Source organism: Ammospiza nelsoni, chromosome 3, assembly GCF_027579445.1.
Source record: "Ammospiza nelsoni isolate bAmmNel1 chromosome 3, bAmmNel1.pri, whole genome shotgun sequence".
Lineage (NCBI taxonomy): Eukaryota > Metazoa > Chordata > Aves > Passeriformes > Passerellidae > Ammospiza > Ammospiza nelsoni.
Window position 1 is genome coordinate 79,972,985 of NC_080635.1, and position 144,179 is coordinate 80,117,163.

At 42.1% G+C, this 144,179-nt stretch overlaps 2 protein-coding genes and 1 long non-coding RNA gene across 4 annotated transcripts; 1 reads left to right on the forward strand and 2 right to left on the reverse strand.

The window, feature by feature from the left end:
• Positions 1-4,576: 4,576 nt before the first annotated feature.
• GRHL1 (grainyhead like transcription factor 1) lies at positions 4,577-45,393 on the reverse strand. 2 transcript variants are annotated; one of them, XM_059469426.1, is made up of 16 exons: positions 45,295-45,393; positions 41,675-41,861; positions 38,708-38,778; positions 36,869-37,259; positions 36,036-36,112; positions 35,067-35,223; positions 34,502-34,613; positions 33,459-33,553; positions 21,238-21,396; positions 15,748-15,835; positions 13,434-13,573; positions 12,533-12,570; positions 12,346-12,434; positions 10,481-10,566; positions 8,832-8,896; positions 4,577-7,678 (listed from the first exon to the last, which is right to left on the reverse strand). In XM_059469426.1, exons 1-16 carry the CDS (start codon positions 45,312-45,314, stop codon positions 7,564-7,566), a joined length of 1,890 nt encoding a protein of 629 aa, XP_059325409.1. In that variant the 5' UTR covers positions 45,315-45,393; the 3' UTR covers positions 4,577-7,563. The 2 variants fall into 2 exon arrangements, with proteins under 2 accessions (XP_059325409.1, XP_059325408.1); XM_059469425.1 differs by lacking the exon at positions 45,295-45,393 and adding an exon at positions 44,816-44,928.
• A 7,394-nt stretch (positions 45,394-52,787) lies between these two features.
• Positions 52,788-98,638, reverse strand: TAF1B (TATA-box binding protein associated factor, RNA polymerase I subunit B). Its single transcript, XM_059468168.1, has 15 exons — positions 98,580-98,638; positions 97,700-97,798; positions 97,140-97,227; positions 95,277-95,374; positions 94,884-94,979; positions 94,127-94,259; positions 90,681-90,837; positions 84,381-84,480; positions 64,572-64,719; positions 62,359-62,536; positions 62,008-62,054; positions 59,153-59,243; positions 58,638-58,708; positions 56,513-56,738; positions 52,788-53,456 (listed from the first exon to the last, which is right to left on the reverse strand). Exons 1-15 carry the CDS (start codon positions 98,619-98,621, stop codon positions 53,237-53,239), a joined length of 1,794 nt encoding a protein of 597 aa, XP_059324151.1. The 5' UTR covers positions 98,622-98,638; the 3' UTR covers positions 52,788-53,236.
• LOC132070947 (uncharacterized) lies at positions 88,040-90,799 on the forward strand. The gene is made up of 4 exons (XR_009418051.1): positions 88,040-88,115; positions 88,817-88,940; positions 90,196-90,316; positions 90,472-90,799. It is a non-coding gene; the product is annotated as an uncharacterized LOC132070947 (long non-coding RNA).
• Positions 98,639-144,179: the final 45,541 nt, after the last annotated feature.

Consider the following 144,179-nt stretch of genomic DNA (forward strand, 5'->3'; position numbering starts at 1 on the left):
TTCCCTACACACCCAGTAACTTCCAGTCAAGCTGAGCCCTGGCTGCAGCTCCTTGTGCTCCACAAGCACCACCCCACCTTTTCTCCCAAGCAACTGACCCAAGCAAGCTGAGCTGTGAATTCCCTGCCTGAGTACTGTGGGATCTCAGCACCTCAGAATGGAGGTGCAGAGAGGCCGAGACCACCCTTGGGGGGCTCGGGAATCCTGGAATGTTGCCAGAAGTGTCTGGTGGCAGGATTTTGATCCTACACAGGAGATGAGACCTGTATGAGGACTGGGAGGATTCCACTGGGTGAATGGTGAAGGGATAAGTTAGTTAGAGTGTAAAACACAGGATTTAGGATTTTGGTACAGGGGGGTCTAAAGAAGTAAGATGGAGGAATTGGGGCGTGTCCTGTCCTTCTTCTTCTTCTTCTTGGCCTCCATCTTCTGTGGTGGTGGTGGCACTTTGGGATTGGTCATTACTAAAAGTGCACAGGTTAATAAGAGTAGAAAGTATTGGAGAAAAATGATAAATATTGTACACGTAACTTAGGGTATAAAGATAAGTGACCGCCCGGGGGCTTGGGGAGTGTGCCCATGGCTGACTTGCTGTGCAGACCTCTGTCGGGCTTAAAGAAAATCTTTTAGATAAACAATTAATAAACACCAAGACCGAGACAAGATCAGAAGTCTCTCCTCGTCCTTTGAAGCGTCGGCTCTCCAAGGCCATTCCCAAGGACATCCTTGAGAATTCCAGCACACCTAAAACAGCCGAGAAACAGAGCAAAAATGGCATTCCCTGAGCTAACTATCTCCGGTAATAAATCAGCCCAGCAAAGAGAAAAGAAGAACGCCGAAAAATTTACAGAGTACCTCAGCCTGACTGTTTGGGCCAAACATAGATTTTCCTGGTTGGCAGCTTGGTTTTTGCCCCAGCTCAGGTCAAGTCCTCCTCCCTTCATCAGGGCATGAAATCCCAGTGCTGCTGCAGCCAGCCAGGTCCCTGCTGGCCACATTTCCCCCTGTACTTTATGGCATTCACATGCTCTGTCACACTGGATTACATCTGCCCGAGTGCTGTCGTCAGGGAGCTCAAATATGGTTCATAAAAGCCTCAAGATGTACCTTTAGAGCAAAATAACAGCAGGGTAATGGGTAGAGGTAATGCAGCGTGAAAAAAAAACCTTGAGAAGCAGAGAGAGAGGGTTTTCAAAGCAGGGTGATGGGGGAAATTCCTCCAAGAAATTAAATATTGCACAATTTGATGGTGTTGAAGAGCATCATTAACTTCCAGCACTTAGGAGCTGAAATATGGACCTAAAGAAAAAAAAAAGCACAAAGGAGAGTGATTTAGAGTCAAAATCATAATCTTCATTTTTCTTTCTCTTGAGATATCTTTCAAATTTTTTTTCAGTCCTGGAGAAGGGCTCAAATTTTTCCTTGGGAAAAAAACAGTGGAAGTCAGAATGGGGTCTTGGGGGTGCTGCTGGCCATTCATGGGGCAGTGTTGTGGTCTCTTGCCCTGCAGCATGTACAGAGGAGCAGGGACAAGCTGTGCCTCTACAGAGAGGAGGTGGATTTGGGCCCTTCTCTCACCAAAACCCTCACATCTGCTGAGGCTGGGCAGCCCAAGGCATTGCAGCAGCCCCCAGGGCTGGGCTGGGGGTCACTCACAGGCAAAGCTCTGGACAGGGCTGCCATGAGGGGCCAGCTCATTTGGGAACAGCCATGTAGCACAGCAGGGGGTGATTCAGGCAGCAATGGATTGGTTTTTAGCTTGCCATCTCTGATTTTATAACTGTCTCCTTCTGTCTCAGGCATTACCCTGGCCTGAGGCTTTGTAGACAGCAGGTCTCAACCAGCCTCTTTGCCTGCAGCCTGGGCTCTTTTTTAAGCACACAAAGCAGAGGCAAGTGGGAGGGGGCTGGTTTAGGGCCCTTTAGGATATCCACAAGATGGGGAACCCAGCACTGCTGCTCCCCAGAAATGCTTGGTCAGCACTGGCTGACAGGCTCAGAGCATTTAAAGTGAGAAGCTGCGGGAACACAATCTGCAAAGCCGACCACTGTGTGATCACTTCTCTTTTATTTACTTATTAATAGCTCATGTAATTGTTTAGGAAAAAAATCAAGCAAGCCTTATCATGACAAGTTTATAAGCACCATCAAACCAAGCACTGGCACCAGCCCCTCCCTATGCCCCTGGCACCGCTGCCTGGCAGAGCCAGTGCCACTCCCTGCTCTCCTGTGCCCTTCTCCCAGATACCTGTCACCCCCTGAGCAGGGCTCAGCACTGCTCCCTGTGTCCCTGCAGACAGCAGCTGCTCCAGGCTGTCCCTCCAGGCCAGGACTGGGCTCTGTCTGGGCATATTCTGATGGCTGGAGCAGGCAGGTTGGCTCCATCCAAACTCCTGGGCAGTAGCAGCAGGACAGCGCCCTGTTCAACCCAAACCAGCAAGCTCAGAGTTGGAAGAGCAGATTGATCAAGTTGGCAGGGCCAGCACTGCCTGGCTGGGGCTCCATCCAGCTCTCCTCTCCTGCTGGACACTGAGGAATTTCCCTGGTGCTGAGCTACCAGAGGACTCCATTCACTTTTCCCCATGTCACTTCACCCTCTCCAAATTTCACTCCAATTCCCACTGTCTTTTTCAGTGGGAAAAACTTTTTCACTGTCTTTTTCAGGTGGCAGCAGCCACCAGCACAGCATGCTCCACCATCCCTCACTGCTGTAATCCCTGAGCCCAGGGCTCTCTCTCCTCCACCTATCAAATCCCAAGACACCCAAACACTTTTCCACTCATCAGAGTGCATTCCCACTCATCAGAGCTGCTGCCAGGCTTTCCTCTGCCTTCTTCCCAGACTGCAGTGGTGGTGAGTGACCTGCAGGCCAGTTCTAGGCTAGGGATGCCACCCAAGGTGACCAGTTCTGCAGCAGGGACACACCAATTCAGAGCTGTTGACACTGGTCACCAGCTGCCATTGGCACATGCATCTGCAGCCTGCAGGGTGGCTGTGCTGGAGGCATGACAAAATAAATCCTGCTTGAGCCAGGGGGCACACCAGAGCTGCATGCACAGGCACACAGATGCATGGGGCAGGGCAGCACTGCCCTGTGGGATGTGCCAAAACCCCACAACCACCCCAACCACAGCAGCTACTGACACTAGCCAAAGGGGGAAAAAAGCCAAATATTCCTTCTGCAGCATTGTGAACTATGCAGTGTTTCCAGTGGTGTGGCAGGATAGTCCAAGGACAAGCAGCTAAACAAATTCTGAGAACTCATATATTAGATAAATCTAAATATTGTCTAGTATTTAATAATTCAATTGCAATAATGGCTCCAGTGATCTAAAATACAAACCAAATTGAGGAGCATTGAAGCTCTGTGCTCTTGCAAACCCTTATTTGACAAAGTTCCATCAAGAAGCTGGAGGGTAATGCAGAATTCAGCTTTCCCATACAAAAAGAGGTCAGATCTTAAAAGCCTAACTAAATGTTTTCACTATTAGAGCCCTGAGTCATGCCCCAGGAAGAAGCACTGAGTTCCATGTAAGGCTCCCTACCCTGGGAGCTCAGAGCTGCATTTCTGGAGGTTCATCCTCACTTCCTCTAAACTCACTTGAATAGAAAAGGGCTGAGGGTGTCAGGAGGAGGAGGGAGTGCTGGCACAGACACAGGCACACACACACCATGTGAAGGCTGAGGAAAATGGTGGTGCCACCCAGGCAGGGAAGAGGGGGAGCAGCTCCTTCTCAGCCAGCACTGCAGCAGATTCTGTATCATGCTGAGGTTTGCTGTGAGATGGCCACACACCAGCTGTGGGGTATGGGGGCAGAACCCTGCTCAGTCTTCCAGCAAGCACAGGCACAGGTGGAGATGACACAGGGCACCCCCAGCACTAGTGCATCCCCCAGTCATGGCACACTGCAGCATCTTCCTGCACCTGGGGCAAACCTGTGAGCAGAGCCTGCACAAGAACTACAAATAAATAAGGAAATAAGGAGAGGTTTTCCTCGCCTTTTCCTGGCCCAGAAATGTTCTGCCCCCCCCGCTGCTCCCCACCCAGCCCCAGCATGCTGACACAAGCCTGGTGACTGGGAAATGCCAGCACAGGAGCTGCTGCAGGGGCTGGGAGCCAGCTACAGCAAAAGCTTGTTGAGACATTTTCTGAGAGTGAAAAAGAGGAGGCGAACACCTCTCCAGGTACCATGGTGCTAGGATTATCCTGGAGATGTTAGTGTGAATTTTGTTTTCAGTTTGGGCAAGTCAATGCCAGCAGCTTCACTAGTGTTCCCCAACACACCTGAACTTACCCATGGATGTTCTGCTCCCCTTCCAAAGGAAAAGGTCCTATGGAAGCAAATGCTGCAGCTTCCCCACACACTGCACTGAATGAGGTCAGCTGGAATAAAGCAGGGAATGAGAATGGAGCTGGCCATCTCTTAGGTGGGAATAACAACAGCAAGGCTGGCACTGGGATTATTTTCTTTTGCAAGAAGAAATGAGGAAACAATCACCAGGGTTTTATAGATTCCGTGTCAGAGGAAAATTGAAGGGATAAGAGCAGATGCATTTGTTATATAGAAGACTCATCATTAGAAATGAACATACAAAATTTAATAGCTTGGTTTAAAATACATTTTCAATTAAAAAACAGCAGGCAAAACAAAAAAAAAATCAGTTTCATAAAACATACATGACATTGCTGCTACTGTTATAAGACCCGTGTCCCAGAATATCTTATAGTGGAAAACAATTGTCAGATTTAGTTCACATACTTCATTAAGCAGTAAAAAGAAATAACATTCATGTCAATCTTACTCTATGGAGATTCTAAATCTACTTCCCTGACCCTAGACCAAGTTTCTGTAATAAAACTTCCACTCTCAATAAAAATGTGTAAATATATATATGTATTCTATATATCAGTTTTTTTTAAAAAATTCCCTTGCCATAGTAGAAGGATTCCCGTGGCTGCTGAAGGGAAGCCCGAGCAGGAGCTGGTGCTGACTAGGCACAGGTCCCATGGCTGCTGTGCCAGAGGTGCATTCCTGCAGGGGGTGGCAGCTGCTGGCCAAGTCTCTTCAGCACTGAGCTGCACATCAGCCTCTCCCCTTGGGCCTGAGCCCACACGCTCTGGCCACACAGCCACAGATGCACCTGTGTGAGTTTGCTGGGGGGAGCTTGCAGTGCCCAGAGCATCACCAGCCCTCTGCTGGGGTCCATCAACAAAAGAGGAGAAGGAAGGAGGAGGGGAATAGAGGGGGGGATGGAATGAACCAGCTCAGGATTGATCGAAATACAAATTCCAAAATACTGTATTTTATATAAATCATTAAAAAAGAATGTGGGGAGGGACTTCAAGTGGTCACCTGGACTCACCACCAAGGGAGAATCAATTACACCTGCGACAGTCCAAGGATACCTTTGCTCAGCCTGGCTCTGGGGACCTTTGATGCCAAAGCACTGCCTCTATGGGCAACCTGCTCCTCTCACTAGAGAAAACTGCCTCAACACCCAGCCTGAAATTCTGTGATTTACATCCCTACTCCCTGTGCTTGCCATGGACAGGGAGGACATGTCCATGGGTCGGGAGGCTGCTCCCATCAATCCTCCCATCTGAACATGAGCCCTCACCAGCCAGAGCATGCAGGCCTTCCTCCTCAGAAGCCATGAGCCTTGGCCAAAGGACCACGTGGTCCATGCTCCAGTGGAGACCTTGGCAGTGCCAAGCAGAGCCAAAGAGGAGGACGGGGTCTCCTTTTCTTCGGGTCATGCTCCTGTTGAACAACTCAACGTGGCATTTGCCTTCGCCTTCCAAACAGCACCATAAGAGAGCTGAGCAACAGTAGGTTACAATTTGTTAACCATTAAGTAGAATCATTAATTATTAAGTAAAATAATATGCTACTTTTCTGGACTATTTCTCCAGTCTTTCCAGGTTGACCTTCATGTCCTAGGTGAGGTATGTGCAGCTTTGTACTGTCTGAAAATGTTACAAACCTCTTTCCATACGCAGATCCCTAACTAAAGCCTCACACCAGACCTGGCACTCATGTTCATCTGCTCGCTATGTAACTGAGGTTTGTGCCTTAGTGCTGCCCTTTAAGTGCTCCTCTTTCACTTGTTATTAACCAGAGAGTGCCTTTCCTTCATAAGCACACACACAATGAGCAAATAGCACAGGGCAGTACTCTCTGGGGGTGTCTGGCACTCCCAGCTGGGGCTCAGGATACCTGCTGTGCCCACTGGGTCTCTCCAGCTCAGCAGCAGGTCCATGGTATGTACCGACACCAAGAATGCATCACCTGCTTGGAGGCCCTACTCCCTGCTAACACTTGGCCTGCTGAGCCATTTTGGCACCCTCCTCTCTCAAAAGCCTTGCCTATGATTTCCAGTTGTTGACGTCCTAGGCCTTGCAAGCTGGCTCCTCTAGCCCATGGGTTCATCCAGCCTGAGCTGCTGGTGCAGACAGCATCCAGCTGAGCCTTAAGTACACTGCTTCAGAAAAAAACCCACCCTTGAGGAGACCTTCTTCCTGACCCTCAAACATGAGGCTACAAGAGAACTGCATCTGTCCAGCTCCTCCTGTGAACCAGCTCAGACTCGGCCCAAATCACCTCCCAGGACAGCAGTACCCAGCTGTTTCAGGACTTAGTGGCAGTTCATGACAGAAACCAGGACTTCCATCACCTGCCTGTGCATGAGGATTTAGGAGAGAGCAGTATCTTTTTCCTTCCACGTAGGAAGATCCATGTTTAACAAGCAGGTCTCTTGTGCCTTCTATGAATGTACAAACGTGTGCTCACCTTTGGTGCATGATAAGGGTTTGTCCATTGTTAAATATTTATGTTAAATATGATTTCTCTGTATATGGCATCCTTTTAGATGGGCTTCATTGCATATATTCACGGTATATACAGAACACCATATTTTATATATATTATATATTGCTTATATGTACACATTTACAAACCTTCAAAAATATATTGCACTTATATACAATATAGCTTCATCTGATGAGAGTTCACACAGTTACTAAGGCGAGTTCTTCATAAGCAAGGCAGTTTTACATTCCCCCCAAATGACACAAGTGATTTCAACAGTCTGCCCTGGTCACAAGTAAACATTATAGACTTTTCTCCAACCTGCATGCAACTCCTACTAATATCAATCAGTAGTTTTGCAGCTCTCCCTAGCAGAAAACAGTCCAGTAAAATGGTATTAGCTGATAACAGGCTCAAACATGGTTACTAAAAAGATAAATAAGACATCACCAGTCTAAAAGGCCACCTTACAGGAGATTTCCCCTCCCATAGCTACTAGTGGTTTATACACTAGTAAAAATATATACACGCTCTCCACTTAATTGTCAATCTTGACTTGCCCATTTCAAGTGCAAATAAGATCATGAGCAAGAACACAAACACAAATGTATTAAGCAAAACCACTGCTCTGCTCCCCAGAACAAGTCAAACATCTGGCTTTCTTCTGGAGGTGATTAGTGTTTTGCCCAACATACTGAATTATGGGAAAATGTTCACTTGAGACCTTTGTTTAAAATCCACAGTGATCTGTGATCTTAGATCTCAGTCAAAGTCAGCTTGTAAGATCCTCCAACCTCCTCAATCTGCAGCTGGAAGGTATCTTCATTAGAATAGTGTTTCACAATGTTATCATCCATGTTGACCAGAATTCTGGGAAAACAAAACAGATCAGGTACTTTACAGTTCTAAATGCCAAAGGCACTCTCAAACCTAAAAAAGCCTGGACTATCCAAGGGTAACACAAGATCCTGCTCATCTCTCTCTGACTCATTGCTTGCCACAGCAGATCTGGCTGTTCTGACCCAACCCTGCCATCAAGGCTGGCAGCCACACTTCTCAGGAGCTGAATGGATGGATTAAATCTGGCTCCTGGACCAGGGAGGGAGAGAGATCTTGGACCCAGCAGAATCCTTCTGAAGCTGCAGGCACCTGGGGCTCTGAATGGGTTTGCTAGTCAGTTATAAACCACCAGCACAAAACCCTCCAGAGCTTGCAGGGAAGAAACCACCCGTGCTTGGCCACTTCTTTCATTTGCCAGAAAGGTCAGTCCCTGTGTGCTTGTGTGCACACATGCACACAAAGCTGTGCTTAACAATTGTTTAGAGATCACAGATTTTAAGCTTTTTGCAGCTGTTCTGGTGGGGTAATTCTGCTATGAAAGCACAACTCTGGAAGGGTGTAATTTTCTGGCTAGAAGGAGAAAGGGCTGAGACACCAAACTGACAACCACTTATAGACAACTCAAGAAAATTACTGAGAAATTAAAAGATAAAACAAAAGCAGACAATGTTCAGAAACTCAATTACTTATGCTACAAAATAAAAAGATTAAGTATGGCCTCTGGGAGAAACAGACACTTCACAGCTAAGTTCTCTTCAATTTAGCCCACAAAAATACAACCAGGGTTCAGTAATTGTAGCCAAATGCAGATACAGTAAGCCCAGACACCACTGGAACAATTTAACATGGGTTGAAGGAAGTTCTTCATCACTGGGAGTCTTTTAACAAACTGAACTTTTCTTCCTCTGACATGATCAACTCTGGTTCAAATAACAATTAGCTCAGAGAGGTTCAGTGACTTGTATTTACCCACAAAGCCAGACTACATATTTCTATAGGGCCTTCCCATAGTCTTCAGCTCTGCGGATGATGTTGCAATGTGTGTAACTGTGCACACACACACATAACAGCAAATGGCATTCACACATCTGCAGTGCATGGAGGAATTATACAGCAGATGTGCCTACAGCTTTGAAAAAGGTCTTCATATTCTTAGGCAGTTACTGCACAGGTACATACTCACCCTTTTTTACATTTTTTGAAGATTTTTCCTATTTTATCAAAAGGAACATCATACTTGTCAGATATCTAGAACAAAAGAAAGCAATGATTGGTGAAGTAAGGAGACTGCTGTCATTGTCTTTCGCTTCCTATTTTACAGAAAGGAACAACCACAACAAAAAGCCTGCAAATAAGGACAACTGCTCTGCCCTATAAAGGTAACACTAAATCCCAAACTATAGTGTAAATGTACAGATCAGAACCCCTTCTCTGCATTTAGCTAACTTCTGTACAAAAAATGTAACCATGTTTGAATCTGGATACTTCTCATACAGCAACCTCCCGCCCCTACTCTCAAAATCCCACCCACTAAAAGCCCACTCCACACACCCTGACTCTCATTCTCTCTTGGCTCTCTGTTCTCTTGGCATACTGAAAACCATTTTTAAGTTTAGTGTCAGAGGGATCAAGTGAAAACCAGTCATGACAGTGTCTGAGAGAAGAAAATAGCAACAGAGAGAGGACCTCTGCTGCTAAGGGCATGAGGTGATCAGAAACATTCTCCTTCCCCAGCAGGGTGACACCAGTGTGGAGCCACGGCCACTGACCATGGCACTGCACTGCACAACCTCCAGAAAGCCTTGAGGTCAGTAACCTAAACCTGGTTTACTCTGGCAAACTGCTCCATCACACCACAGTAAGTACCAAGCCAAGACACTGCTTTGACATGCAAATGTACAGGGAGTTTCTCCCAAGCTGCAGCTGTGAGCACTTGGTTCCTTGCTTTAAGAAATCAGAGTGAAACAACGGAGGTGCAGCTTCACTTCAGGACCATGGGTAAGGGAGGACTTCACAGCCTTCAAACCCTCTCTCCATGAGCCCCCACCCTCCAGCTGGCAAAGCCTCACAGCCAGGAAGAGATAAAGATTCTGGTTACACAACTATCTCTACAACCACAAGTTAATGGCCAGACCTGTCTGCACATCCCCAAAGCCCCTGTTCACTGAGCAGAGGCATTAGTCACAGAAAGAGACAGACAAGTGCCAGTTCTGAGCTCATGCCAAATATGACACCATTCCTTGGACTTAAGCTCTGTATTTCCCTTGCTCTGCAGCAGCAGGAATAGTGGAAGGCTATTTTGGAAGTCAAGCAGCAAAGAGCAATTTCACACATGTGTGCACAGATATATAAAAGTGTTCAGCAACACACAGAAACTGGGACTTGCAGCTCTGCATTACCAGCTTGTGAAAGGGCAGTGCAAGGCCCCAAACATGGTTTTGAAAGGCTGAAACAAACCCAAGCCACTGGATACATTCTGAAAATCACTCCATCTCCTAGCAAAAGTACCCTCTCTGACAAGAGGAACATCCAATAATCAAGTCTGACAGACCTGGATCTTCTGGAAGGCTTCTTACACCCAGACCCCACAGATGTGGGGTAAAGTAATTAAAAGACAAGCCTCCTGAATTACCTTAACAATAAATTAAAGCATTATTTGCAATAATTTCCATGTTATTGAAAGGAAATCTTCCTTATTCTTCTTATCCAGAAGGGCAGAAATGTGTGGACACAAGCTGTGACTGCAAGTCTGACTCCTGTGTCTGGCCAGTGTGTAAGGACTGGGTAGCCAAGGCTTCTTCTCAAGGACTACAGAATGACCTCATTACTTACAGCTTCCATGAGGCCTTTCAGAGATGGTGTCTTCAACATCAGCGCATCAAAGACTTCCTCTGACTCTTTTCGGACATACAGCAGCACTGGAAAGCAATGTGGAGAGGAATTAACTGTGCAATTGCTCCTCAGGAAAAATCTGTATCCCACAGTGGCTAAGCACACAAGGACATTCACTGAGGACCTTATGAAGAAATAGACATGCATACATTCAATATTCATTTAACACTGCAGCACAAACACACACTGCTAGGTTAGCTCAGAACTTACTTCTTGCACATAAAGCTGCTGTATGCTCAAGCATCTTTATTGTCAAAATACCTCTGTATTTTCTTTATTCTCTCTATTATTAGAAAAAAGGTCATATTTGAAACAAATAAAGGAGGAACACAAAACACAAATCTTTGAGACTCTTGGGTTCCTCCATATCTTAGTCATCTGCCATAAGACTTGCCACAATCAAATGATTTGACAGATGCTATGACAGCAGGTGAAGCCATCCTGGCCAGCTCCTAATTTTAAAATAATTTGTTTGTACAGTTCTGTGCTCTTCCTACACTGTCTCATCTTTCTTCCTGCCCCTTGCTGTGTTTCAGTGATACTCTTACACCAGAGCTGACACACAGTGCAGGCCTGGTCTGCTCTAGGAGGGGAATGAAGAGCAGGAACCCCAATTAGGTGAGCATCCCTCACGTTCTCAAGCTAGCACAGACTCACTGCATGTAACATCAGCCTCATTAAAAACTGCATTAAGGCTGAGGAATTAGCCAGGAGAGCAAGAAAGCTTGGACTTTAACAGCTTTGCTGTCTTTAATCCATCTTCTAATGACCAGGTATTGCAGCCTGGATTGTTTGCAAGGGTTCATCAGGCACAGCTTTGACACACCTGCAACATGCAACAATTACTGGCATTTCTAATGGAACAAGGTGAACTCAGGACAGCACAGCACCTTGATGCATTGCCCAATTTGCCTGTTAAAGGCAGCTTTAAAAAGGGAGGACTGTAGATTTGAAAAAGGAAGACAGGACACACAGTCTCAGTTACAGCACAGGTCAGATGAGAGTCAGCCAAAGGAGAGAGAATCTCATGGGGCTTCTTTTATGGCATTCAGCAACATGAAAAAAACAAAAAGTCTGATTTCCTTCTATAAAATTCACCCTTCCTTACTAGTTTATCCAGACTGCAGAAGTGCAGCCCCATTATGGTCAGACTTGCTAGACTTAGCATTTGCTTCTTCACAGGTTTAATACTTCAATAGGTTTAATACTTCAAGCTTTGTTCTGGTCCTTCCAAACACAACTATCATCAATCAGGCACACCACCTCCAACACCCCAAAGGGACCTCTCATCTCCTTTCACACCACCACAGCAACATGAACTTGCAAAGACTGAAACTCAGTTAAAAATCAGCTGAATATTCTCTTAGCTTGGCTTTCAGAGGTGAACATCCAATTTCCTGGCACCATGAAAGATGCAACAGTTTTACACCCAGAGCCAGTTCCTGCTGTTCACTGCTTATAGTCCTGGAGGAGATTTCCCCAGTATTTTGTAGCAGATTACATGATGAATTCTCTGCCCCAGTCCATGAGGGACACTGGTAAGCTGCTCACCTCATCTTGACTCTTTCCTTAGAGGTTCAGAGCCCATTACTGTCTGAGTTGGCAGAAACCCCCAGAAATTCTCACAATCTAAAATATTTACAGAGCTGAACCATATCTTGATACATGAACTATCTACTCAAAGCCAGAAAAATCAGTCTGAAGTATACATCAATATGAATTAAAACATTCTTTAACCTCAGATGCCTCTCTCTATCATGATGTATAAATACTCCAAAAATTCAGTCCCTGAAAGAAGAAAATACCTCTTTTTGGCTCTTCTACTCTGGCCATCTTATTTGGAGTAGCAATAAAGTCCTCTTCACCAATATAAGCTCCTCTCTTCAGGTTGGAGCTGTCATTGACAGGGCAAAAAGTTAGCAGTGGTACAATCGCAGGGACTTGTCCCTCTGTCTGAGGGCAAGTGTCAGGAGGTTGAAGGGCAGATCTTACCTTTCACCCTCTAGTTCTTCTGAAGCAACAGGAAGGACCTTTAAAAACAAAGGGGAGATTTTGTGAGTATTTCATCCAGAACTAGAGTTAATTTTCTCTTATAATCTTTCAACGCTAAATCAAATGACATTTTGGCTCCAAAAGCCAGTAAACATCTTCTTTACCTTTTTTTGTATAAACTAATGAAGGATCTCAAATGAGACACAGGAACAAAAAGACGCTAACTAGCTTCCTCCCTGGACTGGTGTAGAATCTTCTGACAAAACTCAGTACTAAGGCCTTTGTAGGAAACATGCAGGAATGTCAGGCTTATGGATACAAGTTTATTCTCCATTCTTTGCTAGGAGTTCAGGCAATGCTCTTAAAAAGTAAGGTTTACATTATGTTAGAGCATGGCAGAACTCCTGGCACAGCAAAATTCCAGATTTTGAAACCTGGCTGCATGCTAATTTTTCCCCTTCCTGTTTCTTGTAAGCTGGAACTTTCCAGGAACACTGAGGCAGGGCACCCTGGCAGTGGATCACAGAACTCACACACATGCCAGTTCCACAGGGTGGATTTTCACCCTGCAGCCGGATCTGGAGGAGTCTGTGCTGTACAACAGCACACCAGGATCCCAAGGGATGCCACAAGTAAAAACCACCCTGCAGTTCATGCAATGGAAAAATCCTTTCAGGTTCACAGAAACTGGACTTGATAGCAAAATAATTTGATGGAGAAAGAAAGTTAACTTCAGCCAATGTATCTTGGAGGAACATTTCTTGCCCACATGAGACTCAGCCTGTATTTGATTACAGCACTGATGCACTCTGACATTGCATATATACACACACAGCATCCCAGGCCTTTTGCAAAAACATCTCAGAGCCTCCTCATCCCCAGAGCCATGAGCTTTACTCACGTGAGCCCCACGCTGCAGGTTTGCAAAGTGAACATCAGGGATGAACAGGACAGGCTGAGTGTCGAGGTCCATGAAGGGCTTGAAGATGGTGATGTCAGTGCGTTTGTGTGAGGGGAGCATGGGCACTTTGACATCAGAAACTGTGGAAACAAAGACTGGGATTGAGGATACTGAAGGCTCTGATGGGGCCCTACATCATCTAAAAGGTACATACACTGCTGAACAAGGGTATTCTGCAGTCAGGGTCAAAGCAAAAAGCTCCTGCGGTAAAGGGAATTGGAACTTTGGTTGTCTCCCTCTCAGCTGAGGGCCTGGGCCCTGAGGGTTTGTTTCTCAGAGCAGTCAAAGCTTTCTCCACCTCTCCAACTGAATGGCTCTACTTTGTTTAGATATTAATTAGGATGGACAATAACATGGCATCAGCCCAAGAGAGGAACTGAGGTCTTCCATGTACCAAGTCAGCCATCCAAAGAGAGTGCAAAAATCAGTCCTGGCCCCACCTTCTCCCTCTGCAGTCCCTCAAAAGCTTGCTGGTGTTCCTATGCCAGGAGGATACATAGAAGAAAAGGGACAACTTGTGTGTTTCCAATTGGGAGTGTCCTAAAGAGACAGCACCAGAGTAGCTGTCAGCACCACAGAGTGAGTAAAAACACTGGTTTGTGCAAGTTGTTATATTTAAAGTTACATTTTGATTCCACACTTCCAAGTTTCACATGCTAGTTCCTCCCATTGTTCATCCTGGTCACCTCAGGGTGCCAGTCCCTAGTCCATTCCCCCAGGATCTCTCTCCCACAGAGCCCTTTGGCTCTCACAATGTACCAGCTGATGTGACACAACCCACCAAGAGGGCAGACTTCATCCACAAAGACCCTCTGAGGAGAAAGTGAGGCAGAAGGTGCCTTAAACCACATTTCAGACACATTCATGTCAAACTATCACAGTTGAAGACTTTATTTTACCAAGTGGAAACACATCCATCTGAGGTCAAAACAACTGCAAACAAAATAAATGTTTTCAAACAAAACCATTTCTCATGTCCTCAGTAGAAAATACACTATTTTCTCCTTGCAAAATGGATTTTTTTTAAGATTTCTCAATTTCTGTAAAAATAACTTTGCCCAAAAGCCACCAACTGTTTCTACTGTTGAATAGCTCATGTACACATGACATTTGTGATCCTGGAGGTGAGTATAACAGCTTATGGCTTCCAGGAATCAAAAACTTCCCACATAAGAACTTAAAAGCCAAAGATCATACTTTCCAGGAAAATAAGGATTACATCAGGCTAAATCCAAGCCTGGAAAATTAACATTGGAAAGCAGCTTTTGTCAAATCATGAGATCCTGGGCACTGTGTACTGAAGCTGCCTTCCCTTTCCAGCCAGGATGCCAAGGGTTGCACACAGGAATCTTCTGGGAGCCGCTGGGGCTGCTGCGCTAGTGAAACGCTAACAGTGCGCTAAACCTGCCTCTTGTGACGTGCTCTGAAAGAAACCAAAAACCCAGCCCTTTCCACAGCTTCCCTTGAGCAAATGGGATCCCTTCAGCACTATGTTCTGAAGCTGCTCCAGCTGCTGTGTCAGGAAAATCCTGCCCGGCGAGCTGGAGGCGCGCTGGCTGAACCAGTCGGGCTGCGGCAGCACAGCGAGCGAGAGCACGCGCCTGCCCCGTGCCAACCAGCAACAGGAGACACATCCTCCTCTGAGCTGCTCTGCTGCTCGATAACCACTCATCCCAACACAGCACCTGCCAGCTGCAGCAGCTAGAGCAAGATGCTCAGCAGGAAGAAACTCCTCATCCTTTAGGTACGGTGATGCTGAAGTCTCCACATACTTCACACATGCAGACACTCTGAAATGACTTGCTAAGGACCACTTTGCTCTAGAAGAGTGAGCACAGGGCCTCAGGCTGCCACAGACTTGCTGACGAGTGGAAAACACGCTTTTTAATCTAAGTTAAAAGCTAAGTTTAGGATCAAGCTGAAAATACTTGAAACTGATCATTCTCACTGCCACCTGGATTGAGAGGGTCTCTAAGCCCAAAAATCCTACCTTCACCTCACCACTTCAACTGCTACAACCCATCCTGACTGAATACACAGCAGGACCCTGTCTGGGACAGAAAGAACTATACAGAATGAAACCCTAAATGACCCAGTGTGCTGCAAAACACAATGACTGTTCCATAACGAACTGCTTAAAACAAGCACTGGTCCATAAAGGATAAAAATTAACTTGAGAGTTCTACTGGACAAGCTATTTGCAGCCAAAATTAAATCCAATATTTAAAATACTGATAGAATAAGTTCTACTTACAGGCATTCAACTGAGAGCTGGGATCAGTGCACTTTCCTTTTCTTTTGCTCTGCTTTCGCTCTTCATCCCTGATCTTCCTCTCTGCTCCCTGTCAGACAAAAGATTAAGGGAAAGCACAATGGGTAAGTGAAGAAGAAGAGGAGGGGGAGAGAGAAAGATAAGATATTTTTAATTTTTTAGGTTTTTTTCAGCTGCAGAGGGAGGAACACCAATTCTTCCAGAGCTGTGTTTGTGGAGGTCAGTTCCACAGTACCTGAGCTGCAGGTTTGCCAAAGTGTGTGTCAACTTTGAGATCTGCTTACTTCTAAGTCCTGCCATCTAATGAAACCCAACAACCATATCCAAGACGCAAACACTTGCTTTTCTTTCAAGTCAGATTGAGATATGCTGACAAAAGATACCTACATCTATAAGGATTGTGTAAAGCATTAGATAAAAGTATAGTTGAAGGGTTTAAAACAATAAAGAATTGCAGGTTCCCCCAGTTTAGGAGATCCCTTGATTGTCATTAAAGCCACACCACATTTGGATGACCAAGTGCAAGATACCTCCTGCACATTTCACACAGAGCCTGCAGCAGTTGCACCAGCCTCCACTGAGCTCAAGCTGCAGACATGCACTGCTTTAAAGCAGGGATTATTTCTTATTTTTATCACGGCCAGGTCATGGTGGAATCCACAGATTCTCTAACTGGGTTCATGCCTGCACTGTTTCTGGCCTTCCAAACCAAGCAGCAGAGGGGACAGTGCCATATTGCCATGTTTTCTGCAAGGTGCAGATAGCCATGACAGAAAGAAAAGGAAGAAAGAAGCTTTGGAATAGTGTTCGTTCCTCAAGCTCTGCCCAGACCTCACACGTGACTGTGGGTTAAGTCAGGGATGTCACACTGCCAGCTGCATGAAGTGATAAGCCCACAGGAGATCCCCAACACTCAGTCCTTGTGTCAGTCCAGGTCACCAAAACTGGCACACGCAAGTTCTAGCTGTCTCCCAATGCCCTCCTGCAAAGCAGGGCAAAAGGTAACAGTTGCCTGGCCACACCAAGCCATGATTTCTCATTCCCTCTCCTTCAAAGCTGCGGAAACACACCCACATGCTTGTGTGGTACTGGAGGAACTCTTGATTAGCTACAGAAAATGAGGTGTCAAAACTCCTGTGGCCATGGGGTGGGAATCTGTGCCTAATGGTGCATGGGAGAATGGGAACAGCCCTCCTCACTTTCCAGTAAATCAATGCTCTATAGATGCCAGGCTGCTTATGCCTGCTGATAGCACTGGGCTTATCTGCACCAGCAACAAAAGGGAAAATTAGCCAAGATATTTGACACACATTAACACATATCGTCTTCTCTTCCACCCAATGAAGGGAAAAAAAACAGCTTCAGGCAGCGGCAGTGAAAGAGAGAAGACACACGAAGACATAGGCATTGCCAGCTTTGCTTGACCCAATAAAGCTGATATAGCCCACTGCAGTGAAGACATTCCACCTAAACCTCAGCACAGCTGCACCTGAACCCTTCTGTGTCCAGTGCAGTCACAACATCTCAGTTTGACAGCAGGAAGATTCAATTAGGTTCCACATCTGATTTTTACCTTTCATGTGGAAATAATAAAGTTGTGCTACTCAAACACTCTGCTACAGAACAGCATCTGCTTCCTTGTGGAGAACATACTGATTTAATATGAGCACACATTTTGAGAAAACCTCTGCCCTCCCATTCCCCACTTGAAAGTCAACTTGATGCAGGCTACTGAGGCCCAGGTAAATAGGTCTCAAAACCCACATTAAAAAAAAAAAGTTATGTCTTGGTAACAGGCTTTTCTGCCCTGCAAGCAGAGCTCAGGGAGCAGTGGTTTCAAACTGAAAGAGGACAGTTTCACACTGGATATAAGGAGAAGGTTTTTTTCTGATGAGGGTGGCGAGGCACTGGAACAGGCTGGCCAGAGAAGCTGTGGATGCTCCATCCCTGGAGGTGTTCAAGGCCAGGTTGGATGGGGCTCTGAGTAAGCTGGCCTAATGGAATGTATCCCTGACCATGGCAGAGATCTAGATTAGATGACCTTTACAGGTGCTTTGCTACCCAAACCATTCTGTGATCACTCAGCTGAAAGAGCAGCTCCATGCTGCTGCCCATTCAATGGATACCAATGCTCCAGCAGCCCTGCACCCACTCTTTCTTTCCAACAGCATCCCACTCATTTGTTCCTACCATCCCAAGAAAGCCTTCCCATAGCACTGCCCCTCGCTAGCAGGGTAACAGCAGATCCCAGAGGGCAACACGAGCTCTAGCCAGTGAAACAGTGAAACCCTGTATTTAATTCTTCTCATCTGGAAGCACAGCTGAGGTTCCATTCAGAATAGAGGAGGTCTTCTTCCTCTGGGACAGGTCAGCCTCATCCCTGCTCAGCCCAAATATTGCTGGGCTAAGCCTGAATGCAGCTTGTGCCATAACATTCTACAGGATGACACCATTATACCCACACTGTCCTGGAACCACACAGGAGTAGATGAAAACCAAACATCCCAGGCACTGCAAGCACAGCCTTGACAAAGGAATAGAGGAAACATCTGTGTTGGTGGCTACAACTTCATCATTTTCTGCTGGTTTGCGTTTTTTCCAACAGACCTCCACACCACAGGCTTGGCCCTCCATGAAGGGTACCATGGGTAACAGAACTTCTACAGGTAAGAGTGGTCACATGAGGACAACCACATTCAGGGATGAATATAATAGTAACAATGGTCCTATAAATATTCACAAGCAGCTGGTTGATTACATACAGTTCAATATAGGGCAGAAAACAGGGCAGGTGCTCCTTCTGAAATGCCAATGCTCTTTAGGAGCCTGAAGCCAGCAGCCAGCATTGGGGTCCATGAGTAGACAGGGTTTGTGTATGATATGATAGCAAGCAGGGCTACAGGCATGGATTCCCTGAGGGGATGTTTATTCCAAAAAGCAGCTTCCCCATGCCCAGCAGAGCCAATGCCAGTCAGCTTAGGATGGCCAAGGCCCATCAGCAATGGTGGTAGTGCCTCTGGGATTATGTATTTAAGAAAAAGTGTTCTGCAGCAACAGCTAGGAGCAAAGTGAGAATATATGAGAGAAACAGCTCTGCAGATGCCAAGGTCAGAGCAGAAGGGGGAAGCCAGGCACTGGAGCAGATTCCCCTGCAGCCCATGGTGCAGCCCATGGTGAGGCAGCTGTGCCCCTGCAGCCCATGGAGGTCCATGGGGGAGCACAGATCCACCCACAGCCTGTGCAGGACCCCACACCAGAGCAGGGGGATACTGAAAGAAGGCTGTGATTCCATGGGAAGTCTGTGCTGGGGCAGGGTTCTGGCAGCACCTGTGGCCCCATGGAGAAAGGAGCCCATGCTGGAGCAGGTATGCAGGCAGAACTTGTGGCCCTGTGGGGCACCAACACAGGAGCAGCCTGTTCCTGAAGAACTGCACCCCATGGAAGGGACTCATGCTGAAAGTGTTTGTGAAGAACTGTAGCCTGTGGGAAGGGCTCATGTTGGAGAAGTTTGTGGAAACTATCTCCCATGGGAGGCACCCCACACTGAAGCCAGGGAAGAGCGAGTCCCCTGCACTGCTGCAGGGGACAAGGGAGAAAATTAGGGAGTGAAGTTGAGCCTGAAAAGAAGGGAAGGGTGAAAGGAAGGTACTTTAAGATTCAGTTTTGTATTTTATTATCCTATTCTGATTTTGATGTACATTTCTCCTTCCTTTTTTCCCCTCCTCTTTTAATTCAGGTCCAATTTGCAAAGTATCTGGAGGAATAAATCAGGAATGTAAGTCAAAGTCCCAAAGGGAAATAAAAGATGCACTGGCATTACTATATTACTAGATTTGCTGAAATTTCTGCCATGGCTTGAAGGAAGCCATTGGAGTCTATATGCTGGCTACACATCAGCCTTTTTATTAACTAATTTGTCTTATTAGCAGTGGCACAAGCCTGACAGCCATTTTAACACTGTGTCAGTAATTGATTGGACAATTTAGGAGTAAAAGATCCCCCCTACCCTGTATCAAGCCTTCTCTGTATTGTAGAGAAAAAAGGTTGATAGCACACAGGATTCCCAGATTACTCTGGTGAAAAAACATTAGATGACACAGTTGCTTCAGTCTCATCTTGAAAAAAGAAAAAGAAAACAGAAAAAGAAGGAAAAATAAAAGCCTGAAGAAATCTCATGAGACCCAAGCCTCTCAGGCTTACTGGCAAGTCTTTAAGATGGCTCTGGAGAGCTTTGCTAAGTCCCTGTAAATTCTCTGCAGAAAGTATCACAAGAGGAGCAGCTACAGGCAGCTCTCCCAGCTGGAAGGAATGCAGAGAGACCCATTTAAAAACCCACAGATGGACAACAGAACGTGGCAGAGTGAGTTAATGGGATGCTACAGCAGGGGCACAGTGCACAGGCACTGGATATTTTGGGAGGTAAGGGGTGACAGAACAATGGTGCATGAGATGAATCTTTGTGCCACTGTCCTGGGGAACACCAGGCAAGCCCACACACTGGTCTGGCAAAGCCAGCACAGACCAGAGAGGGGGTGACAGATCTGCCTCAGCCCTGCAGCTGCACTGAGAGGCATTTCAGACCTCACCTGAAAGAGTCTGCCCTATGGAGATGGAATCCAGATTCAAAGAATAAGAGGCCTAAATCAAGCAGGATATCAGCAAAATAGGAAGTCAACATGGTTCACAGCAATCAAAAGGAATGGGGAAGTCCAGGAAGCATTTATCATGGCCTAGAACAATCTTGGTCACTCTGGAAATACCAACATTACACATTACTTGCCCTGGACCTTCAAAAGACTGCTCAGGCAGGAACAGGTTATGAAGATTGGGAAATTGCCTTTCTTTGCAAACTCAGTTAAGCTTTTACAGCTACTTTCAGCTCAGCTTCTGCTGTTTCTTTCATAGCTTCTGTTGCATACTGGCTTTGGGATAGGCATTAATTCTGTGTGCTAAATTAGTTAGGCAGAGCAGCTAAATTACAGCACCCATCCAGCTTATAAATGGGTTTTTTTATGCTGCTGTATCTCACAGTGGTACATCTTTTGTTCACCAGCTCTGCAAGTTATTGGTTTGGGGGTGTTGGTAACAAATGCAGTAGGAAAACATGAAGAAATTTAAAAGGACCAACACAACAGAACTTGGGCAAAAAGACAAGCCTGCACTTGCTCCAGTCAATGGCAATGATTTCTCCTGCTGAAGGCTCTTCCCAGTGTCAGTATGCCACTGACTGACCTTTCTCTAAAGTCAATGCTCAGGAACTTAGCACTCCAGCATTTTGAGAGCAGCAAATTGAATTGAGGTCATCATAACATGTATGAGCCAAGTAGAAGGGGTTGAAATGTTTTAAACACAGACAGGACTTCTCAGTGAGTCAAAATAGCAAGTGACACAATTAGGGAAAGGAAAATAAAAAGCTGCTAAGCTGTGGAGCAGCCTTTCCAAAACAGTCACTGCACATTGATTCAACCTTACCTTGTCGCAGAAGACTTTAATTTGGCAGTAGGCTCTGTGGACAGGTTTGTTACTCCTGTTATTGTAGCTGTAAGTGTCGATCTGAAGATTGAGGGGCAGGCCTTTAACTCCCTTCTGAGAGGAAAAATCTGTGCTGAGGCAGTTGACAGAAATGAAAACCTGCAGAGGAGGAAAGCAGCAGCTGTCAGTAGTGACACACAGACTCCTGGCTGACCACTGAGCAAGGGATACTTGGGGAGTGCTGAGGCTCAAATGCTGCTCCTTGCCACTACAGCAGCACCTTCTTTCTCCTGGGACACCAGGTAAAACCCCCAAGAAGCAATATAACATTCTTAAGTCTTTACATAAGCCACTGGAGGGGACAAAACCACTTTGTCCAAAACAGATTCCATCAGACCCTCCAAACTCTAGGAAGACTCCACCCATCTTTCCAGCCAAGAACTCTCAAATGTCACCATCAAACTTTTAGCAAAAGGGATGCTCCTACAATCAATCCTCACTGCTCAGTGTTTATTAGCATCTTGGTAAGACCACAACCATGTTCCAAAAAATTCACGTTACTATGGGTAAGTTAAATCTTTCCATGAGTTTGACACGAGCACAGCTTATGCTTGAAAGTACTTGGTTGAGGCTTTTTTCAAAAGGCTATTAAAAGCTTTTAAAAAAATATTAGGCAATATGTAATCTTTAAACACAGAAATAACACCATTATTCCAGTGAGGGTTTCTGGGTTTCACACTAAGTTGAACACTTTGAATATTCCTTAGTAAGACCTTCAATACCCTGTTAACATTCAGCTGGAAAGGGTAAGAGAAACAGTTCCATTATTACAAAAAATTAATTACAGGGAAAATTAATTACACATAGGAACATATCTAATTTCATTTTCATAACTGCTTGAAAAAACAACAAAGAAACCCTCTCAAAAACACAAATCACACACAACCAGAGAACAAGTCCAATGCTGCTTAAGAGAATAAAGAAATATCCTTAAGTGGATATGAGCAGATAGACGAGAGTACTTTGTATCTAGATAATGGGCTTGCAGTGTGCCGGGCTTTTCTACAGACACAAGGCCTATTACTGGCACACCTCAGAAGCTATGAGGATTAATTACCAGGAATTTACAAGCCACCAAGACCTGCAACAGCTTCTCTCCTCTCTGCCTGAAGAATAAAGGCTGGGAACTCACTGCTTTAAAAAATAATCAAAGCCTTGGGAGCCAGAAGCACCTTCCCAGAGATTTTGCAGGAGCACCATGCCAGCCCCCCATGCTCGCTTAGGTGGTGCCTCCAGCAGCGCCATCAGAGCAGCGAGCTGGTGCCACCTCCCGGAGCTGCACAGGCTCACACAGCCTTGGGAGAGCTACAGGCTCTGGCTTTGCTAAGGGCTGCTTATCAGCGTCCTCTTTGCAGGGCTCTGAAACATCCTTTACCAGTTTTAACAATGATGGGAGATGGAAATGTAAAACCCTGACCTGCTGATAGTTTGTAACCACTGACATTTCCCTGCCATGTATAATAGAGCCGTATAAAAAGCTGGGGCAGGGAGGAAAAACAGTGCAGGTGAGGGACTTCTTTTGCAATAACCTGTCTGAGTACTGGGGATTCACATGCTGCTTCCTGCAGCCCCTGTGCCTTGAGAGGGCAGCACAGCTGCTCAGCAAGCAGCCCCCCTATTCCCCCCTGGGCACACACCATCCCAGAGATTCCAGTTCCCATGTCCCCACCAAGGCCTGCTGGGCCAAGGGACATGGAATGAGTGAAACACCACCCACCCAACCCAGGCCAGCACAGCAGCCCCTGACCCACACTGCTGCCTCTGGGGGGACTGAAGCCAGGAACAGGTGCAGGATGCCAGGGGAGCTGGTGCTCAGTGCCTGCTCACCCTCCAGCTGTGCCCCAGCATCCCAAACCCACGCTGTTCCAAGACAACTTTTTGTGAAAGCATTAAATACATCACAAATCTCAGTCAGGAAAATTATTTTAAAAGAAGCTGTTTGCAGTCTTTCCCAGACTAACCCAAAGGATGGCTTTGCCTGCTTTTATCCACCCCACTTCCCTTCCTGCTACCTTTGCCTTCACAAGGACATTTTGCCTGCAGTGCTGGTACAGCCTGGGGGAAAGCTTCAAGGAGTTTGAAGAGCTGCTCTCACCAGCTTAGGAGTTTGGTAATCAGATGTATGCACACCCTGAATAATTGCATTTCCTGAGCAGGGGTTTTGTTTTTTAAAAGACCCTCAACTCTGGTGTTTGCATATTTTTAAATTTTAAATTTACCTATACTGAATATTCACTCAACTCATTTCTGTATTAAAAAATTACTACAATCTTTAAGAAAAACATGCCCAAGCAGCCACATCAGCAGGTCCACCACCATCTCAGAATTTCTGTGAAATCCCTCAAATGAGTTTCACACCACTGGACACCAGAAGATTCAGTGTGCAGCATCAGCAGTTCATTAGCACATGGTGTCACTTCTCTTCTGAGATTTCAAGTTCATGGTTTCAGTTTTTATGGCTTACCAGCCACACAAAGCCCACTGGGCTGAAGTAGAAGAGCTGGTCTCAGCACAAGAGACACATGTTACTACAGCAGAGCTGCACAGGTATCCCATGGGAATTTAGGACTGCCTGTCAGATGTCAAAGATTATCCTCCTACTTCAGAGTCTCCTCATTTGATTAGCTTTGGCTTTAAGCAGCTGACTTCATTTTCATGCCATTTAAATCTTCAGGACTCTAGGCAGGAGATGACAACTAAAACCTAATCATGTCTCTGAAGCAACAGAGAGCCAGCCTGTCTTCTCCTGTTTGTACTAAACCACTTCAGCTCAAAAGGAGCATCTACTTCTCCCTACCCACCCTGTACCTCCTATTTTGAGCAACTTCAGGTTGCCTCAAGCTTCACAAAACAGAATTTTAGCAAACAGCTTTTCCCAGTTTGGGCTAAGACAGTTTCAGCCAGGTTCTTAATGTACAGGAATATTTGACTTACATTAGAAATGAAATGTAAGGCCAAGTGACTGCATCAGCTATATCCCCACCCCAAAATTGCCAGAAGAAAGAAAAACGCAACCACAGAAGTTGCTCTGCGTCTTCAGCCTGCTGAGCAAGATTCCTTTTCATGTGTCCAACCTATTTTTCTAAGGGCAGTTCCGCATTCTCAGCTATATTAAGATTTGTTGTTACTTTTAAAAAAAACATTTTCATCTCGCCTCCCAAGATTCAACATAAAGACAGCACTTAAAAATAGAGCACTGTCAAGCCTGGGCACTTACACACATGAGTCAATCCCTCAAGTTACGCAGATTTTCTTTAAAACTGAGATTTGTAAAGGGATTAGAAACCTGTTCTCGAGTTATTTTGCTTGCTTGGCAGTTGAGCCTCTAGTCTATATTTGACTACATATATCTAGGCTACCACATAGCCAGGCTTTTCTCTCTAACCCAAGGCAGGCTTTATTCCTTTTTTTTTTCTGTTGATTTTTTCCACACTTTTTCTAACCCCTTTTAAAAAAAGCTGAGATACTCATTGAGGCAAACGGCTTCACAATGGTGGCATATCAGATAAAATCAAACAGCATGAAAACTGTGAGCTGCTACAAGTTGCTAACCTCCCACACCTGGCATTCACTCCAACACTCCGGAGCCTCCTTTCCCCAATGCCATGCTGGGTTTCCTGCAGCCTTTGGGGCAGCCCAGCTGCACACAACAAAAGACTGAAGGCACAAGGATTAAAGCACCTCCTCTGGGATCATGCTGGAAGTTAGCGTGGGAAGAAGTCAGACCTCATGACTTCTCTGTCTGCTTTAACCATCCGACCCCTCATGCCCCTCCTCACCAAAGGTGGGAGGAACACACCGTGCCTACACTCAAATCCACGAGAAACAATCTTCCATTTTAATAACGCAGAAAAAAAATTAATCCGACAGCTCTGCCGTGTGCCCTCAAGGAAGGGCAGCAGAGACAGCCAAGTTCTTTCCACACAGCACCTTCTTTTAACAAGATCTGCCTTTCAAACAAACCAGGAAAAACAGACATAATTAAAGGGCAATCAAAGCACTGCAGGAACCTCTCTGTCAGCGAGATGAAAGATGCCTTTTTTAAATGAAGGCTTGCATACCCAGATCTCTTCTCCTCGGTTTATCTTGGATGCCGAACTTTTCTGTCACACAAAAAGCACTAGCAATTCTGGTGAGTCCAAAGGCTACATATGCAGCAGCTTTAGATGAAATGTCACCTTGTGCAGGCTCATCTGCCCAGTTGGAAAGGAGCAGTGTAGGTTCTCACTCATGGCAGCTGGGGCTGCCACAGGCAATGGGGAGCAACTTGTGTTAGCACACCATGAATTCTGAACAGTGAGAGCAAACACAGGCACAGGTAGCACTATCCTGCAAAGTCCTGTACATCCTTCTGGATAAGGACCTACACAGGCAGACCTGGGACTTTTCCAGGCTGATCACCTTGCTCCACATTTATTTTGTTTCAAGAGAAGGCAGGTAAATGGTATTATCTCCTCCTATTTATGAACCTATACATTTCTGTGTCCAAAGGATTAAGACATTACTCAACAATCCAAGTCCACTGGATATTTCTTTCTCTATTAAGAATTCAGATAACAACCTTAGCTCTTTTCTAACACTAGTACACCAAAGCCTCTCATTTTAACCAGTTTGGGTTGGAAGGGACCTTAAAGATCATCAAGTCCAGCCCCCATGTTATGGGCAGGGATACATTTCACCAGACCAGAAGGCTAAAAATCCCATCCAACCTGGTCTTAAACACTTGCAGGAACGAGACATCCACAGCTTCTCTGGGCAGCCTGTTACAGTGGCTTAGCACCCCTCACAGTGAGGAATTTCCTCCTAATACCTAATGTGACTCTGTCAGTTTGAAGCCATTCACCCTTGTTCTATATCACTGTAAGCCCCTGTAAAAAGTCCCCCTCCAGCATTCTTTTAGCCCCCCTTTTGGTCCTGGAGGGTGTTCTAAGGTCTCTCCAGAGCCATCTCTTCTTCAGGCTGTACAACCCCAACTCTTCAGCCTGTCTTCATAGGAGACATTCCAGGCTATGTTATATTCAGTCTGTGTTATATTCAACTTAAAATTGTCTGTATGTTTTTGATCTTGGATGACTGTGTTTGTACAGAATACAGAGTTTGGAGCCTACAACACAACAGGTTAAACTGCAATTAGCTTCTTTCCAGGGAATGCAGCTGCTTTTCTCAGCCTTGGCTAAATAGTTTCAATGTTATGCCCAAAATACAGTAGGTAAAGGGATTCCAGTGGATCTAAAAATCATTTTCCTGACACAAAGGCAGTGTATCCCTCTTCCATAAAGAAAAACTAACCAGAATCTCAAAGTCTGTAATTTCAATGCTGATAGCTGAAATCATATGGTTTCTCTAAAGGCTTGGACAAATATAAACAGCAAAGAGGAAAAAAAAAACCCAGAGTATTTTCTAAAGATTGGTCCCCATATGTTTCCTCTATGCTGCAAGCTGGTTGGATGGAAAACATCTCCTGTTCAACAGCCTTATGAAGTACACCAACAGAGTTCCAAGCCCTTCTGAGAGGCAGAGCTGTCAACCTGGGCACTGCCTTGTGCCAATGTAGCTACATGGCTTCCAAGATTGGCTCTGGGTGAGAGCCAAGCAGCTTCGAGTGCAGGCAGGGCAAGCACAGGTCTGCCTGCACACATCCACGAAGGCATGTCCTAAGAAAGCAGCTCTGGGAAGACTCTTCTGTATTTAAAAGAAAAAAACCCCAAACCCACACTTTGGTAAGATCACCTGAGAGGTGGCTAATCTTACTGCTCTCACATTCGTTTCTTCACCTCCCACACGCACCACAGGTTTTGCATCAGCAGGAGGTGAGCCAGGAAAGAGATAAAAAATTGGGCAATTCATGCACCTGTGGGCTCCTGAGCCGCCTCCTGCCTTTGGGATCGGATGCTCCAAAAAAGGCTTGTCTGGCACATGGCTGATAGGGCTGCATCCGCCCCAGCTCCGCCAGGCAGCCCCAGCACCATCCTGCTCACAGCCCAGGAGAGTGAGTTTGCATTCAAACCTACCACTCCCAATCTGGGTGACTTACACAGAGGCCATCATGGGTCCCACACCATGTCAAGGAATGACAAGTGGGAAATACAATCCGCCTCCAGATAAAGAACATCCTCCTAGCAAGTTTACTCCACCAACAAAACAAAAAGGAATGGTAATGAAAGGAAAATACATATTCTGCTCACAAAGAGCAATGCTGATTGTTATTCCAACCTGTTCTGAGGCAAGGAAATATAGGAATGTCTCTGCTCACAACACCTGGGAAACATGGGGATAATGGTTCCCAGTTCTACTGATGCTTCCTCCCACCCCACGCTTTGATAAGATAAAGCTGTGGGCCAGGTTTTGTAAGGTTGATTGGAAAGAAAGTAAAAACAGCAGTTTGGAAAAAACAGTGACAATGTGTTGAAAAAAAACCCCAAACAACAAATAAACAACAACAAAAACAACCACCAAAAATCCCCCACATCAACAACAACAACACAAGTCTCCAAAAACAATGACAAAAGCTGAAACACAACAACAAAACACAAAACAGAGAATTAAGTCTATAAATGCACAAAAATTACTGAAAATAAAGAGTTGCCATCAGACAAAAAAGTAATAGAGAAAAGGGAAAAGAAAAACAAAAAATCACCTCCTAGTTTTCTCTATAGAAAAGCTAATGTCAAGAGATTTTCCTTTCAGTTTTGGCAAACACCCTGTGAGCTCCTACTTGGAAGGCCAGACAATGGCAGAGGCTTGGGACATGAAGGTGAGATAAAATACTGGGTTGAAAACTTCTAGTTGGCAATGCTTAAAATCAAGGACGGCATATGCTTGTTTTCCAGAAAACCCAGGACAGAGCAGGGAGAGGTCAGTGTTAAGAGGCAGGTAAGCAATACTTGCTATGACTTTCCTATGTCACTGCTCCAAAGGCTCTGTGTACCTGCCTCAAAGTATTTCTGGTCTGCAGCCTTGGCTTCACACCAATCTCTTTCCTTTAAGTATGTTTGACTCATCACATTTCATAGTTTCATTTCCAACTAGTCAAACCTGTACCTCCTCAATGCTGCTGAAGGTGGCAACACCTTCTTTAATGAGGCATATGACTGCTGCTTCATTACAATGGCATCCATATAAATGGATGCAATATTCATCAATCAAAAAAGTTTAAATTCTTTCTACAGCGTACACCAAGGGAGGATTAGGCTAGAATAAGCTCCTAAAATAAATCAGTAGTGTACCACCCAGTCTCGCTTCAAGTTGTAGCAAGAGATCCACCCTCTCCAAAAACTGAACTCCTCTAAACAAAATAATCTTGCCAACACATGGGAGGATCTGCCAAGAAGACTACCTTATTGCCTAAATTTCTATTTCAAAAGGCTATCCCAAATTAGATGCAAATTACCATAATATTAGGACCATTCCACTCTTCTTGGACCAAAAAAAAAGTAATAAAAAAAGTACTGTTGAATTGCTCTGTCATTCAGGGCATCAATTAAGACACACTACAGCATCTTCCCTTTGGTGAAAAGCAGCAAAAAGCTCTGTCATGATATTCCTGAGCTCAAAATGCCTGTTACACTCTCTCCATGTATTCCCTTTTAGTAGAATGAGGTTTTTCACACAGCATCTGGCTTACAATGACTTTTTTTTGGGAGGGAAGGAGTAGGAGGACAATAGAACCCTTAATGTGCAGTGACATCATTTTTGGCTGCAGTCCCTATACCCAGCCTATAGCAAGCCAGACCAAAGACCTCCACGGGGGCCTTCTCTGGGAGCTGCTGGAAGCAATGCTGCCTTTCAGAAGGGGTGCCCCAGCACAAGGGCAGGATCCCTGCCCTGTCAGAGCTCCAGAAACAGGCAGGAGGCTCTTGCAGTCACTGTGCAGACAACAATTCACCCTGTTCAGACAAGAGGCCCCAACCCTCCTGCTCCACAGGGCAAGAGCTCAGACAGGATTTGAGCAAAGCAGGATCCAGCAAAGCCAGTTAACCCTGGGGAAACCAATCTGTCCAGATTGTTCAAGTGCCACTGACCTGAGAGCAGGCCATGTCCCCAGGCCAGAGTTAAGGGACAGAATTTGCTTTGCAGCCTAACGGGTAACATAGCAGAGATAACAGGACAATAGCCAACCTTAGGAAGAGCAGTATGAAATGTGCATTTAGCTGCAACATAGTGGCAATCTTCATTAAAAGACCTTTATTGGGTTCCAATCAAGAAAAGGAGAGCCTGGCATGTTGTACAGACCTGGGAAGAGATGGATCCCAACCTCAAAAACTCATGACCTGAAACTAAAACCATTTATTCTGACTGACATGGGCGACACAGACACAAAAAGGGATGCAAGGATTCCTATTCCCAACTTCTAACATCCCCACATTTCAAAGACAGCCAAGCCTGCTCAGTGAACAAGAAGGGGCAGACACCTTTAGCGAAAGCTGCACCCCAGCTCTAGACACCCTAATGAAGTCATAGACGCAACAGATGACGAGCTTGTGTTCAGACATCTAAAAGCTTCTCTGCAGAAGAACCCCACCTTGACTGTCTGCCCACGGCAGACATCCATCATGGGGTGGGAAACTGTTTGAAGTTTCCACAAGCCTCAGGGTAACTCAGCTGCACATCTCAGACTCATCAGATCATGCTTCCACTCCAGCAGGATGGCTCCTAATTGAGGAGCTACACTGGCTTTCTTAAATACCCCATTCAACAACCCACCAGTCATCAACTGATTTTCTAGTCCACCCTCTTCCCTTTTCTGCTTACAAAGCATGACTGCCTCCCCATTCAACTATTCCCTTGCCCTGCTCTGGCAGGTGATGGGATCAGACCTCACCTCTAACACAGACATCTGAAAGCCCACCTGAATCACTGCTTACCCCCTCTGCAGTGTCTCCTGACAATCCTTCTAATCCCACTCTCACTTCTCCTTCAAATCTCAACAGTACCACTTCAGGGCAGGTTGCCTCTTTCAAAGTCTGGCCTTCCTCCCCAGCCCTCGTTCCCCTCACTGTCTCAGAGCAAGGAGGCTTTGGATGCTGGGTTCTTTTCCAGCTTGAACACACTCTTGCAAAGGTCAGAGAATACTTAAAGCAGCCTCTGTTGAGAAGTGGCTGCTTCCAGCAGCTCCTGTGATGTCCCAAAACAACAGAAGAGGGCAGAGAGGAGCTGCCAGAGAGCTAAGCACATTTGCTCTGAAATCCATGAACACAGTCAGGTCCCAGACTGGGCAGTGTCTGTCATGCATGAAATATCCCTGGTTTCTACACCCAAGGGCTCACCAACAGCACAGCAATGCAAGCAGCTGTGGGACAATTCCACAGCTGTGCAGAGCCAGGCTGTCCAATGTGTCCAGCAACCAGAGCCCTGGCCTTGCTCTCTGCTCTCCCAGCACAACACAGCTGGGAAATTCCTTTCTACAGAAGGAGCACATGACTTGTATTGTATGAAAAGAGCGTTTCTTCACCAGAAAGGTGCAGTTTACTAAACCCCCTTAGTGCCCCAAGGGCACTGGCAAAAGCACTCTCAGGCAGGTGACACCCTCCTGAACAGACACACTGGCAGAGGTGCAATATTCCTGTACATCCCCACAAGAAGGTACATACATGGTCCCAGAGCTGCTAAGGGCATCTCCTTGTGATAATATGCTATTTCTGCTTCAATCTGACACACACTCTGCACGTCCAAATGAGTAACTACATCAGAGAGCCCAGACACAGAGCCTCATCACCTCCCATTTGACATGGCTGCACAGGATCAAATAATTTCCACAGCAAACTGGAAGCAAAAGCAAGAGGGAAACGGGAGAAGCAGTAAGCCCAGAAGAATCACTTGGCACTGGTCCTCCAGGGCTCAGGAAGCAAATTTCTAATGATCAAGGCTTGCTGGCTGGTTAAACATACTGTCTATGCAGCACTTCTGCTGTTATTAAATATAAACACTGTATTTATTGCTGTGAAGGAATTTCTGTAACATCAGAAACTCAGCTCTATCTGTTCCTTGCTTTCTTCATATACTTTAAGACTGCTGTCAGGGGTTGGGGGGAAGGGAGGGAAAGGAAAAGAGAGAGCAAGAGCATACAAGGTAAATGAACCATGCAATAAAAATTGTTGAAATTGGCTCAGACATCTCCTGATAAGATCAGAAGTAGAGAAAGAACTGCAGATCTTCTTGTGAGAAATTCAGTCACTGAGAAAACACATCCATTCAGGGAAAAAATGAAGTTAAACAGACATTTAAGAACATGGAGCCTTTGCTAAAAATGCCAATTCTTTAAATACTGAAATTGAGGGTGTTTTTGTCTTAATATGATTCTGATCCCAAGAGTCTAGGCTTGCATATTTGGTATCAACAGCGCCCTCTGAAAGTTCATATAAACCAGGACTCTCAGTATATGGATCTCACACACTAAGACTGTGAATCTGGAGGCAAATTTGCCTCTGTAGCTAAAAAAGTCTGTCTCACAGCTCCCCACACCATTTCATCCCATGAAGTTCAGCCATGAGGTGAAATATCACCATGAAGGTCCTTAGACCCTTTCAAGATGCTATTGGCAATTTCATTATAGACTGAAACTAATCATTCATGGGTCTGCAGAGTAACTTGGCAATAGCCACCTGGTAGGAAGGGATGGCTTTCCTTGGGGCAGCCACAAAGTTCTCAGCACCAGCTGTGAGCCCTGCTCCTGAGTTAATGGCTCGTTCCTACTGCTGCAGAGTGGCTGAGCCAGCAGAGAGGCAGCTGCAGAAAGTGCTTCCAGCTCCTTGAGGACTTGCATTGTTCTGCCTGCATGATCCACCCCTGTGTGCAAATCCTAAGCCTTTGCATACCTCCTAGACACCGACTCCCTGCGTTTGTTAAATGTCTGACTGGCTATGGCAGCAGGATAATACTTACTGACTCCTTTTGACAGCTCTTCTGTTTGTTCACAAAGTGAAGTGCTTCATGTTTTAGAAATCATGTCAGCCTTTCAGCATCCTCCAGCAGATAAGGCCCTCCCTGCCAGCCCTCTCAACCCGACTGAAGCCAAATCTGCTGAAAAGGCGATCCTGGCACCCAACACCAGACTCAAAAGTAACGTCCCACACATTGCAAAGCACTGTCAGCAGCAGCACACACACAGCTCCTCACTGCTGTCTGCTACGCATCCCAAACTTCTCCCACAGAGCTGAAACCTAGCAGCAGTCTCCATACAGTATTTTCTCCACAGCCCTTGTGCAGGACAGCGCACAGTTTGTGGTGACAGCAAGCTCTGTGCAGTGACAGCAGCCCTTGCTCCTCCTGCAGAGCAGGAGCACACACAGCTCCAGAGAAGGAGCTGCGTTCTTTGCTGAGAGTTCCCCCAAGCCAGGCTCTCCCTAGACATGGCACTCTGCAGCCATCAGTGTTTGTCCCCATGATGCTGGTGACTACTGGGACTGCTTGCTGGTACCACTTACTAGCACTGCCAAGGAAACAGCCAGTCTCCAAAAAGGAACAGAAACCATTCCAAATTTTTAAAGAAAACCCAGGCAGTAATGAAATTCTCAAAAGAAAATTCCTTCACTTTGACTCCAGCAGCTAACCAGTGAGAAATGCCTCTAGAACTGGGTTGGCTCCACGCTTTGACTTTTCCTTGAACCTACAAGATACACAAGGCTTTTCTAGCAGCCAGAGTGGCTCAAACAGCTGCAGTAAGCTACTAGCCAGGGAAGCTTCCTGTACCTACACACCTACAAAAGCACCCACAGCTCTGAGGAAAGATCAAACCAGAGTTCACCAGGAGGCTGTTCTAGTTAGAAACAGGTCACTGGGTGTTGGGATCCGTGGTTTAAGCAATGCATGCCACAGCTGCTCCCTCTCTGGTGGAAGGCAAGGCCATGGCTGGAGCCCCAGCTCCCCTGCAGCTGCCCCCTACACCTCCCTCACACCTCCTCTGCTCCCAAACGCTCCTCTGTGCTTCCTTCTGTCAGTACTTGTCTCTCAGGCAGCCACTTCTGCCAAGAACCCTAAAGCAGTTGCAAAGCTCTCCCAGTTGCACATGCAAACCCTCTTAAGAAATAGCCAGAAGGTTTTGCCTAATGTAGGAGCGTAAACAAACTTGTTACACGCTAATCACCAGGTAGGCCACACACCCTTCCCTTCCCCCAGCCCCTGAATCTGCTCAAAGGACAGGAAATACAATCGTGGTCACATACCTTTGCTTCCTCGTTGATGTCCCAGGTGAAGGATATTGCATTGTAGGCAATCTCCTCAATGTTGCTGATGGTGTTGAAGCTCTCCTTATAGTCAGCTGTCACACAGAAGGGTTCATGAGGGAGAGGAAGAAGAGATATTACCTGAGTTCTTAATCACATGAAGCAGCCAGAAACTGTACCTCTTCAGCAGCCCCTTGGGGGGCAAAAAAAAGCTGAACTGTACCTTAGGAATGGATTTTTAAAGAGGCTGGAAATGGTTCTCACAAAAAAACCCTCAACAAACAGGAGGAAGGAGCAAAATGGGACTTGCAAAAATTCTAAACTAGAAACTGCAGTGACAAAGGCAGATCCCAAATATGAGGTGTTCTGTGCTATGTGCGGGAAACTCTACCCTGTATGGCAAGGACATAAGCTCTCAATAAAACTCCTTCAATAACAAACAAAGATTTGCATGCGCGTCTGCTTTAAGTGCCAAGTGATTAATCCCTGCTTTGATTCACAGAAGGAAGGGACCAGGAGTACAGCCCAGCCTTCAGCCAGAGAAGGCTGGAACCCAGCCAGCCCCAGCCTTGTCTGGAGGCAGGTGGAAATTTGCAGTGTTTTCTTTTTTTACATGTACCAAAGACGAGTTGTGAGCAAAGCTGTGGGAAGGAGGATCATTAGGCTCGAGGTATTCCTACAAGGATCTTGTCCTTTGAAGAAACACAATATTTAGGACAGCCACTGGGACTACAAGCTGTGACTTAGCTACAAGTACCAGGATATTCTAAGAAAACCTGTTGTATGGAGGGGATTGTTGGATTTCCCAAGACAAAACCCACCAATCAAAATCCTAAAAAAAAAAAAAAAATCAGCCTCTTTAGTGAGTTCTAAAAACTACAGCATTAGTTCCAATCACAAGCCATCTCTGGGCTTTCAGCAAAGCTATGGAGGGCAGAGAGGGATCCAGAAGTTCCTTAAAATAACAAAGCTTTGGCAGAAAACGGAACCTTGCCAAGGAATTAAGTCTTAAGTCTGACATCAGCAATGAGACTGTTCCTTACCTATGTCAATGCATCTTTGTTTGGCTGTGTGCTGTCTTGAGTGCCAGTATTTCCAGTGCCTGAGCTGATCTTCCCTTGTTTTGTCTTCAGCAAACACAACCATAATGACACTCTGAAAGGAGAGAGGGAAAGATTAAAAAAAAAACCCAAACAAAAACATGAAAGAGAAATAAAGAAAAGGCCAGAGAGTACATTTGGTTTGGAGCTTTAGGCTTTTCCACTTGAGGCAGTACAGTATACCTGGAACACCGTTGCCAAACAGGAAGGCAGACAACAGCACTTTCTTGGTCATAAACAGAGATGAGCAAAACTGCTCTCCTAACCAGAATTCAAGGATCTCATTCCAGGTGTTGCATCACCTTTACACAAGTGCTGACACCACTTCTTAACAGTCTGAGCCAAGCTGGGCTGGCCTGGCAGTAGGTGGACAGCAAAGGAACGAGCACTGACGTAAGAGCACAGCTGAGTTGCCCTTTGTGCTGATGCTCTGGTCGAGATTGCTGCACTTTAAGGTTACCATGGTGCACACCCTCCCTCCCAAGAAACCACAAGTGCTGCCACTCACTCGAACTTTACTGATGGGGTGGTGGATTCCTTCAGTGCTGCTGACTTCTTTCAGCGTGATTGGGTAAAATTGACCTTTATTCAGGTAAGTCATTGTGCTGTCCCCAGGCTTCTGGCGGAGGGACTTGGAGGCTTCCAGAGTGTATTCAAAGTTATTCCTATAGAGTGAAGAGTGTAGTGATTGCTAAGGCATTTTCCTGGAAAGCTGATTAAACGTCCCACATTTAATTTGGAGAAATTCCAAAGTCGTTAGCTGACTCATTAAGCCATCAACAGGCAAAGAAGTTGGAAAACAGGATGAGCCCCTTTTCCAACCATTTCCTTCATGAATGAACATTTTAAGAGAAGTTCTTGGCAAGCAAAATCCTAAGACACATGAGCAGGCAAGACTGGAAGGTCCCTATTCAGGCTGAGAGCAGCAAGCTGCCCTCAACCAACAGAAAAGTATCTATTAGCAATTTAATTAAATTCACAAGTTAATAAGCTACTCAGTGGCCATCACCCTCTCAACTGCAACTATCAAACAAGTTGCTCCCCTCCTCTGGAGTTCAGGTGAGTTTTATTTCTCCTGTTTTTGATGTAAATTTCCAGCAGACTGAGAGCAAGACAAGCACACCAGGGATGGGGGGCACAGATGGAAGCAAACTCCCAGATCACTCCCAGACAGTATGGCCTCTTCCCATGGGACACAGATTTGGTGCAAGGACCCTAACTGAAGATGGATGGTATTTACAGTCTTCCAGGTAGTTTTCTTTAAAGTATTTGTTTTCTTCAGAGATACAATTTTATCTTTACAGCTACAATTTTCAACTGTGAAATTCAAAAAAGCAGACAATTGTGGGTTTGAGATGCACAAGCCCCCTCAAAATCCAACTGTGACTTGGTGCAAACTGGCATGAGTTGTACTGCTTGCTCATGGACAACTAAGAGAATAGGAGGATATGGGCAAATGGGAGCCTTAAATCATTACCCAGAAATGCTGTCAAAAACATAATCTTCTGAATTCATGTTAGCCATTCGGAGATTCAGTTCAGTAGGAAAGAAAACCTGGAGTAGACAAAACAACAATTAACACTGCAGCAAAAAGAAAAGTCAGTATTAAATAGACACTCCTTACCACGGAACTTCTGTCAGGCAAATTGTTCAACAGATAACAAACGATTTTTGGTTTCAACAAACAGGACACTTGAATAGTGTTTTAATCCAAAACTTCTGGGTGTCAGCTAAGCACAACATCTCGTAAGCCTTCCAAGTCAGCTTAAGGCAAAATTTTAATGCTTTCCCGAATCTCGAAGGGTATAGCTACACAGCTCCTTGAGGTTTGGCTTAAAAATCAAAACATGGTTACACTGCTATTTTCAGTTGGTATCATAAAACAAAACCCACAGATTTTCTCACTCAAGGGCCCTACATAATCCAACTGTTTTCTATGGACACACACCACACCTAGAAACTGGCAGTAAGGAAGCTTACATACAGTCACTTCACTTTGGTACCTGCAAAGGCACCACAGAGTGCTGAACTCTTGCAAAACCCTGGCTCTATGGATCGAGATAACTATTTCCACACTCTGCAAGCCAAAGCCTCTGTCACTAGTCAGATTAGTCATTCACTTTTGATAATGATTGCATGTTGCGAAGGTTCTATTTACTAAGTTTTAATTATGCACTTTTCTGGGAAGGCCTTCTATTTCTAAGCCACTGGACAGCTTTCTGTCATGTAACAAGAACAGTTTAAGATGGAAGTGAATCTCTCCATCCAGATCAAGACAGACACGCACACAGCAGCTGCCTCTCCCGGTACCTCTTGCACACCCTCCTTGAAGGTCTCCGAGAAGGTGGAGTCTGGCGTTCGCCTCTGCGAGTTCTGGGGCTGTGTGCTGGAACTGAACTGCTCGGGGTTGAGGTTCCTGTCGAAGACCACCACGCGCTCGGGCGGCTCGGGGTGGTACACGCCGGGCGGGATGCCCACGGCAAAGCCGTGCGCCTGCGTCTCCGTCTTGATGGAGTGCGTGGGCATGGTGGCAATGGAAACCGTCACCGTCGTGTCAGGGGTCGTGAGGTGGCCTCGCTTGTCCATGCCCATCTGGGGGGTGTGCGGAAGTACAATATTGAAAGGCACATTTTTCAGAACCTGGACCCTGTTTTCTCCAGCAGAAATGAGCGATTGTTCTGTCATGTTTGGGATGCTGTTCCTTAAAAGGGCAAAAAGAAATCAGGCATAAATTATACAGATTATTTTCTCAATAAACAAGAGCTAGAAAAGCTTTTCAACCTTTTGGACAAGGACAGCTGACTCAAACTCTCCTGCTCCTGAAGCTCAATCCTAACCTGAAAAGCTGAGAAACTCATTAAAAAAACCCCATAACTCCTCTCCCACTGTTAATCATCCCACCTTGGACAGTAATTACCCTGGAGCAAAGTGTGAGGGTTCACAGCCCAGATCCTCACTGCCTGGAAAACAGCAGACCAAAACTAAGCACTTCCCACCACACAGTGGCACACACAGGCTCCACGAAGCTGCTCTTTGGCAGAGGGAGAAGGACTGACAGCAAGGCTGCTGCTCCCCTGCCCCAGGACTGTGCACCACCTGGGAAGCACTAATAGGGAAATTACACCCCTTGTTTCAGGCACAACCCCCCAAGAAAATCTGCACCAAGACTCCTTGGAATGGTTTGCATAACTTACCACACTCATTTCTGCCAGGACAGCACTGAGATCTGTGGCTGAGCTGACCTCATGGCTAGTAACCACTAAGTCAGCCTGCCCTCTCTTTCTCCCTCCCCATCAATTGGTCCTGCCCCCTCCTTCACATCAATTCAGACATTTCCCCTGCCTCCTTGGTGAGCCAATTCAGCTTTCCTGGCTGGCAGAAAACTAGCCAGCTTTTCCTTCCCTGTTTGGTGATGGATCAGTGTGAGACCCAATCTGGTTCAAGAGGAGCAGTGGGAACACATGGCTGGGAACCAGCCTGCTCTTTTCAACGACAAGTCACTCAATCTGCTCAGCCAGACCACAAAACCTCACCCCAGGTCCTTAAAGCATTCTAGTCTGTCCAAAGGAAGAGGATGGTAGGAGTGGAAACTGGCTTGAGTGAACCTCCCATTTGTTATATTCACCTAATTAGTAAAATCTGCTTGGGAGGCATGAGAGAGAGAAGGCAGGTAGGGGAAGCCAGACAGAAGTTCCAGAGAATACAAAGAAAGTCCCCAGACAATACAAAACCAAATCATAAGCACTTGGAAGAGCTTCCCAACTGGCCCATGCATGACACAGCAATGCTGCTGGCACCTGAGAACAAAAATCAGCAGAGAGCAACAGAAGTAACTCCATGAAAAATGGAAAGCGTCACCAGTGACTGCAGCCTGGGCGGATGCCTGCACCTAGAGTTAGAGAGCAGCTTTTGCTAGGCTGACTATATGACATCAGCACACCAAAAGCAGATGGATGGCATTAAGCAGCAGTTTGAGCCTCAGCTCTCCACACCATGGTTCAATCCCCATCCTGTTCCTAAGGCAACACAGAGGCACAGAGTAAAAGCTAACAATTTCTCTCCACACTGCAGCAAGTTACTTTCCTTCAGCAGCTCTGCTGGTTGAGGAGGCAATGGAGGAAATAGAGAAGCAGTAATAAAAAATAATACCTTTTGTTATGGTCTTGTTCAGGATGTTCTACCTCAGGCTTGGCTGTTGAAGATCTCCTCTCCCTTGGAACCTGAGAAATTTAAGACATACTATAATTCAATCCTTCCTCCCATACAAAAAAATTAGCTCCTTAAAATTTGGTCAAATTAAGGAAGCCTTACTTTGGATGCCAGGCCAACCCCAGGAGATGCCCCATAGAACCCTAGGCAGGCAACTCAGTTCCCAGGTGTCAGCCCTGAGCTCTTGCCAGCAGCAGGTGGTGAGAACACCAGTGCAGAAAATGATCCATCTACGGCTGGAGCACAGTCCTGGGGTGAGCAGGACCAAGAGGAGATTTCCCAAGGTTTTCTGGCAGTGCAGGTTCCCTCAGAGTTCAGCTTGCTGGATAAGCTCAAAGCTTGTGAAAGGATGCTGTTCCACATCCACTTCCCCAAGTGCTCTCCAGGCCATTCCCTCTAAGACCAGTTGAGGCTCTCCTCTGTGATCAGGCAATTTGGGGAGCACCATGTCCACTGAACGTATCGAGACACTACAGCACATGTTTGTGTATGGCCACACAAAACACACTGGCCAAAACTATATTAAAACTTTTATAAACAAAATGTAACCAGCATTCTGGATTTAAGACAGCTCAGTATTGCTTCTTGTATTTTATGCCACAGACAAGATTTGCCCTGAAAACACAACATCAGTCAAACAAGTCACCTTGCCCACACACATGCCATTTTCCTGGCTGCACTGCAAGGCCAAGGCTCACAGGAGAAGGTGAACTCTTGGAGCTGTGCTGGCTCAGCTCCTTGCATGGAGCACATAACCAGCACTCCAGCAACCCAAACAGCTCTTGCAGCTGCTGGCACAAGCCCGTGGTGCTCAGGTCCCCTCAGCCACACTGCAAGTCCACACAAGCTCTCCTGCCAACCCACACGTAAGGCCTAGGACTTTTGTCACCCTCATCATGCCTCCTGAACGAGCAAGCAAACATCTTCTGGTGTATGTATGGAGGAGTGAACTCCCACCACGCTCCTTCACCAAAGCCTGCTCAGATCCTGCCTCCATTTGCCAGCCTGGGTGCAGGGTGGGGAACCACTTCAGCATGGAGGCAAAGGCTGAGAGCACACTGGCACCAACAGCGTTCTTCTCTACACAGCTCTGACTGGAAACTACATCCTCACTCTTACACCTGGAATCCCCAGAAACATCAGAACTGTTTGATTTCCCACAGTAACCAGCAAAATGTGGAGAACCTCTAGATGGAGACTGCTGGGAGACCAGCACTAACTAGTCACCGAAAAATAAGAGTTTTCCAATCTGCGTTTGGCCAACACTCTCAAAAGAATTTTTATCCAAAATTTGTTTTCTATAAAGCCTTATTAACCACAGTTGAGCAAGCTCAGTAGTTAAATGGAAGGAAACAAAAGTTTTTTAGTTTTACTGTTTTGTTTTTTTTTTATAGGAAGGTGATCTCATCAGCTGCCTTTAATATGCAGAGTGTTAGAAATGCCTCGACATCATCTCTCTATAACATTACTCCATAGCAGCCCTCAATAAATCTTTCAACCTCCAGCCATTCTGCTTTATCCAAGTGTGCAGCCTACCTGTTCTTCCACCAATTTTTTCTGTACATCCACTCATACCCAAATATAAGAGCAAACCCTGAAACAGGCATTAATGTACAGCAAATCCCTTCTGCTTTGCCGAGCATGACGGATCAACATCAACATTCTTTTTGTAATCTACAGGTTTAGAAATCAAAATTGATCTTGTGGATTAAAATTGTTCTGGTGAAAGCATGTTGTTGTTTGGGTTTTTTCCCCAAAAGCACAGTAAGCACAAGCACAAAGCAGAAAGGCAGTTTTCTCACAAAACTAGCTGAATAACATCCACATCAGTGAGTCTGTGGCATTTTGTCATGCGTGTGTGGAGTGTTAATCTCCATATTAAGCATTACAAGAATATTTTGGTATGTAAGACATATTCAACTCTTAAAAGGGCAGGCAAGGGTCTTGTCTGCACCAGGCAATCTCTCCCAGTGCTTGAAGAACACAACTGAGGGTGGCAACTGCACTCACCACTGTTAAAAGACACAAGCCACAGTGCCAGGCAGGAGAGCCAAGTCAGCCTCCTGGCCTTCCTGCATGCTCAGCAAAGGAACAACAGGCATCTCCACCCAATGAGCCAGGCCACCATAACACAGGCGTCCCAACACAAGCAGGACCCCTCCCTGCCTGGAAATGCCTGCTGGTCCCACTGCCCTGGCTAGAGATAACTATCCTAGCTTTCGGTATTCGGGAAACAGAGCTCAGCAAAATGCACCCCATGCAGACCAGAATGTTCTCTGACTGCTCAGCTCAGCTGTGAGCACCTAGGAAGGCACAGGTCTCCAAGAAGACCACGAACACTGGGCAAGACAATCACTGCTATCAAAGGATTAACAGATTACAGCAGCTGAGGCTCACTGAGGGTTAGAGGGATGCAGACAGCAACTCTTTCAGATGGACACTTCAGCCCCACACAGCACCAAAATCCTGTAACTGTATCTTAGTATCAGCTGAGCTTACAGTAACACAACAAAGCCCCAGCAAAAGCCAAAGGTCCACCAGAACAGGGATCATGAGCAAAAGGAGTCTCTTACTCCATGTATATATATATATTCAGGCAGGGATATGGTACAAAGGTGTCACTCTTTATGACATTGCCTCTTGCAGAACCTGGGGTCAACAGAAAAAGTGCTACTCAAGTTGAAAGGCAGCAAAGTGCTACTTTTACACCAAGATCTTTTTACAGAGCTAAAAATAAAACAAATTTTCAGAAAGAGAGACATAGGGTTTTTTCAATTTAAAATCCACACTGTTTAAAGTCCTTGAGATCTGTTCACAGCTTCTGTAAAATCCTCTAGCAAATGACACCTTTTCCACAGGTGGAACACGAGGTCTGCTGGCTAGCAGAACAAGCCCAGGCCAATCTACCTTGTAGTAATCATAGAGCAGTCCGAGGGCAGCTGCACTGTCTTCATCCCCATTGATGCTCATCATAGCTTTGGTAGCTGCTGTGAGGGGATTTTCAAGAAAAGTTTTCCAGGCCTCATCTTCATTGGTGTAAGGACGTCTCTGAGAGTAGAGAGAGTCATTCTGAAGAACCAACACGGGTCTTTTACTTGAATCATAAAAAAAGAAGAAATAAAAAAAAAAAAGCCACCTGTTAGAACACATGAAAAACATTCCAAAAGTTCTTCAAAATTAGCTGCCCCAGTTTCAAGTGGTTCATATTCTGATTCAGTGTACTGCAAGGATTAGTCAACACAAAAAGCCCAGAAACTTAATTCTGATCTCACTCATGCTCAGAGTAAATCAGGATTAATTTGACCAAACTCAGATGGATTACACCAGCCTCTACAAAAAGACAAAGCCATGTAAGAGCACAACTGACCTGCTCATGCTCTGAATCCAACCCAGAAAGAGCAACACACTTTCTGGCCAACCACCTACAAAGCTCCAGCACATCCCATGTAAAACTGCCAAGGCACAACCTGATCTAGTTCCCATGTGGAACTAGAAGACGTGCATTAACGAAACATCTCTTTTCTCCAGTGCTTTCAAGTGTCTTCACTCTCAGAATAGATCTAAAAGCACCACCTAGAAGCTACTGATAAGTTACAGATGACATGGGGAAATAGGTAAAGGGGGATTCAAATCAATTAGGCAGTGTTTTTTCCTGACAAGGGGGAAAAAAACCAACTTACTGCCTAGTTACAGTTAAAACAATCCAGCACACTAGTTTGAAACACACTCAGATGAGTGAAGAAAAAGGGAAAAGATGAGTTATTCCCTTTATGCTGTAGTATATATATATATAAAATTATATTTACTCTGAACATTTGGAGATTGCTGGGAACCAACTCCAAAATTACTTGGAGATTCTGTCCACAGACAAGAGCAAGATGTGTAGAAAATGTTATCCTGCCAGCCTAGATAATATTTTTCTGTTCTATTGTAAAACATATGCTTCATCTTTTAAGTCAGCTCAAGTTAATTTTTAAATCTGACTTTTAAACCAGTTCAGTTTTCTTTCCAGTGCAAGTTTAACATTAGTTTACTGCAGATGGGCTGGGGGAGCAGGAGAGGCTTTTTTACTTTCCTTAATAACCCCAAACTTGACATTTTTGGTGAACTGGCTACAGTTAAAATAGAAAAGTAGTTATTTAAAAACAACTACCCCCACAAAAAAAAAAAAAAAAACAAAAAAACCAAAAAAAACCACCAACAAACAAAAAACCACCACCTTCGTATCCTTTTCCTAGTAGGGAATCCTTCTTTTCATCTATTTCAGATACATTCAGAGACTGAAATATACTACAAATACAAAAAGTTGTGAAATAGAAAGTTGTGAAATACTCTAATCACTATAATCAGCTTAGCAGTATCCTACATTTATCACCACCTTCTACCAAAAAGATTGCAAAGCAAATTATGCATTCGACGCTTTATCAGTTACACAAGTCACCCTGCCGAGCTGCCATCGCACAGCTTGGCTGAGCTGAAGGCACTGAAAGCAAGTGGGAGTTTCCAGGACTTGTAAGAGCACTTTGTGGCTATAAATCAGTATTATGGAGTTGAAAGAAGAGCAAACAAAAATGACAAAAGAGACAAGTTCTTGCACCAAGCCCATTCTTTAGGTCCTCATACGTATTTGTGCACACACTGACACAGACACCCGAACGCAGAGGACAGCTACTTTCTATCAAAGTGAGACGACCCACAGAAGAGAAAGCAGAATTTTCTTTAGGGACGTGGTACAAGCTATTGTTCTTAATATAAAGGAATCCTCAAATATCCATAGCAAATGGGAAGACTCACAGAGGAAAAGGCAACTGAAGTAACCTGGGTGCAGTTCCCTTGATCCATCCCACCAAGCTGAAGGGCTAAGTCAGCCTTGCTGAACTCACAAAAACACTATACTGATTCCCTCCAGCAACACAATACTCACATGGGAAGGAAAAATCATCAGAAAACCAAAAATACTGAGAACAAAAGCCTCAACTAGCCAGAAGCCTAGCGAATGCAAGAGCTAAGTATTTCTGTGTGATTTTTTATCATTGAAACACCGAAATTCAATGCACATTGCCCTAAAGGTAACCTACAGAATTATCAAGAAAAGCAGCGCTTGGCAGGAACTCCCTACTTCAGGGGAACCACAGCTTCTTTCACAAAAATGAGAACATATTGATAAGAGAAGGCAAACACATCTTTTTTCCCTACATTTTAGAAGATAACCGGCATGCTGATCTGCTCACACAGTGGTAGAAGTCCAGCAGAGGCAGAAAATTAAGCTTCATAGAGCAGTTCTAATAATTTCCCAATTATACTTTCCACTTGACCACAGTGGGAGCAGAGAAATACCACAAAACGCAGAGACTCTTTGCCTGTGATATTCCCCAGCCTGGGATGTTCTGTGTTCAGAGCACATAAACGATTCCTCCCTCCTTCACTGCTGCAGGTCCTGTCCCTGTCACCCTGTGAGCCCAGAGCCGCGCAGCCCGCTCCTGCACAGAGCTCGCCTCTGACGCTGGGGCAGCACCCAGGAGTGCTGTCACTGCTGTGCCAGAACAGCAAAGGGCACGTACCCAAACCGCTACGACCCCGTCTACTAAGTGTCACTGGAAATAAAAACACCTATGAAAAACCCTAGTCAGGGACATGAGTTAAGCGAGCTGCTGCATTGGAGTCCTCTTCCTAGAAAGTAGCATGTTGAAACAAAAAGTTGGGTTTAAAATCCTACACGTTCCCGAGGAAACGAGCGCATTTGAGTCACCAATCATTCAAAGTATAGAAATTTTTAATTCGGTCCTTGAAAGCAAATCCCTTCAGAGCTACCCCATTTTCTGGCACTCAGGTGTCCACGGCCACTGTCAGCAGATGGACACGGTGACAAGTGCAGCAACAGACCAGAGTCCGTAAACACAGCCTGGGATCCGCTTGAAGGCGACGTCTCGTACTCAACACCACGGAGTTACAGAATACACACACCTTGAGCTCAGTTTAACTCTTTCAGGACCCAACTTCGGCTACTCCGGGGTCGCCGCAGCCGAGCTGCCCGGGAGCCGCCCTTACCTGCCGAAGTCCACCTTGCCGGAGGGATGCGCGTCATAGAAATCCATGAGGGCGGCTGCGGCCGCCGGGCAGCGGCGCGGGGGCTCAGCCCGGCTCCCTCGGCCCGGCAGCTCCTCCCGACGGCGCGGCCGCCGCCGCCGCCGCCCGGGTTTAAGGCGCGGCCCAGCGGGGCGGGGGGCGGCCCCACGCCTCGCTGCGGGTGTCGGGTTTCAAAGCCGGCCCAGCCCCGGCGCTCGCCCCGCTGCGCCGCCGGCTCCCCCCCGGGGCTCAGCCCCCGCTCCCCCCGCCGTTCGCGCCGCCCCGCCGCAGCCTCCGGGTGCTCCCCCGAGAGAGAGGAGCGAGGGGGGGGGCGGGCCCGCGAGAGCGGCTACTCCGGCCCGGCCCCCGGGCGGCGAGCCCCTCTCACCGCAGCCCCCCGGCGGGGCGGCAGCACCGGTCGGACCGGACGCGGTACTTCTTCCCCCGCCCGGCTCACTCACTTGTCGTAGTCCTGTGTCATGTCTGGCGGAGGCAGCGGGCGGCAGGACTGGCCGGGCGGGTCGGGAGGAGCAGCGCCGCGCACCCGCCGCTCCGACGGGTTTTGTCGGCTCCTCTCGCCCGCTCAGGTGCTCCCGCAGCCGCAGGTGGACGCGCGCCGCGCCGCGCCTCCCATTGGCTGCCGCGGCCCGAGGGGCGGGGCCGCCGAGCCCCAATTGGTCGGGCGCGCTCGGGGGCGGGGCCGGCGGTGTGAGGGCTCCGCGGGCCGGGGCGGCGGGACAGAGCTGCGAGCGAGCGAGGGGACAGGCCGGGAGCAGCCTGGTGTCCTTCCCGTGCTAAAATGGAATTCCCTTCTCCCTCTCTCCCCTCCCATGTAACTTTATTGCTTTTTCATGTACTGCACCCACTTTTAGAAAAATCTAAACTCCCCACAATCATATGAATTGTCTTTACTATAGTCTTAAGGTGTGCCGCGGCAGGTTGACGTTGGACATTAGGAGGAATTTCTTTGCGAAGGAGCGATTAGACATTGGAATGGGGTGCCCCGGGAGGTGGTGGCAACCTTGTCCTGGCGGTTTTTAAGGAAAGACAGGATGTGGCACTGAGTGCTCTGGTCCAGCTGACAGGATAGTGTTTGGTCATAGGTTGGACTCGATGATCTCAGATATCTTTTCCAACCTAATTGATGCTGTGAATTTGCACAAGCACGGCACCAGCTGCTAAAGGGCAGCAGATCCATGTGTTACTCATTGCCTCTCAGATGAACCCGGGTTTGGGGAGCAAGGGACATGAACAATGTGGACAGTGCTGAAACTGCATCAAAATGCTCCAGTGTAACACCAACAGCAGCATCACAAACAGCAGATTTATTCAAACTGGCATGCATGAAGTTAAATCAGATCTTGAGTTTCTCCTTGAGAAATAGGGGTGGGAGGTTGCTTGTCTAAGTAACAAGTTGAATCAAACCCATATAGCAACAGTGCTATCTATCATATGTCAAGATGCTTCAGATAGCTACTGTAATTTAAAAGTATGCTCACTAATAAGAGGTCTCCTTCTAGGTCAAAATCTCTTCTCTATTTGTACAGGATATACTCCAATGCAAAATTATAGAAGAACAATTCAATTCAACCGAAGGAAATATGAAACTGAAGACAGACTTTAACTAAGGGTCTAATCCTGGAAGTTGCTTAATATCCTCTGACTGGATTACAGTTAGTGTTCTAAAAACAAAATGCTTTGTTTGGATCTGCAAACACTGCCATTAGGATAGCAAAAGATAAATACCAATACTGAAGTAGGATCTCGCTCTACAAAGTGAAATGAACTGATGTAAATTTCTCTTTATGACACGCAATAAAAACTATTCTATATTTTGAACTCATCTTTAAAATGTAATTCAAGATTACATAGAAGAAATTTCTTATCTGATCTCACATTCGAAAAAAATACTGTCATCTGATTAAGAGGTTGGAAAGTTACATTTTTCCAAACAAGTATAACTTGCTTTGTTTCCGATACAAATTACAAAAACAGCTCAAAATCACAAGTACTGGGAAGGACTGCTGACTTTCTCGGGTGCCATTCACTCCTCGTGCTCCCTGCTTCTGTTCATAGAATTCTGGGATGTGCAGACACAACAGCTGCTTTTTGGCACAGGGGCACACTTTTCATTAACAATAAAATCTAATACTGCCCTGTAGCCATAGGTGACCCAGATGCAGGATGTGCTGGAGTTCAGTCACATGTTTATATTGCACCCCAACTGCTAAAATCTTAGTGACGTGCCACACTCAATATTTATATTTAACTAGAGTTTACCATGATTTTATTCCAAATAACTCAAAGCTGTTTGTCTCTGCAAAAGGGCTGCCTTTTCTTAACAGCCTGATCCACTGATGAAAACTTGGTTATCACCATAGCAATCACTTCCACATTCAGGAGACAATGATATAAACACTGGATTGTGACACCGCTGACTAATCTGCCGGTCACAATCTAGACTCTGCAACACCACTTGTAGGTGTATTTATGTGATGTCACTAACTGGGTTGCATCACCACCAAGTAAAATCAGGCAAGAAGCACAAAGGGATTTAGCAGAGCTTTGGCTGGGGCATAAAGCCATGCCAGCCTGGTGGGGCAGTGCTCTGGCAGGACTTCCCTTGCCCTGTTTGACTGCCCTTCCCTCCAACTTCTTCCTTCTCTTAGTCCTTTCACCTCAAATTCACTGCTCTCCTCCACCTCTCATGCCCTTCCCTTAACCTCTCCCTCTGCCTCAGTCCTTCCTTCAGCATTCTCCTTCCTCTCTTCACACATTTGTTTCCTTTTAAATGAATCCCACTCAAAACAAGGAAGGAACCCCACCACACTCATACATTACTGGCACCCATCAGGTTGAGCACTGTCCCATCACGCTTGCCCCTCTTCCCAGCCTGTCTTTTCATACTGCTGTGTAGAGAAACTGGGTTTTGTTCTGGACAAGAATTAGCTACTGTTATGACTTACCTAACAAATATGGGTTTAAAATCTCATACCTGATAATTATCATCTACATGCTCTGGTCATTCACACCTGTGTAATAAACAAACAAGTTGCATCAGGTTTGTGGCAGTACTTTTGATTTCACAAAACACGGCAGGGAGTCAAAACAAGATACTTTTTGCTTAATCTGAAACCCTAAGATACAACAGCTGGGCTGCAGAGCTGGATGTAAAGAGCAGGGAAGATGCTATGCTTTCCATTACACAGCACACCAGGCAAGCTTTCCTTCTCTGCCAGCAGGCCTGTAGTTGCTAAGGATAGACCTGGAAAAGTGAGCCCAAAGCTGATCACTGACCCCTGCAGAGTAAGCCTGAAGACATTAGCGAGATTAAAAACAAAACAAAACAAAACAAAGAAGACCCCAAAGAGAGTTTCCACAAACTCAGTGGAAACTGAAAACTGAGGTGAAAGAAGGCGCAAGGGAAAGAAATAGATGAGTGACAGTGGAAAAGGAAGCTGGAAATGCCTTGTAAGAAAGAGATGGAAAAAAGGTATAGAATAAATGAAAGCACAATGTGTGAACTATCAAACAAAGAAAGAGTTTGCTTTCCACTTCAGTCATATCCCTATATGCAATCTTGCAAACATTCCTTAAAGATTTCCCTTTTGATTCTGTATTTATACCTAAAGATAATGTAAATCTTGTTAAAATTAGTTACAAACTACTAGGGTCAAGTAGTTACAAACTACTCAGGGCCAAGAGATGTAGTTCCATCAGCCAGACTGAGGACACTCTGAATTTACTACAATATAAATTCACCAATTTTGCAGCAGCCTATATATTACAAAAAGTCAGCCTAAAACCTGAAATTTTATTGACGATAAAATCTTTAGCACATTACCCAGTTTCACTGAGCACTTATCACCTCTGGTCAATATTGTGCTCCCTCTGGGGCTGACTGCTGTGCCCATGGGTCCTGCCACACGGGCCCACACTGGTGCTGTGAGAGGACAGCGGGTGCAGCTCCTTTGCTGCCCACTGTTCCCTGCCCAACCCACTTTGCTCCGCAGCACAGAAGCCACCAGCTGCCCAGTTGGGAGTTATGAATGCCCCTGGTCTCAGTTCAGGAAACAATTGTTTGCCACAATTTTATATCAACACAGCACGACTGAAGCACCCCAGGATTGCAGCACAGGCACTGAACACGCTTGGTGGCATTGTCACAAAGCTGTGGCAGGGGCTGCAGCTGGTGAGCAAAGTCACTGCTGGGACAATGGGATGGTCTGTGAGCTGACACAGAGTACTTCTACAACAGAGAGCAGCCGTATGAGAGTACCAGAGGAAAGTGCTTGTATTTTCTTCTAAAAGCACCTGATGTACTGCTGGAGGCAGAATGTAGATGCTGAGGGTGAGGGAGGCATGTTCTGGCTCTGGAAATGCTGCCATGAGCAGTTGTACAAGGGCAGCAGTAACCTCACGTGAGGACAAAGCTTCCATCTCCTGTCCCGGTCATCTTTACTCTTGCTCACCATTTCAGCAGCATCCTAGCAAAAGGAGCAGTGAAAGATCTTTCCACAGCTTGGCATCTCCGTTATGCTCTCCCTCATCTAACCTGGCCAGGAACAAAGAGCTTCACACATAAGGAGCTACAGGACTAGTAACTGTGGAGGAGATGCTGGAAAGCATCCTGCATTTAGCACAAGGACAAATGCAGCGAGAGACACTGCTGTAATGTAACCAACCCACACACAAACATGCTCAGCCAGGAAATATCTACAACCATATGTGCTGGGAAGCCCATTCCATTTGGGATCAAAATAGAAGATTTATTACACAGAGTCATCCTGAATTTTCTCCACCTGTGAAGGACAAAACTTATGCAACCTGACATGGGGAAAGGACAGATGATCTAGGGTGCAGACACCTTTGGGGATTTAATGTATCCAGACTTTACCTGTCCCAAAGGCCCTGTGGGTCCTGGCTCTTTTGCTCCCAGCCCTGCAAGACTATCCCCTTGACTATCCCCTTTTTATTCAGAACAAGCAGAAGTCCTATCTGTCTAGGACAGGAGAAAAGCCATTTGAGGAAGGGACTTTTGAGATTTCCAAGACATTATGAGAAAGCAAGATACTCATTGCCTTGCCTGCAAAACTGCATGAAATTTTCTTAAATCTTCTACACATGATTGTTTCAGGGGTTGTGCTAAAAAATGGGTTAGAAAAGATGAAATTGCAGTGAAGCCCATGCAATACACTATGGCAAATAAATTAGACTAGCATTGCTTACAGGCATTGGGCTTTGCTGATTTTCATTCTCTGGTTAAATCAGGTTTAGGCCTTTCACTCTGTGTAACTCAAAAACCTCCCCTTCATGTCTGGACAACAGCAAAACTTTGAAAATAAAAATGTATTTGACTGAGATTAAGTTCATACTGAGAACACAGACACACTGATGTAGTGAAAAACTACTAAGGGTAAAATACCAATTCTGCGGAAGGCTGTGCCTTTCAAAAGAAAATGAAACATTTGTTGTATTTCTCCAGCAAAACAACAGAAAGCTTGCATTTAGGAGAATTTGTAAAGCCAGGTTACTTTTGCCCATTTAAACACACTTTTTTCCCCCTAAGACATAAAGTAGGAAAAAGTCAAAATTCACTTTAGAAGGCACATAAAAATCTTAGAATAACTGATTTGCTATTAAGTTAATAATTAATTAAGTCTTCTCAGTATATACTGTTTAAAAAGTTTATTCTAAAACCCCCACTTGCCTTTATCTATACACTTAAGAACTGTCATTCAAATTTTAGAGTAAGAAACTAAACAAGGGGAGCCTCTTTTACTCGCAATTTACACGGGATTAAGTACAAAAAAGTAGCTGAGCTTTACCTGGGCACTTTCAGCAACTAGTTACAGCAAGGAGCTGTAATTTCCAGGCCGAAGAGAGGCGGCTGGAGGTGCTGTGCTGCGCAGCCACCCTGCCCCGCGGCAATGCCCGCAGCTGTCTGTCTGTCTGTCCGCCCCGCCTCCGGCCGGTGCTCACTGCGCTCCGAGCAGCCGGCCCAGGAGAGCTCGGCTACTTCAGCCAGGATCAGGCACTCCTGGGGCTCGTCAGCTTCTTAAACACCATTACTCCAACACAAGTGTTGATTGATTAAACTGCACAGAACGAACAAAAAGCATTTTTGGGGCACACCCTTTATTTTAAATCTGACTCTTAGCCTGTGTGTCCACAAGGCACACGGCTCTTGATGATTAACTGCGAGCTTTATGCCAGTTTATTAAAGTACAGCCTTAATTTAGCCTAACATGTAAGGGAGCTTCCTTACGTTTGTAACAATGAGCACAGTATTTTTAATTTGCGAAGCTGAGATTTTACTGCTACAGTAGTTTTAGAAGAAAGCTCTACCTATAATTAAGTGTGTAAGTCCTTCAAATAAAGACTTCTGAATTAAATTAATCCTTTATGTATACTGAGGTGTCTTTTAGATAGGTAATTCAAAACTTTAACAGATATTACAGTAAGAAGAATGAGACGCTTTCAGTCATTTGAGCCAGCACTGTTGAAAAGAGTGACAATGTGTATTACACTTCTATAGATTTTTAACTGATACAAATATTCTTCTAGAAAAGTGCAAACACTAACTTTACCAAATACCTACAAATATTAGTAATTCACTCAGGTGAGGTCAAACATAATAGGTAATGGCTAATTTTAAAACACAAACACAGACACGAGAGGCGATTTAAACTGCTATGTTCCAAGTCCACTAATGTAAACATCAGTTCAGACACACCTCGCCAGAAGTCTGAGGTATCTAGCACAGCATGGCAATAGATGTAGACATACTGCCCTGTGCCCACTTACGAAATCTCTTAACCCATACAACCAAGTAATAATTCAGTCTCTTTCCTCTTCCCACACCAAGCACAGTTTACTGCTGTATGGCTACAACTATGCCTTCTCATCTGCCTGTTAGTCACTTTATAGGACCATTGCTTTAAATCCCTGTTCTGCAATAATTAACTAAAATACCTGAAAAAGCAAAAACTTTCACCCAAACTGTGTCTTTTGTGTCACCCCAAATCAGGACACCATATTACCTCCTGCCTCTACTGAGCCAGCCAAGCCTCTTGGTTTGCCAGTATTTCCATGTAACTATTAAAACTTACTTTTAATAGTCCTGTCTGCCCTGCTTGTATGTCAAATACCACTTTATCACTTGCTCCAGACAGGTAGGGCACATCACCTCTCCTATCATTCACCTGTTCCCAATTTTTAAACAACTTCATGGTTTAAACCCTTTGCAATCTACTCACCGAACCGATTACCCTGCCAGATTACATCTCACTGAAGCCCTTGCTCAGGGAGGAAGTCATTACTCTTTGTCAAGTCTGCAGGCACCATTTTTCTTAATTATAACAATGCTTAGAAATAGTTGTTGGTTTTGATCAAACAGATTTAGTAAATTCTGTACTCTGTACTGATGGTTGGAAATGATGACTTTAATTTCATTCAGCTGAAAGTAGCATTATTCATCTGGGTATCTACACAGCATCTAGGTTCAATATATGTATCTATATTGTTATGGTGTCTTTCATGTAGTGGCAGCACCCAACTTCATTTACATGTCCTCTGGGACAGTATAAAAACATGGTGCACAAATAAGATCCAGCATGAGAAACTGGTGGAATGGCCAGGGCACAAGCTGCTGAAGATGCTGCATTATAAAGTGGTCAGAAGAAATTCAAGGCTTTAACAGTAGACTTGCAAAAGAAGAATGACAGGAGGACCTGGCAGCTAGGATCAGATTTTATACTAGGTACAAAAGTATCTGCAAAATCTGTGAAGCCTGAAATGGAACTTGGACCTGAAAGGTGTTAACCTAAATGATAGTCTCAGGCACAACAAGAGACTGAGAAATATACAGTATGCAAGGAAATGTAGAAAACAGTGGCAGAGTTGTTCCAGAACAACTGGAATGCTGTTTAGAAATAATAAAGAAAAAACTCACTGCAATGACAACATTAAACAACTGTTTCTTTAATTTGTTAACATGGTATTTAAAAACAAAATAAGAAATAGAAATATATTTACTGTCATACAATGGTAGGTAAAAAAAATAGGTATTTTAATTGCAAAATCTCACAATGTAATTAGATGTTAATGTCATGTCCAGTACACTCAAAATATGTACAATTATGCCCCAAAAAATGGTAATTTCACAGCTTCCTGTTGGCTCTGATGCAAATTAATGAAATAAATGGTCATTAACAGTTTCCTTGGCAGTTTCCTTTCTCAGTAACAGTCACTTAAATTATAGATAAAATGACACTAAAACTGAAGTATAGTAGTCGATCTCAGCACTCCTATCTTTACAAAAAATGTCCATAAGACAAAAGAATCAGTGTAAGTTCAGATGTAATACCATGGTTTGGGATCCAACCAACTAATTTACATGGGTTAAATACTGGAGGTTTTAGGCCTTTTTATCTTCCTTAGCACTGTGTTGTATTTTAGTTTTTTACAGAGTTTTTTATTAAAAAGTCTGTGTTCTATCATACACACCTCGTCATGGATATAAGAGGGTTGAATCCTCAGTAGAAAAGAGAACAACCCTAGCACAAAATGGTAACTCTGGGGAAACTCCACTTCTCTGTAATGAGCCAGATGACCACACAATCTGAAAAGAAATGGAGAGAAAACAAAAGCCCTAAATTACAAGTACATTTAGTATTTAGCTAGCATTTATATATTAAACTGTAATTAGAGACAAACTTTACACTTTACCAACAGCATAAATCACAATTCTAGTTTACAGTGTTGATTCCTGTGAAGTGATCCACTCCTGCAAAACCATGAAGCATAGGACTGAACCAAGGTATCTTCAGAGCTGGTGCAAACACACTAAGAAGAAAAAGCCACTATAGCTTCTTGCATTATGAATCAGGATCTTACTCAGCCAGGCAAAGAATACATGTTTTGACTTTCAGGACTAAATGGAATCACTGTTTGTTCTTCCAGCTTTTAGAAAATGTAGCAAAGTCTTAAAATGACTACCTCACCCTATGTTTTAAATTTCTAAGACTATCCAATTCAAACACCTTAGGTTCTTTACTCTGTTCTCTCTCCACAGGGTTTCCCCTCTCATCTTCCTGACACTATGTCATGGGATAATAACCCATTCATTTATTGTCCATTGCCTTTGTGTGCTAAATACAAATTACATGTATAGAAACAAGAGAGAAAAGCTAAATTAAGTCAATGGAGTAAAATAGTAACATAGGAAACACTCAAGCAAACACTGATGAGGTCAACAGAAAGTAATTAGTGCTGTAGCAGCCTTCTGCTTCATTATTTTGTAGCTTTTGTGGTTAAAATGTTAATGAAAATGATGAGGTGATTTTATTGATGAAGTATATAATGAAAATAGCAGACTAGATTTGCTGGTAACAAGTGTCAGACCAAACAAAAGATGACAGAGAGGACAAGCTGCAGAGATAGCTCTGTAAACATTAAGTTCACCAACTTAGGTTGGAAAAACACCAAACTGGATAAGGCTCAAATTTAGTTTAAAATACTACAAAGTTTCAATTTTTAAATAAAAACACTGTACATTGATATGGGGGTTCAGGTGCTATATTCACCTATAAACTCTATATATCTTCTAACTTACTAGGTATTGCCTTGGGATGTGGAGAAGCAGTTTAAAATGTTCCCTGTGTCTGATTCAGAGCAGCTGTCTTAAATACTCACCAGAACAACAACTGGGATCTGTCTGTCCCAATTTACAGGTAAGTGTGCTAATTACTAGACTATAAAGTCATTTGCTCGCTCCCTCTGGCCCAGCAAACATTTACATTTTACCTCAAACTGGAGGAACAGTCAGACCTGTCCTGAGTGCCAGGCAAGCTGCACTTCAGGGAGCACAGTCTGCTCAAAGCCTCCCAAAGTCTGGCACATTGGAAACCTGCAACTAGGTCTCTCATGCCATACATCCCATCCTCTGCCCTACCTGACACCTCCCAAAAGAATTACAACATTTTTCACACACTCTAGTACCTCATCATGTATGGAATTATACAGCCCTTCAGCTTGGAAAAGATCTTTATGAACATTGAGTACAACTCCTGTCACCTAAAAACTTAGGTGTAATAGTTTAGGTAGAATATAATAAATAGAATAATAGAATAATAGAATTATAGAATTATAGAAAATAATAAATAGAACAGCAAATCAGTTTAGAATCCAGTTTAAAACAAAGTTTTAAAATAAAACATAAAAAACATTTCACCAATGATTTGACTGATCTCAGCTTTGCTGACACTGTAATCATACTTTAGTCCCAGGAATAAAGCATTATAGCAGTCCTGTTAGGCCATGCTGATTTTTAAATATAGAGAATTTGTAAGTTTTTTTTTAGCTCTATTCTACATACACAGAGGATAAACCCTCATATCTGAGGGAGTACATGTTGTTTTCCAATGTTAAATAAGTGTCAGATGTATACTTAACTACTTGCATTGCAAATGATATAATGGGAAATTTAACTGGTAAGAATTTAAATTCAAATCTTGTTTCATGAAGGCTAATGACAGTTTGCCATTAACATTTTAATATATTACATATGAAAATGTAGGTTTAAAAACAGACTTTGCATGGAAGATTATTCACACAAGCATACACCGAAATATCCACTCACTCAATGTGTACATAAGATTTACGCAAATCTGTGGTAAAAGGATTATTACCTCTACTCCCTTAAAAAAAAAAAAAAAGTTCTTATTCATACAAAAGAATGAATCCATATAACCAAACCTCTTGTAAGGTAACACTGTGCTTACATTATTCCAACCCATTTATGTCACTGTGGGTATGTGAAAAGTAATGTGAAAAGGAAAATAAAGATAAGCAACTAAATCCACCGAAGACAGAAAAAACAGCATACTCATAAAACCCAGCTAATCTCAAAGGGAATGGAATGCTTTAAAATCAGGACCAGACTGCACAGGGGATATTGATCTCTGAATACCATTTCAAATTATATACCAGATAAAGATATCACATGTTACTCAACAGACAAATGAAATCTCATTTCACATGAATGTAACCAAACCTTCTTTCAAAAAAAACCACTTTTCAATAGCATACATGAGAAATTCAGAATTCAGGAGACTCCAAGCCAGCTACAAGAGTTGATCTTCCTCACTGATATTCACCAGTACATTCCTCTTCTGGATTAGGGTTTCATAATACAACCAATAGCAGAACCAAAGTCTGGTATATGATCCAGAAGTCACTGTGATTAAGGCCATCAAAAAATCAGTATAGTGATTTAGAAAATTAATTTTCTGTGCTTTTTTAGAGGCCAGGGAGGAGAGGAATGGGACTGTTTTTCCATTCTCTGGAGAGCTGCATCACACATATTTTTATAAAACACTGTAAAGAAATGAAGTATTTGCACCTAGCTGCTACTCTTGCCATGTGACTCTAGTTGTTGATTTTGTCTCATCTCTCTTCTCATAAGCTCATTTTGATCACTCTTCATGTTACAGTTTGTCTACTCACAGTCCAAGACTATCCATTCCTCACACACCCCTTTCTAGAAATGACTGTAACTGTATGTGAGCACATAGCTGTGCACACACCCTGTATTTGTCATTTGCAAAAATGTATGTACAGGACTTTCTTTTCAGGAGAACTTTCCAAAATTTATTTAGCAAAAATGTGAATACTTACTTCTCATTACATAGTTTAACTGTACACAGCCAATAGTCAGGGTTCATGACTGTCAGTAAACCACATTTTTCTTGCAAAACTCCCTTCAGGCTATGCCCGTGAAAACAACTCCCATCTGTGTTTTCTTCAGACCAACTTAACTGAAAACTTGAAGGATTTGGCTTTTCAGCACGTTGCACTGAACCAGACAGCTTGCCAAACTGATTTTGTAAGTTCACAACCATTTCTGTGCAAAGAGAAACAAAATAAACAAATGTAAAACTACTAAGTACCAGAATACTGTTTAGAGGTGACTTATACAACAAGAAAATGGGGTATTTGTGCTTTTTAATTTTTTTTTTTTAACCTCTCCATGAAAGACTGAGAAATCCTGGAAGTCTCTAGGTTATCTCTGCCACCCTCTTTGCAGGTTTTAATGAAACATTTTGAAACATAATTCAAAATGCCATGTCTTTTATACCTAATGATATTAGTAGTGGGGCACTCTTAAAACATTCCTGCAGGTAAAACCTGTAAAATCCATTTGATACTGCCAGGATTTTTATGCTGATAGAAAGCACATTCATACACACATGGATTGAAGGTTAAGCTTTCCATGAAGCAAATTTCAACTGGTAAAAAACCCCAACAATAAAAAAAACCCATTCCATGTTTGCCTGCTGCTAGTGGATGAACGACAAGCTTTCCTAAGTTATTGAGGCTGAGAAGGGAAAGAAGGTATCATGATAGATCAGCACACACTGTATGACTGCCTATGCCTTGCTTCTCTAGGATAAAAAGCAGGTTAAAAACATTGTTGGACCTTTAACTGCTTTTTATGAGCTGTATTTAAAGAAACACATTCATGTACTGAAAAAAAAAACACACTGAAAAAAACCTCCGAAAATCATCCAAGGACTGGGAAGTTTTTCTTTCAAGATGACACTAAAATCTATGATCAAAATCAAAGGTTCAGGAAGGTTTCCGAAAACCTGTACCTGGCACATAAGTGTTCTAGAGCACCATCTCTATTGTGGTACATTTGCTTTAAGATCAATCCTGCCCAGTTGCAATTACGTGATATTCCTGCTCACAACATTATGATAAAGCTCCATAATCTAAGTGGTCCTCTTCTAGCTCCAAGAGAAGCAGAGCCAGAAGAGGAATCTCCTTTCCTATAAATGCATGAATTAAAGGGCATGTGAGTAAACAATCAGCTTGAAATGAATACATCTAAACATAGTTTTCCATGGAACATGACTTGATGGCAGGAGCACTCCAACAGGATTTTGAAGAGTGAGTACTTAAACAAACTCCCACTGTTTTCTTGCAGGAGAAATCCAACATGTGTAATTCATACCAAATAGGATTATACAACTTGTTTAGAAGTCCCTGAACCATCACTTCCAGAAACTGAAAGAACATATAAAAAAAAATACCACTTGCCATACTTAATAACTCTCTTCAAATACCTGCTGCTTTCTGGATAACATAAAACGTAGAATGAAGAACTCCAGATCTCATTTGGCTGAATAAAATTCTGCTTTTCCTTATTTCTGCAGACAACTGGGGTTTTGTGGTTTTGTTTCTTTGCTTTTATGTCAATACAGACTCCAGAAACTTCTCACAAGTACTTCCAGAGCTACTAAAATTCAGCAGCTGTACCTGCATTCTCACCACATGGTGCTGGCTACCCAAGTAAAGCCTTCCTTGCTTTTTGCAGAGGATTGCAAGGAGTGGGAGAGAAGAGGGACATGCAAGATCTACTAAAGGACATACTGGGATATTCATACTAAAGCATTCAAGAAACTAAAGGAGGAAACAGACAGGAAAGCTACAGAAGAACGACAACTCACGAGGAACAGTGACATAAAGGCAAACTAGAGAAGATGAGGACAAGAGCACTCATTCTGAGACATGGCTCAGTAGGTTGTTGGGAAGACTGGCAAAGGCAGTTTCAGCTGTGCATGTTTGAAAAATTCTAGCCACAGGTTGTAAAACAGTACTACATTAATTGTACCCAGAGATGAAAGAGAGGAGACAAAATATTTTAAGATGTAAATGTTATCAGTCACAGCTGAAGATCTATGATGGGAAAAGTTGGAGCAGATTTCTGTGTTGCTGGGAAGAAGCAAAGTTTACTCACGTCTTCTCTTTAGAACTTTAGATTTATTCTTGACTGAATAAAACAATGGCTTTTCACATCTCCACAGATACCTACCAGTAAGAGACATAAGAATTGTTAACAAAAAGAAAGCTGGACCAAATGAATAAATGAATAATAAATTATTACAAATACTGCTAAAGTTTTAAATTAAAATCAAAATAATCTAATGTTTAGTGCTATTAAGAGCCACTGCCCCTCCAACATATAAAGGAAATCTTTTTCTGAGCAGGTAAACCAAGGCATGTTAGCCCAGATCTACTGTAATCAGTTAATTGTTCAGCTGTATAAGCTATTTTTCACAGTAAGTGAGCATTTAATAAATAATGTGGATAAAGCTTATGAGTATAAATAGAAAATTAAAACAGTCATTCTATTCACTCAAGCTTGGTGAATGGATATGTGGAACAAATTTCTAACTTTTTTCATTTCTGTAGGGATCAGAAGTTCACGCAGAACTGTCTACCTTAAAAAAGAAGTACTTAAAAACCTCTTACTTGGCCTTTTCTTCATCCAGTTTCTTTTGCTCCACATCCAAGGAATGTTTCACCACCTCATACCACTTCTTGAACTCAAAATATGGGCCCCCTGAATAAAACATACACACTTTAGTTTGGGAAGAAATGAAAGAAATGACAGAGAAGGTCCATAAGCACTTAGACCCTGCATCTTGCACCTGTATACAAACTAACCCAAATGCTATGTGCTTAAAGAAAATATACTTGATCTAATAATTCTGTAAGAAAGAGAAACACAGAAATGGAACGAAGGAACAGCATGTCATAGGAAGTGCAAAGAAGCCCCATATCTTAGGTTTCATTGATTTAGCACAAGTCAAACCTTTTCCCTCCTTTCTGGAAAGCTAAGCCTAGAAACTACCTCCTCTCTACCAAATCAACTAGTTCTCCACTGTGTGGAGTGGCCTTCAACTGTTTCAGAGTTGAATTCAAGGGATTAATGAAACTATGCATCAAGCTTAAGTTTAAAAAAATAAAATCTAAAGAAGATCAGATGCAAAATTTCACATATGTATTTCATATAAAATTTCACATAAAATTTCACAGATGCAGTGTTTCACCAGCTCCACACTGTCAATCCCACTACCTCTGAAATCTTATAGGATTGGAAAGATAAACTAGACAATGGTCGTCATATCAGTCTCTCATGGTTTGGAGCACAGGAACTTCACTTGTTGATATGTGAACAAGCATTTACCAGCACATGCAAAAACATGAAGACATAGGACATTTAGCAGCACCTTTATCCCTGATCCTCCAAAGAGGCTCAAGACTGAAGCAGACCAACTGGGATAAGAATTCCAAACAGAAATATGGTGTAGACTTACATATTTAAAAATAATCAACTCTTATCCCTCTGGGTGGAATATCTGCATTGTGAATTAACCAGACTTTGCATTTCCCCATGGCCTGAGCTGCACTGCATGCGATGCTTGCGTCATGCTCAGCTTTGCCAGCCAGTTGTTCAAACTCTCCTGAAGGTGCATACATTGTTCTTACAATCAAACTTATGTACCTTTTGTATTATTTGCATTTCTGCTGTTTGTACTATCCTGCTTCAGAGAGTCTAGATTCTAAAATCATAGATGGTCTCAAAAAGCAAGAGATACATGAAAGGAACAAAGACCCCTCAGAAGTCCTTGAAATTCAAAGGTCTGGATACAACTTCTTTTATCAGCTCCTTAAACCCCGAGGTTTAAGTAAATACTCCTAAATTGCTAGGAGAGCAGTGTGGGAGCCAGTAGAAATTGGTGTTAAACTTTATATGAATTATTAACATCTGTCACATGCAAATCCATTGTCAGAGACACAATGCTACACTGTAATAACCCTTCACCTGGCCAGTACTGCTGGTCTGACATTCATGTAGCTGAGCTGACTGGAAAATACACAGCTCTGATACACACATATATATACATCTACATAAATCTCAATCACCTTTTATTTGAACAAAACCCATATTGTGGATGTGTGCAGTTCACAGAACACACATGGTAGGTAACTATAACTATCTATTGTACTGCTTCTAGTGTGGTTTGAAGAAATGTAGGAGCTGAAATACTATTTTTAATTTAAAAAAATTGACTAGAGAATGGATAGTTAAGTTGAGAATGGAGTCAACATAAATTGAATCTTTAAAACTCAGTATTAACCATTATTCATTTAAGCACTCTAACTTTGGGAAAATGCCAGAGGCAGTTTTGAGCTCTGGCACTGATCAGTCATCTAACAGAAATTCTCACATCAGCTCCTTTGTGCAGCTGCTCACCATCACCCCGACATCTTAAGCACAGGGACAACAAAACACAGCACATGGATCATTTGCACCAGCAGATTTTAAAGTAAAAAAGTGGGCAAAGAATGAGCTGTTAATTCCCAAGGGCAATGAGACTTGTTAATAAGGGAGAAACCCCATTAAGACATTAATGAGCCTGAGCTTGTAAAGCAGTTGCACAACTCCTCACTCCTGTCACTATCATGTACTTCAAGTTTTCAAGGGAAGTAAAAAGGAAAATAAAAATCCACCATAAGTTTGTGTTTCCACCTTAATGTGAAAATTACCAGTTTTAGTTAACAGGGATGTCTCTAGTTACAGCAGTAATTGAGCTCACACATGACTAACACCATAATTTTATTATGGACCTAAATTTTAAACAAAGCATCAGAAGGGTCAGAATGACCCAAAACTGGATAAAAGGCCTTGCAAATAAACTGCAACACATCTTCAACTGTGATTTGGATCAGGTCATGGAACATCTTCCTGAAGATTTCTAATCTCTGATTTGGTCTTTCTGCCCTCAAAGAACCATGTTCACACCATTATCTTCTCCATCTTAATTGCTGCTAGCTTTTCCACACTCTCTCAGGATTATTTGGACTAAGAAACTAGATTACATCTGAAATATGTTACACACTAAGACATTTTATTTAACAAGACTAAACAAGTTTGGATTTTATCATAAATGTGGTTTGATGCCCCTAGTAAGTATCTGCTATTTACGATCAAAGTGTGCTCCCTTTTCACGGTGTATCCATTCATCTCCACCTACCACACATAAAACTCTAAACCAAGAGGCAAACATGCACAAGCAGAAGAAGAGAGGCACCCAGCAAAATGTGTACCAAACTCCCCTATCCCAAACAAAAAGAATTGTGCAGGTACTCTGGGGCCAGTTTACATGAACAGGATCTACTCTTTTCTCTAAATAAAATTTCCCCTTAATGAATGAAAAAACACATTTTCATGATCAATAAGAAAAGTCTTTCTAACCCTTACTGCAAAACAGTTTCATTTACAAAATCGTTACACTGCTTCTACTAGAATATTTATATACCTTCTGTGTTGTTTTTATTTCTTTCTTCAGCAAACTCTGAAAGTAACCTGTAAAAAAATTTTAAAAATCAGGCTCTTTTGTAGATCCAAATGCTTCACTTTTCACATGAAGTTCAAATACAACAGACAAAAATGTCATCCTAATTTTATTCCAATTATCAGATACAACCCAATGAATTTTAAAAGTAATTAATATTTCATGTCTAAAATGCCTTCAAGTGTATGGTTTAAGCTACTGAACTTAAGTGAAATTTGAGTAGTATAAATTTAACTCTAAAGAAAGAACAATCTTAGACAAGCATTTGCACTACTTGAAATTTGAGGGTTGCTACAGATTTGTCTGTACACTTACCATTCATAGTGATCATCTAATAAAAACAATAATTTGAGCACAACTACAATAACTGCTGCAGCAAGAACATCATATTTCACTTTTCTTGTTGACTTATTTCCAGGCATTAGAGTCAGGAAATCCACTTCTCCAATACCAGTCTTTTTCACCACTCGACAAGTCCAATTATGCAATTCATCTGATTAACATAAAAACATAAAATGTTAAGACAAACTAGAAATGTTTTTACGGTGCAAATATGTTGGGCATTGAGGAAAACACTGCTTAGGTATTTTAGGACCATTTGACAACCATATTTTTTCGGTTGAGGAGTATTTTTGGATACTTTTAAAAATACTAGGCAACCTTCACTGTGCTTACATGGAAAACACTTGTGACTTATTATATATTCATATGGAGAATAAAAAAGTCACATATTTAATAGTGCTTTGATGTTACTTGAACAATATAGTGAGATCATCCTGAATATTCTTGCAGGAAAGCCTATTGCAAATCCACATAAATATATTTTCAAAAAAAATGCCCAAAAGCAAAAAACTTGTCACAAACTTTTTTCCTGCATGTTGACTGACCAGCCCTGGCAGGAATCAGCCCTGCACAGAGGAGGAGCAGGGCTGGCTGTAAAGCAGCTGGTTGTGCAGGCAGAGCAGCTTGGTGGTGGCAGGGCAGCACCGCTGCTCCCCAGCAGAAGCTGTGCCAGGGAGATCCAGCTGCAGCCCCACAAGGTGCACAGCAGGCATCTATACAGGCTCTTATTACTCTGCTTATTTTTCACAGATACAAATCCCCCAAATTTCTCACCTTTCCTGTTCAGCAAGAAATACAGGAGTTGATTACATCACCATCAGATTCCACAAAGGTTAGCAATGTATGACTAAGTACAACCTTAATCCAGCTGTACTTATACCCTCTTGCTGCTTACAAAGAGTTCAGAAGGAACCTGTTTTCAATCCTCTCGCACATAACAGTAAAAGTCAGAAAAAAAGTGGAAACTAAATTTTCTTATAAATACTAGAAGCATATTTAATTTCAGATACATAAAAGAGTCTCTTAGTTGGTATTTAGTGTCCTTTAACACTCCCAATTCATTGCCTTCTTTTAGGAGTTGTTAGACAACAGCAGCAGCCCTTTTCAATTAATAAAAAAAATGCTTATACACGATAAAAATCTAAGTTGCACGGAAAAGGACAATATATTCCTCTTTTGCAGTAAGTTTCAAAGAGTACTTAGTTTTGCATTTCCTGTAAAAGATCTGAAAATAACAAATTTGCAGCCTTTTTAAAATTCAATTTATACTTCACAATCTGTAAAATAATGTAATCCTCTATGGGATCACAACACTGGCATAAAACTACAAAATCAGAATTACCACTCCAGAATTTTAGCCCTAAACCTTTTGGTTATCGTCTCTCTATTCAATTGTGACTAAATATAAAAACCAAACACTTTTATTCATTCTAACTAATTGCAAAATAACACAATAACTCCCTCCCCTACTATGAACTATTGGAATGTTTTGAGAAAAAAATTTACAGGCTACTTGTCTGTGTAACTCATCTTCAGTCACAAAGATATTTGACAGAAAATATGGTAACATAACAGAGAGTTCACATACTAGGACATACTGGTCTTTTCCTTGACAAGTCAATATTCAAGACTTCATTATAGGACAGACAAAAACAGTCAATACTTATATATCATTACAGAACTAAAATATAAATGAAGTGAGACAGAAGCTGATCTGTCACACACCATCAATTAATATTAAAATAAATAGTAATATACAATATTATATAATACACAAAATATATTCTTTATTAAAGAATATACATCCATTACTACATATGAGAATTTCAGAGCTAAGCAATCAGGTGCCAACTACATGAATCATTTAGCTGAAGTTAATATATCACATGAATTCAACAGGTGCCTCTTAGTTCACATGGATACTGAAAGATTTAAAATGAATGATCCACTCCACAGCCTTACAGAACCAACATCAGAGTGCCCCTGCATATCTGGGCCCATAACACGTACTCTAAATGTTTGAGGAAGGTGCTTTCTATAGAAAGAATATCTTTCAGTTCAAGCTGAAATGGGAATAAATTAGAAGGAAAAGAGCAGGCACTTTGAAGTAGTAATTTAAGCCTTTTTGCTAGAGTTTAATAAACCACAGAAAAATTTTATCAGTTCAGGCTAGGGAAAATATTTACCAGGTAAATTAGCTTCCATCAAGTACTTCATGCACAGCATGTCTGGATGAAGAAAGCAGCTTTCTGTTATATCTGGAAAACGAGGCAGGTCTAAAAATGCTGCAAGCTCATGCATTTTGTTGAATACTTCTTTATATTCAGGCCACGACTGCAAGACAGGATTGTAGGGGTTATACATTTGCTCTATTACCATATTTTTAAGCTATTTAAAATTATTGATGTTAAATTCTGAATTGTTTAATACAGGATTATTTATACAGATTTTTTTAGCAAACTATAACTAAACACACATGCAAGAATGGAGCCACTTACATTACAGTAAATTACAGCCATTACAGTACTGCAAAGAGAAACTGCTAGTTTTAAATCCCATGAAATACAAAAGGAAAAAACAGAAAGTTGCTTCAGATCTTCCACCATCTCACCACCTTTCTTGTGAAATGCTCATTATGCATCCAGATTCTCCAAAACTGAGAGCTTTGGGAAAAAAACAATAGAGACGTAACTGAGGGTGAACTGTCTAAAGGGCTAAGAGGTCAGAGAAGCACAGAAGGTGGAGGCTGGCAGGGACTGCTTGAGACCGCTGGGTCCAGGCCCCTGCTTGGGTCAGTTCAATCAGGGTGCCCAGGAGCACATCCAGTCAGAAACTGAACATGGCCACAGATGGCAGCTTCCAAGGGTTGAGGGAAATCTCCTCCAGTGTTTCACCAACTCCAATGTACAAAGGAAAAAAGGTTTTGTTTCCCCCTACGCTTAAATGGAATTTCTTGTATTTCAATTTGTGCCCTTTTCCTCTCATCCAGTCACTGGATAGCACTGAGGATCCGGTTTTCCTCCTTTGCAGCCTCCTGCAGGCACCACACCATACCTGCCCTGACTATCCTCCAGCTCCAGCATGAACAGTCACAGTGCTCTCAGCTCCCCTCATTTGTCAGGCCCCACTCCCCTATCTCCAGAGCCCTTTACTGGACTCTCTCCACTGCATTCATGTCTCCCTTGTACTGGGGAGCCCTGAGCAGCACCCAGCACTTCTGATGCGCCTCACCAGTGCCAAGCAGAGAGGAAGGATGCCCTGTCTCCCTTGAGGACTTGTGCAGTCACCAGAACTGCTCAAATCCTAGTGACAGTGACCTTGCAGTGACACCAGCCAGCTGCCTCAACACTTGTGCAGCATCTCATTGCAGCCCATGAACCTTCATATGTCCACTTCATTCACATGTTCCCTAAACTGCTTCTCAAAAACTGAGGCAAAAAAACCCAATCATCACTTTAGCCTTCTCCTTGGTTTTTGTAATCATATTCCCATTCAGCACCAGGCCCACATCCTCTAGAACCCTTCCACAGAATCTTTCATGTTATTTAGTTGAAAAAAAAAAATCCATATTTGCATATTTATTAGTGACTATAAATCTGAAATTCTCTTTTTGAAACCATTGGCTGCATGAGAAAGTTCGCACAATTTGTACTGAGGTTTGCTGCTATAGGAGAATATAAATTACAGCAAGATTTTGACATGTTTATTCATAATGAACTCAGCAGGACCTGAAGTTTGCGTAAGTATGGATCTGAGGTTTGACCCTCATTTCACAATACCTGAGCTGCTTCATTAAATATTCTTAATTTTCTGTAGTTAAAATGATTACTTCAATTTACCTCTAAAAGCAACAATTTCAGTTGTTCAGGCTACTTTAACATTTTAAATGTATAAAAAGCAATGATTTTTTTGCCTTAGCTAGGGATTTTTCTAATTCAGCAAGCACTTTATCATGTATTCATATTTTATAAAGTCAATTTGTAAATTTGGAACCTTCCATTAAAAGAAACTTAGCAGGGCTTTACACTTTATGCACAACTTCAGAACTTTTCTGAACAAAAGTGAATGCAGGCTTCTGCTCTTTTTTTAGTTCAGATTACAGAGTAACTGTGTTTACAACAAGACATGATGTGACCTAATGTAGTTTCATTCAATAATTTGCCTTCATTTATTTTAATATAAGCTCTGTAGCCAATGCTCAAATTTTGTTTTGAGTGATTACCAACATTACGCTGTCTCTTTTTAAATGATCTCCCCTCAGACTGCAGTTCAGACTTGCATGAACACATGCTAAGGCAAATGAATAATTCTGCTGTCACCTACTATTACACATGTAACTTTTTGTAACAGTTAGGAAGTTGTATCATGTTCATTATAGTTTCTAAACAGTGTTAAAATTGGCTTAGACTGCTCCAGGACTATCTTGAGAAACAAGTAAAACTTGCACTACCAGAGAGCTCTGCAGAAGACCAGGCTCACAGTACTTCCCATTCCTTCTAAAAAGCAGTGCTAAATTGAATACCAAACCAATCTTGGAACAAAACCTGAATCATAGGTAACTTCTCTTGAGTGTACTGGGAGAAAAATTAAAGTCCCACATAATTCAAATAAGAACATTACATGAATACTATTCATAATTAGATAGCAAGAAAATATGCTTTCCCCTAATGAAAAGCAGTTGAATTAGTAGCTTCTTGATAATATATCACAGGTGAAAATAAATGAAGACACTGGGAATTTAGTAATTTGAAGCATTCCTGTTCTCAAACATCAAACTATCACCAACAGAGTTATCCAAAGTCTAATCTGACACTGAGCTACTTTAAGGAATATAGATCTTAACTGGAGGGCTCCAATAGACACCTTTATCACCTTTCACCTTGGCTTCCCTCCTTGCACCAGGGCAAGGAGACAGCTTTCCTATCCTAGGTATTGGTCAAGCAAACCTTCTTCCCTCTGCCCAATATCTGCTTTTGGTTCAAAGCTTTTGTTTGCAATCCACAGAAGGCAACTGGGTTCTTTTTCAAAATGGCTAGAGAGTGCTTAACTTTGCAATGACAACCAATGTTTTTTTTTTTTTTTTCTGAAGACAAAAAAGTGGTATAAAAACTACAAATAAAAATTAAGACTGAGAGCTACCACTTAGATTATTTTTAAAACACTGTTAACAGACAAAAACTGTTCTTGACGTCTGTTCGTAAGAGATCAGAAAACACAGAATGTGCATCCTAATAGAAGATAAAGATCAACCAAATCAACTGCTGTTTCCCAGGGTTTAAAGCCTAAGCCCAAACACATTCCCTGTAGTAGTCCCAGCACTATGCCATGATGGTGAGGCTGAACTGAACCCCTGCTTCCAGCAGCAAAGTCACCTCTGGAACTGGGAGCTGCAAGCACAGCCGCATCCAGCACAAGGTCACACCTGCCTGAGACACAGCACAGGGCTGAAAGGCCAGGGCTAAGGACACTGAAGGGTTCCTGCAGTAACCAAGCACTGGCTGTTTTCACCAGCCACTGTATGCCCTGTTCATACTCTGTTTAACTCTGAAAGAGCTGTGGGTTCACACAAAAAATCTTTTATTCTGTCAAATTTCAAACATATTGGGAGGGTTAAAAGAGAAAGAACTCCCAAATTCCACACAACCGACACAGCAACTGTTGAGACAATATTAAGTAAAGATGCAGCATACAAGCAGCCTCAAAACTAATAAAAGTTACCACCTTCTACTCAGCTATGTATCTCTGAAAGAAAAGAACCTGATAAAACAAGTTGCCTTGGAAGTCAACCAGCAAATTCACTAGGAAAGCAAGATCCAGAGCCAGGGCCTCCCTCCTTTAGTTAAAAAACTCTGCCTCCAGCAACCCATGATTAAACCCCAAGGGAGGAGTACTTGGACAATAGAGGACAGTGTTAGATCATATGCCACACACCCTCCAAGTATAACTTTCACTTATCCAATCATAAATTAAAAACTTCAAGATGTATTTCTGTGGTATATATTAGGACAACTCCCCTGTCCATCACCACATGAAGTTACTAAGTTCTCACCTTGTTTTGGGAACCTGGGAAACACAATAAAAACCACATATAAAACTCAAGTTACAAACCCTTAAGGGCACCTAATAATTCCAGGAAGACTGACAAAAAGCCCTTTTAAAGCTATTCCACCTGCTAGTCTTTTCAGGTGTTTTGCAAGCTGGGATTCCTCCAAGACTGATCAACAATGCTGACAGAGTCTGTAACTTGTCCAGATGGGCTACAGAGGTTGCCAAGACCTTTTCTTAAGCTTTGTTTTAAAATCTTTGTCTCTTATTCCCACATATGACAAATAAGGTCACTCCAGAAAGCAGTATAGAAGATTAGTATTACTTGAGAGTACTTTCCCCTGCCCCCTGAGCACAGGAGAACAAAATACACATCGTTGAGTCAGTGAAAAAGTGTCTATAACAAGATTTTCATAATGATAAATATTCATTAAACTATTTAAATCAGTTGTCTTTATCTTTCAAAGTTACATGGCATTTTTCACCTGTATTAGAAAACAACAAACTGGTTTTCAGGAGCAGAGGAGCCAAACTATTAGCATGATAATCAGATCAAGTAACAGGTAATTGTTTTGAGTAAGCCAAGATTGCAGCCTCTCCTACTTGTTTGGACAATATCAGAATATTGCTGATCAACAAGCAGAAAACAGTATGCACTGGCTGGCTTTCTAGAACAATTTGCAGGCTCCATAGTTTCTTGTTTTAAATGTGGTCTGGCTGACTCTTTTCTTGGATAACTGTGTAAGCCATTTTCTTCACCCGTGTCAGGACAATATCCCATTACTTACATATTCACAATATTCACAACTCAGCTTATGGTATAATGATAATGTTCTACTATTTCTGGAAATAAATAATTATACAGTTATTCTAAATTCTTCATTTCATATTTTTCTCTTTCATCTTTCTTTCCTGTTCAGTATTTTTTTGCAGCACAATTCCCTTCCTTATCTTTTTACCTGTGCATTTCCATCCTGGGATCCTTTTTTCCCCATGCCTGCACATTCTCTGAAGTTCTACTTATGTACATTCTCTGAAGTTCTACCTACTTTGTGATGCTTCTATTCCACACTGGACATTTTTCCCAAGGGATTTCTTTAATGATCATTTAATACTGGAACCTAATAAGATCTGACTAATTTTTTCATTATCAGCTTTTTGTGAATCTTAGGGAATCTTCTAATGTTTAGAGTTGGATATGCAAGGCTTCATCATTTTTAAGATGACAAATTCAACTTGGACTGAGTTTGAAAAAGAGTGTACTAAACTTACCAGGAAATGGATTAATAAAGCCATTCAATTTGTAGGTTTGGAAAACAACAAGTTATGAGGGTTGAGGAATGGGTTTTTGCAACACAATCCAGAATTCTGCTTCATACCTTGTGTAAAGCAGGGCATGCCCATAAAATAAAATAAAATATATTTATTGTAAAAATAATAAACCAAATGGCTGCCCTAGTGCATGTAAAGATCTTTGAATGCTGCCTGGATTGAAACACACATTCCCAGGAACCTAAGCTGGCTCTACATTTACATAAGGTAAAATCAGGTACCAATAATGGAGCAGAGCAGTCAAGTTCTCTATGGCACCTGGCTCACCTTACTTTGCTTCTGCTGCTCAACTGGTTCACATATATCTGGTCATCTGCAGCATGAGCCTGATGTGGGATGACAGCAGCCACAGTGCATGCAGATTGCATAAAAGACTTGACAGTAGAGACAATAACTGTATTAACTGTGAAATTTACACCCAAATTAGTATTTAAAACTGAAGGAAATTATCTTGTGGACCAATTATTACATACTAGATCATTAACATGGTCACAAATCATATTTTTCATGTTTTTTGTATATTGTTACAGTACTACTAATCTAGCTACCTCCCATATAAACCTACACCAACACATACTGCCAATTTATTTTAAAACAACATCGGTTTTCCCCCTTGCCTGACCTCTATCTACCTCTCAGGCACAACCACAATCACACCTGGAACAGCCACAAACGAATGTAATAGCCATCAAACACAAATTAAAGGTACTTTAACATTGTGTATTACAATGAATACAAACTTTGAAAAAATAGGAAATAGTGAAACTTTTTTTTTTCCATTTAACCTAGCTGGAAAAAATTAATGTAGGCAACTTTGTAATGGGTAGATTCTGAGCAGTCTTTTCAGGAAAGCCTTCTTTGTCAGAGCAAAGGGTATACAGAAAAGACATAGGCAATGTTTGAAGAGACTCTTTAAAGGGCCCTTCCAACCCAAACCATCCTGAGATTCCATGGCATAGTCAGCACTGTCACCACTGCTGTATAGAAACACCCTAGGCTTGTGATTGGCTGGTGAGTGTGAAATTGGACAGGGAGGAGCCCCTGCACCCTGCTCCTGCCTCCTTTCCTCAGTCTTATCTGAAACAGGAGAACAGACTCCAGGACCCCCACGTCTGACTCAGTGCACTCATTTTTACGTGGACTGAATTAACTGTGAAATTTACACCCAAATTAGTATTTAAAATGAGTGGATAGCATTTAAATGAGTGGATAGATTTCTCCAAACCCTGATATCCATGAATCACATACAGACGCTGATGTAACAGTGAGAGGGTGTGCCTGGAATTATTAAAAGGGGACCAAATGACAAGAAGAAGACAGGTGAAACTGCTAGAACTCCATTTAGATAGCTGCAAAGAAATATGCATCTCGTGGAACTTCTTCCATTAGAAAGACAAAGAGACCAAGCACACAAGTAAAGCTGCTCCTTTACAAGCCTCCTATCAAGCAGAAGGAAGAAATAAAAGGAAAATAATTTGTCGACCTGAAAGACAGGGAGACAGGTTGTCCAAGTTATGTGTCAGGTCACAAATGGGCAGAAGGGAAGAAAAAAGAAGTTGGGATACCATCTCAAAATCACAGAAATCACACGGGCAGGCTCTCACTTTCTCTCTCCTTTTAATAACTGTTTCAGCTGCAACAACTACTACATCCTAAAATCCCAAATTACTCCTGGCCATTGCTGTAGAGCAAGTGAGAAGGGCCTTTACATAGCAAAAAGATTAATTTTAGAAAATGACTCAATAAACAAAGTTTATGTCTTTTTGAGAGAAAAAAGGTGATAGACTGCATTAAACTGATCCAGGCAGTTCTTCTTTACTGAAGAATTCAAGATGGCACGAGGATGAGCCAGCAACCTACATACAAAGAAAAAAGCCATCTGAATGTCTATTATAGATGTACTCCTTTACTAGGGGAAAAAAAAATATTTGGCTGCCTAACAGGCTTTTTAATGGGCTACTTTCAGAGGAAGACATATTTTTCATTACATGATTCCTGGTTAAAGTGGTTTTTGAATAAATGAGTTTCAATATTATTAAACCACGAGAGACACGTGCTTGAGCATTACATTGTTCATGCTCACAAGCAAACTCAGTCAAGTATCACTTTTCCAAAAAATGTAGTCATTCTAAAAACACATAGAGGACTCCAATAAGGACCTGAACTGTCATAATGTATTGAAATCTAAGAGCTTGGAAACAAATTTTATTGAATTTCATAAATACTTCGGTAAGTTTGTTTTCTTTCTTCATTAAGTAATGCTTAAAGACAGGTATGGACAAGCTAGAGTTTCTGTTACACAACAGCAAGCTCTCATGATAAACTTGATTACAATAACCCTTTCAGCAGTGAACTTCCTCCTCAGCTTTTTTCTTTCAAATAAAAGCCTCACCCTTGCTTCTTTTCATTCCGCACTACTTTCTACCCTGAACAAGTACTGCATGCACCTGCTAAAATGCACAAAAAATACAGAGTTAGGCAGAGAAAAAAGCCCCTCTGATGGATACACACCCACTCCAAAAAACCTTAAGATTATAAGGTATCTCAAAACACCAGCAGAACAAAGCAGGAATCCCTCCTTGTTTGGGAAAGTAAGTGCAGCACAGCTGATTAGCAGAATTTGTATAGATAGAATTTTATCCCTCTCAAAAGATTTTTTTTTTAATAAATAAGAATGAACACCTTCTGTCTGAATTTGAATTCTTTAAATAGTTACCACTGAAAACAAGAAATAAAAAATCATATGGCAATTAAGGTAATTCAAATTTCAGTCAGGAAAAGAGGCTCTTACACATTAGACCTGGAATGTTTTGAGAAGAAGACTTCAGCAAACAAAGGAACATGTCTAAAAGCCGGTCTGATGGATAAGCTTTCAGGGAAACAGAAAGCTGTTAACATTCCTGTCCAAACTCTCCAAGAGCAAACAGCAAATATTTTGACCTGTATTTATGAGTTCATGAACAGATTTAGTCAGGAATTACTCTGTCTGAATCAGACCCAAACTAAAATATATATATGCAATCCACCAAAATTCTAAGTATTATGTACATGTCCGCAAGTCAGCAGTTTCCTAAGAGCTGTGTGATGACTTGAAGACATGTGCTTTAGCCAGTAGCAGATTATTAAGGGATACAAAATCCTTTCAAAAAGCCAGTGTGGAAAAAAAAAAAACAGGCACCACTTTACAGCATTTGGAAAATCATCAGGTTTCTTCATGACTGTGGCACAAACCCACCCCAGTCCCTCAGGCAGGTGTCTTTGTCCCAGTTTTCCACCTTGGGACAGAGCTGCACAACACCAGCCCTGAGAGCCCAGCCCAGAAGCAGTCTTGTGACCAGGGGGAATGATCAGCATCAAAGGAGGAGAAAGGACCAAATATTCTGCAACTGAGTTGGTTTCACGTGGCTTGTACTAATGCAGGCTTGAACTCCATATTAAATGAGGAAAAGGAAAAGATTCCAAGCAGCTCCCTACTTCCTGCATACTGAACTCAGACGCTACCTCGCTTTAGAACCAATATGAGATGAAATTGTAACGACTACACCCTAGAGCATTTATACAGTCTCAGCTAAATGCACGTTCTCTTCAGTAATTCCTAAATTTCATATGGTCAATTGTAAAACTTTAATCAGCATTCAAAGAAATGAAAAGAAGATAGAGTATTAACTTAATCTGTTCACAAATCAGGACCTGTACTTGCTGTTAGGGCCAAAAGAAGACTGCACAGAACCAAGGACTGCTTAAAAATATTAAGGGTAAAGTGCAAAACCCCTTGAGCTGTGGTCCCCGTCAGCCCAGGAGCTCCCCCATGACCTAGAATTTATTTATTCTTACATGGCTTTTCATGTTTCTCTTCTCGCTACATTCCTAGGCCAGGCTTCTTGCAAGTGTTCCTGCTTCCTCCTGGCATTGGGATCATCACTACTACTCAACAGTAAGGAATTTTACATTGTGAGTTATTAAACAAGCAATTCCTTTATAGTTCCTCCATCAAAACAAACCAAAAGGTCACTAGAAAAATACAAGCTATTTTTCAAATAGCAAAGTTTTGCTTAAGAAAAATGTGTCATATTTACTGCTTAGAATTCTTTGGTGTAGGCTAGACATACCCCTTTTATGCAATGATTTTGTGTACTTTTACCATTTAATCATTCCTCAACATTTTTCAAGTTGAATAAGAAACACCCTGAGATCTGTAAATGTGAAACTTTATCAGACCATATTTAGTTCACTTAACTTAAAGGCTTGAACTATGACTTTTATTTAAAAGAGTTTTTCTAAGATAACTAGTTAATGAAAAATGAAGTTTTACGATCTTTAAAAAAGTCTCCCCAGAACACAAAACCCACAAACTGAAAGCTAAACTGAAACCCCAGAACAAAAAAAAAAAAAAGTGACTGTACCACATCAATCAAAATAATCTATTTAGCCTTGCACCCAGAAGCGAGCAAGCAAAATGTGCAGGGAGAAATTTAAGAACCAAGCAAGCCACAACACTACCAAACATCTGTCCAGCTTTGTACCTTTTGTGGCTGACTCAGCAGTGAGATCTCACTATTCTTTTGTTTCCAATCTCTATTCCTCCATGACATTTGTACAGTCAGCATCTGGCCCTTTTAACATCCAGAGCATCATTTAAGGCAAGGAATTTCACCAGTTACCCACAAAACATATGAAGCCACATCTGCTGCTGTTTGATTCTGAACCTGTAAACCAGCAACCTCTGCTGACACCTCCCAGTCCTTGAATTGGAAGAGACATTGAACAATTGCCTCCTGAACATGTTCTACAAACTACCACCACATCTTCCTCTTAGTCACCTCTTCTTTAGGTTAAAAGATAAGTAGATAATATTAATTTTTTCTGGTGAGAAAGTTGTCTCTCCTTGATAATGCCTGTTGTGATTCTGTACTCTCAGTTCTTCTGCAACAAAAGGAAGGGTAAGAAAAGCAAAACAATCAAATCTCTGTATAGTATTTAAGATACAGTACATTATAGATTCATACATTAACATAAATTTTTTTCATCTCCATTCTTCATTAGATGTCAGGAATTATTAGAAAATAACTTTAATGTAGCTGGTCTATAACAACTGTGTGTTCAAAAACTGCATCATGAAGGGATTACAGAAACCTGTATCATTAAAATCACACAGGTATTTAAACTAAGGCTGCTACCTGAACATAGCAGCATTGATAACACCAGCTTTCAGAGAACACTGCAAACAAATTTTTCTTTACTTAATATTATTTTTTCCACCTAGAATAAAGATATTCCTGTTAGCTGTTGGACAAGAATGAAGTCTGAGAAATTTCAAGCACTATTTCTCCATCTGTGTTCACCTAACTATGAAGCTACAAGATTATATATCTCAGTAGATGCAACAAGGGGAATATTTGACTTGTTCCAAACTGCTCACACAGAATCTGGAATTTTATTAAGGAAAAAAAAAAGAGGAAAAGCGAAAAAAACCAAAGACTCAACAGAATGATGAAAACTTAGGAACTTGCAGGTATACCTTTGTTTACGCTGGATTTTTTTTCAAAATTATCATTCTTCTTTGAAAATTCCTTCTGCCTGTGTAAGTAATCTTTGCATGTATCAGCAATATGCATTTTACTTTTTCCTACATGGTTTATTAATCAAAAATGGTCAGCAGACCATTTTATTTTAAAACCCATCTTCAGACTAGAAAATTATTTAACTTGCTACTAGCATAGCATTGTTATCATCTGCCAAATAAGCAACACTAAAACAGTCACCAAACATTATAAATCATTTCCACAACAACAATTTCAGTACAATGTCCTCACACAAAATTCACAATACAAAAGTATACAGAGAATTTCACTCCTTAGACAATGGGACAAGAAACATAAAGCCTTAGAACAGTGATTCACTTCACCTGTCCCTCCTAGAAGAGTACTATAATTAGGAGACTAAGTCCACACCCACAACTAAAGAAACACCAGCACTTATGAAATACTCTACAGTTTATGAACTTCTATTCACATACTCAAACTCTGTAATGAAGCAAATTCTAATCCTTTGCTTTTAAGTTGATGAAATTACAGTACCATAAATAGCATCTTTGATATAAAACATTAAAAAAGAATGAACTATCATTTGCGGTATGAAAGCACTCAGCCACATTCCATTCAATTTAGGGTACAAACCAAGGAATTACAGGAGAAAACTGAAGGGACGCATTAGCCTGAAGAGCAAGACAAGTACCTATATTTTTAGTGATGCTAAAAACAGTCATAATGAGATTTCCATGGATCTTCAGTGGTCAATATTACAGTTTCATATTAAATTATGCCTTGATCTATGAGCAGAGCACTCGAGAGATTTCCAAGTAGCACCATCCCCTCTGCTTTTCCCTGAGCACTTCATGATTCAAGGATAGAACTCATTCTTCCCTGTAGTGCAATGAGGGTCACCAGTGATCTTTTATTATGAGAAGATTATTAATTCTTTCAGTTTGAAAAGAATGATGAAAAAGTCCTTAGGCTTTGTTTTCAAGCTTTGCAAACTTGCACAGACCTCCAGAAGAGCTGAGTGCAGGCAAGAAGAGAGAAGTATCAGTACTCTGATAACAGTCCCTCTGCTAATTTCTATCCTTCCTTGCTATCGAGATTTATGTGACCTAATGAAAATACTCAGTAAGTGAGAGAGCAGATACTTTTCAAAGCTTCCCAGGGAAGATCCTATCTAAGTTTATACACTTCAAACACAGGAAAATATCTGTGATATGCTTCTGACTGCAGGAAACAAAACAAAAGCAGCTCAAGGTATCTAAACCAAAATGCAAACAAGTGTTTCCAATGTGAATAAGCCAAGCAATACACTTAGATACAGGAGAGATAGTTTCCTTGTGTTATTAGGTACTGTAAATCAAAGAATTAGTTTTCAATAAACCCATAACACTGATGCTACTTCTGGTCAGAACACAGATAAATTATTCAACCAATCCCAGCAGCATATTTTACAAGAACCCCCTCACACTTTGTAACAACCTGGTAGAGATTATTAGAAATTAATGGGGATTGAATGCCAAATTATTTCTAAAATTGAGCCATTGTGCTCAAAAGCTAAGGACTAGCCAATTCCTGCTTTTGCCTGTATATGGCAGGTCAAATCACAGAGCAACTGTCTTTCCTTAATCCATGAGAAACCCTCAATTTTTATGTTTTCCTCCAGGCTACCTGACAGTTCTTCTGCCCCCAACATTCACAGGGAAATCAAAATCAGGAGGCGTCTTAAATTACTTAAACTTTTCAGCCAAATTTACAAAACAAAATGGCTTTTACTATGCTTGAACAAAGCTGAATTGATTCACATACATTTTTGTGGCACATCCCCATGTAATTCAAAGCAGCTTTGCTGAGCTACTGAGTTGTTGGGCGGTCACAGGGCACAAAGTGTTTATGTGGTACAAGTATTAACAATCATATTCTGATTGTAATATTGCCTGTAATGAAGAGAATGAGAGAAAGAATACAAATGTGAGGCTCCATATCTGTAACCCATCTGCAGTAGTGAAACTCTGCAACATATAATCCTATTGTAACATAAATGATTAACACTACATGTCATTTATAATGTGGAAGACAAGTCCCACATGGGGTAGTACTGCACAAGGATATAAGTCCTGAGTTTAAAACTTTTTCTCAAGTAGACCTTGCCAAATACAGTCCTGTAGGTCACTACATTCCCAGACAGATCTGCCATACTCCTCTTTTTATTGTGGGATAATTGGATAAAGGGAAAATCACCAAAAAAAGATACTCCTTTTTGAAGCAAGGGGAGGCATTTGACTGCACTGCTCAGAGACATATCCTAGATAAAAAAAAGAGACAAGAAACTACAGATATTCTGCAATGAAACACAATGTAAAGGTGGTTAAGTTGTAAGCACCAGGGAAACTTAAAACCCAAACAACCCAAAAATCTTGAATTTCAATGCCACAGGTAAATAGGTATGTCACGAAATAGGAAGAAAAGCAAGACTGTGCTATAACTAGAAAAAGAATACGAATCCATTGCATTAAAATCACATGTAAGGAAGAGAAAAATTATGTCTGCAAAAAAGTAAACCACTATCTGATAAAATGGAGTATTTTACAAAGGAGAGGCCCAGATAATTTACACACAAGAAGCTTCAAGGAAATAACTGAGGAGTTCTCTGAAAAACAAATGTTGTTTTTTAAATAAACTTAAGAAATTCTAAACATCAAAGGGCTCTCCACTTTAATATGCAGTATTTAAAAAAATGTAAAAGGGGAGATTCAGGAACTGTAGAATGATTAGCTTGGCATGGATCCTGAACAAATTAATACTATGGCAATGGGAATAACAGAAGCTAAAAATATCCTGTCAGTCAAGCAACCTTTGTAAGGTCAGGAGAGGAGAGAGTGGACTGAAGCTCCAGCTCCCATAAGAAGCTGATCTGAAAACCCTTTTCCTTTTTCACAGTAAAGTTAAAGGGGAACCAAATCAAAATTACCACTAAGTCTCACTGGAAGAACCTAACTCATACTTTAATCAAAACCCAAGAGCTGCTCTGCAGGAAAGAGCATCATGAAGAACAAAGCTGCAAAACAGAAGCATGCTGGATTTGCTAGCAAAGGAACAGCCTGGCAAACTCATCTCAGAAATCAGATCTCTCATATCATCATCAGAAGTGAGACTGAAGCTGACACAGAAAAATGGGTGACAGAAGGATTAGTGCTAAAGAAACATGGATACCAAAGTGCTGCCAAGAATAAAACCAGGCAACATTTTAAAAAATGGAAGAGAAGAACAAAAAGAAAATACAAACTACAGAAAACTGTAAAAGAAGAAACAAAAGAGTTGGAAAGTTTCCAGGCAGAATAGAGAAGAATGATCATCTCTCACATTCTTCAGGGAAACCTTTCATTCCTAAATAAAAGAGGAAAGAAATTTACTAATCCAAGCTAGGGAGGGTGTGTGTGTAAATGCATAAGAGCAAGGTATGTACTCCTCCAACACAAATAAAATAAAGCCAAAGCATCATACAGAACAAAACACTTCATGCTCCACTGGCATATTCTCAAAAGAGCTGAAGACTTCCAGTCTACTTTATAAATACATTGTAACATCTACTTCAACACCTATCACAGGACACCATTAGGGAAGGAAAGCCTTGCATGAATTATAGAGCACAAACATTTGTTTTCAAACTGTTCAATTTTCCATCAAAGCCAACATCAGTTCATAATGGAGCATTAATTAAAAGTCCTTATTTAAATGAACATGACTGAGCTGCCCAGAGCTACTGGTCTAATCCAGCACAGAAAGAAACATAATTTTAATGTAGAATGATAAGCAATTAAACCTGAAAGAGACAAGGTATCAGCAAGAAGGTAAGAACAATAAGCTTTCCAGTTAAGTGGGATAAAAGGGAAAAAAATCATGGCATGTGATTTTGAGTTTCATGACTCATTTCTCTTGTACACAACAGTGATTTATGACTAGCGGAGTATATTTCTGCTGCTTTACCAGGATGCATTCAAGAATTTTCCACAGGAAAAGGTAAGGAAGAATGCTAACATCATTCTCAGCTGGAAGTTTGGAAAGTGTTTCTGTATCATGGAAAATTCTGAGGAGTAACACTAGGAGTCATTTCAGAATCAAGATATCCAGGGATGGAAATAGGCATATTAGAGCAGAATTCAAACTAAACAGTGCTTCTGTTAATCTAAGCTGGAAGTTGCATGTGTAAAAAGAAACAAAAAAAAGCTATACTAAGACAATCAAAAAGTAGTATAGATGGTAATTGTATCATGCTGGCAAGTTCAAATCTTTTTAAGTGAGTACATTCCTTGTTACAGGCAGCAATACTCCGGATTATACAAAATAACAAACAAAAACATGAAAAAAGAGAGGATGGAATTGAATTACAGAACAAAAAAGGAAGAATTTTTAAGATACAGATTCCTAGGCAGCAAGGTGTTTCAACAACGCTGTCAACACTAAAACATTCAGTGTCCTTGTAGAACCTGTGGATTTAGAATTGTGCAGCTACTTCCACCTAAGAGAAAGGGAAGGGGGAATGGAGAAAGGCTTCTAGAAAGAAGCCATTCTGTGACCACACTCCAGGGCAGAAGAAGTGGCAAGGATAATTCAGGAAATACCCATTCTTTTTGTCTTCAGGGACAAGGTGGTAGACAGGTCTGAACAGAATTCAACTAACCCACCAAGCTCAACTTCCTCCAGGCCCCCCCCATCACTGGGGAAAGAAAAAAGAGATTCTTAACTCATTTCTTCCTAAAGTTTTCTTTTAAATTTGGAGAAGAGATTGAGAGAAGGGAACTTCTCTGAGGTCCCACATCATGCGCCTTGCCAAGTCCAGATACTTGAGCATCCAGAGACAATCACTTGCAAAGCTCTTTAGCACAAGAAGATCTGAAAGATGCTTATGAGACTACACCTATCCTGCTGCACACAGCACATACTCCAAAGTGACGTGGTTGTTATCTTCAGTACTTTAGTAAATCACGTTGCCCAACATCCATGGGAGTGACCTGCTTACCTATATATACACATAATTTAAATTTGTGTGTGCATGAAGAATGTGAGAATCAACGCATTACTTTTGGACATTAAAAAAAACTCCACTTACAATGCATTAAAGGTAAAATACACTGAAAAATAGTGTGTTTTATAAAAGTAATGAGAGCTAAAGGTAAATTTGAGGAAGGAAAGCATAACCAACTTTTAAGCCCAAGAAAATAATACTTGAGAGATAATTTGGTATATAATCCCAAGTCAAAAATGCATGGCAAGACAGACCTATGGCAAAGACAACTTGTTGACAGCTCAAGGCAAAAGGGATGCTTTAATCAATTTTGTATAAGAATCAAGATAAATCCTTAAAAGCAAAGTGGAGGATGTGTATCTTAAAGATATATCCCTACTTCACGCAGAAATAAAAGAGGGAATTTGTGTGCAGACAGATTATATCAATAAAATAATATAAGCTGAAAACAAATTATTCAGTGAACTTTATATATACTAATAATAATTTACAAACACAATTTAACTCCTATACTAATGAGTTTTAAAAGAAATAGATATCCCAAAATTCTAGATATCCTATGTGCATTAAAAAGGGAAAAAAGGTGACTTCCACCCAAAGCAGAAAAGATGACTGCACTTATCAAAGATGTATTGGGTACTGGCACAAGCCTTAGGATGAGCAGAGATCTACTGTAGTTAATTTGCAAACACAAGGAAAAAAAACCTTCACCTCCTGCACAGAACAAAACCAAACACTTATATATCTTATTTTTCTTTCATACATACAAAAAGATTTTAATCAAATGGAATAAGAATACTTCTTTTAGAAAAAGGAAATTTTGCTTTTCCTTTCTTGTACTGGGAAGTTAGAACTTCTGAACAAAACAGGAGAATCTTGCTGCTTGCCCTGTTAACCCTCTCACTGTACCTTTAGGTAAAACCTATTTTCCAAGGGCTAATTTCTAATATACACGATTTAATACAGGAAGGGATAAATAAGATTACTAATAAAGTAAGAGCTTAGAAAATTGACTTGGAACAATGGAAAGATAAATACATATGGAAGATAAACAACTAATTTTTTCTCAAAGATCTTCTATAAAGTACTTTTATCCTTCTGACAACACTTTAGAGTAGTACTTCTCTCCAGCTAGGCCCTGACACCTGTCTAACAGTTATACATCATGATTAAAGACAGTACAGAGAGCAGGAGGCTCCTCTCTCTTTATGAGACAATCATGCTCAAAGCTCCCACACTTCTGTACAGAAGTGTTCAAATATAACCATACCTTTGTGGCAGCTATTTTAAATAAAGTTCAGTTTTAGCAGAATGAAGAATTATGCCCTTCTTGTTAGCTGTTCCACCACCAAAATATGAAGGCCCTATTTGCCACCTACACTGAAAAGGTGGAACAGAATACAAGGCATTCTTGAGGTTAGAAGGGACCTCTGGAGATGACACATGGAGTCCAACACCTCTGCTGAAGCAGGATCAACTGCAGCAAGCTGCTCAAGACTGTGTCCCATCAGGTTTTGTCTACCTCTGAAGACAGGGACTCCACAGTGGTCCAGGGCTGCCTGTTCCAGCACTCAATCACCCTTAAACAGTGAAAGAGTTTAATATTCAAATGGAATTTCCTGTTTTTCAGTTTGTGCCCTGTATTTCAGTTAGGTACTTTCTTTCCACTGCACACCACCAAGAGGAAAGCCCAATGCCATCCTCACTCCTCCCTGACAGACATTTATACACATTACTGACATTGCCCCCAGCCTTCCCTCCTCAGTGATAAACTCCCAGCTCTCAGCCTCTCCTTGTACAGCAAATACTGCAATCACCTCTAACTGCTAAATAGGATGCAACACAAGGAAAAACTGTCAGTGATACAGACTCCACTCCTAAATACACAACAGAGAAATTTATCACAGACGGGAAGCCTGAAACTTGTCCCATTCCTTGCATATGGAAAACAATTACTAAGTGACAAGTTATAAAAATCCCTTTGTGCATGTACACATACACATGCCATTACACAGAAAGTAGGTGACTCACTTCATAATAACGTTGCATTTACTTTTCTAAGACCTGTAACAACTTCAACCTTGCACAAATTCAGCATATTTTGAGTGTGTGGGAAATTGTTACTAAAAAAAGCCTTAAAGCCCCTGAGAATATTTATATACAAGATGAGCCTCATCAAGTTAGGCTTCATCTGCACTTAACTGATAAAGTGATATTTAGTATGATTCAAATCCTTCAAGTTACTACAACAAAATTACTTCTTGATTCAAATTTGGGATGCAAAGGACACAACTAAATGCACTAAAAATCTGTTCAAAATTAAAAAGGAGACATATGGAATAGTCCTGTCAGTTATCAATATTTTGGAACATGTTTGCAGCTTATATTTACCAGACTTGAAGTACAACAAATAATGGCATTAGAGCAACTTACATACCTGGTTATAACAGCCATAATATCATAAAGGTTTTTAAGATAATTGTCTACAAAATATTCAATACAGAGCAAAGCAGAAAAGAATGTAAGCTATATTTTCAGAATGGAATATTACAGAATCTCATTTCCTGCTCCAGGACAATAAGCTCATCTCCTGAATTTCACAAAACTCAGATGCCAAAACTAGACACAGTAAGACATTGGTAATCTCAGTGCTGCAGTGAGAAACATGAGATGTAGGAAAGAGCTAGTAAGGATTTTGCAATTATCAGCCTCATGATGTAGTAAAAAAACCATTAAAACTAAATACAACTGAGTATATGCCTTACTAAAGTAACATTGAAGGTAGAGTAAGGAACAAGGAGCAGATATTTCTAAAAAGAGGAAGCCATAATAATAATGGAGTGGCTAGAAAACAAATGGTACAGTAAGCCTACAGAACTACACCTATATATCTCAGTGAAAACACAGTTAAGAGATTACCTGGTTAGTGTGCATATCTACTAATGCTTTGGAAATGAAGGGAGTAGCCCTATCCTAAAAGGAAACAGTAGGATCCTCCAAAGGAAACTCATCTCCTCTCGGTGAACCAGTTCTCCCACTTTCAGGTATGCTACAAGCTTTACGGTTGCAATTCACAAAATAAAAACTCATGCAGAAGATGAAGGCAAAGAAGGACAAAGACTTAAAACCAAGTTTATACTCATATTTCAACCTAACATATTTTCTGTTAAGGAAATTTCTAAGACAAAGAAATCAAAAGCTTTTATATTAAATTTATCTCCTGATTTTTAGAAGTTGAGGTAATAATTCTCATTTATCCAGACAGGAAAGCAGTAACACAAACCCAAAAATGCTAAAACTTCTGAAGGGTCACAAGCCCTGAACAACTCATGACCTGCTGAATATAAGCTACATATTGGAGAATGTTAATGTTACTTGCAACATCATCATGAGGGCTTGGCAGAATTGCTGCTTTCTGTTCTTAAAAGCTAAGATTTTATTTGCACACTTCAAAATTCCGTAATAAATTTTTATCTGCAACAGAAATGTCATTGGGCAATTGTTACAATACATAAGAATCTTAACAAGGGAAACTAAATTTCACTCAAGACTGTCCATTACTATTCAGTTCCTAGAAGAGCTGTATTCCCTTACATAGATTTTAGGTTTGATATATTTCAATCAGTACAGCAAGGAACAGAACAAGAGATAGCATCTAAACCATATTTTATTAAAAGAATATGGAATTGCAAAAAAATTCAATAGCTATTTCAGATAAGCACCAAAAGGGATAATATATGGCCATTACACTTGAAGCTTAATCCTGTTTCTGAGTGTTTTGAGAGCAGTTCTGAATACCCTTTTCTCCACAAGTACTTATTGATTTCATTTTAACTTAGGTAATCAGTATAATAAGACTGGTTAAAGATTAAAGCACTCCAAGTCACAGAGTGCGCTAGGTTCTGCCAGGCTCCAATACTGTGAAACATGAACTGCATTATATAACAATAGATTTAATCAATTTACTAGTACAGTGACCAAAATAATTAAAATATCACTAAATAACTAGGTTTTGGTTGGGGTTTTTTTAACTTTTCCTTTAAGAAAAACATTACCTCTACACAAAAGATCTTAAGATCAAGTCCACATAACTTCATTTTCTCTGGAAAATGCTGGAAAACATTCATATATGGAATATGCCCTTCAACAACAAACCTGCATTAAAAAAAAAAAAAGACCAAATCAAAATAATATATAAGGTAACAAATAATTATGTTTATTATAAAATTAATATACAAATCACCTTTTGATTTGAAATAACACCAGTATTATGCTACCTAAGCAATTCAACCTGAAGTTACACACTGGAAATGTCCACAGAACAAAAACCAGTTCAATCATTTAACAGGCTTTTAAGTTCAAGCTGAGATGTGACTGACAAATGATAACATTATGGCAGTAAGCATACAATCAACAAGCTTACATGGAGTTTGTTCTACACATTCTTCAACTACTGCATTTCTTGAACTGCTTTAAGCCTCCTTTGAATGGCATGATTTTTTTTCAAAATTCTCAAGCTTTAAGTAAGTTTTACTTTTAAACCACAGACTTTCAGCTGGAGAAGTTTGAATTGGATAACACGATAGGGAAGAAAATCACAGAATGATGAGCGGATACACAGAACTGAAGCCACATTACTTACATTTCTATGATGGTACTTTTCAAAAACAGGATTACTGAGGGATAAATAGAAATTGTTTTGTATACTAATAAATAAAAATAGTTTCATTCTTATTTGCACACAAATAATGCATCTTTGTTGTTAAAAACTGGTTTTGGTAAGTGGTTGACAGTATTATTTGATATTTTTCTTGAAAACACACACACATATATATGTAAAAGACGAGACTTAAGAACAGATACCAATAAAAAGCCACCACTACGCCAAACCCCTCCTCTTATCCAGCATCTTAGCAGACACCCACAATAGGACAAGCAAGCATTGAACAAGCACAAATCCTCACAAGGCAACACACCCATTCCACACTAAGGCACACTGGTAGTCTCCCATAGGACTAAGCTAGAAACGCCTTCCCATCTCCTCTTCTCCAAACCAATTTTGTTAAAAGAGTACATTAAACCTGAATAAGTTAACATTACAGAGAAGACTCTAATAATCAGGACTGAAAACAATTTTCTTCCCTGCTGATGAGTGTTATCTCTCTGATCTTGCTACATAGATTAGTAACTTCTAGATCTACAAATATTTAATGTCCCTTCTGAGCCTACAGCAATTCACAAGCTCACCTGCTATCTCCCTGTTCTGTGCCTCATCACTATTTGTTCCATGTTATGTAGTGTGTATCTACTGAAGTTGACTAAAATTCTGTTTAAAGCTAGTTACTGCAAAATTTACAGTTACAGTCTACTTTTTTGTCTACTTTTTTTTTAACCAGTCTTATCTGAATGTTCAGTTTAATTGAAAAAAATTAGTTAAACCCAGGATTAAAATAAAAAAGTGCATTTCATGATTGAAACTGTCTCAAATAGTTAGAATAATTTATAATGATTCCTGAAAAATAACAGCAATATGAAAAATCATATTGCCCAACAGCCTTTGTTCCAAAGCTCTGCTTATTAGTCTTTTAAGTGAAGAAGTAACAGGTGGTGCACAGTCCTTTCTAATCAAATGGTGTAATGATCATTTTGCTAGTGAAATTTCAGTAGCTTTCCTCAAGCAGCAGCAACAGCATTTTCCCCCCCCCCCGAGTGGAGATGCGCGCTGAGCTCTCATGAGGGTGCTCTCCAAAGCAGCCCCCCCTCCACTGCTGGTCCTTGCCACCCTGCCTGACCTGCTGAGCAGCTGGCACATCTGCTCCTTAGCTCCTTTTAGCCATCCACTACACTGAGGAACATAAGCTTCAGGTACGGTTTCACAAAGTTGATTGAGCCAAACTAAAAGCTCAACACAACTAGCAGGATCTCCCTCCTTGTGAACCAGCCATGAGCTGCTGTTGCTGGTCTCTTCCCCAAACCCAAATCACAAGAGCAGCAGAAAACCACCTGTTACCCTTTGCTAGCAAGGTTTCTTTCATCATCTAACAACTGTAGAGAAGCTCACAGATGGCTCTGCAAGTGACACAGTTGCCAGAGGGAAGGGGGGACATGACACAGGCAGGAGTAGAGGGAAGCAGGACCTTCCCCTTTCAGCAGCAGTGATGCATTACTGGCTCAGCTGATGATAAGCTTTGGCTGACACACGCTAAGGCACAGTCACACCATCAGCTGTCAGACATGAAGGCCTGGAACCAAGGCACTGAGAGCAGCAAACGCCTGAGCCAGCAGAGCAGCAGCTGGAAGCGCACAGAATCAGGACCTTGTCTCGGGTGTGGTGTGGTGGTGATGTAGGCAAACCACCCTCACAGCTTGCTGCCTCTGAGATGGGAATGAATCCCACCCTCCTTCAGTCCCCCGCCACACATTCCTCCTTGCTGACAAAAGCACTTGTGTGACTTCCCAGAGCATCAGAATGGAATTAGTCTCTTCAGGGTTTCACTCCAACAGACTCAGATGATTGCAGGAACATTACTGCCAGCACAAGGCAGAAAGGGACAGCAGTGAAGCACTAAAATGTCCAGTGAACCTTTCTTTTAAAAATTTATCTTCTCTAGATCTACTTCTTTCACCTAATAAACCATAAACCACATGAATGCTAGCATCCATGGCAAGAGAAAGAACAGGAATGTTTATGCAAGACCATGGCACCAAGAACTTGGAGCAGATTAAACTGATGCTGGAACCCCATCCCTGCACTGCAAGAGACAAGCAGTGTCCACCAAAATTTTTTTTTCAAAAAAAGTTTTCACTAATTTGGTTGTACCAAGTCAAAGCACTGCAACTGTTTAAAAGTAATATCTTTTCTATCTTAAAATTATTGTCTCCAGAAAAAAAAAAAAAAAAAAGAATGCTCTTTCTTCTCAGGTTAAAAGTTGTTTTTACATTCTAAAAATACAGCACAAATACCCTGTTGTGAATAGAATGTGCTGATGATGCAAATTTTAACACTTATTCCAGAAGTATAAATTTGGAATAGCACTTCAGAACAGTTTCTTTTGTCTGCTGCTCCTCCAAACCTTTCATTTAACAGACAGATGGTCAAAACACCTGTAGGACTATGTTCTGTCAGGGAAGTGCTTGAAAACTTGGCTGGCAGATGCAGTACACAGTCCATGTTCTTTTAATTACAGCAGCAACATACATTAATAAGGCCCAAGTATGAAAAAAATCCTCGGTCCTCAGCATGTTAGAAGGAAGTGATGCATTTGTTAAAGCCACAGTAATGCCACAAACTGATTATAAGTTTAGTCTTGCCAGCACAATTAGGTATAATCTCATATGAAAGGCATTATTTCACAGAATCTCAAAAGTCTAGCATCTTGAACAAAACCTAACTACTTTATTATTTAGATGAATAATACACATCATATGGAATATTGTAAGACTGTTAGCGATGGAAAAAGATTTAATGCGTAACGTAGACATGAGCAGAAATGCTGTTGAAAGTGTTATTTTTAAACCAAAATGTTCCTGTCAGAGGAGGTAATTGTAGTGTTTTTCTGCTAAGTGTGTCAAGTAGCAAGGAGGAGTGTATTTTTGGTGTTGTAAATCCTTTAAAAGCTGGCAGATTGCCCGACTGTAGTGCCTAAGCATGTATCACAAGGGAGGAGTGGTAGTCAGCTGACTTCAGGGTACAGAGAAAACCAAACTGAGGAAAAAACAAGGCAGAACTTTAAACAGAACTCTAATTCAGCTGGTTTAAATAAAACAATTTGCCTACAAAGACTTTAAAGGTAATGCTGAATACTTAATGCTTTCTCCGCATAGTTTTCATCTTCAGTCTGTCGTTATTTTGTATCTTAATGCATGCAAAAATGTGAACATTGTCTGATTTTTTAAACTTAAATATTCAGAAGTCAGAAAACAAGTATTTTATGGTAGTTCATGCAATTTAAAATTCTTTCTACTTCTTCATCAAACTTGTTGAAAGGCAAAGACCTTAAGGGTAGGGAGGGAAGCATGATAACGTAATTACAGTCTTATATAACTATCATATCATGGTAAAACTTTGCAATACAAATAACATTCTTTTAAACTTCACTTTCTGTACTTCATCCAGTTAATATGTTCAGTGCATTTAAAGTTACAGAATCATTGTGATTTATACAATCTTATACACATAAATTGTATCTAATTACATTATATATTCTCATTCAAATAATCTTATTTCAATTTCCAATTATTAGTTTTAGATTATGCCATTCTGTGCTACATTTGCTACTTGATTTTTAAAATCCTTTTCCAACCTTTTTACTGCTTTCATGTTTTCTCTAAATCCATTCAAGTGTGCTCATCTCTTAAGGATATTAGTCCAAAGGATAGTCTCCAGGTTCTTTTTCCAGGATCTTTTCTGCAGTCTCCAATTTTTAATGTGCCAAACACAATAATTTACCATTCATATGCAAACAAAACTATCTATCTTCCCTCTTGACAGCTGACTTCAGCAGTTATTGTTTGGTTGGGTTTTCTTCCAACCACACCATTGTACTAAGAGAGAAACATGTGAAGATGTCTTTGCCTGGTATGAGCCAACAATGCTTCCAGAGACAGTTTCCAAGGTACAATAACCAAAGAATATATACTTAATTATTAATTTTTCTCTCCAAACAGAATGGGGTAACTAATAATTTTTTAGTGTGAACCAGTTGCTCTGTCCCAGAAATTGTAATTTATTACCTGGATTTTTGCCATATACAAACATTATCAGACAGGTTTTACATTATATATTTGCTAATCATTAACAAAACTACAGAGTATGTTATGGTAGTTCTGACTCATACAGAATTTCCTAAGGAAGAAGGTAGCCAGTAAAAATCTTGCTATTGAACACTACTTTTGAGTTCTACTATTTCTTAATCTACTCAATAAATACTTTTGTATTGCAGGATATTAGTTTGAATTCTGAATATTATAGCATTTTAATGAAAATTTTACAAGCATCTTTTATGCAATAGCATATCCAGTTATGCAAATATGGAATGGTTTGTGCAATTCTGATCAATGAAGGCAACAGCCACCCCTAAAGTAAAATCAAAGCGTTAAATTGTTTTGCATAGAAATTGATTATCTAGTAGTAACTACTGTACTTCAAGACATAAAAAAAAACCCTTTTGGAAAGTAGAGGTTTTGCAAAAAAGATCCTTGAATATCCATCCCTCTTGGAAAGTTGGTACAAAGCTAGAAAAGTGCAGGTGGAACCTGGCATGCCAGGGGAGAGAGGCCATGATGGAACAGCAGAGTCTGGGGGAAAAAGCCCCTTACATTCATCACACTTTCAGCAGCTACACCAGATGTAAGCACCATAGGTAGGGGAAAATGTACCCACTGCCTTGCCTTGTAACTCACAGGTTACATATTTGAAAAATAAAAATTAAAGCACTGAACTTTAAATCAGTTTTTCCCTTACTTTGTCTGAGTTTTCAATTTGATTTGCCAATGTATTTACTTGAGTATTTCTATTCCATATATTTTGGCTGAGTAATATTTTTTCATCATCTGTTTAGAAATACTCAGTATTTCAACAGTTGTTAATAAAGGGTATCAGAATACAAAAGGTTTTCCGAGGAAAATCTAGGAATTCCTGAACTTATTTAGGCCTGATTTAAGACATTTTTTGCCAACAAGAGTTGATGAATTATTTTTCATTTCTGAAGGAAAGTCCACAAGCAAAGTGTTCATGGCCTTGTAGGGGAGAGAAGGGAGCTGCATTGTCAGCAGTAGCCTGACAGTCTCCATTTAGCATCAAACCCTATTATTAGAACAATTTATTTCTACCATATTAAAAGGTATTATTCTGAACTCTCATAATTACAGATACAAAGATATGAAGACAAAATGATCTTCTTATATTAATTTCAACTCCATTGCATGAAGTTACTTTGCTGCACTTCAGATCACTGTATACTGCTGGTATTGTCTGCAGGATGACACTGATGTAAGTCCTGGAGAATGTTTAGTCATTTAATTCTGACATGCTGACAATAGCAAATATCACAGAAGTGTGGCCATACACACCTCCAGCAAGTCTTAAGAATTTTTAAAGGAGAAGGATAAAAAACTTCTCTAACTTCAAAACCTTGTTCCTTACAGGTCTTTGAAATTCACTGCAACCAACAGAGAATGTCCTCCAACAGCAGCTGCACAAATGGTTATGACAAAGGAAAGACAAGACAACTAAATATAAAGAACTTCTCACTATTACTGAGCAAATTCATATGAGGGCAATAGTACAGATCTACTTTTGAAAAAAATATTATTGTTTATAAAAGCAACAATTCTTCACTAGAGACCATTCATACCTTAAGAGCTCGGACAATGTAATTGGTTCTCTCACCCAGAGCAAAGCCAAGTAACAAAATGAAAGTGTCATTGGCATTGTCATCCTCAGTTTCTCCTTTTGGTTCTTCATTAAATACAAGCTGCCATCTACTGATCCAGAGTACACAGAGGTGCTTTCTTGGGTTTTTGTTAAAAGAAAAGAAAAAAGGCAATTGATATTATAGATACATGAACCATGCATGCAAAAATCAAGATAAAGGAACATACAAGACTTGTTCAGCAACTAGTAACATTTTGAAATCATTACTTTGAATTTTTTGCTTGTTTGTATGCTTTTCTATGAAACAGTTTAACCCCAATTTATTAATCTACCACAATATGAGAAGAGAACCTGTTACACAAAGTGCTATTCCACTTGACTAGGACATTAACTCCTGTAGAACATATAACTAGTAGTCCTTATGAGCCGGAAATACTGTTTTCCATTTGAGACTGTGAGGAAACAAGGGAAAATCTGATGCACTTAAATCAATGCCTCTGAGTTTGAGATTAAAACACAGTTTTAAACTTCAACACAGGCAAGACTTTAATGAAAAAGTCATTTACATTGCAGAAATGTTACTGATGTTAAAAGTCTGCCCTGAATCCATCTGTCCAATGAATATATAATCTCCAACTGTGGAAAAAAAGGTATTCTTCTAAAAAATTTATATAAATTCACTGTCAAAGAAATAACTTTAGAACAAGAATGCAGGAAATAGTGAAGAGGGTGGGAAAAAACCCAAATAAATTAAGACCCAAACCTCCCTACTTCCTTACTCAGGTGAATCGCTAAAAACGAAGAGAAACCGAGAGAAAAGTTTGTTTAGTAGAGTGATTTATGAGTTTGGAACCTTTTCAGCAGTGAAACCTGAGAGTTCAGGAAAAGAGGATAAAAAAAAAATAAAAAAATCTGTAATCCCCTCTTCCCTTCATTATGACCCAGCCAGGACGAAGGAAAATGTATTTAAAGCACACCGGCACAAAATGTCATCATTGACTCTGCAGAGATTTTTCCCATTTCATTTCCCCACAAACTGTTCACCCGTTCAGGCAGGAATGGCGAGAGCTGGATCCACAGCTCCCCGGCTGGGAGGGCAAGGGCAAAGAGCCCACTGGAAACAACCGGGACCTTCCAAGAGCCCGGCAGCTTCGCGGGCTGGCGACAGCCACACCTGCGAGGTGCCAGGGTGAGCGGGGCAGGGCCACAGCGCCCGCAGGACGGGGACACCGCGCACAGCGCCTTCCAAGGCCGGGCTGCGGTGCCACCTACCGGCCCCGGAGCTGCGGCCCCGGCACAGGCACGGCACAGGATGGGCACGGCCCCGGCACAGGATCGGCACAGGCCCGGCACAGGCTGTCAGAGCCGGCCCGAACGGCCGGTGCAGAGCAGAGCGTCCCAGCACACACAGGTGCGTCAGGGAACAAAGGCAGGAACACGGGAACATCGGTTTAATCCCAGGAGTCAACTGCTTCACCTTTCACATGGATACTTGCGCTTAAAGGCAGCTTCGTGACTGAAGCTTCATTGTTAATTTCACATTCAACTCAATTTATTTAAAATAATCCTCATTATATTTGTGGCCTTAATGATGGCACACAATTTCCTTTTATTTCTTCCAGCTTATGCGTGGCATGACAATGCACAGTTACACACAGCTAATAATTTAAGAGTTTTATAGGCTTCTCTAGCATTATCTCAGTACTATACTCAGTGGAATTTGCTATTAACCCTAGATGAAAATAACAAAAAAAACCCAAAGCCAAAAAACCAAATGCCATTGGGACAAGCCTCTTAGGGAAAGAAGGGTGTTGAGCTTTCTAGTCGGTAGCAATAACAGCTCAGCAGAAATGACCCCAAGGAAAATATTTATGAGTCTTCACAAGAGATTACAACAGACTAGAACACACATCCTTATGTTGAATTTCAATAGACAAAACTATTTCTATGTTTGTCTGATTTCACTGACATTTACTTTAAATATCACTGAACTCGTAACTAATTTCAAGTGATTTCAGTGAAATTGATATCTACTGGAAGCTGAATTCAATCTCTGAAACAACTAACCAAGACAATAAATTATGGCCTACTTAGGACTACCTTGCTGTTCTAAAACTTTAAGCAGCAGACCTATAAAAGGCACAAGTACTGAGGAAGAAAGGAGCTACCCTGGACACTAAAAAGGGGAAGGAAATTCAAGGGAATACTTTCACTAGAAATTCTTCACTCAATTCTTTCCTTTTTGTATTATATTTGTATAACACCCAAGATTCTACATGCACAAACATACAGTGACTCTTTACCTCAAAATGTTGTCATTTTAATATATAAGGATGAAAGGTTCTAGTATAATATTTTAAAAATTTTGCATCACCATTTTTATACCTTTTCCCCCCACTCCCTAATTCTGTCTGGAGTTTTCTAATTGCTGCTGATCAAATTTCTCACGCTATTACACTTCTGGACTTAACAAAATAAAAAGCATGAAAAAACAAGATTGCATTCTTCTGAGGGTAGAGAGGCAATATCACAGAAAAACAGAAACATGCCATAAGGAGGATAGTACATAACAGGGGAATAAAGAAGGAGATATGGATAAAGAAGGAAAAAGTAAGCAAAGAATAAAGCAAGAGCGAAAACCATCCTAAGTTTAAAACACAAGCCAAAGCTTTCAAATATGCCTTGAAATGCATTTCCAGTATCAGGCATTGCAGCATTGTCTGGTATTACAGTTGCCCAGCAGACCCTAATGCTCCATTTCTCTACAACATTCTAATGAAGAAGTTCAGCATTCTGTAGGTATTTTCCTGCTGCTATTGTGAGCAGAAAAGAGAAACTGATGGAATGGTAAAATATGATTTTTCATAGAAGGGGTCATTGGGAAAGCAGTAAAAAGACTGTGGAGAAAAAAGATACAGAAATACCAAAATAATGTAAAGAAAAAAGTTAAAAAGCTAAATATATGTGTGGGAGAGAAAAAAGAATACACCCCCTTAAAGAACAAATAGATGTTTTTAACATCAAAGTCATGACAGACAGCTCTGCTATTGGTTAAATGCAGTTTAAAAAAATGGTTAAATATGGTTCAAAGCTGCTGTGTTTGTGAACATCTAGCTTAGAAGATATAACAGCAATTTTTTTCTCACTCCAAACAGGAGGCATGGAGCAAACTTGCTATAAACCAGAACTTCCTCCTGCATTTCCCACTGTATTTCCAGGTCCTGTTCAACTTTTATGTCCTTGGGTGGGGGTTGGAGGAGGAAGTCTTCTATTTCTGGTAGAATATAAAGTGTCACACGAGACTGAAAACTTTACAACTTCCAACCAGTTCCTCCAATACACTGTACACAAATACACTTTAAATCTGTTTGTATTTAAAAACTACAGAAAAACTGGTTTTCAGATAGTTCAGCTCACTGCTCCTACCTGAGACCTTGCTCACTGATGAGGCAAAGCTGCAGTCGGTCTGGAGATCCCCCTCACTTTCAGAGAGAGACAGCAAGTGCAGGAGGCTGGGTCTCTCTGGGTCACTGTCCACATCAGTACTGCTCTCACACACCTGGGGGTTGTAAATAAATATTTGCATTAGCTACTTTTAGTTACAGTTTTGATCTTAATAAACCACGTAAAGCATAACAGATGCAAAATTAACAGCAAAAGTTAAAACCCAAACTGTTCACATTTTTACTCCACAAATCACCAGTAAGTGGGGAAAAAAAAAAAAGAAAAAAAAAGAAAAGGAAGTACTTTTCAAGGATTTCTCAAGATCAATAAACTTCCAGTGACTACATTTTAATCTGCCACAATGACCAGAAAGTTGGCAACACACAGAATCAAAGCTTGATCAAATGAGTAACTTCAAGAGAGCAGGCAGGAAAGGATGGTAGCTGATGATACAGTTTGCATTGTCATTTGTATTTACTGATTGTTTATGTCAAGACAAAGCAAAACTTTTAAATAAGCCATTTCAAATAGTCACAGAAATATTCATCTCTTGAAATAAGACTCCAAAAAGCTCCAAAACCCAGTAACATGGACATGTGCAAGGCTGTTTATATGATCTCCTTCATAATGAGGTGACATTATTACCATCAAGATAATTACATCTCCTAAACAAGGAAGATTTCTGTTGTTGCTTTTAAAAAGATACCAAACATCTCATAGGATTGGAGCTTTCACTTACTGATAATGTTTTGACAGTTTCCCCAGCTGGTCTCTTGCAATATGCCTGTTTGCTCTTCTGAAGGTAACACCTCCAAAAATTGCACAGAATTTCATCCTGATAAACACAAATGGACGGTAAATGGTACAATGTTTAGAGGATCATTAATTGCTGAGAGAACAGAGTGTAATTTCTAACTCGGGAATCTGAATTATATTCCATCTCTAGTTTTACTAACTGTGATTTATAAAATACATTTCAAAATTAACAGAGAAACAAATTTTTATTTCATATGCTCAATGATTTTAAACAGGGACTAGTGTGATTCACTTTAAAAATTAAAATCTTTTAAAATCGCACTTTCTGTAACACACACACACACAGAGTGTACAATTCACACTGACATCTACGTACCTTCATTTGAGGACATACTCCTAATGCTTCTAGAGCTTCCACTTGTTTCTTGAGTACAAGCTGAAAGCCTTCACAAATATACCATTCACAACCTCCATCTAAGGAAGAAAAAAGGGGGACTATGTTTGTTTGTACTATTTTGGGTTTCTTAAACCTTATGCACACATATCCCAATATATCTATTTAGTAATTTCAGACCCTAGTGCATAAACCAGCCACACTGAACACTCCATTAACTTCCATTTATTCACAGCCTTAAACGAGAAGAAAAGTTACTGAACAAGAACTTCACACATTTCCCAAGAATAATATAATTCATTATAATGTCTAGTGTGGCATTTGTAATTGAGCAGAGCATTGTTAAATTACCAGTTTAAAAATAACTGAGAACCTGCCATTAAAAATGAAATATGAACATTCCTTTCCCACCCCTGACACAGAAAACTGGAACATTAGTGAGTCAGGCAAAAAACAACCAATACCACTTTGGTGCTTTACCATTTTCTCCCATAGAATCATACATGTTTAAATAAAAGAATATCCCAACTTCTAACAAATCCTAGCCCAACATGAATTCCACAGGGAGTGGGCCTGCTCCAATCTAGTCACTATTTCTTCAAGGCTGCATTGCAATTACATTTCGCCCCTACCTCTCTAAATTCACTACTAACCTTTTATACAGGCCTTTGGTTTTAGAAATTTTATCTGCATTTCTCAACTCCCTTTTCATTCCTTCCACACCTGTTCTTCACCACTTTTGTTCTGAAACACACCTTGCATCTCACCATCATGGGCATTATCTGCCCAAAGCTTCTGCCCTGCTTTAATGACGCTGCTCTTAACTGTTAACCAGCGAGCTAAGAGACACAGCTTACTCCCAAACATTCATGGGATACAGTGTAACATGACTGCATTCTGAAGGTAAGGATTTCTTTCTTAAGAAGCCTGGGGCTGGCTAATGACCTCCTCAACAGGATACATTAAAAGCATGAGTGGTCCAGACTTTAGAAGCAATACAAGATAAGGAAAAGTGGAGGGGTCCTTTTCACACCTCCCTTCACTTCCACACAAGTGCTCTTTTTGAAGGAATGTACCAACCCACTGCCTCTGCAACAGAGCAAAGGTCGATGAGCATATCAGAGAGAAAGATAACCCCTCACTTTATTTGGCATTTTAATGCAGTTTTGTTTTCTGAAAGTGGACACTACAGTAAGAGATGCATCCAGCCAACAAAGAATACACACACAGCTCCAGCAGCAGCTTTACCACTACATCCTTATGGCCAGATCCTCCTGTGTAATGACCACTGTTCTTCTGAATATTCTTAAATTAAAAGTAAAAAAGTGACCCTGGATGAAAGATGCAGACTGGTTCAGCTACTGGAACTGACTGAAACCTCTTCTGTGCAGTTTGTGTGTAAGCTGCAGGGCCCAGTGCCTGTAACACAGCCAGATTGACACCGAGAGCTGGACCACCATCACACCTCACCTGCCAAGACAAACAACCTCTCTGGTTTTGTGATAGCCATCACAGGGCAGGAACAAAGGATCACCACATCTGAATGCATGCCTCCAGTAGCTTCAGTGAGTATTTGCTTCCAGAAATCAAAGCAGCAGTAGCACATAGCTCCATTCAATCAAAAAACCCCCACCTCCGGGCTCACCAGAGGTCACCTGTGGCTCAGGAAGCCACCAAATGTGATCTCTGAAGGTTGTGGCAGCATCAGGGAGATGCATTTTGCTCCCACTCCTACAGTCTTTCTTGCCTATCTGCTTTTGTTCTCCACCAAAGACATAATGGCCATGGTGAACAGTGGCTGAACAGCCACCCTTTTGCAAAAGACAGACAGAAACTCATACATACCGTTTTTTTCCTGCTTTTTTAAACCTTTGGAGATTGTTTGGACTCTTGAATTAGTAATAAAATCAGTGTTTACAACTTCTCTAGTTCTCTGCAAAAGATGAATACAACTTAGCAAAAAAAAAGAGCCAGGTCTAACTTGCACAGATTGTCCCATCATAAAACATAATGGAAGAATTTACTCCAAGTTCCTAAACTAACAGAAGACAAGACAGTCCGAACTTTTGATTCAGAAATTTCAAAAACAGACAATTACTACCATGGACACACAAGTGACATGCATCAGGGTTTGCCTAGATTTGGACTGCACAAAAGGCAGCAACACCCAGACAATGCTTCTAAGGCACTTAGAGAGCACACTGACACCACAGCTACAGCAACACAGCAGGCCAGGATGGCTCATTCTAAATGTTGGGATTCCAAGGAACGTTAGTTTTCAATAGTGTCAGCTAAAGCATGAGGAAATGCCCTCAATGCCAAGAAGAAAAATCTGTCATTTTCTTCTATAAAGTCCAGAAGCAATCACAATAAACCTTTTCCAAGACAGTAACTCATCTTTTTACCTCAGTAACGTTGTGGCAAGATCTACAATAAAATCTGCCTCCATCAGTGAGACCCCAGTTCACTTCTGAACACTGAGCACAGCGCTCGTTAAAATCTCTCTGAAAGAAAGAAAAGCCAGACGACTTTCACAATTGCTTAAGTAAAACAAATGGCATTATTGCTAGGCTACTGCACAGCTTCTGAGATGATTTATAGAGGAGAGGATTTACAGCCTTTGTGTTAGCTCTGGCTGGTAACAAGCGATCATCGCACTTGCTATCAGCCGCAGTAACTCTGAACACGTAATTGAAGCTGCGAAGCGCTCGTGTGTGTGAGCGGCAGAACAGCAGAAATGGTGATCCATGCCTCGCACACACGTGGAGCGGCTTTCAATAAAGCCACCCATCCGAAATTCAAAAGGAGACACAAACTCGAGTGGGAGGCGAAAGAAAAATATATTTCTAGAACTGTAAAGAAACACACGCGGTGAGAGAAAGTCCGCACTAGCCGGTGCTTCCCGGAGAAACGGGAGAGGGGAAGAGAAGAGGGAAACCGACAGATTAAAACGAAGTGGTTTCCAGAAACACCCGCTGCGTGCGTGCTGGGGAGAGGCAGCTCCGCCAGGCCCGGCTGAGGGGCGGCCGGCACCACATCCGCGGCCGGCACCACATCCCCGGCCGGCACCACATCCCCGGCCGGCACCGAGCGCTGGCCAACCCCGAGGGGCCGGGCACGGCCTCGCCCGCCGCCTCCGGGCCCCGCTGTGGGCAGGTCCGGGCCGGGCCGGGCCGGGGCAGGAGAGCCCGCCGGCGCCTCCCCCTTTCCCCCTGTCCCGCCGCCCGCAGCCGCTGCCCGCCCGGCGGGGAAGCGCCCCGGGCCCTGCGAACCCCGCAGCCCCACCGTGTCCTCCTCGTCCATGGCGGCCGCTCCGGGGCGCACCATGGCAACCGCGCCGGGCGGCACCGCGGCCCGCCTGGAAACCGCGGCCCCGGCGATTGCGTTCCGGGCCGCCGCGGGCCCCCGCCAGGGGACACGGGGGCTCTAAGGGGTCACTGTGTGCCCCAGGTGTGGGACATTGCGTAGGAGCAGGAAATTCTTTTCTGTGAGGGGTCATTGCGTGCCTCACTGAGGGGACATAGATCCAGGTGTGGGACATTGCATAGGAGCAGGAAATTCCTTCCTGTGAGGGCGGTGGACGCTGCAGCAGGGTGTCCAGGGAGGTTGTACATGCCGCGCCTTTGGAAATGTTCAAGGCTGGCTTGGATTGATGACTTGAGAGGCTCCCTGGACAGAGGCTGGGCTGTGGTAAAGGAATAAAGTAGGGATTCACTAAAGGCCTTCAAGGGATACACCCTGGGCAGTACAAGAGCCTGGCCATGGCTCTACCCAAGATGGACTCCAAGTCACGAGTTTTCACACTTTTATAAGTTTTGGTCCATTTACATATTGGGGTTAATTGTCCAGTTACAACTCCAGGTTATGCAGTCCTATCCTCCCAGTTTGCTCTCCTCAATTCTCTCCTTTTTACACTTTTTGGGCCTGAAGCTGCAATGGTGTCCTTGGTTCTTGGCTGGAAAAGGATTGGTTTGTCTGACTAAACTGTGAGGAGAACTTGCTAACACTTTATATGAAGTTCAGAGTTACACACTAATGTAGTACAGAATCTGGAAAATATGAAAGTTAAAACTGAAGGCATCAGAGGGGGCCCCAGGCAGCTTGGTCTGGTGGAGGTGTCTCTGCCCATGGCAGGGGGGACTGGGGCTCGGTGATCAGTAGATCCCTTCCCACCCCTTAATATCCTCTATATACACATGGTGGATTCTATGGCTTCTGTGCTTCAGCCACGGAGGGGACACAGCAGCTTCAAGGGGATGTGGGGTGTCCCAAGGACTGCAGGGTACTTTCCATCTCACAATCACTTGGGTTGGAAAAGACCTCCTGAGATCATCGAGTCCATCACCATGGCACTGAATGCCATGTCCAGTCCTTCCTTAGAGACCTCCAGGCATGGTGACACTGCCACATCCCTCGGCAGCCCGGTTCAAAGCCTAATCACCACTTCTCTGAATAAATTCTTCCTGAAGTCCAACCTAAACCTCCCCTGGCACATTTTAGGACTATGACTACATGTGCAGCTTAAGACTAACACCATGTGTGCCCTCTGAGCCTCAGCCCATCCTCTCCACTGAGCTCCTGCATCCTCATCCTCGCATTGCCTCACTGGCTCCAGCTGGTGACCACCAAGGCTGTACCAAAGCTGTGGGAAGGGGGCTGCTGCTGCCTGTAAAGAAGGCCCCAAAACCTCATTTAACTATGTAAGAGTGTTTGGAGTTCATTGAATGAGGGAAACTACAATTTGAAATCCACTTTCAATTAAAAAACAACACCCAAACCTCCAGATCTTGATGTAGGTCTCTAATTTCTTGCATGCTAATAATAATGTTTAAAGATGTCTAAACACCAAGATCTGTTATTGCAGTGAATTTGCCCACAAAATTGGAGAACAGGTTTAAGCCCTTTAAAAAGAAAAATCCACTAAGCGAAAGCATGGGAAAAAATTAAAGTTAAAATATACATAGAAAGAGGTGAGGCTACCTTGACAGCTGTGGTTACATTGATGTTGGAGGATATGTAGAGAGCTAGAGGGGAACTGTTTATGTTTAAGAAAAAAGTTATTACTCATACCAACTGTGATCTTTTTTCAGTGTGGGCTGAACATTTGTAACACCCATTAAAGAGAATTACGCATGTAATTCCTGCCATGTTAAAAAGGTGATTGTCAACCTCACAGAAATGCAGCTAATACTTTGATGGAACAGATCCTACTCGTGTTTTTAATTTCCATATTTTTTGTTTGTGGAAATACTGTTCTGGGAAAGCAAGGCCATTTTGTGTGACAGAGAGGGTTTGATCTTTTTCTAATGTATTTCTAAGATTAAATACTACCTTGAAAAAAAAAAAATCACATCTGTACCTGTGATAAGACAGGAAGAGTTGTGTTCCAATGCAGAAGATAAGACGTTGCTCCTACTGAGAGCAGTGCTGATGTGTGACTTGATGCTGTGAGCAGGCAGTGGGCCTGCCCAGTGGATTTAATTAAATTGAAGAATTTGTTTAAATAAAATGTGGAACTGACTGCTTTGATTAGGCAGGACCTCAGAGTTAGGTCTTCTGTTTTCTAATTACAGCTGGTCCATAAAATATTAAAGGAATCACAAGACTGCCATTTTGTCAAAACCTGATCACTTCATATTTAACAGCTGTAGTTAAAGATAAACAAGAGAAGAAGAAAGATGTGGGGGACTGCACAAGGAGCTGTTTAGGTATAATTGTGGCCATACTGGTGTGGCATGGCAGTAAAGTTTTTGAACAGAAAAGCCCTTACTCTCTGCTGCTGGACAGCCCAAACTGCTTGTCTGAGCTGCATTTTCCATGCAGGTGAAACAGATGTGAAAAGGTACCAAATTTTGGAAAGGAACTTCTACAAAGAGTGGTGCTGATATTGCTAGTTACTTGATAGTGTCCAGGCTCCCTATAAATGCAAAGTTTCTATTGGTATTTCAGAAGTTCATAAATTAATTAGTGCAGACTACTAATCTGGTAGAAAAAAAATCAAAGTACAATAGCGTTACCAAGTCTTATAACTATTTCTTAAACATTTTTTGAAATGACATGTATAAAACCGGTTTTTCAGCATTTAAAATGATGTGTAACCTTTGTCCCTAATTACAAGTTACCCAAGCATACTGATAGGGGCATGATAATTTCAAAGCCAGGAGACAGACTGTCTTCCTGCTTTGGCTCACTTTTCTAATTAAGATCATTATGCATAGTAGTCAGATTGATTCAAGGCTTAGATAAATAACACGTCCTGTTGTTTCCATTGATTTGAATTTTTAATGAACTGAGTTCCATTGCTGATATCACATTTCTGGTTCTTGACTGCAGACTTTCTGCATGTGAAAATGTAAGAAACACATATTGGACTGAAAGACATGTCCCTTGGCCTGTCCTTTGGGTTACTGTTCATGAAATTGTGCTGGCTCCAGGATACAAACTTCTGTAACAGAGATTCTCTCCAGAGTCTTTACCCATTGTCAGACACCTACTACAAAGAGTTAGAGCAGAACAGCAACCTCAGGTGCTCCAGAGATTGTGTACATGAACACAGGGCAGATCTAGCAGATTTAAGTTTATAGAAAATGCACACAGTTATTAACACACAAAATTTCATCTTTGCACCATCTCTCCATGGAAGAACACGTGTTTACAGGCAGACAGAAAACAAAAGAGAAATTAGGAGAACAAGAAGCAGATGGCTTCACTCTGACTGATCTTTGGAGACCAGGCTGTAGAAGGGGTCAGGGGAGAAGCTGGGCCAGCAGTGGAGGCAAAGGTGCAGCAAGTTGTGCAAGGACAAAGGTGGGAACAGCAGCAAGGCGTGGGGGTTACAGCAGGCTCAGCAGGGAAGGATAACCAGGGAGGGGCTGAGCTCAGCACAGCTTTGAAGGAAGCGACAAGAAGGAATTTAACGTTACAGCTCAGACACACCCAGCACTGCCTTGCAATAGTGTTTGTTATACAGTTTCAGCTTTCAAATTTTATTAGTTAAATAAATTTCCATCCCTGTTGTGGAAAACCTGAAGATATGATCTTAAACATACAAATCACCAGAAAGCAAATAATCTTTTTTCCCCAAAGTTTATTCAGGTTTTCTCATAATTTTCCTAGGATATAAGCGACAGGAATTTGAATTCTTGATTACCAAAAGCATCAATAGTGTACCCATGAGGGAGGCAAACTGATCCAGTCTTAGGCACTAAGTTTGGGGCTCACACCATCAGCCTTTTCTTTGCGCATGTGTTGCAGCCCAGCCCACCTCACAGAGTTACACTGTGGTGCCACAGTCCAGTCCCGGCCCAAGTTCAGTTGTGGCTCTCCCGCCACTGAGAGCTGGGGATCAGCTCTGTGGTCACCCAGCCAGGGGGTCTGGGGACACACACCTCAGGGCAGGACCTCACAATCAGACAAGGTGCTCTAGCAGGCACCTTGGGATTTGGGAGCCTGGGGATGCTGAAGTCCTGGCTGGAGTCAAGGAAATACCTCCTGGTGTGTCCTGGCCTTCAGAGGCAAGATGTCTTTCCTGAGGAGCACCACAATGCCATCCTGCTGCCCATGCTCTCAGAGACTGCACCCCTCAGTACCTGGTGACTATGTTAACCTGATCCTACAGAGCTATGGAGTGGGAGAAGGACACTTGTAGGAGAGAAGCCACACAGCAACAGAGCAGGCAGTGAGCATTTGAATGTCCCATTTCACAAGGGCATCTATAATGCCTTTATTTTCTTGTTTTTCAGATTTTATTGAGCAATTGACATGAAACCTTCCTTCAAATTGTAATACTTCAGAAGTGTCAGACTTTGTTTAGTGTTCAGCCTTACTGAAAGAAAAACGTGCCACATACTAAAGGGGATCTTGGCTTCCACTGCAGCATTGTGAATCCATAGAGCCATGAGGATTGTTCTCAAGATCATTCTGGGATATATTTAATCCACAAAAGCAATGGTATTTTTAAAGGAATCAAGAGCCACCTTGTGGAGCTGGGATTCACAAAGGGATTCCAAATAATACAGCTGGGAACAGCTACTCCTGCTAGAAATTCAGATCCAGTGTGATCCTGGAGATTGTCAGTCTGGGACACATGCACTATGCACATGTCTGTGCATATTCAGTGCACAGTGCATCACAGAACTCCTCTCTGATTAAGACTGAGTGACAAAGAAATGTATTTGTGGGCAGTGGCAGGTAGGAATGTAAAACTGTCAGAAAAATGCAGAAAGCAGCAGAATCAGGGAAGCAAAGTAAGGTACTCACTATGACCTACACAGCCTTAGCGTGTGTGGGGGTGTTGCTCACAGGGCATTTTTCACCATATAATTAATTAAACCCTCAAAAATGCTGAAAAGTTTTGGAACCATTATATGCAGATTTCTGTCACAGGTTTTTCTTCTGCAGTCATTTATTAACATAGAGACTTAGTATTACCAGAGCTCAAATACTTCATAATCGGAGAAGTAGCAAAAATGGGATAACTTATGTGAGACTTATTTCTTCACAAAGTAAAGAGCTGTCTTTACTTCTCAGTCTCTGAGGCTGCTGCAGGGACTCTGAAATGTTTCATTTACCATTTCTTTCCCATCACTCCTCATGATGGACTCTGAGCTGCTTGTCAGTACTGATATGTGGATACCAGCACATGATCTTGAAAAAGAAAAAGGTATTTGCTTTTTTTAAAATCTTCTTGGTCTTTTCCAAGACCTTTATGCAGCACCAACTTTATCCTCAGCACATTAGATGATAGCTTAAAAATGTATTTTATGTAAGGACAAATGTTTAAAAGTCTCTCTAAGTAGTAGACCTTAAGTATCTGAAGAAACTCAGAACAAAAACAAACAAGCAAACAAAACCAAAAAACCACCTGAAACCTAAACAAAACAGGATTCTGATGCTCAAGTCATTCTCCAGGTGCTAGAGAAGCCAGTGCTGAGGCAAATGGTTGGTAGTCCACTGGTCATCAGTTTAGTTATTGAATCATGATACAACTGTCCTACAGGCTTTACCCATTTTCTGCTGAGTGAATTTTAGGTTCCAGAAGCTTTTAAAATTAGTTACACACTAGCAGAGCTTGAAGTTAAGTCAAATTTCAGAACAGATACTACTTTCAAAATCTCTGTTAGCTAAACAGTCACTAATATCCCAAAGCACAGTACAAAGCAAGTAGAATGTTAAAGCAGCCTGAGAGGTCGTTCTTTTTAGACCAAGTCTTAACAGACAAACCTAGCATATCCTTTATGCTTAATAGAGTTCAGTTTTCCTCTTTGTTCAAATGTTGTTTTGGTAAACAGGAGATATCTATGGGTGTCATTAATGGTTGCTTCAGACTGGATTAATTTTTCCCCAGTAATTTAAATGTAACCACTTATAAGATTACATGTGGTAGTAGGAGAAAATTCATAAAAAGACACCACAAGGCTATGGCAAGGAGTCAACAACTTCTGGTTTCAAAACTATGGAAATCTCCAAAAAAGTCTGCAACTTTTCCTGTCGTACTTCATTCCATCATGCTTCCAAGAGGCCACGGTACATGGATGCATGGAGCGCTAGGAGCAGGTTTTCAATGTTTGTTCCAAAAAAACTATGATGGATGATTCCATATTATAATAAGTAGAGGTGAAGGGGAGCCAAATCTAGAAGAAATAGAAATAAGTAGAATGCAATTCCCTATTTTCAGAATGTTCCCAAGCTTTGGTCTCAAGTCTGCACTTTTCAAGTTGTCTCTGTCAAGAAGGGAACACAGCAGCATTCAGGAGAATCCAGAAGAACCAGTAGGATCACCCTAGCCAGGGTTCTGTGCTCCTCAAAACTGACATGCACGTTCAAGGCTACAAAGGATGTTTGATAAATGCTGTCCTAAACTAGACATGGTTCTGGCAAAGTGAATTTTCTGTGAAGAAAATTAAACTAAGAATAGTATTTTATACACCCTTAAAATAAAGAACAGAATATTGTTTCTCAATTTCTATTCCCCACCCAAAATACACAGCTTTTATGATAGTTTTTATTGTAAATACATATGCAGGTTCATGGAGTTTAAGAGCATAGTTAAGAAAGATAAATTTTCTGTTTCTAACTACAATGATTTAAAAAAAAAAAGCAATTAAATTTATAGGACCCCCTGCAATTCATGAACTGTTTTTTAAAGGGTAGGCTATAAAACATAGTACTGGGTGCTATTAATAAAAATGAAAATATAGTAAAGTTGAGGCATAGCTATGCTTTGATTTACAATCTCATTACCCCACTGGTTTTTGCCCTCTATTTCTCACCATCTATTTTTCTGTCCCTTTTTTTCTGAAGAAAGAAAAGGTCACCATCCCTATTCAAAACTTGATTAAGTCTGTAAGTTACAGCGTGCTATGGGACCTAGAACATTTGTGTCTCAGCAAGGCTCAGTGCTGTTTTGAGCTCACCACTGCACTGGGGTATTTGTTGTGCTGGTGGTACAAAATAGACCTTAATGATTAAGGGACAGAGCTGTGATGGTTCTTTTTTTTTGTCTCACCACTACATAATATACTTAAAAGAACTTTTTTTCCGCAATTACATGGAAGGGTCACAGAGGAAAGCTTTGCTCCTTCAATGATGAATCATAGAATCATTACAGAATCACAGAATGGTTTGGGTTGGAACAGACTTTAAAGGCCATCCAGTTCTGACCCCCTGCCATGGGCAGGGGCACCTTTCACTAGGTCAGTTTGCTCAGAGCCCCATCCAACCTGGCCTTGAACACTTTTAGTGATGCAGCATCCACAGGTTCTCTGGGCAACCTGTTCCAGTGTCTCAACACCCTCACAGGAAAGAATTTCTTCCTGATTTCTAATCTAAACCTATTTCGGCACATCTTTGTTTTAATTATTAATTATATGACAGGGACATCAAAGTGCAGAAAGTCAGGATGCACCTGAGACTCTGTGAGGACCTGTTAGAGTACTGCAAATTGTGTTTCAGGCCTGTTTTATCAGTACAGTTCTAGGAAATTTTTAGCTTAAGCGGGTGCATTTCACAGTGACAAAGGGATCATGCATTATAATTAGGAGAAAAATGCTGAAGCCAAATTTTAAGAGCTTTTGTGCAATAAGAAGAAAGCTAGGGATGAGTCATGTTATTTTCAGCTTTTCATGTTTCATCTTAAAACTTAATGGTTTTTTAACAGTGTTGTTTCTACTTGAGGACAGTAATTTAATTATGATTGAAAGTTGTCCATCTGGTGGCCTTTTAATGCCATTAAAAGTACTGATTGTATTCCTGCAGTGGTTGTTTTTCTGGTTTGAATCATAAAGCTGTTTGGCTCTTCATTACAGTATAAGCTTCAAGATCCTACACAAAACTTGTTAAAAGACAGTGGAAATTTTCTCACCCATTTCAATGGATTTTTGATCATGTCCACTTGGACACTGACCCACGTTAGGTGTATGAATGCATACAGCAGCAATTATCCCACAAGATTGTATTTAGCCTTAGCTCACCCTTGGGAAACAGAAGTATCACTGTCACCACTTGCAGATGGATCTGTAGATCTGCACACCACGAGTTGTCTTAGTCAGATCAACCATAATCCTGAGCACGTTATTCTGGAGCGATCACTCATTATTGCATCAGGGATTTCACTCCCTGCCATGTCTTTGTTATTTGTTTACTTATTTTTATTTATTTATTTATACCTGCTTTTCTGTTCCTGGCAGGTGAAAAACTTTTAAGTAATAATTTCCTTACAGCCTCCCCTTCTTGGTTCAGTCTGCACACAGAAAATGTTTTACAGCTTTTAAAAAATAGTATACAGCTATATAGCTTTTAAAAAAATAGTAATTTTCTTTCCCCATCTTTGCTGCCTACCTAAAGCATCTCTTTAAATGAGTTTTACTCAGAAGATATTTTGAAAATAGGAAGGTGGGATGCAAATCCCCAATATAGGGAGTGCTCTGGGAATCCCACCCTTGCCCAGAGGAAAATCCAGGACATTTCTGTGTAATAAAGTCACCCTTGCTTAGTGGTCTGCTAACAGTCTGAAGGTAGTGTGGAGAATCATGTGGCCTCATGGAGTAGGGATTTGGGTTTTGATTTTACTCATGATTTTTTTTTTCAATGGTAGCTAAAGAGATGTTTGCTTTCTCACATGAATATAATGTGTGGTAAAAGGCCACGTGCCCAAATTACTGGTGCCTTCACCATCTTTATTCTATTTCTACTTTTTAGCCACACACATAAGGCACTACATGCTAATTCAAGAGTATACACAAGATAGGAAAGGGATAATTTACTGATTTTAAAATTCTAATGTACTCTAAGTATCCTTCACAATCATCAGAAAGGAAGAAAAAGGAGATCTCAAAGTCAGACCAGGAATCTTATTTTCGTCTACCCCTGTCCATAAGACAAGGGCAAACAAACCTAAACAACTGCATAAACAACATCCACCCATCCCCAGAATTGCTCACACCATTTAGGCAATTTAGAGCAGTAAACACAGATAAGCAATCTGCATAGAAGCAGCTTTGGGTGACCACAAATGGATACCGCTGTTTAATTCAAGCCTCTCTCACCTAAACAAGTTTGTTTTCTCAGCGGTGTTTATTTGTATAAGGGAGTGCTAGGGAAAAAAATTCCATCCTCCCCCAGATTATCTGCTTCAATGTTGTGAAAATTCAGTATTTCCCCAGCATGGGAATATATTCCTCCTACAGACACAATCTGTATTTTGTGGTCTTGCCAACATTTGTTAGCTGGTTGGGTTTTTTTCCCTGTAGCTCATAGCATTTAGCTGGGACTAGAGCTGATCTTTGAAATGGGAGAAGTTCTACAAGGTTCAGTCTGGAAGGGAAACCCCATCTGATCAGCATTTCTGTCTCAAGAGGCAGGAAAATGGGGGAAGGAGAGATGAGGCCAAAATAGATACATAAGGTTTGAAAAAAAAAAATTGAGGGATGATGCCACAGAAATATTTTTCTCCTTTTCATATATTTTCTAATACTGGACAATGGAAATGGTGACAAAAAAGGTAAGAAAAGCTTTTGTGATTTTTTTTTTTTTTTAAATCCACAGTGAAATAGCTGTCTGGCACAAAATTGTAAACATGTCAAGTTGTCAAAATGTTTTCCCTAGCTCACATTTCAATCTTTTTCACTTTCCTGTGAAAACATACAGTATAAGGCAATGGCTCATCCTGTGTGGTGGTGCTGGCCTGGATACTGGAGGCTGCACTGGCTGTCAGTCCCTCTGAGCCATAGCTTGGTTAACATCTCAGGTAGAGGAACTCAGTTGGAAGAGCCCATTTGTTTCAGGTTGCCCTTAACTGTCTTCCTTCTAATCTTTCTGCGCAAGCACAGTCCTGGGACAGTGGAATAAGGGAGCCTGTGTTCTCTTACTCCTCTCTGGAGTTTTGGGTCTCCCTGATCAGGCCAAGGAGCACACCTGGGCTGGATGGGTGTGTGGGGCAGTGCTGGGGTAAGGAAATGGAAAGGGAATGGAAAAGGGAAATAGTCATAGGAAGAGAACTTCTGTATCAGCAACTACATTCCAAATGTGGGGCTACCACAGTTTTCCCCTATCTATATCCAAGAAGGTCTTGGAAACATCTTCAAAATCCACATCATCTTCTCCAAAGAAATTTGAGATAGTTCCCTGATATTTAGGGCCTGGCACATGCGCTTTGAAATTTCAGGGTGACGGTCTTTGAGATACCTCAGACTTTGCTAGGGTAGTAAGAAATTTTCTTCATTTTATTCTCTACTGCAGTCCAGTGCAGCCTTTTTCCTGTCAAACAAAAGACCTGCATATGCAAGGCGAATACATGAAACTGGTGCAGAAATAACATCTGAAGTGAAAATCTGGCCACTTTCCACACTTATTCATTCTCAGACCCATGAGAAAAAATGACACATGGTTTACTAGCTTGCTTTGTTATTTCTAAACTTGCAGGAAGGTCCTTTCAACAAAATTATATAGTAAAGTACGTTAAAATAATCCATTCACAAAGCAAGTCTGAAATAACTTTGAAGCATGGGCTGACAATGACAGAAAGTACTCATATGTGACCCTTAGCTTCAAAAGAGTTCAGAATGTGCTGGCAACGGCACAGAGATCATCTCCACCCACACAGGAGAGCATACATGGCTGAGTGGCTCTGTAGCACACAGGGAAACAAAACAGTCTAGCCCAGAATTATCCTTGTGGAGGAAAAAGTGCTCTCTGCTGGGTAGCAGAGAGCTTTCAGCCTGGCAAACAGATCAGAGGCTTGCACTCATGTTTGAACTCTCCATCCTTATGTCTCCATCACTCCTTGGATAGGGTGTAACCACCAAGAGAAAGAACAGCTAAACTTTATACAGATTCTGGCTATGAAAAAAACCAAGGTGCAAAATATGATCCAGGTCTTCACAGCACCCCCTGATGTCAATGGTCTGGGTGTCCCAGGCAGGTGCTGACCAGCTGCTGCAGAGCACTCCCCAGTGTCTGGGGAGATGCTGCTGGGGTGTGCCAGGCTGGCACAGCCACTGCATTGCATCTCCCTGGGTTTGCCCAGAGCTTTTTGTACAAACTGCTATGCACTCCTGGCTTCAAAGACTTCATCGTTAAGGAGGGTAAAGTAATACATGAGGAGACTGAAAAGAAGTAAAATCAACTATTTCTATATCTCAGTATTTAATATGTAGCTGCAATTGTCACAGCTCTCCACTCAAACATCACGTTCAGGGAATGTCTTGTATTAAGAAGCAGGTCTTGAGGATGGGTTTACACATAGTTTAAACACTTTCTGAGCCTAGCTCACAATAGCATCATGAGGAACATTCCTACTAGAACCAGAAAGACAGAATATGTTTCTCAGTCTTTTTCTGAGGCAGAAAGCTCTAGAAAAAATCATGTTTGTTACTTCTTTTTGAAACTCTCAATTTATGAATCACAATTTGATTGTCACTGAACCTCAAGGGTATGTCACATTCTTTCTGTCTGGGATGCTTATCATCAGGAGAGCATGAGGTTCATTAGAGATGTGGTTGCTGTGGTCAGTTCACAGCAATCAAGCAGGAAACTGTTGTTTACAGAATATATATGACAAGCTGGGACTTCTTTTCCATTCACCTTCCCTGCTCTTCTCAGGAGTGGTAACTCCTTTTGTCTCCTAATCAGTCTTATCAGTAGCCTTTTAACCCCAAACACACAAAGTGAAGCACCTGAAGGAGGCAGTATCTTAACTGAGGATTTTCACTATAGGACCTTCTGACAACAGCTGACAGCCCTTTGCAATTTCCTTCTTACTCTTATCTCTTATCTAAACTCAGGTACTGCTGAATGGAAAAGCTCTTGGTGGCTGAGAAGCAACGGTGACACTACCAGTGTCCCAGTGCTGGGGAAGAGCTGGTGTGTGCTCTGGCGTGGAGGCTGCTGAGGCAGGAGACATCTGTCCAGCTGTGTTGAGGTGTCAGGTGTATTTAGGATCTCACATGATTAGCAGCATGAAGTTGTGTCAGGGGAGGTTTGGGTTGGATATCAGGAAAAGGTTTTTCACCCAGAGGGTGGAAGGGCACTGAAACAGGCTCCCCAAGGAAGTGGTCACAACACCAAGCCCGACAGAGCTCAAGAAGTATTTGGACAATGCACTTGGGCACATGGTGGGACTCTCAGGTTTGTCCTTTGCAGGAATAGGAGCTGGACTTCAATGACCCTTGGGGGTCCCTTCTAACTCAGGACATTCTAATATTCTGTGATATAGCTCTATCCAAATTCACTTGTACTTGGGCTTCTGCTGTGTAGGCTCTTGGTGCCAATAGCACCCACACTCAGGAAGTACATTCCAGTCCTCTAATTTCAGCTTATTAGGAACATCTATAATAAAGCTCCTAATTTCAATAATTTGGATCATATTTGGGTTACACGCCTGAAGTGAGCAGTGTGATAAACAAATCTGCCTTACTCCCAAAGTGATAGAAGCCACTGAAACACTATAACCATATTCCCATAATTGTGCGCATTCGTGTATGGTGTAGGGCCTATGATAGTTCAAAAACTACTACAGTTTGCAGGTCCCTGTCTGAAAAAGTGGAACAGATTTTCATTTGAGTTCCCATTTCTTTTTCTAAGCATCCTTAGAAGATTCTGTGGAGGTTTGCTACAGCACAGGGTGTTGCTGATGCACCTTCCCCTTGCTGCAGTAGCTGCTGTCAAACCTGTCCCTAGGAAATACTGTTCCCCTTTCCCATTCCCTACACTGGTAGTTCTTCTCATATTACAGTTTATAAAGCATCAGTATGGATACACAGTGTACACTTTTAAACCATTCTCAATTTTTCCCAGGAATAAAGCAGCTAGGAAGCTCTCTATGCTGTGACAGAAGTTAGGTCTGGCTGCTGCATTGCAGCGAGGCTGGTATCATTATGTTGCCTTGTTTCACACAGGTTGCCTGCCAATAAAGTCAATACTTCTACACTTTTACATGGCTGGTTGCCAAGTTAGAAACAATAAATATGGTGAAACAAATATAAACAGTGCAAAGGAGTTTTCAGGCTTTCAAATGTAGCCCTGGTTTGCAGAACTCGTGCAGTTGTGCCCAGCCCTGGAGTGGAGCTGCGAGGCTGGCTGGTGGCCATCAGAGCTGTAAATACAACCAGTGTTTTCTGTGTCCTCAATAAATAACAGCTGTGGGAGGGCTGGTGACACTCCTGAAGCAAAACCTTAATAGATATCAGAGAACTTGCCTTATAAAAAAGTAAGAAAAATGAAAAATAATTCAGAGAATGAGGAGCAGTGGGGAAGTGTCTGTATGTGGACACCTCCTTCTAGTTTCATTCCCACAAGCAATATAAGATGCATAAATTATTCTCTCCATGCTGGGAAAAAAGGTACAACCTCAGGACTATTAGCAATGGGGGAACCTTTGCATTTTAGCACTGTGGAGAAACACACATCCTTCTGAAATACTGATAGACTAAGCCATGTGCATCAGCAGCTCCTACATTTACTGCTGGTTGGAGCTGTGTCATCTCACGTGGATCCAGTCTGCAGACAAGCACCTTTGTATTATGGTGAGACAATGAAATAGGTAGAAAAAATCATGCTGTCTCATTAAGGTAAGATTATAGCATTCAGCAGGGGAATATAGGCTGATGAGCAGAAGCAGCATTTGGAGAAGATGTGCAAGATTTGAATCAGGAGGAGAGCTTCAGTTCTTCCCTTCACAGCTGCCTTTGGTAGGTTCAGGTAGCAAGGATGGCAAGGGAACCAGACTGCTCAAAACAGAGTCCAGCTCCTTTCCAGGTCTTGCCAAAATCCTTTCCAGCATCTTAGCCAATGGGAATGGCAAAGGCAATGTCCTTCTTTCTGCTAGAGTCACCTCCTCAGAGAGATCCCAGGGCATTGTGGGGGCTGTAACATGGGAGTTATTCTCAAAGTGAACCTCTTCTGGAGATGGAAGCTGTACATGACAAGAGAGATGCAAGTTTAGGTCTCCCAACACACTCTTCAATGTAAAATGACACTGTGTTACTTCCAAGCAATGCAAATAAAGATGCTTATGGCATATTGGTTTTAGAAATATACTTTTTTCACATCAAATTGGGCACCTAATAGATCACAAAGTATTAATGTGCTCTTCAAAACCTTTTCATAATAATTCTGCTTTTTATTCTGTGGAAGTTAAACTATCAAATAAACAAATTCTTGCATTTCTAATAAATGTATGTATCTGGATGCCTCCTAGTGAAAAAGCAATGAATCACATTAGTAACATATCTTGCATTATACAGGTTAATTTGTCCTTGAACACACCATTAAATATATAATGATTTTAAATTACATCATTCATACCCACTGACATTCTACTGATAAACCACATTTAGCAGAAACAGCTGCAGAAAGATTTGTTAATTGAGCCCCCAAGCAAATGGTTACAGTAATCAATTACTTGCCGTATTTCTAAATAACAAAACTGGGCTGAATTCCTAGCTGATGCAATGTTGCTGTCTTCAGAACACTCTGTTTATCTCGTTGTACTCAGATAATTTGCTACTTGCATTTGACCAAACATTTTAGAATTCTCTTGAGGCATATGTACAACTTTACATCCCTGTTCTGGAAAATCTCATAGCTTGTCCTTAACAAAGACCTTTCTGTAGGAACAGGGGTTTCAAATTATGTGTTTCTAAGGATTCAGCTTTCTGGCATATAAATAGCTCAGGGGCCTGCTGGGGTGCAGGTAGCTCTCCCAATCACTGATGAATGAAATATCAGTGGAAATGCAATCTTCTACTGTCATTTTGAGTATTTTCTTTAGTTGAATTCCAATATTGCTTTCATGCCACTGTCCCATTAAACACATCATTGGTTTATCTGGATTGTACTGCAGTGACTGACTGTAGATAATTCATCACACATTTTAAATACTGTGGGCATGTATCTGCTGTTTCAATGTTGGACTATAAGCAACCACTTCTTTAATATATTTGGCTTCCCAGTGTTTTTATCAGTCTGAGATTTCCACTTTTTATTATTACATTGATTTGCTTTATGAGTTTGGAAGTGTAAGGATTTTTTGATGGTTTCCAGTTTACACATAGTTTTCTTGAGGCAAACATCAAGGAGGGACTGTGGTCATTCTCCTAGGGAAAAAAAACTTTGCCAAACTAGGTAGTTTGGAAGACTCCTTTCTAAGCAGAGTGCAAGAGAGAAACAAATATTTCTTTTAAATCTGTTCAGGACTACATACTGTTACTGTTTGAGCAGATTTAAAAATCCCATTATCTATCTGGGAGCTTGGTGTGATTCAGCCAGCACAAGTGTGCCCAGCACCCTGGAGCCAGTCCTGGGGGTTCCCAGGGTCCCTGGGGAGGTTTACCTGCTCCCACCTCCCATATATACTCAGCTTCCTCTGGCAGCTGAATCCAGACACGCTAAATCCCATGGAGCTGGCAACTCTGCTGGCCGTCAGTCAGACAGGGAGCTATGGGCTGCACAGTCTCCACATTTATTTTGTATTTCTGAATTTACTGCTTGTAAACCTGCAGCAGAGGAGCCCAGCCATGAAACTCTGTTCCATAAGCACTGATCTGGGTTAACCTTCAGTCAAGTCCTAAAATCTGGCTTGCAGAGGCTGCTGTTTTGTATGTCTTCCATGTATTTTTTTTATTTCTAGTCAACTTTCCCTGAACCCATGAAGAGCAGAATTGCCTTAAATGTGTGGTATGATTGACTGCAGGAGGTGCCTCAGTGATTGTGCTTTATTGTTCTATAATGGCATTCTCCAGGCTTCTGCTGAAATTTGGGTGGTTTATCTATTGATTGAATGAATTGCTGCCTTTGCCAGCTATTTGTCATCTCTAACTGCCGTTTGGAATACAGAAATATATTGTAAAGTGAGGGTTCATTTTATTTTTATTTTTGGCAGCTTGGTGAAGCTTTTATTCCAATAGCAACATGGATCTGTGCTTGATGTGTTACAGCTACCTCTTCAGCTTTAAGACTGGGGATGTTAAGATGTTTTTGGCCCAGTGTACGGTATCAGCACATATGGAAACACAAATGGTCACAAAAGCTTCTTGATTTAAAAGTTGGGATTTATTTTCTTTTGACTAAAGCTCTGTAATTTGAAATATTTGTAGTGATGAGCCTTGCTTTCCTTATTGCAATGAAGAAAGCCTGAGCTGGTTGTTGAAGGTGTTAGGTAAATACAAGGGTTTTCATGGGGGGGAATTGTCAGAGCAGGTTGAATAGTGCACCATAAAGGTGAAGACTCATTTACAGCTGTGGAAAATAGTTCCCTTTCTTTGCTCCAAACCTATATGCTTAGAACAACTAAAATTTTCCATGCTTTTACACACAATGCAAGCCTGATAAATGTTCTGTCATTAAAGTTATTTTGGACAAGCTGGAAGTACAGAAATAATTCTCATTCTATTTTTGTCTTTAGCACATTGGCTCAGCACAATGGACAGGACTGCATTTTCCTACAAGGATAATTCACAAACTCTCTGGCTTCCATCCCATTTTTGACTGAATCTTCTTAATTTCTTGCCAAGAATTTCAGTGCTTACCTAAGAAAACTCATGCCAGGATTCAACAGCTCATGTAATCTGCAAGATCCTATCAAAAGTCATTCAACCATGCTGCTATAAGAGTCAGTTAGCAGACACAGAGGCCCAAACCTATACCTGCCTCACTTTCTCTGCATATCCAAGATGCTCTCACAGCTGGAGAGCAGAAGTGACAAGGAAGGAGCTCCATTTTTAACTATCCCACCTCGCAGGATTCACCTGAAATGGCATCTCTGGGACACGAAGGGGTTCTGCTCTGGGGAACACAAAAAAGGAAAGGGTCCTTGATCTTTTTAACATTCTCAGGTCAAAAGAGATTTTTCAGAGGTCTAAGAGAGACCTCATCATAACTGCTGCAATGCTGTTGGAGGTGCTCTACATGAAAAATAAAGAGCTCTTCCAAAATTTCTTTTAAAAACCTTAAAAATATAAAATATTTGGTAACCTCAGTATGTGGCAATGGTCTCCTCATGAACACTGTTCTTGCAATGTGTAATATATTATGCCTAGCTGATGTGAAAAGGGAAGGCCTGCACAGGATCTAACTAAACCACTGAATATGTGAGGGTTTTAGTTGTTCTGAAAATCAAGACCTTCTAAAAAAAATCATGCAACCTTTTATAATATATCCTTTAATCTGTCATATCTTACAGTGCAGCTAAATTATCTATTAATATTCAGATTTTTCCCAAAATCCCTTACGAAAAGTAAATATATGTAAGCAAGGCATATATATACACACACCAAAAAATGCTTCTGTTTAGCAAAGAGCCATACCCTAGAAATGCTTCTTGTCTCTGCCTATATATGCATCAAGGTTAAGAGTTGCCACGCAAGGTGGCTGTTGAAGAAGCATGACTATAAAAAACTCCTTGAGTCTATGGAGGACAATATGTTTAGTGCACAAAAATAAATACTCATGTAAAATTGATTGGGAAAAAATTAAAATAGGATAATTATAGTTATAAATCCACTGGAACAGTGGGATGTGAACAGCGTGGTTTGATTAGACGATTTGCAAGTTGATTAGTGATCCTTATCTTTTCCTGCAGCATTTAATTGCCCTGTTGGTCGTAGCTGGCCTGATGAGAGATCTCAAGGCAGAATTTAGCGCCTAATCACGAGGGCAGGTGCTCTGAGAACAACCACAACACCGCAGTGGAGATCCGAGCTCTCCCTAAACAATCTGCAGGAGGGATTTGCACTGTGCCAGGGGAATTTGGTGCAGGATGACTTTATTCCCAAGTCTCTGTGGTATATGCCAAACAGTTTTTCTGTCTTCTCAGTCTAGGAGCTGTGGCTGACTTGCAGTCCCAAATGCTTGCTTTCCACTGGAGAATACTGAGTGTTTCGTCCTCATCCATAAACCTTCTCCTGGAAACTAATTTTTTTTCTTGTTGTTTTGCAGTAGTGCCCAGACCTCTCCTCTGTTCCAAAGTTCCAGAATCTTTGCTAATGGCAGAGGAGAGTGATGTACCCAAGTTTTTCCTGCAACCCAAACTGACCTCCCAGCACGCAGTGGGCCCCATTGCATGGGGATAAGGAAGGCTGGCAGCACCTCCACTTTGTATCCTCCTTGCCTTGGTTTTCTCTAGGAAAAGAGGATACAAAATAAACTGAGAGCATTTATGCTCGTGTCTGACCCACCTCCTTGGACTTCAACTAAGTCCAGCACCTTCATCTTTGTAATGCAGCCATCAATAGGGGCCACCACCTGCATAGAAACATGACCCCAAACCTTGGTAATGCGTCCGGTCGGGCTGTTTGTCTCTGCCCGGACACGGGTAGGATGGCCTTGGGACAGCCCGCGCTCCAAAGGACAAGTCTGGACTCTTCAGATTTTCAGTCTTCAAATTGTTTATTATTTCTTATCTATAAAATTTTCTTTCAGCCTGACAGAGGTCTGACCAGCAAGGCAGCCAAGGGCACTCTGACCTCCCACTGGGCAGTCATCTCTTTTTATACTAAAAGCTACGTGCATCATATTTACCTTTATTTCCCAATACCTTTCACCCATATTAGCAAGGGCACCTTCACCATGGACCAATCCCAAAGTGCCAACATCACCACAGAAAATGGATGACAAAAAGAAGAAAGAAGAAGGACAAGACACGCCCTGATCCCTCCATCTTGTGTCCATAACCCCCCTCTACCAAAACCCTAAAATCTGTATTTCACTCTGTAAATACTTCATTCTTACACCATTCGTTCCCAAGTGACTCTCATGTCCTCAAACAGGTGACACATCCCTTGAAGGGTCAAAGTCAAGCCACCAGGTACTTTTGGCAACATTCCAGGATCTCCGAGCCCCCCAAGGGTTGTCTCGGTAACTCTGGACATCCGGAGTGATGTGCTGAGTTCCCACAGTGATGTGGCTCCACATCTCTGCCGAGCATTCAGCTGCTGTTTGTGGCACAAATCCATCACTCTTACCCAGGGAATGTTCCTGCAGGAGGGCCCCCACCCACAGCAGCACTTTGCTGGGGCTGAGCTCACCACCACCACCACTCATTTCAAAAGGCAGACAGCAGAAGTGTTTCAAAGACAGGGTTGAGACACCCAGTCCTTTAAAAATAATTGAAACTTTAGGTGTCTGGCTTTTCTAGCCTTGCTTACCTCCCATGCATTGCTTCAAGAAAAAGTCAACAACACCACACAGGATGAAATACTGCATGAAGCAGAGCTTTCATACCAAATATTTCTTGGGGATGTTCATCTAATCTAACTTTAGACATTCAAACTTTGTAGTCTAAATTTAAGGTAAGTTCCATACACAGGTCATTCTCATTTTATAATAGGAAGTCACAGTGTCTCATTTCTTGTCACTGGCTGTTAGGGGAGTCTGAGGTTGAAAACACCAAGCTTACATTTTTCTTCACCATAGTTACCTGGCTTAAAGGCACCAGTGGTCAGTTAATCCATAAAGTTTCTTACCCACCAATAGATTAATTCCAAGCTTACAGCAGAACCACAAAAAAAAAAAAAAAAAAAAAAAAAAAAAAAAAGAATTACTGCATGGCTCTGTCCTTGAAACTCCATCATTTGCTTATTCTTATAATCCTGAAAGCCCTTCTGGTTTTTCTGAGCTGTATTTTGATTCTTCTGTCTTTGTCAGTGACAACTGTCATGTTTTTGTTGAGCTCACTAATAAACAAAAAATGGTTGATTCCAAGATCAGTTTTTTAGTAGCACCCTAAATAGTTGTCTTCTACCCCAATTGTTTTTTTAGCTCCTGTTTTCATATTAGCCATTTCTTCACCTGCCTTTGACATATTCCTCATTTAGTTGTTTCTAAGGCGACATCATATGAAATACTTTACTTAGGATGAGAAAAACATTGAGGATTTTCTCTGCTAAGAATCCATTAAGCTTATTAGAGATAGAGCAGGTTAGAGACCTACCTTGGATTAAAACTGTGCTAAACTATACTCTTTTGTATATCTCTGCCAGCTGTTGAAATGAAAATAACAGTTGGTGTTTAGCTAGATCAAAATTTTTCATGCTTTCTAAAATATAGAAGATACTCTTGTTTTTCTCCCAGCATCTGTTCCTGAGGATACATATCAATTTACTAGTTTGGGCAGGTTCCTGTGTTGGTTGTGTCAGGGTTTTGGATAGAGATGGGATTTCTTTGCCCGAAAATATTAAGCCCTTAGATTTTTTTTCTGCTCCAGATGCTGTCTCATTCACCTGAGTCACTCCATCTTAACATGTCACTGTGCTGACTAAAAACTGAAGTGAAATTTTAATTTCATTTTTTGGCCCATACTTAGGTTATCTTTCACCCCAATTCCCAATTTTTACAACTTAACAGCTTCAAACTCCTCTTTTTGCTCTCTATTTGTTTATATGACTAAAGAATATTTTACAACGTGTTTTTAATTTCCTTTGCAAGGTGTAACACAGCCCTGCTTTTGGCAGATCTCACTTTCTCTCCACACTTTCTGACCTATAAGATACAATTTTCCATGTTAGTCAGCCCCTTTTTTTCCATTTCTTGTAGGCTCTTTGCCTGCTCCTCATATTCCTTTCTGGTTGGATTGTCACCAGTTGGGTCTGGAGTTCTTCATGAATTTTTTCTCCTTCCTGAAATGCAGACACAGTTATATATCTTTGACTTCAAGAATCTCCTTTGCAGCCAAGTCTCAATGTTCCATCACTCCTCTGAGACTAAAAAAAGCCAAGCACAAGAAGGCAGAACAGCACAGGGTTTTTATCTTTCTGTTCAGAAAGGGCTGTGATCTGCTTGATCTGGGCTATTTTCCACAGCCACCTCTTCAACAACATCCTCACTGTGTTTGAATTAGCACTGCCTCAAGAAATATATTTTTTTAAATGTCTGCCATTAGAAGTCCAGAATCAGGAAGAATGGAGCTGTTATCATCTGTAGCCTTAGTTTTATTATTGATACCATTCTGCTCTGATTAATCTCCAGTAGCAGGAGGTCTCCCACAGTTTTGTTGACTGTCTAATGCTATTCCACTGTCCCATAACCACAGTCACATTTTATCTAGAGGGTTTAGTGGATCTGTGCTACTGCTGTAGTCACATGAAGATTTATAGTGCTTTTCAAGAAGCCAATTGACCTTGATTAAATTTATTACATCACGCTTTTCCTCCTGCACACACGACCACATCAGTAATGTACAGTGCTTTTCTGTCACCCCTACCTCCCTACCTGAGTTCTGCCTTGCTCTCAGTACTGTACTCCAGCAAGAAGGAATGTCCTACTCTCTTGTAAATGCCTGGTTTCTGCTCCTGCAGCAGAAGATTTGGCTCCTGCACCTCGCTGCATGGGCTCATTGCACAGTGTCCAAGCAAGCAGCACTTGCACCTCGACCTCTCTCAATCTCCTTGCAAGTGAAGTTGATCCACTGCCTTTTGCTTACCTGGCCACCCATCTTGTGAATACAGCTTTGTGTTTTCTCCTTGCTTTGCAGATTCCTATCTTAGCTATGTTGGTTTTTTCCTTCTTCTTCACTTATTCCATTTTGTGTTTCCTACCTATTAACCTGGGTGAGATAACTTGAGTCTGTTCCAGCCTTAACCTTGGCACTTTAATTCTCCATGTACAAAGGCAGTTCAGTTCACTGAAGACAATTTTCCTCCTGTGAAAGCTTTCCAGTAATTTAATGTGCCAAAACCATCCTTTCCAGCTCTGTCCTTGAGCTGTTTGTTGGTTTTGTAAGCTTGAAAAGCTTTCACTTTTTCTTGCTAGGAACTAGGAACTCTGAGACTTAAACTGCAGATCGCTTAAGCCTTCACCTCTTTAGCAGACAAAAGAAGTGACTTCACAAAAAACATCATAAAAAACTTCAGAAAAAAACCCATTTCCCCTCCCAGTCTTCTCTTGTGGCATAAAGAGATCTAAAAATGCACGTACATGGAATTTTCCCCAGAGCAACAAATAAAAGCAAGACTCAAAGAAAAAGTAAAACTTAAAACTAATCTCTGTCATTCTTAAAAATATGTTTTTTGTATTGGTGAAGCTTTGTACATGCAATCTTACCTAGCTGCTTTGTGTTACTGATAACTTCCCATCTGACGTACTACAGCAAATTTGTTCCCTTGTAGAGATGTTAATGTGAAATATACTCTTAAAATGGTTGAGACTATAATAATGCTTCATTAAATATATATTTGGAAATGAGGAGGTTGCTCTAAATGGGAAAATATTGACAAATATTTAAGATAGAATCAATACAGTCGTCTTTCTAAGTTTCATATTAAGCAATAAAAAATATTAAATGAACAGTCTATAGCACAGTTTCTTACACAGGCTTTCCAAGAGTCAGCACTTAGTGTCTTCTTTGATACACATACATTAATTTAATATGTATGCTTTGCCTAAGAACATGAATAAGTCATTCCTTTTAATGTTTGCATTTGCATGTTTAATTTAAGTATGGGAATCAGTGGAAATGCACTTAAATGCTTATGCTAGTTTATTCACTTTGTTTTGAAAATTATTGTGTGCAGCATGGGTGAGAAGGAAGTAATCTAAGTAGAAGCAGAGTTGATGGGAAAGTAGGTTATAATTTACTTACATGTCTGTGTAGCGGACATGTGGTCAAATCTGCAGGGAAATCAATATTATCTGATGCATTGGTATGGGATTTAAAAAGATTATCAACATGTTCAGGACCAGTTTCTGTAAAAATGGAAGTTACATATTTCCTGCCCCTACCCTGCTATAAGGACTATCCTACCTGCTTCCATCCAAGTTCCCTGAAAACACATCATTTGTAGAGGCAGAACTGAGGGTCTCAGGAGCATCTATGAGCTTTTTGGCTTCCAGTTACAAGATCGTGACTATTTTTCCATAATTCTCTGGAAGTGCCCACTCCACAAGAACTTCAGGATTTCTTTAAAAACTAATTGAAGAAGCCTCAGAACTTTTATAGAAATTCCTATTTCTATAATTTCTATGGAATAGAATAGAAATTCCTATTTCTAAATTTTCTATAGACTATAGAAAATAGAAAAGCACATTTTTGGAGTTGATATTTGTGAACAAGGCTGTAATAATAGATTCTATTAGGAGAAGGATATTACTTCCGATTAAATGATAAAACCTAATCAGAGGACCTATCTTCTTTTAATAATATCAGGGAAGGTTTGTGGATGGGCAGATGATGGGAAAAAGAAGGGAGGGGGGTTCTGTGGCAGTACCCCAGGGATGTTTTAAAGCATTTCTCCTGAGGAGTTTCACAGAGCTCTTATGGGAGACGTGATCTGCCCTGTGCAGGTGCCCATCTCTCACATGGAAGTCTCTTAGCAAATGTGGTCTGACAAAGAGGGAATTCCTGTTCCAGGCATTCCTGAGCAAGCACTGAGCCCAGTAAAGCACCTTGTGGTTCTGTCTCTTGCAGGGGAAGAGATGGGTCCCAAAGGAAATCAAGCCAGCAAGCAAGATGCCCCCAGTGCCCCCAGCTCCTTTCCAGTAGAAGCTCTGAGTGCCAGGGATGCCCCCTGAGCTCCCACTCCTCCTTTGCCCTTGTGGGAGCTGGAGCTCACCGTGCAGATCCCAGCCCTGCAGCTCTGCCTCTTTCCTCTGTACCTGGAGACATCCTTGGTTGTGGTTGCTCCCTTCTCCCCCTCCTCACCCTGGGGGACCTGGGCTTTGTATCCCCCATCACCCTCCTCCATCCTCTCTCTTCCTACTAGGAATCAAGGTCCCCCTGAGCACTCCCTGCCCAGCTCCTCTGCCTCTCATTCCCCAAAAATTTCTGTCCAAAATGAGACCTTTAGCAGCACCATCACCCTCAGTTTGCAGGAAGTCACCTTCTTACCCCAGAAGAAAACTATTGGTGAAATCTTTTGTTTGGATTTATCTTTTTTGGAGCCTGGATGGGGGCTGCAGGATCCAGCCTGAAAATTCTTGTTGGGTTGGAGAAGAATTCATCAGAATCTGACTACTTAGTTCATTGCTTTTAGCTGCTTTGCAAATAAATGCAGCCAGAGATCTGACATTCCCAGGCCTGCATCTCAGCAAGCCTTTTCTATTCAGAAATATTCAGTTCCTCAGCAAACAGACAGAGAAACCACCACAGGGTAACTTCTGGCCTGACCCAAAGAGCGATGGACAACAGGGAAGGGACAAAGCTGGGGAAGACTGGAGGGTTGCAATTACTCAGTTTTATCCTATGTACTTCCAGAAGATTTTACACATTTGTTTCATACCTGTTTGACAGTTTGCATGGTCTCACATTTTGTAGACATCCCTTAAGAGTGAATGTTGAGCAGGGGTATAAATGCCACACAGGAAAAGGCTTTATTTGGATCTTCTGTCTGTCTTGTTTAATCAAGGAGTTCAGTGATGTAGAACTAGTTGTGTATCATCAAAATTGTGAGTCTTCAGGTTTTATTAAGTCTTTCCTCTTTTTTTGAAACAAAACAGTCCAAAAATATTATATTTTCCCTATCACTATTTAAAAGCATAGCACAATTTCCTTATGAATTTGGGAAAACCAATAAAAGTTTCTGGGTTTTTTGTTCTTTTGGACATATGATCCCAATTATTTAAAAGCAAAGGATGATTTACTGCATAACATTGAACTTTCTCCTCTTTTTGAAGTGAATGCTCCTGCAACTGCACTAGTTTTATTTAATTTGCTGAAAGAAGAAATTTGCTACAAAGACAATTGCAGCATTCCAGCTCACCTGCTGTAGAAGGATTCAATCTCAGGCTTGTTTTCCTTTTTTTCCCCTATATAAAGGCACAAAAATAAGATATCAACTGGAGACCAAACAGTAAAATGATGATTCCCAATTTCCTGATGTACTAGCCATAAAGCACAAAATGCCTGGAACATAAATGAACCTAAAGTGAGAAGCTGAAGTTCATGTTTTACAGCACTGTAAGGCATCATTGTGAACATAGCAGTGTGTCACTGGTATGAGGGACTAAGTGAGCACTGCACACAACAAGTTCCTGCCAGCTGAGGAGGAACTCATTTCACACCTGGCAGAACTGCCCTGGCCTCCTGCTGGTACCTCTCAGGGTTCTGGTTATCTGCAACCCAGCTGCAGGTCACCCCAACATGCCAAGAAATTATGTGGAGCAGCTGTGTGCCTCCTGTGGAGGGATTCCTTTGCCTCTTGGACCTGCAGATCTTCTCAAGCCTGGATGTGCTTCAGCACCTTCTCGACACAACCGAATGTCAGGTGTTTCACACTCTGCCCAGGACTCAGTTACTGCTCAAAACTCCCCTCGTGTGTTATACAGTGAGAAATCTGTCACTGGAGAGCAGGGACTGGACTCTGTCGCTCTCCTGTAGATGCATCCAGGTGTCTACAGTCCCTCCTGGACTGCTTTACCTTCTGGCAATATGGAAAGAGCCATTTCTCACCCCCAATTACACACTGTGACATGTAAAAGTCAACCAGAGCATTGGCACTTACAAGCTCTGGTGAGAGCATTTCAGGAGTTTTCCAGCAGCCAGAAAGGTGAGTGGGGATTGCTGCCCTGGTGAGGGGTGAGAGCATTTCAGGGGTTTTCCAGCAGCCAGAGCTGTGAGTGGGGATTGCTGCCCTGGTGAGGATGGTGCTTTGAGACGGGGCGAATGCTCCCTCTGGAGGTGTCTCAGCGAGCACAGAGGCAGCCCAGGGCACGCACTCTGCTGCAGGCACAGCCGAGAGAAATCCCCAGCATTCCCTAGGCTGGGAGGATGATCAGGAGAGGAGGGAAGAGGTTTCTAAGCCTGCTGGCCGCTTTCTGTCACGAAAAAGTACAATGATGGAGACCTCAGAGGTGTACTAGTCCCTGCTTGTGCTTCTTTGGCATGGGAGGACTCCCAGGGGACATTGGAGGTGGTCACAACAGAGGGGGTTGCTGAGATTAGAGCCCACAGCCACGTGAAGTGGGGTTTCACCTGCTTTCAAAGATGCTGAGAACCCATGGGATCTTCAGCCCAGTCAAGCACAGCTGTATCATTCCATCTGCCCAGCACACTGCAGCACATCCCCCCTCACTTTGACATGAATTTGCTGGTCTTGCTACAGGCACACAGAGCAATTCAGTCCCAGGTGTAGGGAAAATCAGCCCTGTTGATTTTTGCACCACTGGAAGGGAAAAGCTTGGCAGAAAAGTGAAGCCAAATTTGGCACAATGTTTATATGGGACAGAAGCTCATAAGCTCGTGGGGCATGTCTGTGTCTGTACTTGTGTGGCCAGACACTTCATAACCAAGAAAGTATATGTCATGCTGAGCAGACCTGAAAGAGAAACTTACCCTAACAAACCCAGTATTTAAAGCTGGAGGAAAATAAATAAGATGAAAGTGTGTTTCTAACTCTATAGCTCTGTTGTGGTTTACAAAATTAGCCTAAAGCACTTTCCAAAATAATTTTTAACACTCCTGAACACTTGCAAATAATTTTTTTTCCCTTTGGTTTGGGATTGTTTGGCATTTTTAATTTAGAGAAAAAAATGCATTTTTTCTTCTGGATTTTCTGAAATATAGGAACAAGAGGTACAATATATCTGTCTGCTTAGTAGGGCAGGGTACTGTGGGCTACAGGCTTCCTCCTTCCTAAATGCTGCCTCTTCTTTCACTGAGGGGTGGTGGAGACCAAGTAGTCCTGCTGGTCATCCTGGCACTGTTCAGGTCATTCAAAGATGTTGTGGCAGCATCGAGTGCAATAGAATGTGAAATCATGGCTATTTACAATGTAAAGTGTCTACTGGCAGAGAGGAATGACAAAACCTGTGTAAAACTGCCTTTGCTTGCTCTAAGTCACTGGTGGTTGTGGTTACACAGGAAAAATGGTAAATTATTTTTGTTACTCTTAGAGCAAGTTTGTCTGCTTTCTGATTATTTGCACCAGCCTTTCTCTAACCTGTGCTCATTTTTGCTGTGTGTTCAGCCATCAGTCTGTCACCCACAGGGCCTCAGTAGTGCTCTCTCACAAGGACAGGAGGGCTGAGCTCATAATTAAACCTGGAGACCATTGCATCTGTAAAAGGATTCATTGTAAGTATTCTAGTGACCACACTGGTCCCCTTCAACCACCATCATCAAGTGTATTGGATAATTTGTGGTATGTATGTATGTATATATGTATGTATGTATGTATGTATGTATGTATTATTGGTTATTATTATGTTATAATTAATATTATAGTATTTATGTTATATAATTCTATATTTGCTCCTTTGGGGGAGTTGAAAATGTCTCTGTCAAAGCAGGCAGCTGTGCCAGAGGCAAAGAGCAACCTCAAAGTCTCTGCAAATGGATCCAAGGGAATCAGAGCTCCCCAGCACACAGCTCATCCCCTCACACAACTGCTCTGCCACCACCCCACACAAAGCAGCCTCAGACAGTCACTGACCAAGGGAACAATGTGAGAAACCTCTTGGTCAGAGGTCCCTTTGAGGCTGAAAACTCTGGGCCTTTTTTCCACATTTGGCCAGGTCACATTTGTCCCAAAAGTGGAAGGGAAACGCGTCGGTCACTTTTGGGACAGGGAATTTGGGCAAAGGGACACTTAGGCTGGTTTTAGCCTGGGTTAATCCTGACTTGGGGATGTCTGGGGCTCAGTGCTGGTTTGCAGGCATTCCAGGCTAATCCAGGATGTCCCCATGGTTGCTCCACATCGGCTGCCACCCCTGTGCTTGGGGTTCACAGCAGTTGCTCTTAGTTTTTTTGCTATTCCCAGCATAAGGATATTTATCAGGAGATAAGGTGGTCTTTTTATAGTCAGACCTGGAGTTTCCATGGTGAAATTAGCCAACAGGAGTTTCCTTTGCAAAGCAGAGCATATCCTTTACTGGCAAAAACATGTTACTCCCTTGGTTGTGAGGAAGTGTCATTGTCCGAAATCTATTCTGGTGTTTAAGGGCTCTGTATCCTCAAAGAAATATTTTTAACCTGAAGGGAATATTTATACTGTCCAGTCAGAGCAGTTCACTGAGTTATTCTTAGTTCTGCTTCTGTGTCTGCTTTATCTGTGCATCATTTTCCCCCTATTGATCTTTTTTTACAAATAGAAAATGAAAGCAAGGGTAATAGTTTAAAGTAATTCCTGGAATTAATCCACTGACAGGGCCAAAGTAAACCCAGGGATTAATTTGATTTCCCACAGTCAGTGTGTATCCTAACCAACAGGAGTGATACAATATTTTCTAAAATTTTTTGAAGCCTTTGAAGATGCCCACAGCCAGATGTTGGCTGGATCAGCTCTTAGTACCAGGCATTAGCAGAAAACCACCTCTTGTCCTTCTGATATTCAATGTGCTGGGCTGGAAAGTAAAAAATAATTTTATTTTAAACTAGGCACCTTGAAGAAGGAATTAATAAAGAGCTGATTATGAAACCATATGCAAAAGTTCTGGTGTTGGCACAGAGTTCCATCCATGGGCTAGCCCTGACCTCACCCTGGTGGATGAGGACCAGCTCCATAAAATCCCACAGGACAATGACACTGTGGGCCCGGTGTGGGACCGCAGTCACAACCAAAAGGCAGCTGGGGATTATACATGTATAAGTTAAAGGAATTTGGTTTTTTTGTTTTTCCCTTAGGCCTGGTTATGTTAATAAATTGTCATTTTGCTGATGCTGAATGTCTAAGGCTTTTTTCCCTGCCTGCTGAGGTCAGCATGACCACCTGCCCATTTTCAGTGCTTTGCAGAGTGAGGGTCTTACGGTGCTTATCTGCTCCAGCATCCTTGTCTCCCTTTCCTTGATGCTCCCCCGAGGGAGTGAAGTGACTGTGATGGATGTGTTTTACACTGCTAGCAGTCAGTTAGAGCTACCTGCTCCCCCCCCGATGGAGCAGCTCTGATTCTGCTGCAGAATAATGAGAATTAATGACTCATTCACTAATTACACTTTTGTTGTATAGTTTTGTGCTTATTTGCTGCAGGAGCTGAGCACCCTTGACTTTCTGATGGCAAGGCATGAAGCACTCTTGAAAATCAGGGTACTGGATGATGTATAAGCACGGGCTTGAAAACATGCTTGAGCTGTGACATGTGGATCTCATCTGCATTGCTGAGGTCACCAGGGCAGATCTGCCTTCTGCAAAGGGAGGGCTGCTTCAGGCAGTTCAGAAATGCCCCTCTAAATACATTCATGGCTGTGAAAAAATCTCAGTGCAAAGTAGTTCTTTGAAGCATTTATTTAAACATAAATATGAAGAGAAAATGTAGATAAAATAATTCAGATTGGAAAATTCCAAACATTCAGTGAAAACCGTATGGGTAATAAATCTTATATCTTATTCTTCTAAAATAAGAAATTCATCAAAACAAAAAGCCATGTACTACAGAATATGATCTTGAATTTTTATATCTACATTAATAAAAAAAATTTGGGCTAAAATCATCAAACACCAGTTTCTTATAAGCACAACAGATATACATCAGTAAAGGCATTGACATGCTTCCAGAAAGAGAGGTGCTGCAAAACTGCCCCTGGCAAGCTGTGGAAATAGACTCACACTTTATCTAATACTGCAAACTCATGCACCAAACCCAAACCAGCATGCTGGATTTTAGGTCTGCTTTTACCTCTGAGCCATAATCTGCTGCTTCCCGTGTGCAATGCTACTGCTGGTATTGAGCAGTGGCATGTGGCTTTCTGCAGTGTGTGACTTTGTGGGGCTTTAGGGTCACCTTGCTTCCAGGAGACAAAACTATCATTAGTGGCAGGTCACTCCAAATCAATGCCATATAGAAACCTTAACAATATGAATTTTGCTTATTTTTTTGTCAGCCTTACCCATATTTGAGTGTCTGTGGCATGTAAGGGCACGAGGAGGAGAGGCATGGGGTCAGGGTGTGCCAGCAGCAGCGCTCCCAGCCCTCCTCTGCCCCTCAGCTTTTCCTGTGGCCTGCAGGAACTCACTCAACCTCTCTGCTTCAGCTTCTTCAGGATAATTATGCTTAGCCCACAGGGGTGTTGAAACAGATTAATTAGCTAAGGTTTGTAGAGACCTTTGAAGATGTCAAGCACTGTAAATGCTGCTTGTTAGGGAGGTATATTATTGCACACTGTATGCACAGCAGGATTAGGGACTATTTAATATTGTGCAATTGGAGAGGAAAAAGAAACCAGGAACATCCTCAGGGAGCCTGAGCAATGTGTACTTCTAAGCACAGTTCTTTGCCCATCTCAGTGTGGTGTTCCATTTAAATACCTTTCTCAGGGCCCTAATGATTTGCTGTGAAATTATCAGATATCCATTTGCAAACTTCTAAGGAAAGGTATAATTAAGAATTTAATATTTCCATTAGCTTTATGGCTTTATAACTACTGTGGCCACAGCTGCTAAAACAGTAGAAACTTTCAGCCGAAATCTGTTAGTTTTAACTTTCAGCTGTATTAGTTTCTTAATCCAGCTGTCTGTGTGGCCACATAGGTGCTAATCTCTTGATGAAATAAATATATCCCAGAGGGGCTTGAGACTCAGTGCAGGGTTTGGAATTTCAATATACTTATCCTCACAGCATCTTTGGGATTAAAAAAAAAAAAAGAAAAAAAAAGTGCAGTTATCATTAACCAAATGGATTTGCTCATGAAGTACCACCACTATGGATAAAACTTGCAGAAAATGGGTTTGGTGGCTTCAGTCTGTTTGAAAATGACCTGGCTCCTTCACATTACCTTCAGTGAATGTGAAATTTCCTTTCTCTCTGATCAGCATAATTTTGAAATCCATATAACTCTCCCTCTCTTCCTTCTGGCTATCAGGCAAACTGAGCCTAAGCACTACAGTCTCTTCCTGCATGCAGAAATTGTCTTCCTCAATAATTTCACCTTTCACTATTGCAGAAATTGTCTTCCTCAATAATTTCACCTTTCACTATTGCAGAAATTGTCTTCCTCGTCAATAATTTCACCTTTCACTAGTTTTCTAATGCCACTTAGAGATGAAGCAGAACAGACCACAAAAGGTTCCCAAAGTGTGCACTGTTTTCCATGGAATACCTCAGTCTTCTTTCACATGGTGTATGAAAGAGGCTAATTGATTGGTGGTCATTATGAAATATTGTTTTCAGTGTTTGTGAATTAATTATTTATGATTATGAACCATACAATAATATTATAAATATTTGTTAGCAATTTATTTATGACTGTTAAAAACAGAGTAAATGCAAATTGTCTCAACTTATAAATTTTGTATCTAATGTCATTCTAGTAGAGATAAAACTTGAAGATTTTGTATCCCCCACATTGTGATGTCTTTGATCTTGTTTATACAGCATCCAATCTGATGTCAGCCCACTCTTACTGAGCTCATCCCAAGATGCTCCACATGAATCCTCTCCCACTGCAGACTGAGAGCAATGGGGCCAGAGTCCTTCAGAGAGCTGTGGGGCAGCTCTGCCTTCACTCACATCTTGCTGAGAACCATTCCTTCAATGGGATTGTTATGTGCACCACTTGGATAAATTGCATTTCTTAATTAGTTGTGATTCCTCCTCTCTCTTTCCTCTCTTTTGCTTGTGGAACAGCTCTGTTTGTGTTTTCTGCTGCATCAAGAACACTTTTAGCACTTAAAAACTGAGGCAGAGATGGCTGATAAAGCAGTAGAGTGGCTGGTTTTCCCTATGGGCAGTTTCCCCTTGCCAGAAGAGTGGCCCCAAATGGGGAAGCTCTCACAGATAACAGAGCTACCCTGTTCCACCTTCTCATCCCTGGTGTGTCTGACTGGAACACATTTCAGCAAAGCAGTAGGTTCAAGGCTGGATTTTGCTGGGCATCTGCCCACACTGAGGATCTGCTAACCCATGCCAGCTGAAAAGCAGAAACCATGACTTCATTAGAAATAAGACTGTGAAAGATGGCACAGCAATAAAGAGCAGGAAGATGTTGTGCTTGAATGAAGATGTTTTTCTTTGCCAAACCTCTGTGTGCTAATAACTTTTCCTGTCCATTCAGCCTTTTTTCCTTCTCCTTGTATTTCTGCACCAGGTGGTGCCCAAACTTGAAAAGACTGGATGGGTCAGACAGATCACCTTGCCAGGGAGAAAAATACCATTCAGAGGTGAAACCAGTTAATAAAATTGAAATACTCCAATTTTCTGGGGCACTGCAAGCCAGAGGAGCTACATATGAGGATGCCCAGGATCTCCAGCCTACAGCCCATGTTCTGTGAGAAGGGGCCCATGCACAAAAGCACTTTCACCCTCAAGACACAATTCAATAACATACTAGTTCATCCATAGTTTAACTCCCTAAGAATCAGAGAGACAAAGATGTGTGAGTGTTGCTGAGTGTCATTTTACTTATCCCAGCTACTCCCCTCTTCCTTCTTTGTGCCTGTTTTATTGAGATGAATCCTTTTTGTTTGTCTCCAAATAAATAAATAAGTGACTGTGATAAAGCACAGATATGATAGAGTGCCTTGCAGCACACTGCCCCTCTCCCTTGCAGGGCTGGATTCTTCTCTAGTAGAGTTTCAGGAGGTACACTGAAGGTGTGTTTTGTTCTGACACTGTCTGGTATATGAGGAAACCTTTGGAGTACCCCCCTACCCTTTTTTGCTGTGGAATGAACTGCACCATGGGGATTGTATTGAATGGAGATGGAAAGTTGTTGTTAAACGTTTCACTGAAGTGAAAAAAAATTGTTCTTTCTGCCTCTCCCCCTTCTTCCTCAAGTCAGTGGCACTTCAAAGAGGAAAACAAAATAACCAAGCACAAGCCAAGGGAAAGAAGAGGTTTTAGTTGGAAAAGCATTTGAAGTGTTCCGGTGTTCTCTCCTCTCCTTGCTCTTCCCCTGTTAGCTGAAGGCTTGCCAGCTTTTTCCTGGTCTCAGCCAATGAGCTGGATGTGCCTGGGTTACCTGACAGAGTCAGTGGTGTGGCCAATGCCTCTCAGTCACTGTGTTTCTTGAAGCTGCAGAAAAGCAGCAGCAGCATTTCCCCTCCCTGCAGGAAGCTGAGTGCTTAAAGTCAGGGCTGCTAGAGGACTATGAGCAGCAAAGTGTGGAGGATAGTTTCAGCAGGAAAACAAACTATTTGAATGCATGTAGCCTAAATTAAGGGTTTAAGATAAGCTGATGAGATTGTTATGGTGATGAATTATTTAAAATTTGCATATAAACATTCCTGCATATAAACAATAACACTTCATGCATTCAAATACGTGACTTCTAGATTTAGATACTGTGTACTATGTAGGTTTCTTTAAAATTTTCACTGAAAAAAAAATCAGGTTTATAGTGTGCAACCCTTTCTGCAATACCCTCTGCTATTTGGATGAGCATCCACCTACACTCTGAGTTATCTGGAGAAATGTAACTAATCACCAGTTTTTCTGAGCAGGGAAGATCACAAAGCCACAACCTCTTAGAAATTACAAGATGTGCTGCAACAAGTTGAAACCTGTGGGAAAGCAATTTATAACCAGCAGATTTGATGAAGACCCCTTGTACCTGATGAGGGGCCACAGATGGGTTGTCCTGCAGGAAGGTCAACCCACAGGTCAGGAGGGGTGATTCTACCCCTCTACTCCACCTGGCACATTGCATCCAGCTCTGGGATGCCCAGCATGAAAGGGACATTGACCTGTTGGAGGGAGTCCAGAGGAGGCCAGAAGGATGCTCTGAGGGCCAGAGAACCTCTCATAGGAAGACAGGTCAAAGAGCTGGGGCTGTCCAGCCAGCGGAAGAGAAGGCTCCAGAGTGATATTCCATTAAAGGAGGGCTACAGAACAATTTAGAGGGACTGTTTGCAAGGGCATGAAGTGTTAGGATGAGGGGGAATGCCTCTAAACTGAAAGAGGGTAGATTAGGTTACAAATTAGGAGGAAATTCTTCACTGTGAGGGTGGTGAGGCACTGCAACAGGTTCCCCAGAGAAGCTGTGGATGCCTCATCCCTGGAAATGTTCAAGGCCAGACCAGATGGAGCTCTGAGCAACCTGATCTTGTGGAAGCTATCCCTGCCTATGGCAAGGGGATTGGACCTGGATGATCTTTAAGGTCCCTTCAAACCCAATCCATTCTGCAATTCTAAGAACTTCTCTTTCTCAATGATGTCTGAAGCAGATTGCACACCAGGCAACAGACATCCATCTCAGAGAGGCCAGTGGCATTAAACCTCCCTGAAGCCATGGCAGCTGCCCCCTTGTTAGACAGACTGTTGGAGAGGTTTGGGCTGGACAGGAGGAAACCTATTTTTCCAGGAGGGTGGCACAGAGCTGGGACAGGCATCTCTCAGGGAGGAGTCTGTCCATGGAGGTTTCTAGATCAGCTAGGGAAGGTGATGGGTGACTTGCTTTACTTGCTTTACTGTTCTAAGCAGTGTCGTGGAGTAGACACACACACACACACACACACACACACACACACACACACACACTCTCTCTCTCTCTCTCTCTCTCTCTCTCTCTCTCTGCAAGTAACCCACCTTTCCACAAGACACTAATTCTGCAAAATCACAGGGTTTAGGAAATGTCTTTAGGAAATCCCACTTCAGTCCAAGTAAGGTTTTCTTGCAGCAACTGCAGAAACAAACTAAAGTTTGAGGCTCATAACCCCAAATCACCAGGTCAGCTCACAGAAGCAGACAACCTTAGATGGCTGTTCAGGATATCTGACAAGACAAGCAGGTGCCATGCAGTGGCAGGTGTGTCTTGGTCTAGAGACACCTCACAGCCCTTTCTCAAGCAAGAAGAAATGGGGGTCAGCATGGGAGACCATCTCTGCAGCATCCCTTGGCTCCACATGCTCACTCAAACTTTGGTCACCCCTGCAGCATCAGAATTTCCTAACAAAGGAATTGGTTTGTAAGTTTCAAAGCAGATGGCATTTCCCTTGGAACAGGAGCTGATTTCTTTACATGGAGGATCAGACAATCAAAACTGTACCTGGAGAGCCCTTACAGAACACAAGAGCCATACTCAGAGCTCGTCCATGTGCAAAGGTTGGACCATTTCTCTACTGAACAGACCAATCAAAGTGATGCTGAAAGGTTCTGTGAGCAGTCAAATACAAACTCTGAAAGGGTGTGAAATCAGTACCTATGTGTGGGAAGAGAGAAGCTATCATCTTAATTCACCTCTTAATCTTCTATAATGTTTTGTTCCCTTTCTGTCTTCGCCCCCTCTACCATTTCGGCAGTCTTTAACATCATTTACACTCTGAATACTATTTGTCTGTCCTCATCTCTTACAAGGTGCAATTTCTGCTGAACTCTTCATACTAAAAAAGTACTCTTGAGCCTAATGCTGAAAGTTACGGAACATTTTTCCAATGCTGCAAAGCCTCAGCTTTCATTTACTTCAAGGTAAGTGGTTGACACACTGCACATCGTAGGATGTTCTCCTGCTGGGTCTAAGCAAAGAAGAGCTCAAGTAATTATTAAAATCTTAATTTTAGCTGTCAGTAATGATTTCACTTCTGCCTGTTAAAGAGGGTTGGACCCCACGCTGGAGCAGGGGAAGAGTGAGGAGTCCTCCCCCTGAGGAACAAGGAGTGGCAGAGACAAGGTGTGATGAACTAACTGCAGCCCCCATTCCTCATCCCCCTGCAGCATAGGGGGAGGATGGGAGGGAGTGAGGGAGTAAAGTTGAGCCCAGAAAGAAGTGGGGGGGCAGAGGGGAAGGTTTTTTACAACCTACTTTCATTTCTTGTTACTCTACTCTGATTTGATTGATGGTAAATTAAATTAATTTCCCCAAGTGGAGTCTCTTTTGCCCATGACAGTCATTAACCAGTGATCTCTCCCTGCCATTGACTCCTGAGACTTTTGTTTTCTTTTTGCCCTCCTGCCCAGCTGAGGAGGGTAGTGATGGAGCAGATTTGGTGGGCGCCTGGCATCCAGCTGGGATCAACCTGCCACATGCAGTCTACACTTGGTCCTCAAAGCATTTGCCTGTCCTTCCTGTGTGCCTTCTCTTTGTGCTCTTCTCCTTTCGACATCTGTACAGTTGGCCACTGAAGAACAAGCAGACATCAATGTTTCTGATATTCAGGAGCAGTCCAGCAGCCACAGCCTCCTGGGGATGCAGGCCCTTCCACAGCAGTGCCAAGGCAGTGTGGGCAGCACAGCTGAGATTCAATACTGGACACCCTCAGGAACACCAGTTACTGCGTGCTTGTGCCAACAGCAAACAGAGAGGTCCCATCGCCTTCTGGAAGAGAATGGCAGCAATTTGATAGCTGCCCCAAGTACAGAAATCAAGAAAGTAATTTTTAAATAATCTCATCAGTTTAAAAAAAAAAAGATATGTCCTGCCTTTTTCAACTAATTTATTTCATTTTGATCAGACCTTCAACTTTGTTTTAAAGACAATGCCCTGAATTGGTCAAGCAGATAGTCTTGGCAATTACTTATTGCTACAAAGCTCCTGTTTCTGCAAGAAAATATATTTATTACTTTAAAATCTGAATTACATTTCAACTTCACAGGTAGTTGTCTCTGCAGTGTAGTTAGATGGGTTTGTGTCTTTTTTCAGCTGAGATAATTTCACTAATACCTCTGGTCCAACATTTCAGCACAGCCCAGAGGGGGTTGCATCAGGGGGGAAATACCTGTGCTGAGGGTCAGTGGGCCAGGCAAGTGGTGACAGCTCTGCACACCAGCTTGGCCAGTGCCAAAAGGTTTATGCAACCACACAGTGATTTCAGTAAGAGGATAGACTGATAGATATGTTCTCTATGCTCCATCCTTGCACTGAAGCAAATATCAATATAAATATATGTACTACTTAGAGCTACATGGCTGTGTTGTTTGATAAAATAGCAGACATTGTTGTTTTTACTTCTATTAAAATATTGAATTCAAGCAGCAGAAGCACCAATTATGAGGAGACTGTTTCTTCCTAACATTCCCTGCCTCAGTCAGCTTCCATGCACTGCTCCCTTAAAACTCTGCATGGAGCAGTTTTCAGTGTCACATAAATATATCAATCTAGAATTTTACAGTGTGCAACCTAGTGTTGTATTATGATTTACATTTTTATAGCACACATATACAGATAATATGCATTGAGGTATTCAGGGCAAATAATATGCTTTAAAATCATAGTAAAAAACCTGCCACAAAATAGTCTGCAATACTACCTAGGCGTTCAAAGCTTAATTATATTCTTAGTCAGTTTTGATTTACATTTAAATTACAAATTACATTTTGCTAACATTAATTTACAATGCTACTTAAAAAATACATATTCTATGGTACATGAATAATAATTCAAAGCAGTCAGGTCTTGTTGGATTGCTATGATCTGATAGCAGGGGGTGAATAATAATACTATTTCTAGAAAGTTTTCTCCATTTGAATATAACATTTCTCAATTGTATATGCCTTGCACATTTGAATTCAGCCAGCTATCCATGGTGCAAACAGGATTTATAGGATGACCTCCCTGCATGTGCATTTTTTAGAAGACTTTGGCATAGCCAAGAGGAATCATGCTCTAAACCAGTATACACTTGTTACTGGGCCAGAACAAGGAGCTTTTTATCAATCCCTTCACTCTGTGACCCTGTTACATGTCAGAGGAGAAGAGCAGAGTGGGATGCAGGGACATCAGTGTACAGCTGGGAGGTTTTCAAGGAACCCTCAGAGTGAGAAGGAGAGTTCATCTGGGCCCCACAGCAGGAGGATCTCCATTTTTTTTTTCCCCCAGGGGGAACCTTTTGCTGCCCTGGAGCTGTCTCAAGTGTTTGCACTCTTCCACAAATGGCTCATGGTCTCCAGTTGACTTCAGGCATGTGTTTATGGTGCTCATGGAGCACATTTTGCTCTGATGGATAATAATGTCCATAAATCTCAGAGAAAATTAGCTTTTAAATAGCCTTTAATTCATCCCATTCCAGTGCAATGACAAGTATCTTCCTCTGGGTAAAACCCTGAAACTTAGTGTTTGCTTCTTATTGAGAATTCCTATGGTGTAAATATTTGCTGCTACTGCTGTGCTACCCCCAGAAAAGGCCAACTCTGGATTTATATTGCGTGTAGCCAGGGCTGATCTCATTATTTCACCTACAGACCATGTCCTGTAGCTCACAACAATAAGCATGGATTAAGTCACTTGGAATGAGAGCTAGGCAGGGTTGTACAGCATTAAATTCCATTTCAAACTGAAGTTTAAAAAAACTTCAGTCTTGAGATTCAGAAATATCAAAGACACATTCTCAGTTTAAAAATCCATGCTCTTCTGTAAGGGAGAATGGAAAGGTGTTGTGAGCACAAAACACAAAATAAAGCAGAAACAGAGTCACTCACTCCCAAACAGTGACAACTAATGACTAATAGCCATGACTGTTCATAACGCTGAATTTATCTTTAATTTCCCCTTGAACACTTCTTTAGGAGCATGAGTAATATTATTTGACACTTTTTTTCCAAGGGAGCTTCTTGTTGGGGTTGGGCAAGAAGTTGCCCTGAAATGCTGTAACAAATTCACCTGGATTGTGTCACACACAGGCGATTACATTTCAGCTCCCTGAGAGAATTTGCTGTAGAAAGGGCTCATTCGCAAGGGCTACATAAAAAACTTTGAGGAAAATGGCCAAAACAGAGGGCCTAGCTACTGTAAAAGTCCTCTTCCATCACAATGTAACAGACAAGGGTTAGCTGTTTTACAGAGATACACTATCTTCAACAACACATCTGGGGGCAATTTTGCTGAGAAAACGGCTCCAAAATGAAGTGAAAGTGGCTGAAATGATGGGAAAGGAGACATATTTAGGATTTACCTTAGTTCTCAAAGATTTTATTTCTTGTTACTCTTCAGGACAAGGACCTGCCAGGGAGGACACTCTGGCACACTGAAATCCGTGTCCTTGTGGGGCAGGAAGCAGCACTGGGAGGGGATCACACAGCATTCCAGTCTCACTATTGCACAACTGGTAAATCCTTTCCAATACAAATGGTGTTGAGCAGCAAAAGGGTATGATTCTGGGGGGAAAAAAAAGGAGCATAACTGCATATACAAGGAACTGGTCAAAAATACTAAGTTTAAATTTGTTAAATCAAGAATCTATATAAATCTGCATTTTTCTATTAAGAAATTATAAATTCTCTTTGCAAAATACATGATATTAATCAATATATGGAAGGATATGAATGAAATCCTCATGAGCACAATAAACTTTGTGGTTGTAGTTCTCAAAATATAATTACTTTTTAAAACCATTTTCAGCTTCTTAAAGCCCTGTTACTAATGGGCTAGTGTAGAGAAATGATCAGCATCCCATGGTCCATTATAGATGACAAACTTCTGTTGGTCCCATTGTGGTAGCTAATAATCCTTTATCTTTGGTCTTGCTGCTCAGGCCTGTGGGGTGGGAGAGGAGCTGAGGTTACTCGTGCTGTGGTGCTAATGGTGGTAGAGTGCAACATGATATTAATGTGAAATGGGGGCAGCTTTGGATTAGTGTTGGCATTGTCACTGCTGATGGATGCCAGTACTTCCTTGCCTGGGAATGGGCAGAGAACAGCTCCCACAGTCCCTTCCTGCATCCCTGGGGAGCACGGGAGCAGCTCAGGGTCTGCTCCACTTGGAAGCCTCCAGGTTGTCCTGCAGCCTGTCCCACGCTGGCAGGGAGCAGCCCTGGCTCTGTCCCTCACACCAGCCTGATGTGAGCCCAGCACCATGGCCAGCCAGGCAGTGCCAACACAGAGCTGCCCTCCTTCCCCACTCCTGTCCATGTCTGTGCCTCTGCAAACTGCAAGAGCTGTCCCCTTGTGTGAGTGCCATGAGGACACTGTAACACCTGAAGCTGTCACAAGGGCCATACAGACATTAATAAGAGGATCCATAAATGTGAATCTCCATACTCTGCAGTTCAGGGGTGTCTTATAGCTCTGGACCTGGCAAAGTGTCTTCTTTAGTGTCAACCCAGCCAGGAACAAAGACAAGGCAGGATCTCTTCAGGTTTGGACAGGTTGGGGGAAAACTAGAGCATCCTCTTGAAGAGAGATGGTTCCATAATGTACCCAAACATCATCTGTGTATGTGCTGTCCACCAAGCAAGACTCCTGCACTTTATGAGCTATGTCATTGTATTCACCTTTAATGATTTCCACCGTGTGAAGTTGCTCTCTTTGGCTAGAGGGGAAAACTCTGGGTTGAATATTCAATTGTGTGTTTTCCCAGCCTGGGACTGTAGGGAAGAGGAGAGAGACCATGTCCCTGCTGGTATCTTCCTGTGGGCCTGTCCTGGTGCTGTGGGAGATCAAGAAGCAGTTCCTGGAGCCTTGATCAGCTCAGGTGCTAAGATCTCCTGCAGTGGTGACTTCAGTGAGGGATGCACATTCACTCTGAAATGCCCTTTTTATTCCTCCCACCAGCTGTGCTTTTATTTACTGTTTAATTTGTAGACACCTTTGCTGCTCTCTCCACTGTCAGTGGATGCTGTGCCTCCAGAGCTGTGCTGCTTCCAGACCGTGTGCTCACGGCTGCAGCTTTTAAGAACAAAAGAGAATTTGTAGTGGGGAAATGCATCAGTTTGGTAGCGCCTCATTGGCTCACCTCCTGGCTAGCCCATGGCACGGCCGCTGTCCTGCAGTCCCTTTGTCCCTGTCCCACCCCTCGGCGGTGCCTTTTCCCGGAGCAGCCCCTGTCTCCCAAGCAACCAGCCCCTCCTGCGGGAGCGCGGTGCCGCCCGCGCAGCATCCCGCCCATCGCCATGGAAACCTGCCTCCCTCTGCCGAGCCATCCCGGCTGCCCTGCCCTCGGCTTTATCACTCTGCACCGCTTATTCCCAGCGTGGATGCCTCTTTCTAGCAACAGAAACGCCTTGTAGGTTGTATCTCACGCCAGGAGTAAGTTACTTCTCTCCCATCAGTGCGCAAGTGTGGAGGGGTTAGATTTGGTTTTGGTTTTGTCAATTCTCACAACAAAAGTAAGTTTTTATCTTGCCATCACTTGCCTGAAAAATATTTGTTTCACATTAGGTTTTAACAGCTTAATGCCTCAGGTAGAGACAAGGAGCAGAGGTGACAGCTGGAGGTTGTATTGCTTTTTCTTTCCATGTCTCTAATTTCCTTCAAAGCAAATTAGCTCTTGGAACAAATTATTACTTTTAAAAACCACTTAAAGTTTCCAGAAGTCTGAGAATGACCCCATTAACCACTCCAGAGTGCACTTCCCACCAGCATTGTGAGCAATACAGGTTTAGTTTTTCTGCTGAAGACCTGGAGGAGATCTGGCATGTGCCAGGACCCTTCCCTTATGTCCAAACCCTGGGAAGACATCAGATTTGGTCCAGACCCTCCTTACATGGAAGACAGGAGAGGATGTGAGCAGGTGAAAGCTTCCAGGATACTCACCTGGTTCCAAATTTTGAATGGTGAAAATGGAATCTCCTCTTTACCCTTGAAGGGTACCTACAGCATATACAGGTATACAGCAGCTTATGTGCAAAATACAGTGGCTGGAATTGCATGTCAAACATTGAAGTTGGATTCATGAAAGTTTGTCCCAGCTCTGTCTTCTTTTTCTTTCTGCTATATTACTTGACAGACAGATGGAAAAATATAAGGAAACAAGGAGGCAGTATTGCTTACAGCAGTGCTTACTTTTTAGTATGCACTGCTTTCTCCCTAGGAAAGTATCTTTGCACCCTGATCACATCACCTCTCAATCTTCCTTTTTGTCATAAACTAAACAGACTGAACTGTTCATGAGGAAGGACTTTTTTCCAAGCTTCCAAATAATTTCACTGGCTCTTCACCTCTTCTGAATATTCAGGATCAATTTCATCCTTTCAGCCTGAGGGTCTCTGGGTTTAGATTTTCTTTCACATTCTTCCCAGTTTGCTATTTCTCAGTCCAAAGGTTCCCACTTTTTCCATGCCATCTCTGCAATGAAGAGCTTCTTGTGGCAATGGGTGAAAATGCAGGGCATTGCTGTCCTCTGGAGTGACTGTGCTGATCTTTGCTCTTCCCCCAGGGTGAATCAGTCCCCCAGGAGCTCTATTTGCTGAGTGCTCTCCAGTGTGATTTGAGCTCACTTACTGCATCTCTGCAGCCTCTGCTCCTCCAGGGAGGGATGCAAATCCTTGGCAGGAGGTTTCAGAAATCCTGTTCTGCCACTGCTGTGTTGAACAGTGTCCCACCCCATATGGAACAAAACTTTCTCATTTAAATACTGACACACGGGGGTTTGTTATCCATTTTCTGCAGGCATTTTTCTATCACACTGAAATGGTCACAGGACAAAATGGCAGGGATTCCAGCCAAACCCATGTCTGCCTTTAATTCCAACGGGTAGCAGAGAAATGCTTGGCAGTATTCAACCAGCTCTATTTTTAATATTGTGTTTACATGTGTAATGACCATGTGCACATAATAGCTGCCCCCCTCCCTGCTCCACCCAGCACTTTCCAGTATTGCTCACCATAGCTTGGAGCAGACATGCCTTATGGCCATTCCCAAACTGGCAATGGCATGACCCAGGGAAAGCACCTCAGCCATTACACATGCAAATGCACTAACTATCAGGAACATTATTTTAATAGATTTTTCACAGATAGCTTCTCCTCTTTGTCCCACTCACCATCCCAGAGACCCATTCAGACTGGGATGCAGGGAAGGGGAGACACCAAGAGGGAGGCAGGGATCCAGCAGTTGGATGTTTTACTGCTGCCAGTGCTCCACAGGACCATCACAGTTTGGAGCTGCACAGGAAAGAAGAAAAAGGCAGTTACCTGGCCACTTCTGGCAGGTGGCTTTTCTGTGAGATAAAGCAGCTGGAATGACAGCTGGGCTGACCCAAAGCTGAGCACAAGGGTTCCAAATGCTTCAGTTCACCGTTGGTCAAAACCTGCCTTGATTTCTGGCTGCCCAGAGCAGCAGTGGCCGGCTTGTACAGCCAGCCTCCCCTCCCAGCTATTTCCAGGTCTGCAGCATCTTTTCAGACCTGCCCCTGCAACAATCTTGTTGATGCAGCTTTCATCATGAACACAATATGAGCTCCCTTAGCAGCAGCAGCAAATTATATGTGAGTGCTGGTCAAAGCTGTGAGGACACGTGCAGTACAGAGCTTCCATGCAAAAGCACTGGAGCATGATGAAAAGGAGGATTTAGCATCACAGAGGATATCTGTAGCAACAACATTTTCCTACCTATACCTGCAAACTTTGCTGGGAACATTATTCATTAAGCTATGGTCAGTGCAGGAAATCAGTTCTGGACATATTAATAGAACCAATCAATTATTGTGCTTGCTTCTTCATGAGTTCTCTTCAGATTCAGGAATGGCAGCAAGTGCAAAGTGCAGGGTCCCATCCCCCTGAAAAAGATCAGGATCCACTTAATATTTGGTTTGCTAACACAGCCAGAGAAGCTGAGGGTGCAACAGTGCCACCGAGTTGGGCTGGAGGGGTGAGGAAGGAAATGGAGTCACACGCCTTGCAGTTTGGGCACATTGTTTTTCTGACCCATGTGTGACATGTACCAATCCTGCATGGCACTTGCACATCATCACAAACACCCCAATTAAATTAGAAACTCATCCATTTTCCCTCCAAAAGAGGCACATCCTTTGCTGTAACCCATGCTGCATGCTGCTACCCATGTACCCATAAACACACAGCATCCCAATGCTGCACTGTTCTACAGTAGAGTAAGCTATGAGTACTAAAATCAGTTTTAAACTCTCAATGCATCATCCCTGTCCTTATGTATTATTAAACTGTGCTCCAATTCCCAGTGCAGCAGGATGAAAATGAGTAGGAGTTGGTGACACCCTACAGCCAACTTTTGTGTTTGTTTCACCCAGAAGAAGAGAAATGTCTTGGCCATTTTCCTGAATTAAAAATTGGTTTGTTGTTGCTTGCTGAGCTGGGATAATGCGATTGAAGGATGAAGCAGTGGAGTAGAAAACAGCAAACTGTTAGCCCCATAGCCATAGGAGAGTTCTCCACTATCACGTTGTGCAGTGCCTGGCTGTGAGGATCCCTGGCCTGTGGGCACAACAGCAATGCAGATCTGCCTCAGCATCACAGTGAAGGGAAATGGGATGGGAAGGAGAACAAGCAAACAGCTAAAGGGACCACACTCCTTGTGTTTGCCATGACCAAGGGCTGCTGTCTTCCACCTGTTGGCAATGCATTTACAATGGGATTGCTCTAGGATGTGTTTCTTTAGGGAATGAATTCCAATTTCCATAACAAATTCAGCCCTTGAGAAGCATGATCTACAGCACTCTGTGATTAATAGCTGTCTCACTGCCCAGTTATGCTATTCACAGCCCCATTTTATCACTAGAGGGCTCATAGAAATGGCAATCCTATTATTATCTGTTCTGCACTGCCCATGAAAAACTCTGTTTACCCCATACTCCTCTTTGCAAATATTTCTTTACAGAGGGTGACATTGTGTGAATGGGATCACTCATGTCACCATTGTTACTGGAGGAGGACAGAAGGCTTTGCAGTCTTTCTGGAAGCAAATGGAAAGATGGCATGACACCTACCTACTCCCAAACCACTGCTCCTGAGCACCTTCCAAGGAGCTGCCTCGCCACAGTAAGACAGAACTGTGAATGCCAAGAGACATTGCTGACTCCATGATTTTCTAGACATTTTTGCAGTTAGCTTTTGTTGTCGTGTCACCAAAGGTATTCAAGAACATTTTGATGTTGCCTAACCTGTTATTATCCTCCCAGGGCAGGGTACAGGAAATGAAGATGGCAATCACCCTCTATTTAATTATGCTGCCCATTAGTTAATCCTTTTCTTCCCATGCCCAGAAAGGCTTTGCCCAAGATGAGTTCCTGCTCTACATCTCCATGGAAGTGTGAAAGGGGCCAACAGCTTGAGCAGCTCCAGCCATCTGCAGGTGGACCCCACCAAAAAACCTCCAGCTGCACTCCCTGGTCCTCAGCAAAGCAAAGCTTCTTCCTTCCTGTACCAGCTCATCCCTCACCTCTGCAAAAGGTGCAATGAGACCTTGGGGGTTCGAGCAGAGCACACGTGGGGCAGAGTGAGAAAGCCCAGGGGTTTCCACCCTTTGAGGAGATCACCCACAGCCTGTTCACCCAAGAGGGTTTGTGCTGGTTTGTGCACCAGCAGAAGATGTTGCAGTGTTTCACACTGGGAAAAAAAAAACCCTGTCCTTTTATTTCTGAATTGAGGAATAGCCTTTGGAAAAAGCAACAACTGGAAGCATGCTCATTCCTCCCCTTACAAGTCTGAAATAATAGCAAGGCTGCATTTTTGTGAGTGAACAACAGGATGTGCCTCATTGTAAAGGGGCATGGAAGAGGAGAATGAGTTGGGGCACCTGGACCAGATCCTTTGATGTTCTGCATTATGAGGGTCTGGGAGAACTCAGCACCTTTCCAGATTTCCCTGACTCCAGTGCTACCACAGCTTGCCCAGCTCTCTGAGGGGAAGCTGGGGAAAGCATAAGATGCTTTTTAGGTGGAGGAAGTCCAGTAACCTGCAAAATTAT

Coding starts and splice junctions, on each gene's coding strand:
- GRHL1 (XM_059469425.1), bottom strand. CDS start 44,862: ATGGATTTCTATGACGCGCATCCCTCCGGCAAGGTGGACTTCGGCAG. Junction 12,571..13,433: donor ACCTGCAGCGTGGGGCTCAC/GTGAGTAAAGCT, acceptor TTGTTTTTAAAG/GTCCTTCCTGTTGCTTCAGA. Junction 10,567..12,345: donor AGTAGAAGAGCCAAAAAGAG/GTATTTTCTTCT, acceptor ATTGCTTTCCAG/TGCTGCTGTATGTCCGAAAA.
- TAF1B (XM_059468168.1), bottom strand. CDS start 98,621: ATGGTGCGCCCCGGAGCGGCCGCCATGGACGAGGAGGACACG. Junction 62,537..64,571: donor GATGGAAGCTAATTTACCTG/GTAAATATTTTC, acceptor TATGTTAATCAG/ATGAATTGCATAATTGGACT. Junction 56,739..58,637: donor TAAAGTTCTAAAGAGAAGAC/GTGAGTAAACTT, acceptor CTCTTTGCACAG/AAATGGTTGTGAACTTACAA.